General features: G+C 44.9%; 2 protein-coding genes and 2 long non-coding RNA genes across 7 annotated transcripts; 3 read left to right on the top strand and 1 right to left on the bottom strand.

The window, feature by feature from the left end:
* Nucleotides 1-31,803: 31,803 nt before the first annotated feature.
* On the bottom strand, nucleotides 31,804-37,532 carry LOC125157813 (uncharacterized). Its single transcript, XR_007149081.1, has 3 exons — nucleotides 35,642-37,532; nucleotides 32,720-32,735; nucleotides 31,804-31,814 (listed from the first exon to the last, which is right to left on the bottom strand). It is a non-coding gene; the product is annotated as an uncharacterized LOC125157813 (long non-coding RNA).
* Nucleotides 37,533-37,640: 108 nt separating this feature from the next.
* MARCHF6 (membrane associated ring-CH-type finger 6) lies at nucleotides 37,641-113,195 on the top strand. Of its 4 annotated transcripts, none has more exons than XM_047844570.1 (26): nucleotides 37,641-37,883; nucleotides 56,827-56,923; nucleotides 57,712-57,785; nucleotides 60,153-60,296; nucleotides 65,051-65,123; nucleotides 69,061-69,229; nucleotides 72,173-72,362; nucleotides 73,987-74,048; nucleotides 74,796-74,828; nucleotides 75,986-76,037; nucleotides 79,186-79,244; nucleotides 80,516-80,596; nucleotides 80,825-80,893; nucleotides 80,973-81,047; nucleotides 82,340-82,474; nucleotides 84,441-84,560; nucleotides 85,348-85,448; nucleotides 87,925-88,062; nucleotides 88,663-88,867; nucleotides 91,870-91,939; nucleotides 94,622-94,803; nucleotides 96,467-96,601; nucleotides 101,766-101,855; nucleotides 104,280-104,412; nucleotides 105,804-105,939; nucleotides 109,428-113,195. In XM_047844570.1, the coding sequence occupies exons 1-26, from the start codon at nucleotides 37,865-37,867 to the stop codon at nucleotides 109,516-109,518; spliced, it is 2,733 nt and encodes a 910-aa protein (XP_047700526.1). In that variant the 5' UTR covers nucleotides 37,641-37,864; the 3' UTR covers nucleotides 109,519-113,195. The 4 variants fall into 4 exon arrangements, with proteins under 4 accessions (XP_047700526.1, XP_047700444.1, XP_047700584.1 ...); XM_047844488.1 differs by having other exon boundaries at nucleotides 94,607-94,803; XM_047844628.1 differs by lacking the exon at nucleotides 96,467-96,601 and having other exon boundaries at nucleotides 94,607-94,803.
* LOC125157773 (uncharacterized) lies at nucleotides 46,026-50,098 on the top strand. The gene is made up of 2 exons (XR_007149070.1): nucleotides 46,026-48,837; nucleotides 49,663-50,098. It is a non-coding gene; the product is annotated as an uncharacterized LOC125157773 (long non-coding RNA).
* Nucleotides 113,196-119,487: 6,292 nt separating the features above from the next.
* Nucleotides 119,488-137,505, top strand: ROPN1L (rhophilin associated tail protein 1 like). Its single transcript, XM_047865040.1, has 5 exons — nucleotides 119,488-119,966; nucleotides 124,109-124,232; nucleotides 125,669-125,830; nucleotides 133,109-133,284; nucleotides 137,324-137,505. The coding sequence occupies exons 1-5, from the start codon at nucleotides 119,836-119,838 to the stop codon at nucleotides 137,385-137,387; spliced, it is 657 nt and encodes a 218-aa protein (XP_047720996.1). The 5' UTR covers nucleotides 119,488-119,835; the 3' UTR covers nucleotides 137,388-137,505.
* The last annotated feature ends 5,441 nt before the right edge of the window (nucleotides 137,506-142,946 follow it).

The raw sequence follows: 142,946 nt of genomic DNA, 5'->3' as shown, positions 1-142,946 counted from the left end.
GCCTGGAGCCTGTTTCAGATTCTGTGTCTCCCTCTCTCTGACCCTCCCACATTCATGCTCTGTCTCTCTCTGTCTCAAAAATAAATAAACATTAAAAAAAAAAAAATTCAAAATAACGGGGAGGTATTTTTTTTAACATCTGAATAATTAAAAGCAGTCCGCCGAAGTATTATCTCCAAAAACAAATTGAGGGACAGCCCTAAATATAAATTTTTATTTCTATCCTAAAATGCACAAGTTTTTGTTTTGTTTCGGTCTTTCGTTTTTGAGAAAGAGAGAGAAATCGTGAGCAGGGGAGAGGGGCAGAAGTAGAGAGAGAATCCTAAGCAGGCTCCCATGCTCATCAGGGAGCCTGACACAGGGCTCGATCCCACGACCCTGGGATCGTGACCTGAGCCAAAACCAAGAGTCAGACACTCAACTGACTGAGGCACCCAGGCGCCCTACAAATTTCTTACAACACCCAAAATGGCAGTTTGTCAGCTTCCCCAATTTTAGTTCCCAATTCCTCTGGAAAATTCATCACACGAGTTAACATTTAACCCAGGCTTTAGGAAAAAAATTTTTAATTACATTCTTATAGAAATACTTTGTGTAAGTGAACACTAGGATTTCATGGAGTTCCTTAATACATTAAAGAACTGTGGCCCAGCAGGCACAGCTGGTTATCTTCCAACGCTGTTTTATTTTTCATGATAAAATAAGGAACTACACTCCAGGGACCGAATGAGCCCAAGCTGAATTCACAGTCGGGGCTAAGGCAAAGTTCAACAAGACCGCTGACTCTGCTAAAAGCCCATGGTTAACACTGACCTGGAAGGCAAGGCCACAACACTGTTCCTCCAGAGACATTTTGGAACAAAATGGAAAAAGTGCTGGTGTGTTTCAGCACATCTCAGAATAAGACCTGAGGGAGAACACATTCGGGTTCGTCTGGTAGCATTTATGGGGCCACGCTGCTGACTCAGTCCCCCACCCCCTGAATGCAGCCGCATTTATTGGTAGCCAGCTGGGAGAGCGCCGTGTGCTGGTGGGGGCAAGTCAGGAGTCTGGGCAGAAAAGAGAGTAACTGGCTTCTAGAGGATGCTTGGGCCAGTAAGCCATCTTGTCACCCCCAGAGAGAAAGCCTAAATTTTGCTCAGTTTGCTTCATCAGTCTCTTTTTTTTTTTTTTTTTTTTTTTTTTTGCTGAAGTTTGTCAACGATAAACAACATGACGTTTGGCCCCTCAACAATGTTGTGGTAGTCGGCCTCCAAGATGACCCACGATGCTCCCGTGCCTCTGGGAATTCATGCCTTGGTGCAATCTCCTCCCACGTGATGCCAGGGTCAGAGGGGACAGAAATAGGGATGGGGTGTCTCTTCTGGTATTCGGCGACCAAAGACAGCCGCCTTCCATCTTGCATTCTAGCCCTCTCTGGGATCGCTTTCTCTGGGGGAAGCAGGCTGCCACGTTATTGAGGAGCACGTGGAGAGACCCATGTGGCAAAGAGAGCCCTTGATCTACAGCCACCTGCCTGGGCCATGGCGGACACGAGTCCCCCAGCTCCAGTCAAGTTTCAGATGACCACAACCCAAGCCAACGTCCTGACGGTAACCTCCTGAGAGAACCCTGGCTAAGCTACTCCCAGATTCCTGACCCTCAGATACTGCATCGCAATAAACTCTATTGTTTTCAGCTGCTAAGCTTGGGGCTAAATTGTTACATAGCAATAGATAGTTAATACATACCTTTTTTTTTTTTTTTTTCAAATATCGCCCCACATGTGTTTTGGGGCTTTTATTGTTATTCTCAAATGTTCTGTGTGCCAATATCATGTCGGTTTCGATATCACAGTTTTAAAACAGATAGTGAAGCTCTTCCCTCCATCTTCAAAATCATCTTGGCTCTTTCTGATCCTTCACTTTGCTATCCTAATTTTGGAATCTTGGTGTCCATTTCCATGAAAAACACCTAATAGGATTTTAATTAACCTCTTAATGAAAACGGCACCGATAGGGGTGCCTGAGTGGCTCGGTTTAGCCTCCAACTCCCAATTCCACCTCAGGTCATGGTCTCAAGGTTCAGTTCATGGGTTCGAGCCCCAAGTCAGGCTCTGTGCTGACAGCACGGAGCCTGCTTGGGATTCTCTTTCTCCCTTTCTCTCTCTGCCCCTCCCCTGCTTGTGCGCTCTCTCTCTCTCTCTCTTTCTCACACACTCTCTCTCAAAATAAATAAATAAACATTGTTCAAAAAGAGAGAGCGTTCAGAAAGATATACGGTAGCACTCCAGAGCTCTGTTCTCAGACAACAGGCCCTCTAAAGAGATTAAAGGTGTCTGAATGCTTGTGTCCCTTCCAAAATCATGTTTTGAAATCCTAATCCCTGGAGTGCCTGGGTGGCTCAGTCAATTAAGCATCCGACTCTCGATTTCAGCTCAGGTCATGATCTCACAGTTTGTGAGGTCGAGACCCGCATCAGGCTCTGCACTGACAACTCGGAGCCTGCTTGGGATCCTCTCTCTCCCTCTCTCTACCCCTCCACTGCTCATTCTCTCCCTCCCCTCCCCCACAATAAATAAATAAACTTAAAAAAAAAAATGAAATCCTAATCCCCAATGCAGTGGTATTAGGAGATGGGCCTGAGGGGGTGGTTAAGTCACAAGGGTAGATCCCTCTGAATGAGATTAGAGTCCTTACAAAAGAGACCCTCAGAGCTGCCTGGCCCCTGCCACCATGTGAGGACACACAGAGAAGTCTGCATCCTCAAAGAGGACCCTCAGCCCACCGTGCAGCACCCTGATCTCACGTCTCCAGCCTCGGAGACTGGGAGAAACAAATTATCTGTTGGTTATAAACCACACAGTCTGTGGTGTTTTGTTACAGCAGCCCGTATAGACTAGGACACGCACAGAGCCTCTCAGTCGAGGACGGTGCTCCTAGGACATGTGGCCACACTGACCCTCAGCTGTTTGCAGAAGCCCAAGGTAGAGAAGGGCTCATCTCAGAGAGGCCTGTGGGTGCTGTCTTTGACTAATGGAGTGGATAGTAGTGAGATTCACAGAAAACTCGTAGTCTTTAAGAGAACCACATGTATAGGAATATCACCACCACAGACTGAAAGGGCAGAGACAGTACAAAGTACAAAGAGGCCTTTGGACCCTCAAAAGTCTAGTGGCAAGAGGCAGGCTGAGAATATCATTCAGCGGCAAACACATGATACCTTCCAGGAAGGAAGGATGACTTGCAGGGAAGAACCAGGAGCCCAGAGGGCAGAGTCCAGGGCCTGGGAGTATAGCTCCTAAGCCTTGAGACGTAATTAAGGAATTTACAATGTTTGCCTGACTAGCTTCTAGAATCTACGTGGACCAGCGACTTCTTCCTGGCTCTCATGTTCCCCCTTTCCGAGCAAGAGCATCTGAAATGGTGACTCTATGTCTGTCCCATTATATATTCAGTGGGAAGGGTGTTACGGACTTGAATGTGTCTCCTCAAGACTCATACGTTGGAGCCCTACCCCGTCAATGTGATGGTGTGTGGAGAGGGAACCTTTAGAGGTAATTAGGTTTCCATGGGACGAGGAGAGTGGGGTCCTCCTGGTAGGATCAGTGCCCTTGTAAGAAGAGACCAGAGGAGCACCTGGGGGGCTCAGTCGGTTGAGCGTCCGACTTCAGCTCAGGTCACGGTCTCACAGTTTGTGAGTTTGAGCCCCGTGTCAGGCTCTGTGCTGACAGCTCAGAGCCCGGAGCCTGCCTCAGATTCTGTGTCTCCCTTTCTCTCTGCCCCTTCCCCGCTTGTGCTCACTCTCTTTCAAAAATAAACCAACATTAAAAGTAAAAAAACCAAACAAACAAAAAAAAGAAGACGAAGAAGAGACCAGAGAGCTAGCTCTTTATCTCTGTCTGCTGTGTAAAAATAGATCATGAAGGCAGCCAGCTCCAAGCCAGGAAGCGAGTCCTCACCAACACTTGAGCAAGATGGAACCCCGATCTTGGGCGCCCCGGGCTCCAGAACTGCAAGAAAGAAGTGCCTATTGTTTACAACCCACCCCCCCCCTCCCGCCCCGAGTCTGTGGTATTTTGTTATAGCAACCCATTCTGACTAATACACAGGGGATGGGACAGACAATTTATCGAGAAGACCTGTATTGGAGGAAGCGTGTCTAAGGGGAGATAATCACACCCAGACCTGAGTTGATGATGAGATTCTGGACGTGGAGCTAGATGCTATAAGAACATGACACTTCCGGGGACTCTGGAAGGGACTGACTTATTTGCACACGCGGAGGGTATGAATCTTCGCGGACTGCCGCCGTCTGTGAGTCGGCTGGCGCTGACCCATGCCTCCCAGCACTCATGTTCCCCCACAAGCGCACCACAGTTAGTCTGCGTGACCTGTAGCACGCGACAGGAGTGACAGTTCTGCTGATGTTAATGTATTTTTGTCAGTGTGGCTCACCCCTCTCTCGTTCGCTCGCTTTGTGTTTCTCTGTCTGTGACAGAAGCCGACAGCCCCATCGAGAGGCGCGCATGGTGAAGAACCGAGGCTGCTGGCCAAAACCAGCCGTGAGCCAACGCTTCCTTCCAACGCCATATGCCTAGGCCACCTTGGACACAGACCGTCCAGCCCCAGGCGGGTTTCAGATGACCGTGGTTCTGGCCAGCGTCCTGACGGTAACCTCCTAAGAGACCTTGGAGCCGGAACCACCTGGCTATGCCACTCCCAGATCCTGACCCTTAGAAACTGTATGAAGTACGAAAAATAACTTTAGATCGCTGTGTGCATTAATCATCCGTCCCTGATACTTTGACATGCGGAGCCTTGCTGACCCTGGAGAGAGTGTCCTTTCCAGGCCTAAGCCAGTTCCCGGAGACAGTGCAGACCTTTCCTGTGCAAACCAACCGGTCCAGAGCCTGTGCTCCAGTCACTTCCCTGTTGGGTGACAGTGACTGTCACCCAGAGGGTGACACTCTGGGTCACTGTCCACCTGCACTCATCACCCCAGGGCCAGTGTCACACAACTAGAGGTATCCCCAGGCCCCAGAGCGCATCGAAACTATTCAGATCGGCCAATCTTCAACTTGCTTTCTGTGTCTTGCCCATTCCTTCCTGTGGAAACCCCAGTCAAGGCGCTGGCCCATATTCTCTCCCACTCCCTCTGCCTCCTGGATGACCCTGATACTTCCCCATGTGGCCCACCTGAGGCGTGATATACCCCCTTCTGTGGGGATGTATAACAAACTGCCTTCCCAATGGCGGTCACCTCCCGATCTGTTGACTTTGCCGCACCTAAATAACAAGAAGCTTACATTTAAAATACTATCACTTGGGGACGCCTGGTTGGCTCAGTCAGTGGGGCATTGTCACTCTTGATCTCAGAGTTGTTGATTCAGGCTCCACGTTGGGCGTAGAGCTTAGTTAATAAAATAAAATAAAATAAAATAAAATAAAATAAAATAAGATAAAATAAAATACTATGGTTTGGGTAATTTGTCACACACAGTAGATTATCATTGGCCTTCATACCACAACGCCATCTTCACATCTGAGAAAGTTAAAATTATTTCTTAATATAAGTCATCTAATACCTGGACCCACCGGTAAATGCCCTCCGTCTCCCTAAAAATACCTTTACAACTGGCTTTCTGGGAAACGGGATCCAAATAAGGTCCACATATTTTATGCGTCTCTTTTCAAAGTAGAATTTTCAAAAAGGCAAAACCACAAGTCTCCTATTAACATACATGAACGAGGATGATGGCACCAGTTACAAGAAAGGGTATGAGAGACCCTTTGAGAGACCAAAGCACTGGAGAAGGATTGCTAAGATAGGTGGGCAGAAACCTGGTCAACAACCTCCCAGGCAATAAAACTGATCATCCAGACATTCTCGATTATCTTTGCAACCAGACAGGAATCATTTGCATCCCTAGCAGACAAAATTAACCTCAGCTGCTGTCACATAAGAATCGTTGACGTCACTGGGTTTTGCACATCATCCCCTTCCCCTCACAGAATTGCCAAATATCTCAATGAAATGAAGGTGCCCCCTGTCCCAGCCTGCGCCCCGAGGGTTAGAGCCCCAGCATGACACTGACATTGGAAGGCAAGGACATTAAGCCCTCCGTTTTCCATTTCCAAGTTTTGAGATTGTCTTTGTTTTTTAAAAATTTTTTAAGTTTATTTATTTTGAGAGAAGGAGAAAGAGAGAGAGCACATGTGCACAAGTGGGGGTGGTGGGGGGACAGAGAGAGAGAGGGAGAGAGAGAATCCCAAGCAGGGTCTGCACAGTCAGCTCAAAGCCCAATGCAGGCTTGAACCCACGAAACCTCGAACCGTGAGATCATGACCTGAGTTGAGGTCAAGAGTCGGACGCTTAAACGACTGACCCACCCGGGCACCCCAGAGATTTTCTTTTCTCTTAAAGCTCTTTTCATCTAGAGTCATCTCCCTGTTAGGCTGTTACCCTGCAGAAAGTTCCTACATTCTGATTTTATGTGCTTCCTATCAGTACTTCAATCAAATGGGATTTGAAAATCAATGCCTGGTTGTAAGAAAAACGCACGGCACTGAATGGATGAGATGGTGTTTGTGTCGGTGAGTTCTTAAACTATTATAGGAGGTTGAACTCAGGTTTTATGAATGTATTCACTTTATCGTTGACCTCAAGTTCGAGCGCGTAGGATTCTCTTTAAGCACTCTCAAGTGGAGACTGTGGGCTTGTTTCGGAGGCATTGTCCTGAGGTCTTTGTTTGACCTCCCTCCTCTTCCTCCAAGGAGTCCTCGTTGCCTAACAGAGACTTCCTGGTGGTTGCCTTTGAAACACAGGCTGCAAGTTTGAGGGGGTCGTCTTCCCCACCCCTATTCCTTATCTCAGCTGGCCACCGAAGGTCCTGCAACTTCTGTTCTCTGTAAAGCACATTGACTTTGCTCCTCGACACCTGTTTGCGGTTTGTCCTGCGGGTCCTACGTGTCTTTAATATCTTCATTGTGGCTTCTTTGCCTGGTTTAGCAGAGGGAGCGTCACCCAGATACCAGCGATTCCTTCCTGGGTCTCTTTCAAGCCGATGAGGCCCCCATTTGCGAGAAATAGTGGGTGAAAGAAGAACATTTACTTAAAAGCAAAAGTTCTGAGTTTCCTTGTGGGCAAAGCAAGCCAAGGATGACAGCCTGATTCCTCAGCCTTGAGCTGGAGAACTTCACTCTGAACTTCACCCAAACCATCCTATTGCATTTGTCTACTTTTAATTGAGAAATTTTGGAAGTATAAAAAGTCAAGAACGAGTACGATGAACACATACGTACTCTCCGCTGAGATTCAAGTGTTAATATTTTGCCTCTTTTGCTTTATCTCTTTTTTCTTTGACTTGTTTGAAAATAAATGGCAGACGGCAGACATCATGCCATTTCACTGCTAAAGGCTTTTTTTTTTTTAACGTTTATTTATTTTGAGACAGACAGAGACAGAGCATGAATGGGGGAGGGTTGCAGAGAGGGAGACACAGAATCGTTAGCAGGCTCCAGGCTCTGAGCCGTCAGCACAGAGCCCGACTCGGGGCTCGAACCCACGGACCGCGAGATCATGACCTGAGCCGAAGTCGGACTCTTAACCAACTGAGCCACCCAGGCGCCCCTAAAGACTTCCACTTGTATCCTCTAAGGATAAGGAGCTTCCTCCACATCACCACAACGCCTTTATCACACCTGTGGAAATTATCAATCATTGTCTCATGCGTCTGATACTTTTTTCATATCCAAGTTCCCCAACTGTCCCCTAAAATTACTTGGATGGCTTTTTTTTTTTTTTTTTAAAGAAATCCAGGATCCAGTCAGGAATGTGAAACATTGCTTTTGGTTCCTTTGAATCACTCCAGGGGTGATTTTTAAATACTTTTTTTTTTTAATTTTTTTTTCAACGTTTATTTATTTTTGGGACAGAGAGAGACAAAGCATGAACGGGGGAGGGACAGAGAGAGAGGGAGACACAGAATTGGAAACAGGCTCCAGGCTATCAGCCCAGAGCCTGATGCGGGGCTCGAACTCCCGGACCGCGAGATCGTGACCTGGCTGAAGTCGGCCGCTTAACCGACTGCGCCACCCAGGCGCCCCTCCAGGGGTGATTTTTAAATATGTCCACACATTCTTTGACTCTCCAGACTCAAAAGACAGAACTTCCTCTTGAGGGTCAGCCACATCCTGAGTCATTCCCAACAAACGGAATGCGGCAGAAGTGACAGCTTATGCCTCCTGAGACTAGGTCACACCCGGCTCTCTCCTTCCTTTCTCTCATACCGTCGTGTGAGATGCTGTTCGGCGCTCACGTAGCGCAGTTTGGGGGGTTATCTGTTCCTCAGCAATTGATAACGAATACAGGATCCGTTCAACCCTTCCCTCTACCACTCCGTGTATTTCCCACATACTGGAAGTTCAGTTTAGAGGCTTAACGAGGTTCAATTCAAACATGTTTGGCAGGAGCCTCGATAGGTTGTTTTAAGAACTTCACGCTCCACTACGTCAGGAGGTACATAATGGCAGGTGTCCCACTATGAGCCGCATCACGTTTGGTCATTTTGTTCCAGTACTAAAAACCCTGTACCGTGTGATAGATTCGATTATTACCCCCAAATCCTCTCCCACCCACCAATCCAGGGCTCAGCTACGTGACGCTTTGGCCAACAGGGCGTTGGCGCATGTGAGGCGAGCCCGGGCTTGGAGCGTGCTTGCCGTTTGGGGCTCGCCCTCCTGTACCTATGCCGTCACCACAAGAAGAGCTGTTCCCTGGTGGCTGTCATCCCCTGAGCCTGAGCTCCAGGACTGTCCAGCCAAGCCCAGCCTAGATCGGCTGCCCTGCAGGGCTGTGAATATAACTAATTATTTGGGGTTTTTTTAGACAACATTGTGGGACGGGGCAGTAGCCAACTAATACACAACCCAGAGCAACAAGACAGGTGCTACAGGTACACTGTTCAACACCTGCTTTTCTCGGAGAATCAGCCTCCTGACCTACAGACATAGGTACCCGGCAGCCATGTTTAGATGGTGAATCTTGCCCCCAAGATTGGTGGATCAAACTCAGCTGGGAACCTGGGCTACTCAAGTTGGTGTGGGGGTGAATGAGACTAACTAGTCTCTCTGTGTGGCTGGAATAGTAACATATACCTACAGGAGCTGCGGGGTGGCCATATTCTACATGGAAGCTGGGTGGCCGGGAGAAAAAACAATGAAGCAGATGCAAAGATAAACAGGGTCCTGCCCTCATTCTATGTCCTGCCTCTCATCCCTTTCTGAGGCCCAGATCCTTTCTTGACCTTCAGTTCTAGTAAACCAGGTCCTTACAAGTGCCTCTTTTATGAATAGGGTGGCGTCACTGGGTTTCCAAACTTGCAACTCAGAGAGCCTTGGGGCGCCTGGGTGGCTCAGTGAGTTGAGCGTCTGACTCTTGATTTCGGTTCAGGTCCTGATCTCGCAGTTCATGGGTACAAGCCTGCCTAGGGCTCTGAACTGACAGCACAGAGTCTGCCTGGAATTCTCTCTCTCCTTCTCTCTGCTCCTTCCCCACCTGCGTTTGCTCTCTCTCAAAATAAATAACTTTAAAAAAATAAAAGTCTTTTTAGAACATGTTTATTTATTTATTTTGAGAGAGAGAGCGCGTGTGCACATGCACAAGCGGAGGCAGGGCAAAGAGAGAGAGGGAGAGAGGATCCCAAGCAGGCTCCGTGCTCAGCACAGAGCCCCATGTGGGGCTTGAACCCATGAACTGCGATTATTACCTGAGCTGAAATCAAGAGTCAGACGCTCAACCCCCTGAGCCACTCAGGCGCCCCCTCAAAAGATTCTTTTTTTTTTTTTTTTAACTTTTTAAATGTTTGTTTATTTTTGAGAGAGACAGACAGACCACAAGCAGGGGAGGGGCAGAGTGAGAGGGAGACACAGAATCCGAAGCAGGCTCCAGGCTCTGGATTGTCAGCACAGAGCCCGACGAGGGGTTCGAACCCACGAACTGAGAGATCATGACCTGAGCCGAGATGCTCAACTGACTGAGCCACCCAGGCGCCCCTAAAAGCCCCTTAACACACGTGCTAACACCTGCCTCAGCAGGTGTGCCCGGAACATACCTGCATGCGTTTCCTGGGGCGGCCGCAGCAAATAACACCAACGGGGTGGCTTGAAATAACAGAACGGTCTTCTCTCACAGTTCTGGAGACCAGAAGTCTGGCAGGACAGCATTCCTGCCAAGGGCAGAATCCTTCCCGTTCTTCTAGCTTCTGGAGGCGCCAGGGGGTTCTATCCCCGAGTCTCTGCCTCCACCTCCATACGGCCTTCTCTGTGTCTGAATCTTCCCCTCTTCCGCCTCCTACAAGGACAAATACTGGATTTAGGGCCCACCTAGATTATCCGGGAAGATCTCATGTCGAGATCCTTAATTACATCTCAGACTCTTTCTAAGCAGGGCCACATACACAGGGCCAAGTATTAGACCGTGGGACTCACACCGCATGCAGCCTTCTCACCAAGCCTCAGCCAGTGGAAACCTCATAAATTGGCCATTTATGTGTGACCTACAGAATTCACCGGGGTCGCATTTAACATATCTATGGGACTTGTGTGCAGTCTGAAAAAATGAGGAAGGAAGGTTGCAAGAATCTTTTAAAGAATTTTAAATTCTTTCATGTCGAAAGGAACAGATGCTTACATATTTTAGGATCCCTGTTAAAGTCAAAGGTGTTTGAATTAAGGAGCACGTATAACCGGCTTGTTGAGGGTCTGGAGTTACTGGCACAACCACTGCAGACAGGGCTCCCCCGCAAGGCTGCCAGGCAGGGAGAAGGCCCGTTCCGAGTCTCTGCAGCATTCCGGCTCGTACTGGCCGGAAACCCTGGGCCGCAGTAGCCTCAGTTAGCTGGCTTACCAACTATCCTTTCCTGTGCACAAATATCTTTCAGTCTGGGAAGATTTAGAATTAACGGAAGTTTTTTTTAAATGTTTATTTATTTGAGAGAGAGAGAGAGAGAGGCAGCACAAGTAGGGTAGGGGCAGAGAGAGAGAGAGAGGGAGACACAGAATCCGAAGCAGGCTCCAGGTTCTGAGTTGTCAGCACAGAATCCAACGTGGGGCTTGAACCCACGAACTGCGAGATCATGACCTGAGCCGAAGTCGGACGCTTAACCCACTGAGCTTAACCCACTGAGTCGGACACTTAACCCACCCAGGCGCCCCTGGGAAGATTTAAAATTAAGTATCAAAAACCTTTTGAGACTCAGAAACCCATCGTATTTTTTTTTTTAAGTTATCTCTACGCCCAACATGGGGCTCGAACTCACAACTCCGAGATCAAGACGCATATGCTTCACCGACTGAGCCAGCCAGGTGCCCCTTGAAACCACTGTATTAAAATGAAATGTGTTAGGTTGTTATGCACCTGTTTGATATTTGATACTCTTGGGATACTTAAGAGACTTTGACCTGTGGGAAGGTCAGCCGTATTACACCAATTTAAAATGTGCAACAAGAGGTGCCTGGGTGGCTCAGTCAGTTAAGCAGTTGAATCTTGATTTCAGCTCAGGTCATGATCTCACGGTTCACGGGCGCAAGCCCCATGTCAGGCTCTGTGCTGACGGTGCAGAGCCTCCTTGAAACTCTCTCCTTCTTTCTCTGCCCCTCCCCTGCTTACACTCTCTCTCTCGCTCTCTCAAAGTAATAAAAAAATAAAGTGTCCAACTAAATCATTAACTGGACTCAGGATTGGGGGGTGAAGTTTTACCAAATTTATTTACTATGTTGAAACAACTCAGAGAACTTAAGTTTTGTTTACTTTGTAACTTTAATTTGTTAGATTTCCTATAATTATTTAGTACTCAGGAATCTGGGGGGTTTTAAGTTTTTTGGTTTTTTTTTTACTTTTTTTAAGTTTATTTATTTTTTTGAGAGACAGAGCACAAGCAGGTGAGGGGCAGAGAGAAGGAGAGACAGAATCCCAAGCAGGCTCCAGGCCATCGGCACAGAGCCCAATGTGAGGCTTGAACTCACAAACCGTGAGATCACGACCTGAGCCAGGATCAAGAGTCATCAGATGCTTAACCTGCTGAGCCACCCAGGCACCCCAAGATTTTTTCACTTTTAAGTAATCTCTACACCCAACATGGGGCTTGAACTTACAACCCCGAGATCAAGCATCACATCCTCTATCTACAGAGCTAGCCAGGTGCCCCAGGAATCTTTTATTGTTCATTCAAACAACAAAAACACTCTAAAAGGAAATCAGTTATATTACGTTTAAAATTGCAGTCAGGGTGCCTGGGTGGCTCAGTCAATTAAGCGTCTGACTTGGCTCAGGTCGTGATCTCACAGTTCATGGGTTTGAGTCCCACGTCTGGCTCTGTGCAGATAGCTCCGATCCTGGAGCCTGCTTCAGATTCTGTGTCTCCCTCTCTCTCTGCCCTTCCCCTGCTCACACACACTCTCTCTCTCTCTCTCTCTCAAAAATAAATAAATATTTAAAAAATTTTTTTAATAAAATAAAATTAATGGGGCACTTGGGTGGCTCAGTTTGTTTGGGCGCCCGACTTCGGCTCAGGCCATGATCTTACCGTTGGTGGGTTCGAGCCCCGTGTCGGGCTCTGTGCCGACAGCTGGGAGCCTGGAGCCTGCTTTGGATTCTGTGTCTCCCTCTCACTCTGTTCCTCCCCCGCTCATGCTCTGTCTCTGCCTCTCTCTCAAAAATAAACATTAAAAAAATTTTTTTTAATAAAATAAAAATGCAGCTTAAAAGACTGAGGGTGGGAGGGGGGCATAAGAGGAAGGGGGTCAAGGGCACAATCTTCCAGTTATAAGATAAATAAGTGCTAAGGATGTCATGTACACCAGGATGTCTTCAGTTCATGCTGCTCTAGGGTATAGAGGAAAGTTAGGGGAGTAGATCCTAAAGGTTCTCACTCCAGGAGAAAAAATTTTTTTCCTTTTCTTTTTATTATGTCTCTATGAGGTGATGTGTTAACTAAACCTATTGTGATCATCATCTCACAGCATATGCAAATCAAACCATCATACATCTTGAATAAGTCAGCCAACGAGATAAAAACGGGGCATTTGATGTTGAGAAAACCATGCATAGAAAGGCTCGGTGACTAAGGAGGACAATTGACTTAAGGAAGTCAGAAAATTATGTAATCTTAGGCTGGAGAGGTACATAGGAGTAGACACGCACATTGTATGCCCGTTCTGTTTATGCCCCCATCACAAGAGGAATAACAATCCCTTGAGCTAAAAGCTTTGGGAAGGCAGTATTTCAGCTATTTTAGAATTCCAGTAAGGATGAAATAAGGCACATGTGTGAAAACATCTTTAAGGGTGTTATCATAAAAGTATGAGTCATGGGGCTCCTGGCTGGCTCAGTCAGCGGAGCGTGTGACTCTTGATCTCAGTCAGGATTGTGAGTTCAAGCCCCATGTGGGGTGTAGAGATTACTTAAAAATGAAATCCGTAAAAAAATGAAACAATTTTAAAACGCTGTGAGTCATGACTATTGCTTTAGCTTTGAATCCAGGAAAAAAATAGCGTTTTTTCTTTTTATGAAGTGTATCTTTTCCCCACCATTTGTGACTTTTAGATTTACTGTCGGAGGGCGGTTCTGATTTTAATTGTATTCCAGTTACGATACCTTTATACTTGCTCATATTTAAAAAAAAAAAGTTTGAAGATGGCTAATTAAGTTAGTAAATAGGACCAAGTATTTTCCAAAGACTTCTTAGAACTGACGCCTCAAATTTGTTGGATGTATAATGGGAAAAATGAGATCTGTACCCTAAGCTTTCATATGGAAAGAATAACAATTGAGGATTTGCAATCTTCATATACTGAAAATTAAAATGTAAAGCCAAAGTGAGCACCTGCACAGTTCTTTCTGTGCCTAAAATCTACCCTCAAGGACGCCCAAACCCACATATCAACAATCCATGCCATTCTCTGTCCATTTCTGGCCATCAATATTGAGTGCTTTCTTAAGTCCAAAGTGCACCAAATTTAAAAAAAAAAAAAGTTCTGTTTCTATCTCTCCACCTTCAGATCACATGGAAAATTGCCCTGCTCCAAACCACCAACCATTTGACTGTATTTGTATCCATTATGTGGACTTGATCTTACTTGGCTTTGGGTCATCCAAATTTGTGGGGGCATATTTGTAACACCATTGATGGAGCTACGGAGGACCGTGCTAAGTGAAATAAGTTAGTCAGAGAGAGACAGATACCATCTGACTTCACTCATATGTGGAATTTAAGAAACAAGACAAACACACAAAGGTGGGGGGGGGGGGGGAAAGACAGACACAAACCAAAAAACCCAGACTCTTAGCTATGGAGAACAAATAGATGGTCACCAGAGGGGAGGCGGGGAGGGGGATGGGTGAAATAGAGGATGGGAATTAAGAGTATACTTATCTAGGGGTGCCTGGGTGGCTCTGTCGGTGAAGCGTCTGACTCTTGGTTTTGGCTCAGGTCACGATCTCATCGTTCGTGAGATTGAGCCCCGCACTGGGCTCTGTGCTCACAGCCTGACAGTAAGGAGCCTGCTTGGGATTCTCTCTCTCTCCTTCTCTCTCTCTCTGACCCTCCCCTGTGTGCATGCATGCACTCTCTCTCTCTCTCTCAAAATAAATAAATAAATTTTAAAAAATTAATTAGATTTGAAAAGAAATGATACTCATTGAAAAAAAAAAAAAGAGTACACTTATCTTGACGAGCACCAAGTAATAATATACGGAAATGTTGAATTACTGGGTTGTGCACCTGAAACTAATATAACACTGCATGTTAATGACATGAGTTAAAATGAAATAAAATGTGTAGGTGCATATTAAGTTATGGTAGTTATTTAATAAAAATATGTTTATTTAAATAGTAGTGATTACCCAAAGGAGATGCTCATTTAACACCCCCAAACTACTAGAATGAACACTTCAAATAAAAATCAAGGTATCATAAGCTACGGTTTAATATTTCCCTGAGAAAGTAGTTTTGAAATAAATAGCATTATAGTTTTATGAATTAAAATGAGGAGGGGCGCCTGGGTGGCTCACTTGGTTGAGCGTCCAACTTGGGCTCAGGTCATGATCTCAGGTTTCATGTGTTCAAGCCCCACGTCGGGCTCTGTGCTGGCAGCTCAGAGCCTGGAGCCTGCTTTGGATTCTGTGTCTCCCTTTCTCTCTGCCCCTCTCCTGCTCACGCTCTGTCTCTCTCTGTCTCTCAAAACTAAATAAACTTAAAAAAAATTTTTTTTGAAATAAAATGAGGAGACAGTGGGGCTCCTGGCTGTCTTAGTCGGAGAAGCATGCAACTCTTGATCTCAGGGCTATGAGTTCGAGCCCCACATTGGGTGTAGAGACTAGATAGATGATAGATAGACAGATAGATAGATAGATAGATAGATAGATAGATAGATAGATAGACAGATAAAATGAAGAGACATTTGTAGCAGCTCTCTCATAACTGCCCCAAACAAGAAACAACCCAAACATCTCTCAATGAGTGAATTGATGAACAAACCGTGATGTATCTGTGCCACGGAATGTTCCTCAGATAGAAAAGGAACAAATTATTCATACACCCAAAAACACAGATGGGTAAGTAAAAGAAGCTGGTCCCAAAAGGTTACATACCAAATGGTTCCATTCATACAGCATTCTGAAAAGGCAAAACTGGAGGAAGAAAGAACAGATCCGTGCTTGCCAGGGGCTGGGGGTCACGAGAGGGCTTGAGAAGAAAAGGGCCCACGAGGCAGTTTCGTGGATGATGGCAGTATTCTGGGCACTGACGGCCGTGGTGGACACACACATACCTGCCCGTGTTTAAAACGTACAGAACAATGCGCCAGAACCCAATGCCTATTTGATGGTATGTACATCTAAAATAATTCAAGGTACATAAAGGGGCACATATGAGAAAGTCTGAACAGTAATTCCTTAACTCGCTCTTTTTCTCTGGGTATTCGGTGCTCAGTATTCTGGCGAACAGAGGACTAAATTCTGGCATCAGATCCCTTAATCTCAAGAGAACCCCATGAAAGGAGTCGTCAGAACGTGTTTCTTTTTCAACAAGGCAGCAGAGAGGCCCTTTCTGAAATCCTGATATTGGGAGAGGAGTTTCCATTTAAATCCCTGCACGAGAAAAGGGTTGAGACGCCAGTGCGAGAGATGCCATGAAATGTCAACGTTGGAAACGGGACAGAAAGGAAGACCACAATGTTGCTAATTCAACGCCACGTGTGGAGGATGGCGGGCCCCAGCTCCTCTGGGCTGGAAGCCAGCAAAACACCAGTGAGGAGAAACTGAGAGGCAATCACTAGCCCCCGTTTATCAATTCCTTTTCCTTTCTCCCTAACTGGCTCTCGGTCTAAATAATAAAACAACTCGGGTGTTTTTTTTTTTTTTTTCATGGGTAAGCATTATGATCTTTTGGCCTTCAAATCTAAATTCCCAGACACTCTTGAACAATTCTGCTTCCTTTTCCCTTTTTTCAAAGGCAGAAACTCTACTTCACTATTCTGGAAAGTGGGAAACTTTCTCATTTGTTTTCAGAGAGGAGATCGGTTTTCTTCGTAGAAAAAGGACAACATTCCGTCACCATTTAGGGCATTGTTTGTAGCAGTTATCTCTTGCTGCATTACAAACGTCCTTAACATTTAGCGGCTTCGGAGGCACCGGTGGCTCAGTTGACTAAGCGTCTGACTCTTGATCTCGGCTCAGGTCATGATCTCACGGTTAGTGAGTTCAAGCCCCACCTTGAACCCCAGGTTGGACTCCACGCTGACAGCCTGCTTGGGATTCTGTCTCTCCCTCTCTCTGTCCGTCCCCTGCTTGTGTTCTCTCTCTCTCTCTCTCTCTCTCTCTCTCTTTCTCTTTCAAAATAAATAAATAAACTTAAAAAAAAAAAAGAGTGCTTTAAGCAACAATGCATGGCTTCTCAAGTTTCTGCTGGCCACCCCTGGGGTTCAGACAGCTGGTGGAAATGGTGGGGCTGGAGTCCAACGTGGCCTCGCTCACGTGCCTGGGGCCTTGGGATGGCGTTGGCCGGGCCTGTCTCTCCTCGGGTTCCAAGAGATTGATTGACAAGAGAACTTAATATCTCTTGAGGTCTAGCCCTCCAGGTTGCACTCCGTCATTCCTGCTGCATTCTGTTGATCAAAGCAAGCCCAGGGCAGCCCAGGGCCAAGGGCTGGAGAAACAGGTCCTACCTCTTGATTTAAGGAGGCACAGCCTAGTCACACGGCAGAGCAGTCAAGGACACAGGGAGACGGTGACTGGAACAGCGAGCCACGCTCCCGTTAATAACGTTTAAAGCTCATATAAATATTAATTCCATTAGTCCTTGGATCTGAATCTGGATGAGATTAGGCTAAAGATATGTTTTGGGTTAGAAGCTCGCATTCACGCCAGCTTTGATGTGGTTAAGCCTCATTTTAAAACCATCAGAAACCACTTAGAGATGATTCAGAGAAACCCGACCCCGCGGTTTTTAGGGGGATTTTAACCATCCACTAACGGAAGAGTAACGTGGAATCCATCAGCTATTTTAAAATACACTATTATTATCTAATCGTGTGGCAGCTCCCCTAGGTGTCCTAATGTCTAAACATTTCATAAAGTTGTACGATGATGAAAGGATCCAATTCCCCCAAAGGATGTGGGCAAATCTGAGCATACCCATGAACTAGAGTGGACTGCTGGTAGGTCTCTGGGGCAGAAGGCACAGAGGAAGACCAGAATAATCCTCGTGCGTGCAGTTCAGACTTAGCCCTCTGTCAGCACAGGCTGCCAAACCTGTCACCTTTCTGGCAATAAGGAGCGATGCTCACACGGGAACCAGGGCTATGCCAACATCTCACCCCCTCTGTAGTCTGGGCTAATTCCAGCAATTCGCTGGGGGGGAAGGTATCGTGCGAAATACATCAAGGTCAGGAAACTGCCCACACACCTGCCCCAATTACTCAGCCTCACCAAATTCGTCATGCTCTTTCCTGCTTCAAAGCCTTTGTCCTAGCAGCCCTCCCTGACCGTGAACTTGACTCCCCAGGGTAAGTAATGAAGTGGAGTAGAAATCAAAGGTGGGGATTTGGCACCCGCAAAGTGCCCTGGCTTGCCCTTCTGTTGCTCCAAGGCCAGATCTGGGGCCTCTATCCTGCCCTAGGGGATGTTTTTCCCTCTGACCCTTATGGGGGGGGGGGGGCGGGGGCCCTTTCTGCAACTCCTCCCCACTCCCATCCCCCTACACCTCTCCTCCCCTCCAGTGCCTGAGCCCAGGGCCTTATTGCTGGAAAAGAAATCCCACCACCCTGGGGCTCCCGCAGAGACAGTGGGCAGCTGGGGCGTTCCAGGTTCTTATAGAAGAGTGGGGGAGTAGGGAGGAGAACCTGGGAAGCAGAGAAACCAGGAAAGGAGGAGGAGAAAGGACGGCTCTGGAGAGAATTTCCTTTTCGCGCTTCTGCTGACCCTGGGGTGGGACTCAAATTGCCAGTGAGGAGGGGCCTGGAGGGGTTTGTAACGTGGGGCTGGGCGTGGGTTGGGCGGCGTGTGCCAAGGAGGGGGGCTCCGTGTCATGGGCACTCACACACCCACCTGCTAGAGACAGATAGGGAAGGGTTTGTCCCAAACCGAAAGGATCTGCAAGCCTCTCTAAAAATTCTGAGTTTTCATGTGAGCCTATTTTCCTGCGGGGATTCAACAGGGTGAGACGTGCGGTCAAAGCATTTAGCAGCTGTGTGTGCCTCAGGGTGCTGAAACATCAAAGCCATTCTTTCTCTCCAGAAAAACACAACTGACCACCCGCCTCCCACCTTTCATGCACTCCTGTGGATATCCCCCACTGGCCCCCTCCTCCCTTCCCCCCTCACCCCCAGCACCTCCTGATGGCAGCCTCTGCCCAGATCCCCATCCTCAGGCCTCCCGCTCCCCCCTCCAGAAAGCTCATGGCTCTGGGACCTGGGCTGACCACCCTATCCAGCCCCCAGTCCTGGGACATCTCCCGGAGCCTAAAGGTTCAAGTTCAAACTCATTGATGTCGGGCCTCAGTTTATCCCCGCACCCCTCCACTGCCCCCCACTCCTGTCTTCCTTTCACCGGGGCTGAGTGCATCAGGCACTCTCATGCTGCTGGGCTTTAATCCATGCTGTTCTGCCCTCCCTGCAAACTCTCTTGGAGGTAGAGGCAAATATTATTTCAGCTGTAAGGCTGCCCTCCTCCCCACGGCCTCCCCAGAGTCCCCACCCCAACCAGTCACTGCTGGCCGTGCCTGCAGATTTCTGTGCGCTGTGTGTTACACCCCTGTGGTGGCTGACAGCTGGCAGCTGAGATGTCTATCTCCCTCCTGTCCAGGAGGAGGGTGTCTTCACCGGATCCTGCCCTCCCTGAGCTCCGTCTTCCCCCACACTATCCAGTGAGCGATTCCTCTCCACGCAGCAGGTTTTCTGTAGACAAGGTTCTCTGTCAACACATGGGAGGTGATTTACCCAGCACTGTTGCAGACCTATTCAACTACTTTTTGAACTGGCCCCAGCTTCCTCTTCCCAAAAGAGCTAAAACCAGGTCTTTGATGGTTCCCTGAAATGTTAACCCAGCGATCCCGCTCCCAGGTAGAGGGCCAACGGAATTGAAAACATGCGTTCGTATACCTACGTGTTCATAGCAGCTTTATTCATAGTAGCCAAAAAGCAGAAACAACCCAACCAAATGTCCATCAGCTAATGGATGGAGAAGTAAAATGTGCTATATCTATTCAATGGAATAGTATTTGGCTATAAAAAGAGAACGAAGCTCTGACACCCGTTACCACGTGGATGAACCTTGAAAACATTATGCTAAGTGAAAGATGCCAGACAGAAAAGATCACACATTTAGAGGAACTCTATAGAGACAGAAAGGTTAAAGTTTGCCAGGGGCTTGGGGGGGGAGGGGGGAGGAACAGAGGGTGACTGCCGATGGGTACAGGTTTCTTTTTACAGAGAGGAAAACATTCCAGGGTGGATGGTGGTGACGACTGCAGGGCTCAGTGAGTGAACACACCAAACGGTTGACTTGTACGTGTTTACGTGGGTGAATGGTACCTGTGACTTATGTCTCAATAAAGAGGCTAAAAAGGATTGTCTTTTGAGCACGGTCAAGGGGGTACCGTTCCAGTTCTTACAGGGCTGTGTATTGTATATCGCTTCTGTACTAAGCCCAAGAAAAGTGGTTTGGGAAAGCTCTTCTGGCTCTTGGCCCCCGTTAACTTTTCTCCAGGCTCCATGATCCCTTTCCTCTTCTTTCCCCCTCGCACGGGGCGGGCCGGTGGTTAGAGCCGCAGAGGGCAGGAAGGGGGGCCCCTACCTGCAGATGCAGGAGGAAGGCTGCCTGGGGGGAGGCGGGCCCTGCAGGTGCACATGGACGGAGCCTGCGCAGACGAGCCTGCCCAGCACCCCCACCCCCCAGGACTGCGGTCCGGAAAAGGATGACACCCGACACTAACTGAGCTGTTCCGCGCCGGGTGCACCCAGCCTCCTCGACGGACCCCCAGACCAACCTTAACCGGACTGCCGTGGGAGCGGGGGTACCTGGATCCGTCCCTCCCTGGTCGTTGCCGACCTCAGGCGGCCAGGATCGGGGAGGAACCGCGGGCGCCGCCAGGGGACGAGAGGACTGGTGTCCTTGGGTGCAATGCCCCCCAGGGAATGTCCGAGATTGGAGAAAGGGGGGGCGAGGAGAGGACGGGGAGCACGAATACCCGGTGCCGAGTCAGCGGAATCCGGCCTTAGTCAGAGGGAACTGGCTCAGAATCAAAGGGACAGCAGGGGGCGGGAGGTTTGAAAAACAGCAATATTTGTACTAGGGGAGAAAGGCATATAAAAGTGTCCTCGCAGTCGGAATTGGGAGTGGGGGTCACGGGGGAAAGCAGAAACCAGGCGGGCAAGAGCGAGTGTGGGTGGCGAGGGCACGTGGGAGACACGTGGGACCCCTGTCCAGCTCCGTGGGCGGCGTGGACAGGGCAGGGCGGGCTGAGCGTGGTCAAAGAAGCCAAGCGGTGTGGATGGGTGATGGCGGTGTAGACACCGAGACCATAAGATGCAAAAGGGGGGTTAAAGAATGCCCCCCCCCCCGTGTCTGCTTGCAGCCCATCTACTCTAATGGAAACCCCAGGTGCCTCAGGTGCCCGCGAGCCAGCTGGAGGGATCTCAGAGACAAGGAAAGTTGGGGGGGGGGGATACGCCCGCAGGTTGGAAGGAGAGCCCCTGACCAGTCTGGAGCCATTGGCCTGGGGCCTTGCCTTTGAGGCTAGCTCAGATCACCTTGTCCCAAGTTCCTACCTCTGCTGCCCTCCAGCCAAATGCCAGGGAAGCCACAGGAGCTGATGGCTCAGGCCAGCAAGAGTCCCAGGGGTGAGCCAGAGGGCGGCTGTGCCTCTGGGCCTTCTTATTTCTGTTATCACCAACATAGTTAATGCTCATGATTTAACAATACGTAAAACACATTATGATGGCATAAGGCTCTCCACAGATGTCCACCTCCCAATCCCTAGAACCTGTAAACATGTTATGTGGCACACCCACGCGCACAAAGTGGGGGTGATTAGATTAAGGCTCTGGAGGTAGAAGATTATCCTGGATCACCTGGGTGGGCCCAGTATAATCACAGGGAAGAGGGAGGCACAAAGGGCAGAGTCAAGAGGAGAACCCCAGAAACAGAAGTCCCAGCAATGCAATTGCTGACTTTGAAGATGGACAAAGGGACGCGAGTTGGTGAACGCCGGCAGCTTCCAGAAGGTGGAAAGAGGCAAAGAAGGAGTTTCTGCCCTGGAGCCCCCACAAGGAACTCAGTCCTGCAAACACTCCAATTCCAGGACAGGGCAGTGAAACCCATCTCAGACTCCTGATGTCTGTAAGACAATAAATGGGTACCGTTTCAAGCTTCTAAGTTTGCGATAATTTGTTATAGCAGCAACAGGAAATCAATACCTGAATATGTATGTCTAAAAACAGAAAATAAAATCAGTGGTGATCTACCCCCCAGAATAAGATCACAGTTTTTAACGTCTATGATTTAGCAGTCAACTGAGAACGAGAACTGATAGGTGAAGGCGCTCGCAAAGAGCGAAAGTGTCGTGTAGCTATGCTGGCATGTCCAGGGCAAGACACCCCAGTAATTTTACCAGCTAAGAGGGTCTCGAAGCTCACCCAATGCCCAGATCCGGGTTTCTGAGTCCCATTCTCCACCCAGAGACACCAGAGCTCCAAGGCCGACTGGTTAATTTCAGGGTTCAGATAGGAAAGATACAAGATGATGCCAGATCGCAGTATTCTTCCAGACAGTGAGGAAGCGCGCAAAGAATGACGCAAACTTATCAAAAGAACGAAAGAAAGTTAGCTTGAAGGAGCTCCCTTTGGACAAATCTGGAATAATTTGCCCAACAGTAACGATGGTATTGTGTTACAACTATTCTTACTTTATTCTATTATAATCATGGTCTCAAGTAAAAATCCACAAGTGCCTACAGATCCAATTATGTAAGTGAAAAAAAAACAAATGGAGAGAAGAGAAAGGTCTTCCTATGGTAGAATATCAACTAGTAAATGTAGAAGGAATAACGGAATCGGAAATACCATCAGGAGCCACCATAGTAATAACTGTGTCGGAGAGAATCATCAATGAATACTAAAACAGGGGGTGAAAGGTTAACGAGACATGAGATTTGTATACGGTCTCACTCTTCCCTCACAGGATACTAACTATCAAAGGTAAAATAGCAACTTTACGGTGGAGAAAAATCTGGCAGCCACCTTAACCAAGTGATCAGAATTAACACCATCAGTAACTGGACAAACTGACAACAGGAGCCTCTGATACAATGCAACAAGGGCACATCACTTCGGTGCCGCTCATGCCCAAAATTCATAACTTGAATTTGTGAGGGAATATCAAACCACACCGAAACGTATTTTACAAAATAAAACGAAATGGCCCGTACCCTACAAAAACGCCGAGCTCATGAACAACGCAGGAAGATTAAGAAATTGTTCCTATTACAGGGGACTAAAGAAGCATGGCACCTAAATGCACTCTGGATTTGGGACCGGATCCTGGACCAGGAAAAATGGCGTTTCCCCCTTTTCCTTATAAAGGACATCGGTCATGCTACAAGGTGGATGAACCTTGAGGACACTATGCCAAGCAAAATAATCCAATCAAAAGAGACAAACATCGTGTGGTTCCACCTTTATGAAGTTCTTAAAATAGTCAAATTCAGAGATAGAATACATAGTAGTTTCCAGGGGCCGAGGGGAGGGGGGATGGGGAATTATTGTGCTCTGAGTACTCAGTTCGTTTGAGATGATGGGACAGTACCGCAAACCGATAGTGGTCGCCGTAGACTGGATGTTTGTGTCTCCAAAAATTCATATTTGAAACTTAATCCCCAGTAGGGTATTTGGAGGTGGAGCCTTTGAGAGATGATTAGGTCATGAGGGCAGAGCCTTTGTGAATGAGATTAGTAGTCTTGTAAAAAGAGACCCCAGGGGCACCTGGGTGGCTCAGTCAGTTAAGCGGCCGACTTCCGCTCAGGTCATGATCTCACGGTCCGTGAGTTCGAGCCCCGTGTCGGGCTCTGTGCTGACAGCTCAGAGCCTGGAGCCTGTTTCCGATTCTGTGTCTCCCTCTCTCTGACCCTCCCCCGTTCATGCTCTGTCTCTCTCTGTCTCAAAAATAAATAAACGTTAAATAAATAAATAAATAAATAAATAAATAAATAAATAAATAAAAAGAGACCCCAGAGTGCCTGGGTGGTGAAGCATCTGACTTCGGCTCAGGTCATGATCTTGCAGTTTGTGAGTTTGAGACCCCTGTCAGGCTCTATGCTGACAGCCCAGAGCCTGGAGCCTGTTTCTGATTCTGTGTCTCCCTCTCTCTCTATCCCTCCCCGGCTCACGCTCTGTCTCTCTCTCAAGAATAAATAAACATTAAAAAAAAATTTTTTTTTTAAAAGAAAGACCCCAGAGAGCTCCCCTGTCTTTCTGACATGCAAGGACACAGTTAGAGATTGCCATCTATGAACCAGGAAACATCCTCCCCAGACACCTCATCTGCTGGCACCTTGATCTTGGACCTCTAGAACTTCAAGAAATAAGTGTCTGTTGTTTATAGGTCACCTGCTCTATGGTATTTTTCGTCATAGCAGCCCAAATGGACTCAGATGGTGATAAGGTTGCACAACATTGTGAATGTACTTAATGCCATGGATTGTACACTTAAAATGGTTGAAATAGACAACAGGTGTTGGCAAGGACGTGGAGAAAAAGGAACGCTCATGCACTGTTGGTGGCAATGCAAACTGGTGTAGCCACTGTGGAAAACAGTACGGAGGGTCCTCAAAAAGTTAAAAATAGAACGACCCTATGATCCACTACTGGATATTTACCCAAAGAATACGAAAACAGTGATTCAAAGACAAACATGCACCCCTATGTTTATAGCAGCATTATTTACAACAGTCAAGATAGGGAAGCAGGCAAAATATCCATCAATTGATGAAAGTGGTGAAATTTTGGGGTTTTGGTAGAGGGGTCTGGAGCCGATGGTCAAGAAAGAATTCTTGAAGACGTCTTTGGTGCAAAAAGGTGATTTTATGAAAGCACAGGGACAGGACCCGTGGGCACAAGAGCTGCACTGGGGTCCTGACGGGTAACTGATTATATATCCTCAGGTTGAGAGGGGGTTAGGGATAGAGTAAGTCTCTAAGGAATTTTGGAAGCAAGGTTTCTAGGACCTTGAGGGGCTAGGTGTTGCTAGGGAAACGCATTTTATTACTGTTTGGTAAAACCTCAGTCATGAGACCCTTCAGATGTGTATGGGGGGGGGGGGCATAAGCTTGGAGTATGATTGCCTGCATATATCTTGGTGGAGTTGAGATAAAGAAAGTTTCCAAAGGAATTTTTATATGTTCAAGTAGACTTACAGGTTCCTGGGGCGTCAAGGTTAAGCCAAGATTCTCTTTTGCCCCTAGCAAAGTGTCATCATCGAGGCAGCTGAGCTCCTAGAGGGAGGTCACTCTGCCCGTCTCAAGGACTTGTCAGTGGGCTGCAGGCGGTAAGGGACTTTAATTTTTCATTTGCCTTAGTTTCCCACATCGCCATGGCGAGCACTTAAACCCCTCTCCTTGGTTCTTGGGTAGCCAGGAGTGTCCAGAGAATATCACAACCTATCCTACCTGGAGGAGGGGTGCTGTTACCCTGTACTTTGCCCTCAACTTGCCCCCTACTCTCTCATCAAATGGATAAAGAAGATGTGGTATCTGGGGCACCTGGCTGGCTCAGTCAGTAGAGTGTGTGACTCTTGATCTTGGGGTCATGAGTTTGAGCTCCACGTTGGGTGTAGAGATCAGTTAAAAAAATTAAATCTTTAAGAAAAAGAAGGAAGTTGTGGCATCTACACAATGGAATATTATTCAGCCATAAAAAAGAATGAAACCTTGCCATTTGCAATGACATGGATGGAGCTAGAGATTATCACACTAAGCAAAATACGTCAGTCAGAGAAAGACAAATACCATAGGATTTCACTCATGCGTGGGATTTAAGAAACCAAAGAAGTGAACAAAGGGAAAAAAAGAGAGAGAGGGGCAAACCAAGAAACAGTCTTTTAGCTATGGAGAACAAACTGATGGAAACAGAGGGGAGGGGGTGGGAGGGTGGGTAAATAGGAGATGGGGGTAAAGGAGTGCACTTGTGACAAGCACCAAGTGATGTATGGAATTGTTGAATCACTATATGGCACAGCAAAAACTAATATAACACTGTATGTTAACTACCTGGAATTAAAACAAAAACTTTAAAAAAATTATTAAAAAATGTTAAATTAAGGTGAAAATAGCAAGTTCTATGCTGTATGTATGTTACTATAATAAAAAAATAATTTGAAAAGTCCCGCAACTCTCACAAACAAACTCATTACTGGCTGATGGGCAGAATCTGCATAAGGTCGGGAGTTATATAACACTGGCGTGCCAATGTTAATTTCCTCATTTTAATAAACGTACTGTGGTTATGTAAGAAAATGTCCTTTTGAAAAAATAGAAATACATAGCGAAGTATTTAGGGGCAAAGAGGTATGATGCCTACAATACACTCTCAAACAGTTTAGAGAAAACGTACACAGATAATTCATATAGGGATAGAAAAAATGGTAGAGCAAGTGTGCAAAACATTACTATTTGGGGAAGGTGGATGAAATGTACTAAAGAGTCTGTACTATTGTTGCAACTTTTCTGTAAAATCATTTCAAAATATGCAGTTTTAAAAAGTAGAAGAAGTTCCGGGTACCTGGGTGGCGCAGACGGTTAAGCATCTGCCTCTTGACCTTGGCTCAGGTCATGATCTCACAGTTGGCACTCTGCGTCAGGCTCTGCGTTGATGGTATGGAGCCTGTTTGGGATTCTTTCTTTCTCTCTGCCCCTCCCCCGCTTGTGCGCCCTCTCACTCTCTCAAAACAAATAAACAAACTTAAAAAAAATTTTTTTTAAATAGGCGAAGTCCAAATAACTGGAAAGGAATGAGACTGTCTGGAGGGAAGAGGATTCTAATGCCTCAGGCTGTCTTGGCCGCCAGGGCTCTGTGACGCCCTAATTCAGGTGGCTCAGGAACAAGGGAAGCAATGTGTGCTCAGGTACCCTACCACCCTGACTAATGGGGAAAAAACAGTCCAGGAGCCCTTGGAATGGAGGCTGGGGCAGCTCCAGCCACTTGCAGAGATGAGCCAATTTGCGAAGAGCCTTGGTGAGCTGGGGTTTGGTTCAAGTGGATATCCACCAGGAGTTTCAGTGGAAGGCGAGGCAGAGAAGCCAAGAGGCTGATCAAGTTCAAAGCCCTGACCATTCTATTAAGGGGGGGGGGGGATCCTCCTCTTCCAGCCACACACACAATGGGGAAATCTCACTCCCTTCATGATGAGCGAAATAAGTCAGCCGCAAATGGTCCACGAGGTCTGATTCCATTCATCTGAAGTTCAAAAGCAGAACAAATTGATGGTGATGGAAGTCACATGCATGTCCCTGGGGGGCGGGGGTCGTGGGAAGGGCAGGAGGGAATTCTGCGCAGCCCTGGAAACACTCTATATCCTGTTCTGGGTGTTGGTTGCAATTTATCAAGAATGTGCACTTAAGCTTTGCCCACTTTCTACTGTGTTAATCCTCCGTTTAAGACGAGTCAGCCCCACCCCCACTTTGGCACTGCAGCACTGACGAGGCGTCCATGTTAACAAGGCTTTCACGCAGATTCAATGGAGATTCGATTTACCTTGTTTGTTATTTCGTTGCTAAGCAACGCGGTCGAAGCTCCACGACCAAGTGACGCCAATGATTAAGAGCCAACGTGGGGGGTGTGCTGGAGGAGGATCCAAGAGGGACCAACATGGACAATCCCCACTCCCACCCCCTTGTTGCTCTGGGTGGCGGCGGGGGGATGGGGTGGGAGGAGGTGAGGATGGGATTGAGCAGGGCCGACCAGGCCGCAAGCTCAGGCCCTCGCTGCTTGGAGCCACTCTCCCTCCTGCCTGTGCATCTATCGCCATGGCAACCGCTTCGCAGCACCGGGGCTAAAATGAGCCCCGGTGGGTGTCAGGCAGTGATTGCAGGTCTCACCTGCCATGAAACTGAGTAGCCTGATGAAGAAACTGATGAGTCACTGCAAGAAAAGGCTGAGGCTTAGGGTCATTCGTGTCAAAAGGGGACAGATTTGAGGCCAGGGCCAGGCCAGAGAGAGTGGTGAAGGTTTTCTGCAGGGCAGGGGTGGACAGGGCACCAAAACAGAAAGACCTACAACCAGTTAAAACTCAAATGATGTGGAAATAAACAAAGACCACCCAAATGAGAAAAGCAAAGCCTATTCATTCAGAGCTTACTATACAAGAGGAGTCAGCCCCCCTCCCGTGTTTGGCAGACCCTCAAAGGCGGGCACAGGAGGGGGGAAGCTTTATAATGGAAGAAGGGAAGGTTTCAGATACGCTCTGTTTGCAGACTGTTGGCACGGGGAACCCGAAGCGGGTGTCCTGTGTGAGCCGTTACAGATGCGTGTTTGGCTCTCTCTCGTTGGTCCTAAATTGGAAGCGGGACCACAAGGTAGAGAAGTTGACAGCTACTGATGAAGTTCCAGGCCAATGCCGCAGGGCTTGAAGCTTGGCTTCCTGGGCCGGTGGCGGCAGACTGTGGGGTAGAGTTCTGCTGTCGTGCATGGTCAGGTCAGGGTCCATTTGTGTGTTCAGTCCCTCAGTGAATGCCTAGAAGTTAGACGGGTCAAGAGAGTGGTCCCCACGGTCGTATTGACCAGGAGGTGAGGCAGTGTGTACGACAGAGGCACAGCTGTGAAGGTCACCCCAGGAGAAGCGGAACATGGAGCATCACAGGGAGGAAAGGAAGAGACCAGGACGGGATTAAACACCTGTGTAGACTCAGCAGTTATGGGGACCAGGAGGCACCTCTGATGGGGACTCGGGGTCTCCTGTGAGCCCGGGATGTGTTTCCTTGCACAGGCCCTGGATTCAGACACTGAGGGCACCACTTCTGAGAGTGTCAGATGGGAGTAACTCATGGAGTCTGAGAGTTCGTCTCTCCAGCTCCTACCGCATAAGAGTGTTGAGATTTGAACCAGTTACAATACATCAGGTCCATTGGGCAGTGCTGGCCACTCAGCACGTGCTCAGCCGATGCTAGATGTTATTTAGAGCTTCTGAATGGTTGCTCAAAAATTTAAATTCAGGGGCGCCTGGGTGGCGCAGTCGGTTAAGTGTCCGACTTCAGCCAGGTCACGATCTCGCGGTCCGTGAGTTCGAGCCCCGCGTCGGGCTCTGGGCTGATGGCTCAGAGCCTGGAGCCTGTTTCCGATTCTGTGTATCCCTCTCTCTCTGCCCCTCCCCCATTCATGCTCTGTCTCTCTCTGTCCCAAAAATAAATAAACGTTGAAAAAAAAAAAAAATTTAAATTCAGAATACTATGAGGATCACTCTCCAAAGTCTGTAGATGTAATTGGAAACTGACGTGTCAGTAACCTGGAGTCAGAGTAGGGTGAGAGGGATGATGAGTGGACTGAAGGGGTTAGTGGGAGAGACGCAGCATCATGGGCGCCAAGTGTATATATTTGTCCAGGCTAGACTGGAAGCCCTCTCCAGGGACGGAGGAGGAAAGGGGTGATGGGCCAGTGGGGAGACTCCAGAACTCTGTCTGGAGTGACACAGGAGCAGTTCTCTAAAAGAGAGACGGATCGGGGCGCCTGGCTGACTCCGTAAGTAGAGCGTGTGACCCTTCATCTCCTGGTCGTGAGTTCAAGCCCCACATTGGGTGTACAGCTTACTTAAAAAGAGAGAGACAGAGAGAGACAGAGAAGCAGATATTGTTACCAGGAGACAAGGAGGAAGGAGAACTTCACAAACAAAAATAACATGTTGTACACTTCAACGGTTTGTGCTCAAAAAGAATATTTAAACCTAAGAAACTGAGAAATTCCAGTTAGACTTTGAGATTGCATCTAAGCAGTCAGAATGGTGATCATTATGTGGCTTCCCTAAGGGAAGTTGTAAAAAAAAGATTCTTTCCCAGGAAACCTAGAAAGCAGTCCTGAATTCAGTGGTAACCTTCTTCAGGGACAGGAACTATGTCTTTGATCTGCCTGACCTGCTTATCTCCAGGGTCTAACATAGCATATTCCACAGAAAAACCACTCAGTAAATGCTTGATGGTAATGGAGACCCACGAGATACAGAAGAAATGCAGCTTTGGATTTTAATAAATACAGGAGGGAGAGGGGCTAGTTAATCCCCAAAGATTCCTTTGGGTGCCATACAGCTAAGATGAAATTTCTAAGGGAGACCCTCCGTTTAGGGCAGCTACACAATTTCAGGTTAGAAGCCAAACAGATTAAAATGTACGTTGCAAGAGAGGAGCCAGAGAGAGACTCCTCTGGAGCCTGGGGAGTGGCCCCTGAATGCTGCACGTGGCTGAGTGTGGCAGTATTCGCTACACCCAGCGTGGGTCTCGAACTCATGACCCTGAGGTCAAGAGCAACATGCTCCTCCGGGTGAGCCAGCAAGGCGCCCCGATTCTCTGTCCCCCTAAGGACACCTGTCATTGCATTTCTGGTCTACCCAGATAATGCAGGATGATCTTCTCATCTCAAGAGCCTTACCCGAATCACACCTGCAAAGGTTGTTTTTCCAAATAAGGTAACATTCACAGGTTCCAGGGATTAAGGCATGGACATATCTTTTTGGGGGCCACCAGTTAGCCGACGATTCCACATCCCAAAGGTAAGAACATGAAGAAGTTCATAGTCCACTCCTGGAAATGCTTGTGAACTGTCCCATGACCTTCTGGGACTGACTCATGAGCTCACACAGGGCAACCCAGCATCCATCCTTGGAGGTGGGATTTATTACCAGCCTGGGGTGATCTGCCTTAACCAGGGAAATCCAACACAGTTTCAAAGAATTTGTGAGCTATAGGATCCTCTGGAAGTGGAAGGTTCCATAGCTAACTTGGATGCTTTTCTACCCTCAAGGGTGGATATCTTGCTTCATTTATCGTTGGGGTCCCTCGGACTTTTGTGGTTCAGCGTTTTGCAGAGTGCATACTCGGGTACTCTAGCCACATGAGATGGCCTTTTAGGGAAGGGTTCATGGCCAAGGATATGTGGACATCACTGGTGACATTCCCTTTTTGTAAATCCTCAACACGCTTTCATAGATTAAAGTCACCCAGAAATCCAACAGTAGAAAAGTCTAATACTTGCCAACTTGCCTGCAACCCTTTTACAACTCATCTTTGCTCTGGGAAAGAGATCTATTACACAGGAGTTGGAGGGTATGTGTTTGCACTGTGTTTCCTCTGGTTGGCAGGGTGAGCCGATGCCAGATTATTCTTCATTTCTGACCCTATTTGCAATCCCAGGGCTGGGGCCAACTGCTGACTCTAATGGGCTCTGGTCCCTGCTAGGCATCCTCTCATCTGCTGATGTTTTACTTCAGCCCAGGATTCAGCCGTGTTGCCCAGGACTTACTGATCTTCCTTTGATGTCGCAGCAGAGATACAGAATCCTTGGTTGTGCTGAGTCGCTATGGCCCTTCCCATGCCCTTCCCTTTCACAATAATTGGGAACTTGCCTTGTTTATGGGTGATCTTTTGTGTCCATGGGCATTAAATAAAAGGTTTCTTTTGTCTGGCTTTATTGAGTAGTAAGGTCAGAAATGCGGCAACTCAATCTGAATTTCTAAGTGGCTCAGAAGGGGTTCCTAGCTTCTTTCCCTCCTTTGGTTTCTGCAGGAGGAACTCTCTAGGCCCAGCCTATTTCACACGGATGAGCACTCAGGGCCCTGACACACTCAGGAAGACCAGTAGGAGTCAACAGTGATCTTTCCCTTTCTTTCTTTTCTTTCCTCTGTTTCTTCTGCCCTCCCTCTCTCTCCCCACCCCACACCTCTTTCTTTCTTTCTTTCTTTCTTTCTTTCTTTCTTTCTTTCTTTTTTTTTGCAAGAATTAGGAGATTGACACAATTAGAACAAGGTTTTATTTCACGGGAAAAATCAAGGGAGAATTTTGTGATAAAGAGCCTAGAAGGTTTGTAAAATACACTTGTTATTATGAACATCAATGTTTTCATTTTTTTTAAACTTTATTTATTTATTTGAGAGAGACAGAGACAGCGTGAGTGGGAAAGGGGTAGACAGAGAAGGAGAGAGAGAGAAGCCCAAACAGGCTCTGGGCTGCCAGCACAGAGCTAGACGCAGGGCTCGAACTACAAAACTGTGAGATCGTAACCTGAGCTGAAACCAAGAGTCAGATGCTTAACCGACTGAGCCACCCCAGGCACCCCTGAATATCAATGTTTTTAATGATAACATGCAATTTCAAATTTAAAAAGAATTTTAAAACCTAGCTGTCCCACTTAGTAGGAAGATGTGAATGAAAGGATCTGAAGGCCTGTGACTTTCAAGCATTGCTCGACAGATCATGAGTAGATGGTGAGACTTAGCCATCACCTTAATGAAGTGATCAAACTCAGCAACATTGGGAGTGGTTCAACCTGACTTTCTGGCCTCCCTGTGTGCTGCCACACCACCTATCAAATATTCTTTTTAAAGAAATGTTTATCCCGGATCAAATCAAGCCTCTAGGCTAACTTCCAGTTTATGTGATACAGACAGCCTAGCGGAACAGATTACATGACAGCCAGAAGCAATCAGACAAATCTAGAATGAGAGACTTTGTATTAACAGCTGTCCTATGATCTGCCAACAGACATGTCGTCAGAAAACAAAGCGTACAGGACTGTTTTAGAATAAGGGCGATGACCACACAGACTTAAACCTATGGCAATGAAGGAGGCTGGATTGGATGCTTATGTTACACACTTTTTTTTTTTTCAAAGCAAAACTGTAAAAGACATTCCTGGGACAATTACAGAACCTTCAGGTTCTAGGTATTATTATGGGGTGCTAATGGTTTTAAAAGAGATTCTTCTTTTTCTTTTTTTTAATGTTTATTTATATTTGAGAGAGAGAGAGAGAGAGAAAGAGAGAGACAGAGCACAAGCAGGGGGAGGGAGACAGAATGTGAAGCAGGCTCCAGCCTCAGTTGTCAGCTCAATGTGAGGCTCGAACTCACGATCCATGAGATCATGACCTGAGCTGAAGTCGGACGCTTAACCGACTGAACCACCCAGGTGCCCCTAAAGGAGATTATCCTAACTCTAGAAGATACAGTCCTAACATGCTCAGGGGCAGAGTTGTTCAGACAAAGTTGTTCAAACAGGACATATAGCTGTTCATTGTACTATTTCTTCACCTTTTCTGTATGTTTGAAAATTTTCATAATGAAAGAGTGGAGAAAAAAGGTAATGTGATCTTGAAGGCCTTCATCTCAGCAAACTTCTGACTTAAATCGTGATTTTTATGTGATTTTTGTATCCAAACATGCCATGAATAAGAAACACTTGGTACTCCATTTTGATGATTTTTTAAAATATATATAAAATTTTTTTTTAATTGGAGAGAGAGAGCGCAAGCAGGGAGCGCAAGCATGACCCTGGAATCATGACCCAAGCTGAAATCAAGAGTCAGATGCTCAACCGACTGAGCCACCCAGGTGCCCGCCATTTTGATGAGTTGATTCAACTCAATGTATATCCTCATTGAGAACAGCTGCATGAGGTATTGAAATCGGATTTATTACAACCAAGAAATGCAGATATAAAGGTACGGACACACTAAATGTAATGTATCATTGTTGCTCATTTAATATCGTGGCTATGATATGAACTTATCTCTTCCTAAGAAAGGCTTTAATACACATGTACTATTCCAGCATCCAAAGGATGTCCTGGAAGTTTATGCTTAATTTATTCAGCCAATATTTATTGACATGTTGCTACATGTCGAGGCCTGTATTGACCTCAGGGATACATCAGTGAATGAAAGGAGACCACAACTGTGAAGGACCACAGGTGACAGACCTCCATGTGCACAAGGACAGATGTAGCCTCATTCATACACGAGTGCAGAGTTCTCTAAAGATTTTGCTTGTGCACATCCTAAAAAATTATGCGTACCTTTATTTCTCAATAAATAAACATTATCAGTTTAGGTTTAAATGGTGGCAAAAGATGTAATTCTGTTATAGCATTAACATTTTATTTTATTTTTTTGAAGTTCATTTATTTACTTTTTGAGAGAGAGAGAGAGAGAGAGAGCGCGCATGAGCAGAGGAGAGGCAGAGAGAGAGGGAGAGGCAGAATCCCAAAGAGGGTCTGCACCCTCAGCACGGAGCCCGACACAGGGCTCAGACTCACAGACCATGAGATCACGGCCTGAGCTGAAATCAAGAGTCAGACGCTTAACCGACTGAACCACCCAGGCACTATAAACTTAACATTTTAAAATAACAGTGTTTTATCACTCTTTTCAGAATGCCATAGTAAGTGTAGTTTCTTTGTAATCTGTGCGTCTAGGGACTTCCATACCCGAGGTGTTTACAGGGTGGTTTCTGCTGTCACGTAAATTCTTGCTCAAGGTATCTTGTGACATATGTATGTATAGCTACACACACAAATATTTGGTTATGTTTACTGTGTGCAGTTCGTTGTCCTTGTACATTTACTCGTGGACGTTCTTTGAGGGATGACGTTATGGACGGAACCGTGTCCTTCTAAGGTTCACTTTTGAAACCCTAGCTCTCGGTGTGACGGTATTAGGAGACAGAGGTTTTGAGGAGGTAATTGAGATTGAATGGTGTCAGAAGGGAAGGCCCCTAATCGAGTAGGACCCCAGTCCTTGTAAGAAGGGGAAGACACACCAGGGGCGTGCACACACAGAAACAAGGCCGTGTAAGGATGCAACAAGAAGGCGTCCGTCTGCAAGCCAAGGGGAGAGGCCTCCGGAGAAACCAATCTTGATGGCATCTTGACCTTGTACTCTCAGCCTCCAGGACCATGACAGAGTAAATTTCGGTTGTTTAAGCTACCCCATCTATGGTCTTCTTTTATGGGAGTCCTAGCCGACCAAGACAGCTAGGAAGCAGTGCATTCCCCTAGAAGAATCGGCATTTACTTCTTTCAGGTGCTTAGGGCTCCCAGTGGTCCAAGACCATTTTGAACTGAATTCACTGTCAGAGATTATTTGGTCACTGGGGTGATGGGAGTTTGGGGTGCAATCCATGCCGGGGTTGGTTCATGGGTATCATCAGCAGACAACTTTTCCTAGATGTCTTAGAGAGGATTCAGATTTATTTCTGGCCCACTGTTCCCCAGAGACAGCAGCCCTATGGGCCTTGGGGAGAATCCTGGTGGAAGGTCCCTTAACAGAGCCTCATGCTGGTCAGGTTCTGGGCTTCCAAAATTATTCTTCTTGCTGTCAAAACACAAATTCATATCTGCCTGGCTCAGCAGAGCAAAAGCAATTTCCAGGTTCCATTTCCCTCCTCTCCTCAGATTTTGGTCCAGTAATTGCGTTACTGTTTTACTCAACATGTAAGAATATGTCTTTTATATTTTTATCTAGCATTTTCAACTGTTGGCTTAAATAACCTAGCCTGCTATATCCTCGGAAAATGAAATGGATGTTATTATTTTTCTGAATACTTTAACTGAGGTTATCAAAACAAATTTTTTTTAATGTTTATTTATTTTTGAAAGAGAGAGAGAAAGAGACAAAGTGTGAGTGGGGGAAGGGCAGAGAAAGGAGGAGACAGAATCCGAAGCAGGCTCCAGGCTCTGAGCTGTCAGCACAGAGCCCAGTGCGGGGCTTGAACTCACAAACTGTGAGATCATGACCTGAGCTGAATGAAGTCAGACGCCCAACTGACTAAGCCACCCAGGTGCCCCTAACTGAGAGGTTATTTTAACCAGGAATTTATGCATGGACTTGAAGGCATCCATGAACTACACCCTGAAATTTTATGCAATGTTTTGTGCCTGTGGAATTTTTCCGGGAAAAAAGTCCATAGATTTTATCAGGTTGTCAGAAGTGTTTATGACCGATCCCCAAATTTGAGAACTGCTGCTCTGGAGTTCCATCTGCACTTACCAATTTTGCCTTTAAAAAATGATTTCAGAATAATTTCAAAGTCACAGAAAAGTTGCAAATGCAGTACAGACAACTTTCATATTAACTTCACCCAGCTTCAGCAACTTTTAACTTCTCCCTTTCTCTCGGATACACACACACCTGCTTTCTCTGGATACACACGTGTGCACGTACGCACGTGCACACCCATGCACACACACACACTTACACGGATATACAGTCTTTTTTTCTAAACGATTTGACTATAAGCTTCAAACCTAATCCTACCTCAAACCTAAATGCTCTAGTGTGTATTTCCCTAAACACGGATCTCTGAAAAAGTCGGGAAATCAACACGGATGCAACACTAACCTCCAAAGACCTTACTCAAATTTCAATTTTGCCAATTGTCCCCAAAATATCTTTTTGCGTTTTCTGGTGTGGGACCTCATCCAGAAACACACATTGCATGTAGTTGTCGTGTCTCTTTGGTCTCCTCCAATCTGAAACGTCTCCTCAGTCATTTTCTTGTCCTGACAGGATAGGCCTTATATTCTGTAGGATGCCCCTCAGCCTGGGTTCGTCTGGTGTTTCCTCATGCCCAGATGCAGGCGTGCCTTGTCGGCAGGTTTTGATTTTTCATCATGTCCATCTGTCCCATCACTGGTGATGCTAACCACCCCGACCATCTGGTCATGCAGATGCCTTCACTGCGGTACATAACCCATACTTCCGGTTGCAAGTCTCAATGTCTGTCTCACAGAATCCTTGCCATACAACGCAAGACTGAGTTTGGTGATCCTGAACTGGGCCTCCGGTCTCAGCTCAGTGAGAAGTGCTCTGCTACAGGCCTTACAGGCACGTGAGCTCATATTAGGGTTAGGTGAGGGATAGGGGCTGGGGAATGAGCCTCCTTCAAATTCAGTTTCTTGGGAGATAGTCAAAACATAGTTAAAGGAAGACTTAAATGGGATCAGTTCTCAAGCTCAGTCCTTGAAATCAGCGGGTCTCCATTATGGTGTCAAGAATTGGCTTTCCTACATTGGGTAACATGAGTAAAATCAGTCAAATCGGTCTTTAAGGGTTGTTCTCTTTTTGGAGGACTCCATTTCACTATTTTTACTCTAAATCTCATTCTGATTCAGAAAGTGGGGGGGGGGGGGAGGTCTTCCCAATGCCTTCAGTCACGCAGATGTAAAAGAGATTGCTAGCATTCTTGAATCTATTTCTGCAAATCATCTGTATATTGTTTAAAATGTTTTTCTTTGGGGTTAGAGGCATCTCTGCTTCTACTCAGGCGATCCTAAGGCACTGGCCTTTCTAATCTGTATTTTGTAAGCAGAGCTTCACTTAAAGAAAAAGGCAAGCTCATGGTGTGGAGTACTGACGGAGGCAGAGGTCAACCGCTCCTAAGGCCGAGGCAGTTCGGCTCCGGCCCGGTAGGCGTCCTGAACTCCGCACAGGAAGGCCTGTTCGCAACCGAAGCGATCTCTATTAGAGGCGGATGTCTCAATCCTCAGCCTCAGTGGGTTATTGAAGTCCTTCCAACCAAAATGCATGAGTATCCCCGGGGGGAATTTTGGTAAAGTTAGCGAGCGTCTTCTCACATTTCAGTGATGTTGCACCGTTTCCTCAAAACGTGCATCACAGCCACCCGGGTGCCGAACAAAAGTGCATCTCCTGGGCCCACTCCAGACACACGGCACTAGAGTCTCGTGGCGGGAGAGGGGGCGCAGAACCTGTGTTTTCTTTCACCCAGAGGATCCTTAAGCCACCCAGCAACGAGCCTCTGTTGTGCACCGCGGTCCGGTCCGCGCTGCGCTCGCTCACGCTGCCCCGCCCCCCCCGCCCCCCGGCTCTGTTCCTTTTTTGTCGCCGCCCTCGGGTGCCACCAGAGTTCGGCTCCTGCTTAGGTTTCAGCCACGCCGCCCACGACGAGACCCAGGTGGCCCGGAGCCCGGGCAGTCGCAGCCCCGCCCGCGCCCGACCCTCACCGTCCCGGAGGCCGCCGGCGGCGGAAGTGACGGCGCGCGTCGTTGGGGGGCGCTCCCGCCCCTTCCGCCCGGCGCCCCGCCCAGGCCCCTCCGCCCCGATCTCCCCGCCCCTCCCCCTCCCCTCTCGCGGCCGCTTTCTGTCAGCCTGTCTCCCTCTCCCTCTCCCCCTCTCTCCTTCCTCTCGTTTCCTCTCTCGCACCTGAGCACACGCACCTGCCCGGCCCGGCTCCGCTCCCTCCTCCCTCCTCCCCCTTCCTCCCTCCCTCCCCGCCCGGGCCGGAAGGCTCCGGCCCCGGCCGCGGGTGCCTCGCGGCTGCGTCACCGCCGCCCCCCCAGACAAGATGGACACCGCCGAGGAAGGTAAGCGGCGGCGCCCGCGCCCTTGCACCGGCGTCTGGGTTCGGGCCAGGCCCGCGCTCTGGTCGCGGCGCCCGAGACGGGCGACGGGCCCGGGCGGCGCGGCGGGGGCGCCTCCCCTCGGGGCGGGGGAGCGCGGCGACCGGCGGGGCCAGCGCCCGGGCCGTTTGCCCGCCGAGGAGCCGGCTCGAGGGGCGGCGGACCGCGCGGAGCGGGGGGGGGGGGGGGGGAGCCGAAGGTGACCCCTCGGCGCCCCCCACCGTTTCCCGCCCGTGCGCGCGGGGGGCGGGAACCCGCCGGGGGCGCGGGGCTGCGGGGCTCCGGGCTGGCGCGGCCTCCCTGCCTCTCCATCCCCCCCCCCCACGTCCCCGGGGGACCTGCAGTGGTCGCCGCCCGAAGTACGGGGGCGTATTCCACGCCCATCCCCCACTCGGTTTTGTCTTCCTTATTGTCGTTTCGCCTATTGCTGTACAGGCCCTATCCCCTGACGACAAAACTTCTTTGTTGACTCTGAAACTTCGCGAAAAATGCCCCGCCAGGTGACGGCTGAGTGCGGTTGACTGACCCCTATTTAAGAACCTTGCCCTGTGCGTCCCTGCCCCCAAATACTTTGTTTACTAAGCGTGGAAGAGTAAGGTCCAGCGAGGTTATTAGGAGGAGGGAGATTGTTTGGAATTCTTTTGTTTCGGTGTAGTTTATTTTGTGTCCAATCCCTGACACCAGCAAGCGGGGGTTTGTGTGCTTTGTTTTGTGAGTGTGTGTTTGGGATACGGCTGTTTGTTAACCCGTGTAAACTGAATACATAAGGTATAGACATCGAGGGGTATGGAAATGCATTTGCTTATCCACCGAAGGGTAGGGTGGGTTCACGTTCAAGCGGTTTTATCTTTTTAGAATCGACCAAATAATTTAGTGTGTCTGTAGAGGAAATTACTACATTATCCTGTTTCTTGATGGTTTGGTTATCAGTGAAGATGCCCTGATGCGTTGAGTGGCTTTATGTGGGGATATGTCTTGCAGCCTTAATGGATTGCGATTTGGGTGGTTTTGGATGAAAATCGTGGAGCACTGCCATGGCATGCAATAGTGATAAAAAGTTTAAGATCTTAGTGTATGTGAAGAATTGGTTGAACTTGACTTATCATTTCTTAAATAAATCTTTCATTGGGTAATAAGAACCTAGGCTGTAATGACATTTGTGTGTGATGGCTTACGGAGCACACCCACGTGCCTTTACGTTTGATCCTCATAGTGTCCGGTGGAGTAGGTAGGTAAGGTGTGGAAATTCAGGCTTAGTTGTTTTAACAGCTGGTCCACGTTTCACACACTTGTAAGAGATTTTTAGCCCAGATATTCTGATTACCAATCGACGTTTCCTTCCATTATGTCTCCGTTGTGTTTATTACACCCAGTGAGTGAAGCTAGTCGCCACAGGAGATTCCCTTGGAAAAAAATAGTAAAGCTGCTGAGAGGTTAGGAATTACTTTGTTTTTGACAGATGGTCCTTGTGTGTGAATTTCCATCTGCAAAGATTTTACGTCATTTCGGATTCACATTTTAATGACTCAATCTAGTAAGGCACGTATTTATTTCTTTATCACTCGATGTGTGCTGGCAACCCTAAATTCCATTCTTTGAGCCTGGGCGCTTAGTACTTGCCTACACTTATGGTGCTATAGTTAGTGGTAAATCAGGAATTGCAGAATCTGGAGGTTTATATGGAATCGTGAAAGGATGATTTTCAACGTACTTCTAGTGCTTCAACATTGTTTTTCCTTGTAAAATTATAATCAGGGTAAGGCATAAATGATTTTTATTTACTGACTTGAACACTGTTTCTTATTGAAATAACTAGTATTGAGTACGTGTGTGTGGCATGTGTTTACTGAACACTTTATACACATCTTCTTTAATTCTCTCCACATTTTTAGGGTATCCACTCTTTACAGAGAGGAAAGGGGGAGTGTGGGGGGGGGTTTGAGGTGAGGGGTCGGGTTGGTATGATTACGTGACTTGCCCAGGGTCATCTAGATAGCGCGTATCAGAGGTACGATTCAGACTCAGGTCTGTTAGACCCTGTGGTTAAAATAGATAATAAATAACTTATTTTTGTCACTCCCTTTATAGGATGAATCATTTACATATTTTGACAGAACCTTTTTTTGGGCATTTGTTTTATGAAGCTATTAGTCATGAAATGAAAGTGAATTTTAGTACTTCTCCTGCTCACTTTGCTAAATTCCAAATCAGAAATCTTCTGAAAATTTCAAAATTAATTTAAATTTAACTTGGAAAAACATTGAAAGGAAAGAGAGGGTTATAGAGAATTATTTCATGATAAAGTGAAAAAAAGCTTGGAAACAACTGCTCTATTTGCTAAACTAGTTATTACAGATTATTTCTTAAAATGCATTTGGGTGTTTTTTTTTAATCTGACTATAAAAGAAACAGTTTTTCTGTAGGGCACAGTAAAAATGAAAGAAAATTACCCAAAAAATGTAAAGAAAATTAAATTTTTAAAAATTGTCATTTATTATTAAAAACACTGATAATGTTTACTTTTCTATTTTTAGTATGTTAATCTGAGCAAAGATGAAGAATGTAATTAAAATACCAACTAAACAGTGTGTAACTCTTCCCTCCTTTAAAAATGGCATGTCGAGGGGTGCCTGGGTGGCTTGGTTGGTTAAGCATCCGACTTCGGCTCAGGTCACGATCTCACGGTCCGTGAGTTCGAGCCCCGCGTCGGGCTCTGTGCTGACAGCTCAGAGCCTGGAGCCTGTTTCGGATTCTGTGTCTCCCTCTCTCTCTGCCCCTCCCCTGTTCATGCTCTGTCTCTCTCTGTCTCAAAAATAAATAAAGTTAAAAAAAATTTTAAAAAGGCATGTCGCTTTCCTCTAGGGTATCACAGATGATGTTGTAATGCTCAGAATGTTTTGTATTTGTGGTAAACAGTACTAAAGTCTGTTAGAAAACTGATAATTTGCTAGATGGATTTTGGCCCTTCATACTAAGTGTTTGCTAGATTTTAAAGATCTCTAAAAAGTGTTTGGGGTATTAAATTTTGTTTTTGTGAAATCAACAGGTTTATGATCTAGTTTCATAACAGAGGATGTGTGAGTCATTCATATTGTTTTTTGTATGTATTTTGTATGAGTGGAGATACGTTATGTAAACTGCTATCATCAAGTCTTTAAATGTAAGAGGATACCTTAGATACACAGCTTCCTCATTTTATGGATTAGGAGTCTGATCCTGCAATGCACTGAGATTTTTTGGTTTCAAAAAATATATATATGTCTTTTGCTCAAGGATATACATTAAAAAAAATGTTTATTTAGAGAGAGAGAACCAGCGGGGGAGGGGCAGAGAGAGAAGAGAAGGGGCACAGAGTATCCAAAGCGGTGTCCACGCTGACATCAGAGAGCCTGATACAGGGCTCGAATTCATGAACCCATGAGATCATGACATGAGCCAAAGTCGCACACTTAACTGACACGGCCCCTCAAGGATATACATTTCTTAAAAGGAAAAACACCACGCTGTTGGAATGGATGTTGGAAGCAAGTATTGATGTATTAAACCCTCATAAAGATACTAAATACATTTTGCCATAGTAGAGTGTTATCATTTCGGTCCAGTGATACAGACCCGATTTTTTTATTTTGCTAAATTACTACTTATGCTAGCAGAACACAGTTCAAAATCTTATAAGCAATTTGTTTATGGAATGCCAAAGCAATTATTTTATATGCTTTGTGAAACATTGGGAGGGTATAAATTTGAAAGTGTATTGCAGTCGATCGTGTTATATATTTACTATGGCAAACACTTGAGATGACATAGATTTGGAAGAAAGCAGTTAGAAGTATGGGAAGTTGTCAGAACCAGACAGCTAGTTACCATCTTTCTAGAACCACATGGTCTTTCATCTCTGCTTCCAGACAAGTCTGCTTCATTCTTCTCACCACAGATCAGCTTTCACTGCATTGGCAGGCTTATCACCAAGCAGACATGCACTTATTTGACAAATGTTTATTTGAGCACCTGTTAGAAGCCAGGCACTATTTTATGCGCTTGGGCTAGGCAGAGAACAAAATATAGACAAAATCCTTCATTTCATAGAGTTTACATTCTTGCTTTTGGCTTGGTAGGGGAGGAAGGGATGACAGAAAATAAATTATATGGCATAGCTGGAAAGTTATAAATGTTGTGGAGAAGAGTAAATCTGGAGGGAATAAGGTGTGCCAGGGTGGGAGGACGGGATTTCAGTTTTAACTATGGCAGTGAAGGAAGGCCTCACTGAGAAGGAGCGAAGAGAGGGAGTTGGATATGCAAATACTCTGTGCACAGAGAATTCTAGGCAGAGAGAATAGCCAGTGTGAACTTTCTAAGATGGGAGTGTGTCAGGAGACCAGTGTAGCTACAATGGAGTGAATGAGTTGGGGGAACAGTAAGTAAAATATGAGGTCAGAGATCATGGGACCAGTGTAGAAGCAGAACGGGTATGTAGGACTTGACTTCTACTGTTGTGAGATAGGGAGGCTTTTGAGCAGAGGTGAGGCATAAATTGTCTTGCCATTGTGTCCATGGCTGTTTCTGTGAATAGATCTCTTTCCTCATCAACTTAATCTTAAATCCAAATTTCTGGGAGCTAGAATCTGATTGGCCCGTGTGGGATCAGGTGCCTACCCATGATCCAGGTGGCTGTGCGATGGTGGGAAAGATGATGGAAAAGTAAAAACCATGCCAAAAGCTACAAACCAGCAGTTACAAGTCCTGGAGATGTAGTATACAGCCCCATAACAACAGTCAGTACTATGTTATATATGTGAAAGTTGTTAACAGAGTAGATCTTAAAAGTTCTTATCACAAGAAAAAAATTACGTGTAGTGATGGACTTAACTAGAGTTACTGTGGTCATTTCACATGTTACATATATTGAATCTTTAGGTCATACACTCAAAAGTAATGTTATATGTCAGTTATAGTTCAATAAAAAGGAAAAGAATAAAAGTCATGGCTGTCAGTGTCCATTCTCGATTCAGGGCAGACATCCCAAAAGTTGTTTCCTCCATTGTTGAACTAGAATATCTTCTGGGCTGGAATGCTGTGAGTGATTAATGTTGAACTACCTGGGTATCCTCTTCCAGACCAGGCTTATTTTAGTTGGGCTTTACTTCTCTCCTGTAAGGACCTGAAGATTGCTTATTTTTAGTATAATACAGGTAGAATGGAGAGTGTTCTTAAAAAGGTAACAGGAAGTAAGACCCCAAGGGAAAACTGATTAATTCAGACTATATTTTAGAATGCTACTGCAGTGGGCTGGGCAAGATATTATATAGGGGTTTAAATTCAGGCAGTGGAAATGGAAAGAATGAGAAAGAAGAAACAGATCAGGGTAGAATTAATAGAAAATAGTGATTGATGAGGTGATACAGGAAGGAAGATTTAAGAATGATTTCTGGTGTAGTTTCATTAGCTCTGAATGGGAAGAGATGAATTCAGTTTTGGATATTGTATTTTCAACAGGTGCCATAACAAAGGATCACAGACTGGGTGACTTAATAGAGGGTTATTTTCTCACAGTTCTGGAGACCAGAAGTTTGATACCAAGGTGTCTGCAGGGCTGGTTTCTTCTGAGGCTTCTCTCCTTGCTTGCAGATTTGTGTCTTCTTCTTGTGCCTTCTGTATGGTTTTCTCTCTTTGCATGTTTGTGCCCTAATCTTGTTTTTACAGAGGCACCACTCATGTTGACTTAGGGCCCATCCGAATGATCTTATTTTTTAACTTAATTATCTCCTTAAATACCCTGTCTAGAAATACAGTCATTCTGAGGTTCTAGGTATTAGGACGTCAGTTTATGAATTTTGGTAGAGCTGGTGGAAACAACACAATTGAGTCCATAACATAAATTCTTGAAGGCTTGGAAGACATGGAACATTTTCTGTACACTTATTTCTTATAACTGAACTTAATTACAATGTCTTTTCTACTTTTCTCTCTCATTTCCCTGCTTCCACTTGTGTATTCTGTACTGATAGGTTAATAAGGTATAATTTGTATACAATCAAATTTAGTATTTTTAGTGTGTAATTCTATTATAGCACTTTTGAGATAGAAGATTTGGAGGTTCCTTGTCTCTTTCTTCCCCATTTATCAAATATTGAATTCCCCCATTCTTAGCCATTTCAAAGTTCCTCAGAGGCACTTTTATTAAATGGAATAGTTTGTAGACCATTGGACTTAGGATTCCTTTACACTTTTTTTTTTTTTTTTAATTTTAGAGAGAGTGATCAGGAGAGAGGGACAGAGAGAGAGAGTGTGTGTGTGTGTGTTTAATGTTTTTATGTATTTTTGAGAGAGAGAGAGGGAGCAAGAGCACAAGCAGGGAAGGGCAGAGAGAGAGGGAGACGCAGAATCAGAAGCAGGCTCTAGGCTCTGAGCTGTCAGCACAGAGCCTGATGCGGGGCTCGAACTTGTGAACTTCGAGATCATGACCTGAGCCGAAGTCGGACGCTTAATCGACTGAGCCATCCAGGTGCCCCACGAGAGAGAGAGAATCTCAAGCAGAGGCTCAATCCCATGACCTGGAATCGTGACCTGAGCGAAATCAAGAGTTGAACGCTTAACTGACTGAACCACCCAGGTGCCCCTCCTTTTACACTTTTAAATACTGAGGACCCATAGGGCTTTTGTTTATTTAGTTTTTATTTATTTTTTAATTTTTTTATTAACGTTTATTTATTTTTGAGACAGAGAGAGGCAGAGCATGAGCGGGGGAGGGGCAGAGAGAGAGGGAGACACAGAATCGGAAGCGGGCTCCAGGCTCTGAGCCGTCAGCCCAGAGCCCGACGCGGGGCTCGAACTCACGGACCGCGAGATCGTGACCTGAGCTGAAGTCGGATGCTCAACCGACTGAGCTACCCAGGTGCCCCAGGACTTTTGTTTATGTAGGGGTTATCTTTTTACTCTATTAGAAATGAAAACAGAACTTTAAATACAATGCATGTTAACAAAAATAACTTTATGATAAATGTATTTTCCAAGACAAAAACCTCAGTGAGAAGAGTATCATTGTTTGAATTTTTTGCCAATCTCTTTTATGCCTGGATTCTTACAAGACAATTGGATTCACATCTCTGCCTCTAGTTCCTCTTGCCATATGTTTTGGTTAAAGTGTATGAAGAAAATTTGGCTTCACGCAGGTAATTTGAAAAGGGAGGTATATTTTCAGGTAATTTTTGATATCCTTTGATACTATGCCAAAAGTTGACAAGTAGTAGTTTCTTGAAGCAGTATTACATCTGAAAACATATATATCACCTTTTAAAAATTAAATCAACTTAAAATCCATTGGTCTGATGGCTCAGGATAGTCCAGGAATAGACTCATACGTATATGGACAATTGATTTTTGACTAATCCAGATACAAAAGCAGGGGTGCCTGGTGGCTCCATCTGTTGAGCGTCTGGCTCAGGTCATGGTCTCAGGGTCATGGGATCGAGCCCTGTGTCGGGCTCTGTGCTGAGCCTGGAGCCTGCTTGGGATTCTCTCTCTCCCTCTTCCCCTCTGCCCTGCTTAAACTTCCTTACTCTCTCTTTCTCTCTCCCCCTCCCCCCCCCCCAAAAAAAAGGAAAAGAAAAAAGATACAAAAGCATTTCGGTGGAGAAAGTATAGTTTTTCAACAAATGGTGCTGGAATAATTGACTGTCCAAAGGCAGAAAATGAAGTTTGAGGCATTCCTTGGACCATGTACCAAAATTAGCCCAAAGGGATGTTAGATCTAAATGAAAAACCTAACTGTGAAAGTTTTAGAAGAACATAGGAGAAAATCTTTGTGATCTTGGGTTAGTCTGCTAAGATTTCTTAGGTACAACACTAAAAGCGTGATCCCTAAAAGAAGAAATTGTTAACTTGGATGGCATCAAAATTCATCACTATGTAGAGAATGAGGACATGCCACAGAAAATGTTTGCAAAACATATATCTGATAAAAGGACTTACTGGAGTGTATAAGAAACTCTCAAAACTCAATTAAGAAAACAAATGACCCAATTAAAAAAAATTTTTTTTAACATTTATTTTTGAGAGATACTGAGTGTGAATGGGGGAGGGGAGAGAGAGAAGGAGACACAGAATCAGAAGGCTGCAGACTCAGCTGTCAGCACAGAGCCTGATGAGGGACTCGAACTTATGAACTTTGAGATCTTGACCTGAGCCAAAGTCAGACACTTAGCCAATTGAGCCATCCAGGCGCCCCACAAATGACCCAGTTTAAGAGATGGCTCAAAGATTTTGGAAACTTCACCAGAGGATATATGCACATGGCTAGTAAGCATATAAAAGATGCAGAGCATCACTGGTCGTTAGGTACATGCAAATCAAGATGACAGTGAAAGAATTCACACCCACAGCAATGAGTGTAATCAAAAGGGACGGATAATCAGTGTTGTTGGGATTGTGGAGAAATTGGAGCTTCCATTCATTTCTGGTGAGAATGTATGTAGTGTGGCTAATTAACCTCAAAAAGTTAAACTGAGCTGCCAATTCCATTCCTAGGTATATACCCAAGAGGATTAAAAATGTCACAATCCGTTGTCTATTATCTGATGAATGGATAAGTAAAATGTGGTAGATCTATAAAATGGAATATTTGGAAATACAAAGGAATGAAATACTGGTATGTATTACAACTTGGCTGAACCTCATAAACATTATGCTAGGTGAAAGAAGCTAGTCCTGAAACACCACATTTCATATGATTCAAATTGTGTGAAATATCCCCAATAGGCAAATCTATATAAAGACAAAGAATGAGGAGTGACTGTTAATATATTGTTACAAGGTTTCTTTTTGGGATGATGAAGTTGTTAAAAAACTAGATTGTGGTAATGGTTGCATAACTCTGTACATAAATTGAATACTTTAAGTTGTTGAGCTTTATAATTTGTGTATTTCAATAAAGCTGTTAACAAAAGAAGACTACGATGAGATATCTCTATTGTGTACCTGTTAGAAAGGATGAAATTGTAAAGGACGACCATACCAAATGTTGGTGAGAATGTGGAACAACCGGTGCTTTCGTGTACTGCTGGTGGGAATGTAAAATGGTACGGCCACTTTGAAAATCAGTGTAGCGGTTTCTTAGAAAGTTAAACATGCACTTAACACATGATCCAGCCATAGCACTCCTAGGGGTTTACTAGGAGAAATGAATGCCTACAAACTCGTATGTGCACGTACATAGCAGTTTTATTTGTAAAATCCCAAAACTTGCACTAGCCCAAATGCCCATCAACAGACGAATGGATAAACAAATTGTGACACATCCATACAGTGGAATACTAGTCTGTGCTAAAAAGAAATGAACTTTTGATACACGTAACAACATAGATGAATCTCAAAATAGGATGAGTGAAAGAAGAAGCCAGGGTATGTGCCACTTACATAAAACTCTAGAGAATGCAAGTTAATCCGAAGTACTGGAATGCAGATAGGTACTTGCTTAGGAATGGGGCGGAGAGGAGAGTGGGACAGTGAGATTATCAAGGAACTTGAGTTAATTTTGGTGGTGATGGATACCTTATTTCAGTTGTGGTGACCGTTTTATCATTGTCAAGTGTACCAAGTGATATTTAAGCACATTTTATTGAATGTCACTTATTCCTCAATAAAGCTATTTTTAAAAATCTATTGGGTTATTTTTTTACTCATGCATGGTTTTGTAGCATGTTGTATTGATCTTTTGGTAGATAGTCGCTGAGTTCTGCATATCTTCCAAATGGTAGTAGAAAAGCTTCCATTCACTAACGTCACCACCTAGCTCGTCTTGAAAAGCCTTTTAGGTATTAGAGAGGCTGTTATGCTCGTTGTGATGGATACAAGTTTTCTAAAATCATAATTTTTGTCTGAAAGTTTGATTTTTATTATTGGCAGTAAATATCGTTAGTTGTTTTCCTTCACTCCTGGGCTGACTTGATTCTTTTGTGATAAAATGTCTGCCGAATACTTAGACCTGAATAACTGTTTTTGTTTTCTCAGTTTTTTTTACCCATGGTAAACATGATGTTTCAAAAAACAACATGATGTTCCATGGAAGGAAAAAACAGCTAGTCCAGCTGGCAAGTCCAAAGAATTGTACAAGTGCTGTTTCTTGTGGTAGCCATTGCTGTCGAGCTCAAGTCCAGGATGCTGAGCCCACACTCCCTGTATTTTCCAATTCTAAACCTTCCACTTGGTTTTTTGAATCTTCTTTTTCTTTTTTTTTTTTCTGTTTGTTTGTTTGTTTTTTGCAGTCTTGGTCTAGTGAGGAGACAGAAAACACACAGTAATTTAGCCAGAGGAAGTTGAAAGAATTATTAAGCTACAGTAAGAGCGTAGCTATAAAGGTGTAAAGCATACTGTAAAGGGTACTTTGGACAAGAGGGAGTCTATCCAAGTAGGGACACATTCTGAATTGGTGGGGCCCCCCCTCCGTCTGTGGTTCAGACATTGGAGAAATGTGGAGTTGTTCAGAGCTGGTCTGCAGTTTCTGGGCAAGCAGGAAGCAACCCTCCAGGGTGCAGGCAAGCCAGAGTTGATGGATGGGCATGCAGAGGAAGTTGGATACCATTGTTAGGTACAAGGCCTGGAGTGTATTGGGTTCTTCTTACCAGTAGGATTGTGAAAAGGTAGACATTATAACAGACCTACTGACAGTGCAGCAGGAGCCGGAAAACCACTTCCTTCTTCTTGCCTTGTCCCTCCAGCACCCTGTACTGACATGTTTGTGTAAAGAAAGGCTTAAGGATTCAGTCTCTTACCACTGGACGGACTGAAGAACGAATCTGGAGCTGAGAGGGAATGCGTTGATACCTGGCCCACCCCTCCCAAAGCCATTGGAGCCACTGCCTGTGCTGCTGGCAGAATCACCACCGGGATCTGTAACTACTGCAGGAGTCGACAGCACCTGCAGGTAGCTGCCACTGCTGTTTTTAGAGCCAGTAGTAGGAAATGGCTTTACCTTTTCCGGCAAAAGTGCTTCTTGTTGACCGAATGCAACTCAAGCCTAGTCAGCAAAGAAGCCAAAAAAAATGTGGTTTTCAGGCTTCCAAGAGCAACAGTACAGGTGAATGTTCATTTTGTAGTAAGTAATCTGGAGAGAGAAAATAACTAAACCTTGGGGTATATGTAGAATTAGGATTTTGAATCCTGTGTTTGCAAGGCCTAATTATGTACATTTTTTTATAGGCAAACTTTTCCAGGTAGAGAGTGGCAGTGAAGCACTAGAAACTTTGGGGAAGGAAGGCAAGAAAATCACCAGTGTTCTCATCTAACCAATTATAATGGCTATGTTGGGTTGTTTTGGTTTTTTTTTTTTTTTTTTTTTTTTTGTATTTTCTCTTTCAGGCTATTCTGATATTTTTACCTAGTAGGAAGTACAGTGTGTATTTTATTTCAGTTTTTATTCCTGTTTTGTTTACTTAACATTTTGCATTTTTCTATATTCCATGTAGTGAATGTACCACAATTTAATATGCCCATTCCCCTGGTTTTGGGTATGTAGGTTATTCACTGACATTTTGAGTAATATTTTTCAATCCTATATTAATAATTTGCCTACTGTGATCATAGCTACTGGTTGTAAAATTTTATTGGTAATCAGATATTAAAAATCCTTTGTTACTTCAGCCAAATGACTCAAGGCCAACACTAACAATCATAATTCATGTTAATGGTATATACCCTTAATATGATGTGATGAAAATGGCACTTTGCCTATGTGATTTTCTTCCCTCAGACCTATAGCTCCATATTCTAATCATGAGCAAAACATGAGACATTCTGAAAAAGACATCCTACAACATACCTACCCAATACTCCTTAAAACAACCGAAGTCATCAGAAACAAGGAAAGCCTAAGAAACTGCTAGAGCCAAGAGAAACTCTTAGCCAAGCTAAGGAGACATGGCAGCTAAATAAACGTCAGGTGGATTTTGGAACAAAAAAAAAAAAAGGACATTTGGTGCAGAGAAAGGAAATCTGAATGAACTGTTGATTTTAGTTTATGATAATGTGTGAATATTAGTTCATTAGATTCAAACAAAAGTACCATCCTAATGTAAGGTGTTAAAAACGTGATACTAGGTGCTGTGTGTGTGAGAACACTGCGCTGTCTTCTCAGATTTTCTGTAAATGTAAACTTGTTCTGGAAAATAAAGTCTTTTAATAATTTACCAACCCTTTGCTTTTTGAGTTATCATTAGTTGATTACCTGAAGGATTGTGCAAACATTTTAAAATCTTATGTGGAAAAACATTCAAGGTAGATGATGGCTTAAAAATAATGACATCTACCCAAAGCTCTTCTTTTTTCTGTAGTAGGTGCTTAGGATACATTTGGTGAACTGGATTATTGGCTAGAAAAATTGATGGGATGGGCCAAACCAATACGGGTGTTGACTTCCACAGCTGACTCCAACTTGGTAACCTACTCTTCTTACTGGTTATTCTTTTCTCCCTCCCTCCCTCTCATTTCCTGGGCCATCTCCATATTCAGTTACTAAGGATTTGAAGTTTTTCAGTAAAAAAAAACAAAAAAAAACGCATATATTTATTGAGCTAGGCTCTGTGCTATTAAAGGGTATGCTGGGGCTCCTGGGTGGCGCAGTCGGTTGAGCGTCCGACTTCAGCCAGGTCACGATCTCGCGGTCCGTGAGTTCGAGCCCCGCGTCAGGCTCTGGGCTGATGGCTCAGAGCCTGGAGCCTGTTTCCGATTCTGTGTCTCCCTCTCTCTCTGCCCCTTCCCCGTTCATGCTCTGTCTCTCTCCCAAAAATAAACGTTGAAAAAAAATTAAAAAAAAATAAAGGGTATGCTTTTGTGAAGATATTAGGTATTCAAATAAAGTCACAAAAGTTCCCACACAATTAAACAGAAGAAATTTACTTTTGAAAAGTGGGAAGAGCCTGGGGAGAGGGAAGGGGGGAAAAAAGGCAGGAAGAGTTTCTCTTCACTGTTTCTAAGCAGGTTTGCATTCCTAACAAGTAAAATGCGATGTTTTTACTTTGGCCTGACAAGGTTTGTAGTTTTGCTGCATGTAAATCCGGTGGGAGCCTTGTTCTACCACAGAACTTTATTATTTCAGTTTTACTAAAAGGCCTCAGGCTGTGCCTTATGCAGACTTTATTGTCTTATAACCTTGGCCATATTATTCTGTTGAGGCGTTGGGTGGTGTGATTGATTTCAGTATACAAAACAGGTTAGTCTTTCTTTGACTTTCTGTGTTGGTGGTAGTTGTGTTTTAGTTGCTCCCCCCTGCCCCCGAAGCTGCTAAGAGCCTTTCTGAAACAGGATAGGCTAGTTTATGTCTTAGGCACAACTCAGAAGTCACGGCAGCTTAAAGCGACATAGGTTTCTTTCTCCCTGAGCATCATGTCTGGTACAGGCTGGGGAGAGATGCCCCTGGTACCTGCGGTCATGTGGAAACCTAGATTGCTGGAAGCTCCATGTTAGTGTGCTTCCACAGTCATTAAGGCAGGAAAATGCAGTGTGGTGAGTTGTGTTCGTTAGCTCCCAGAGTTTTCTACCCGGAAGTGGTACACATCACTCTAGCTTGTATTTCATTTCTAATTTCAGAGTGGCAGGGAGGGCAGTCCTATTATTTATCCAGAAAGTGGAATGCCAGAAATATTTAATGTCCAGTGCTGATGATTTCCACAGTCCCTAATGGCATTAGTTCCTGTCTGGCTGGATGAAATTAATGTGCATGTTGGGATACGTTTCAGTATGCAACTTCATCAGACTACATTTGAGTGAGGGAACAGTAACTTTTTTTCATGTCATTACCCTTTCCCATTTGTTCTTCAATTAAAGTATTTAAACGATACTTTAATTTACCTTACTATTTAATGTTCATGGGGTTTTTTTTGTTTGTGGTTTTTTTTTTTTTTTTTGGTCTGGGTCAGTGTGTAGTTTTTTAATTCCAGTGTAGTTAACATACAGTGTTATATTAGTTTCAGGTATACAATATAATGATTCAACGGTTCCTATATTAGTGCTCATCATGATAAGTGTACTGTTAATCCCCTTCACCTAATACCCATCCTCCCACCTACCTCCCCTCTGGTAGCCACCTGTTTATTCTCTGTAGTTAAGAGGCTGTCTTTGGTTTCTCTCTCTCTTTTTTTCTTTATTCATTTGTTTTGTTTCTTAAATTCCACATGTGAGTTAAATCATATGGTATGTGTTTTTCTCTGACTTTTTTCACTTAGCTATAATCTCTCTGGATCCATTCATATGTTGCAAATGGCAAGATTTCATTCTTTTTTATGGCTGAATAGCAATCATTGTATGTGTATATAACATGTCTCTCTCTCTTTTTTTTAATGTTTATTTATTTTTGAGGGGGAGAGAGAGAGAGAGAGAGAGGGAGGGAGGGAGGGAATCCCAAGCAGGCTCCGCTGTCATTGCAGAGCCCCACGCAGGGCCCGAACCCACAAACCATGAGATTATGACCTGAGCCAAAATTAAGAGTCAGTTGCCTGACAGACTGAGCCACTCAGGCGCCCCTACAGCACATCTTTATCCATTTATCAATGGTAATGTCCATGAGTTTTTGACAAATGCAGACAGTCATGTAGCTAGCACATTCAAGGTATGGAATAGTTCAGCCACTTCTCAAAATACCCCTGTTCCCTTTTTTGGGCAGTCCCATCCCCAGAGACCCTGGCAACCACTGATGTGTTTCTGTCTCTAGTTTTACCTTTTCTAGAATGTCATAAATGGAATAATATTGTATGGAGCTTTTTTCAGTCTGGCTTCTTTTGCTTAACATACAATTAATTTGAGATTTATTTACATTGTTGTATGTATCATTATTTCATTCCTTTTTATTGCTTAATAGTATTCTGTTGTAGAAAAGAATATCAGATGTACCACAGTTTATCTGTTCTCCAATTGTGGAATGCTTGGATTGGTTGTTTCCAGTTAGGGGAAATTATGAATGAAGCCATTGTACAAATTCATGTGGGTCTTTATGCAAACATAAATTTTCATTTTATTAAGTACCTAGGAATGGGATTGCTGGGTCGTATGGTAAAAATGTTTTATTTTTTTTTCCTTTTTGTCATTTTAGTCGGTATGTAGTATCTTACTGTGATTTAAATTTTTTTGTAGTAAAATATGCATAACAAAATTTACCATTCTAATCATTTTTAAGTGTACAGTTCACTGGAATTAACTATAGTCACATTTAATTGTTGTGCAGCCGTCACCATCTTACTGTGATTTTAACTGCATTTTCCTAATGACTTCATTCTTATGTATCCTTCCAGAAAAAAATGTTTAGCTCTGTATACCTATGCCTTGTTTCAGATTTTTTTACTGGAACACGGATTGACAGGGAAGAAGCTTCCATTCCTTCCTAGTCCACACACAGACTGGATAAGGAAATTTAATTGAGGATATAGAGTGACAGCAGGTGCAGCCTTTCTGTTGGCAGCTTTTCCCAGCTTCCAGTTCCCTAATAAGGTGTGGCTATGCCCATGACACAGTCTAATCAGGGATTGGGGACTGCTAAACTGCCAAATGTTGGCCTTACAAGTATTTTATAGCTAGGGCTTATCACCATTCTAGTTTATACCAACAATCTTCACCTTTCCATTTAGGGTAATATTTATACATGAGGTGCTTTTGAACGAAACTTAGTCACATCTTCATGATGTGGGAAAACAAAGGGTCAGTACTGCAGAAGAGATTTGTAATATTTTTTGGACCAAGTTCCATATTAAAGTCATTTAGAATAAATGGTTTTTAAATTAGAATTGGGTTGTTGGTGCACAGAAATAGGCTTTTAGGAATGTCGAGACATATTTTTTAAATGTTACTCTGCTCTCTTCCCCTGATGAAGATACAGCCAGTGAAAGTTTTATCACATTTTATTTTACATTTTTTTAAGTTTTTATTTTGAGAGAAAGTGAACTGGGAAGGGGCAGAGAGGGAAAGAGAGAATCTCAAGCAGGCTGCACGCTGTCAACGCAGAGCTACAGCTCCTTTTCAGGAGCCCCACCCAATCTGGCCAATACACGGTCCTCCCTATAGCTTCCTCATGCCACATGGGGGCTGCGCCGTCCTTGTGGGGCTGGTCCCCGTTGCAGGATGAGCCCAGTGGCATCAACTGTTGGCACACACATGAGTATCCCTGCCCCGTTGTCACTGCGTCCTGTTGGCAGCAGTGTGCCCACAAAGGCACTCCTTACTCAGTCACCTTGTTTCTGGAGGGTGACATAACTACCCTTATTTGTGTGGGTGCAGCAGTATTGCTGCTGCTTTCCTTTACACTGTGTCCTGATGGCATTACACTCCGTGCCACACTTTTGCTGCTGTGCCCTACTTCGGCAACTGCCTGAGAGCTGCCTGCAGAGACAGGGTGAGGTGGGACTGCTTTGCCTCGGGTCTGCGTTGGCTCACCCACATTTGCACCCAAACCACCCTACCTGATTAATCCCTCAGTAGCACATGCCTATCTCTAAAGTCGATCTACGGGCATCCTAGCACTTGTGGCCTGGTGTGGTCATGTGCCATATAGCTTTGAGTGCTTATTCTGCTCATACCTGGATAATTCTGATAATCGTGGAACTAATCGATGCCCATAGGCACCAGCATCTCTGGTGATTCTAGATGACCCAGATTGGTCGCCTGTCAACTAATTTAGGTAGAAGTCCCAGTGCCTTTAGTGGCGACCATCACGACCAGGAATCCAGACTTGGTACCATAAATGTAGCTTGATGGTCAAATACCCCAACCAAGAAAGACCACAGATGCACAGATGACCTGCTTGCGACCAGGGAGAGCAGTGATGAAAAACAACACTGGTCTCTTTTGAGGTCCTGTAGTTGGAATGAGTCCATTTTAAATCCTTTGAGGAGGATCCGTCGCAGGGCAAGTCTGGTGCTGGCAGCTGCAGTAATCCCAGCTTCAGTGCAGATACCGAATTCGGTGTACTTAAAATGTTCGTGTGATATTGGATCTCCTGCTTCCCTGTGGGTCTACCACAGCGTCCTTGCAGGCGTCTAGTGAGCTCCTGGCTCTTAGCCTAGTTTCCCTAGGCTGAAGTGTATGTTTGGAGAAAATTAGAGTACTCAAAGCAGACTTGAGCTGCCAGGATACGGCCCGGGAATCATGGAATTCTAGTGTGGTTCTATTTTGTTTGTGTCAGAACTTTGCAGAGGCTGATTGGGCAGAATTGTTGGGACATTCATATTGTCGCAAGAGCCCAAAGTCTTAGAATGGTGCAAGACGGACCAGAGTGAAAACTTTTGCCAAAGATGTTTTCGTTAATCAAGGATGAAGGTGAAAGTGGGAGGTTTGAAGAGGCTTTGGATCCGACTACCCAGTGCAGTTCTGGCTGTAAACAGATGCACATCGCCAGCATTGTTCTCATGACCCCACAGGCTGCTTCCAGGAAACCAAAGTCCTTTGAGTGGTGGTAGCTGGAGGGTGTGGTTCCGAAGCTGAAGCTGAAAGGCACAACCCTGGAGTGTGTGCTTGATTTGACTGAACCTGGACAACCCCTCCGGGCTCCTGTGCAGACAGAATCGGCACGGCAAAAGCTCTTCCACGGGTGGTGGTATATGCCCTTTCTGTGTTGGCAGTGATTTGTCTGGCTTATTGATAACCAGGGGTATTAGCGTGCTGAACAGTTAGCCAGCCTGAGTCCTCAGAATCTCTCGTATTTGGTAAGTGGCATTCAGCCACTCGAGATTGAGCAACACGGTGCTTTTTAATGTTGGGGACCAACTACCACACTTCTTAGCTCATGTGCAGCCTAGTCCCACGGGTGCTGGGGACTGGTTAAATGCATTAATAACGGGCTTGGACTGTAGTTACTCCCCATTCATGAGAAATTCCCTGTGAGAAAGTAGGTCGAAAGTTTGCCTAAGTCCCTGCCCCTAGTACACACTGCCTGTCGCCTTTCAGATCGACCACTTGGGGTGGGCACTTGGCCCTGAAGATCTCAGAGAAGATGGTCTAAATAAAAGTTGCGGCCAAATTTCCATAGGTGGTCTTGCAGAGGGAGCGTTATGGAGCCGGGAAGATTGCTCGCGTGAGGCGCTTCCTCTGCACCCCAGGGGCCGCCCCAGGCAAGAAGACGGACAGATGTGCTCTGAGCCATGTGGGGCCAGGTGAAGGTCTGCCGACCAGGTAGTCCAGGGCTCTGGCGGCTTTTGCTTAAGGTGACCTCTAGCTTGCCTCTCTCTGGCCTGGCACCTTTGTGGTTTTGGGGTGCCCCCTTACCCTGATCGTGTGTGTGTGCGTGTCCTTAGACCTCTGATGGTGTGACGTGAAGCTAAAGAAAGGGGTGTCTCCTATGCTGCCCGCTGTTGTTACTGTGTCAAGTCCTTGGATATGTTTTTTGTGGAGTTTAAACTGTTAGGACCGGACTTAGGACTTTAAACTGTTGGGATTGGAGTTTAAAACTCTTAGGACACCAGTGGTGACCTGATTTTGCATATTTCTGTTTAACGTTTGTTAGTTACAGAAGAGTGCAGTTTTAGGAGAATAGTTCTTATCAAAAGGGCAATTCACCTTTCTATGTATTAGGGAATTTTTTAGCTTTGAATATACTTACTATCACAGTCACACTTTTACATCTCTGCTGCTGACAGATTCTTGCTTTAACACAGTATTTTTGCTTTGAGGTTGCATGTTTTTTTTTTTCCCTAAGTTTATTTTTGAGAGAGAGGGAGACAGAGTGTGAGTGGGGGAGGGGCAGAGAGAGAGAGGGAGGGAGACAGACTCTGAAGCAGGCTCCAGGCTCTGAGGTGTTAGCCCAGAGCCCAACGCGGGGCTCGAACCCATGAACTGTAAGATCGTGACCGGAGCTGAAGTCGGATGCCAAGTGTTCTGTTGTTTTTTTTTTTAAGTTATAATGAAAGATAATTCAATTTATCTTTTTCGTTCACAGACATATGTAGAGTGTGTCGGTCAGAAGGAACACCTGAGAAACCTCTTTATCATCCTTGTGTATGTACCGGCAGTATTAAGTTCATCCATCAAGAATGGTGAGTCACCCTTACAGAAAATTTTATGTCTGAGCTTCAGTGTTGTCATTTATATAATAAAGGGGATTATTTCAGTGAACTTACGCTATAATTATTTTTTAAAAATTTTATTCTGAAAATTTGGAAATTACCTATATTCATAATTACCATACCCTGTCATTTGGGTATTGTTTTCCAGGTGCATGTGAGTACCTGTTTATTTCTGCCACAGAGAGCTTATTTTGTTCATTGGCAGTATGGAGGTTTTCGGATTCTACTTGTTGTGATAATAGCTTACGTTTATGCAGTGCTTTGTGCCCGGTGGTACTCAGTGCTTGTACACAATTCATTTAATTCTTAGAACCATGAGGTGGGATATTTTTGTTATTATGCGGATGAGGAAACGAGCATGGAAAGGTTAAGTACCTTTTTCTAGGTCACTCAGCCAACCACTTAGTGACAACCAGGATTCAGACCTAGCTGCCTAGGGTAACAATATTATCAGACCAGCGTTAGAACTGATGTTGATGCTTGGAGATTCTTTTATATTCAAGGCTAGCTTTGAGGAGATTACAATTTAGTTAATTGAACTTTTTTAGTAATAGAAATACATATTTTTATTTGTTATAGTTTTGGACTGTCAGCATGAAGTTATAAAAAGCTAAAAAATGTTATAAATATGAACCTGTCAGAATTGTAAAAGCTCTATGATATATAAAATTTTAATAAAATAGAATGTTGGCTTTCAGTGAAACTTTAAAGTTTCTTTGCTGTAAGTACTATGCTTATTAATGTATTTTTGATTGCAGCTTAGTTCAGTGGCTGAAACACAGTCGAAAAGAATACTGTGAATTATGCAAGCACAGATTTGCTTTCACACCAAGTAAGTTCTTTAGAAGTTTGCATTGCGTTTTGGGGTTATAACTGGTCACATAAAGATATTTAATAAAAGTATAAAATTTTGGGAAAATATTAAAAAAATGTTTTTTTTAATGTTTATTTATTTTTGAGAGAGCGTGAGCGGGGGAGAGGCAAAGAGAGAGGGAGAACAGAATCCAAAGCAGGCTTCAGGCTCTGAGCTGTCATCACAGAGCCCAGTGTGGGGCTCAGACTCACTAGCCATGAGATCATGACTTGAGCCGAAGTTGGACGCTTAACTGGCTGAGCCACCCAGGCGCCCCAGGAAAATCTTTTTTAAAACTACATGTCAGCTTTCAACACACAAATGCATGTGTATGTGAGAAAGAGTGATTTAATTTGTGAGATGTTCCTTTTTTCTTTATTTTTTAATTTTTTATTATGGACAAATTCAAACATTAAAAAAAGGTATAATAAGCCCCCTGTTCATATCTCTTAGTTTGACTCATTTTCAAATCATGGCCTTTACGTGATATTTCTTACCTGTGTTCTTGTTCCCCACCTCCCTATCCTTTTTAAAGGAAATCTCATTTATTTTCATTGGTATATATTTTAGTATGTATCTCTGAACAATAAGGATTCCTTTTAAAAACAATAACTTTAGGGGCATCTGGGCAATTCAGTTGGTTGGGTGTTCAGCTCTTAATTTTAGCTAGGGCCGTGGTCTCGCAGTTTGTGAGATCAAGCCTCGCATTGGGCTCTGTGCAGACAGCACAGAGCCTGAAGCCTGCTTGGGATTCTCTGTTTCTCTGCTCACCTCCCTCTCTCTCTCTCTGTCTCTCTCTCTCTCACTCACTCACTCACTCAAAAATAAACATTTAGAAAAAATAAAGAGATCTTTCTAAAACATGGCCAAACCTTCCTCTGAGTGTGTTGAACCAGATTTTACAGAGAGATGGGGAGATCTGAATTTACTGTTTGGAATATTAGTTATTGTGCTGAAATTGGGGAGAGGCAGTTGGCTAACAGACATCAGCGGGGTGTTTGCTTCCACATGAAATGACTTTACTGTGGATTGTACTTTTTGAGTGCTATGTTTCAGGCTTGTATTTGGGAGGAGGGTTCTTTCTTCCTTTTTTTTAAATTGGTGTATAGTTGAGACACGGTGTTAGATTAGTTCTGATGATTCCACAACTCTGTTAGGTTGTGCTCACCACAAGTGTAGCTACCCAACTTTCACCATACAGTGCTATTATTGTACCATTGACTCTATTCCCTCTGCTATACTTTTCATCCCCGTGACTTATTCCGTAACTGGAAGCCCATACCTCCCACTGTCCTTCACCCATTTTGCCCCCCTCCCCCTTCCCCTTTGGCAACCACCAGTTTGTTCTCTGTACTTATGGGTCTGTTACTGCTTTTTTGTTTGTTTATTTGTTTTGTTTTTTAGATTGCATATATGAGTAAAATCATATGGCATTTGTATTTTACTTACTGACTTATTTCACTTAGTATAATACCTTCTAAGTCCATGTTTGCTATCACAAATGTCAGGATCTTATTATTTTTCATGGCTGAGCAATATTCCTGTGTGTGTGTGTGTGTGTGTGTGTGTGTGTGTGCAGTATTTTTTCTTTATCCATTCATCTACCAGTGGACACTTGGTGGGTTGCTTCCATATCTTGGCTATTGTAAATAATACTGCAATAAATATAAGGGTGTGTATATCTTTTCGAGTTAGTGTTTTTGTTTTCCTTGGGTGAATACCCAGTAGTGGAATTACTGGATTGTATGATGCTATATGTTTTTAATTTTTTGAGGAATCTCCATACTATTTTCCACAGTGGCTGTGCCAATTTACATTCTCACAGCCATAGTGCACAAGGGTTCCTTTTTCTCCACATCCTTGCCAACGTGTATTATTCCTTGTCTTTTTCATAATAGCCCTTTGACAGATATAAGGTGATATCTTAATTGTGCTTTTGACTTAGGAGGGTTTTCTTTAACATGCCAACAGCTTCACCTTTTGCTCCTGTTTGCTTTATCTGATCTTTAATTTGGGAAAACATATTGTTTGAATGCTAAAATATGTATAAATTAGCTATGCATGAAGTTCATGGTAGTGACTGAGGGAATATGAACTTCTCTTGAATCTTTTCTCCTGCACAGAAGCCTTTTTTGTTGGCTTCTGCATTTAACACGTGATTTGCTCTCAAATGAGTTCTGGGTAAATGTGGTATCATTGTGACTGTTTGATTCCCTTTTTTAATAGGAAAAAATAAGTGCAATACAAAGATTGAAAGTTAAGCTAGCACTACATGCCTATTTTATATTTATGAATTAAGCTATTTTTAAATCTTCATGAAATTATGTACTTTTTCTTCTCTTCTAGTTTATTCTCCAGATATGCCTTCACGGCTTCCAATCCAAGACATATTTGCCGGACTGGTTACAAGTATTGGCACTGCAATACGATACTGGTTTCATTATACACTTGTGGCCTTTGCATGGTTGGGAGTTGTTCCTCTTACAGCATGTGAGTATTCACTTCTCCGTGGTTGGAGTAATTTAAAATTTACATAACTATTTAATATTATAAAGTTATATCATATTTGTGTTCAAATGGTGTTTAATTATTTGATATTATAATTTCATGTATTTGGAAAGCCTCGCTTAGAAAACATCCACCTAAATTAAGAACTGTTATCAACAGATCATTTTATCAAATGAATGTGGGAAAGACAAACACAGCATACAGAGGCTAATAATGAAGGTTCATGAAAGAGTTGAAGAAGCAAAAGCAAATTATAATTGGAAGGACCATGATTTTTATTCTCTGAAGTATGTTAGAAATTTCAAAGATTGCAGAAGATGGACTATTTTGAGATTTTCTCCCTCTTTTAAAAGACAACTCATGTATCTATTATTATAGTCCTGAATAATTGGGAGGCTTATCTTTCAAGATATAGGAGGTTTTCTAGAGGTTGGTATACTAACCCTTAATTGATCCCTTTTGTGTTTTTACTTTTTTGTGTGTTTATTATTTAAATGTTTACTCATTTTTGAGAGAGCGTGTGTGTGTTCATGCACAAGCAGGGAAGGGGCGGGGTTGGGGGAGAAACAGAGGGTCTGAAGTGGGCTCTGTGCTGACAGCAGCGAGCCCGATGCAGGTCTCAAGCATGTGAACTACAAAAATCACAACCCAAGCGAAAGTCTGACATTTAACCGATTGAGCCACCCAGGTGCCCTGTTTTTTGTTTTTAAAGACATGCAGAAGGTTAGATAGCATATGGTTCCAGAGTGTGCAGATATGATTCTTTGGAATTAGATGCAAATGAGATTTTTAAATAAGCATAATTCATATCGTCGTTTCTCTTTAGAATAAAATACACTTGATCATTCATGAAGATGAAAGTCTTTGGGGATTCATCAAATAGCAGAATAAGTATTGTTGAAGAGTGAGGTGGTGAACTAGGAGATTGAGCAAGGAGTTCTCTAGGATGGAACTCAGAGACAAGAAGTTGCAAGTATGAGGGGAAAAATCAGGAGGTAAAGGCTGTATCCAGTTGTTTCACGATCTGTCTAGTAAGTACTTTGAAGAGGTGAAAGAGATACTGGACATGAGGAAATGACCAGCCTCTTTTCGATTGAAAGAGAGACAGCTGACCATGATAAAGGACAGAGACTCATAAACCTAGACATTCTGGTCTTCCAGGGCTGAACAGGATGGTAGATAGTCCATTTTCAGATTGTCCTACAAAGTAATGAAAATCAGACTGGCATTAGACTTAAAATCAGCAGCTTTGAATGCCAGAAGACAGCAGAGACTTCAGATTTTGACAAAATTTTTGAACCGGAAATCTACCCATAAATTATTGTCAGATGAAGGGACAAAATGCAGACATTTCAGTCAGTGCAATGGCACGAAAAGCTTGCCACCTCAAACTATTTATGAAAAAAGCATTTGAGGACATACTTCACCAAAATGAGTAAGAAATCAGAAAGGCATGAGCTACGAAGAAAAAGAAACAAGTGTTTCTCACAGCTAACCAGTAATTTTAATCTATAGTGATTGGTAATTTTTATTTGTGAGGGGACTGTGGGTGCTCTAGATACAGATAGGAAAATATAGTGTGACTGCATATTAAAAATAATAGAGGTAAGCAAATAGAGCCCAGAACTAGACTCACATCTGCATCATCACCTGAATCACAACAGAGGTACCACTGCTGTTCAGTGGAAGAAAGCTGATCCTTTCAGTATATGGTACAGCATCACCTGGCTGGCCAGATGAAAAATGAACCATGTCATTATCTTACACCTGACACAAAAATTAATTTGAGTTGGATCATAATCTTGAATGTGCATTTTACAACCAAAAGACTCCAAAAAAAAAAAAAAAAAAAAAACAAAACATGGGAGAATAACCATAAAAGAAAATACTGAATAAATTGGACTTCAGTGAAATTGAGAACTTTTATTCATGCTTAGATACCTTTGAGAAAGGCAAGCCACAGAGAGAAGATATTTGCAATACATACTTCAAACAAAGGACTTGTATCTACAGTATGTAGGGAACTCCTAAAAGTCAGTAAGAAAAAGGCAGACACCCCAAATAAAAAGTAGACAAAAGATTTGAACAGGTGTTTCCGGAAAGAAGATGATCTGAATAGCCAGTGAACACACAAAAAGCTGCTCAGCTCATTAGTCATCAGGGAAATGTACAAGAAGATACTACTACATACTCTGCAAAATGGCTGAAACAAAAATATAAGACAGTGCCAAATGTTTCTTAGGGTGTGGAGCATCTGGAACATGCCTTTGTTGGTGGAGGGAATATCTATGGTGTAACTACTTCAGAAAACTGTGTGGCAATATCTGACACATGCTAAATATTATAAATACCTATGATCCAACCTGAAGTTCCATTTCTGGGAATATAGCTGACAGAAACTATAGCCTGTGTCCTCTAAAAGACGTGTGTAAGAATGATCACAGCAGCTTTGCTAATAGGAGTTCACTGGAACCAACCAAATACCTATCAACAGTAGAGTGCGTACATTGTGGTTTATCTATACAATGGAATACTACTTAGCAGTGAAAAAATAGGTGATTATTGTGATATGGAATAACATGGATGAATTTTACTCTGAGAGAAAGAAGCGAGGCACAAAAGAGTATGGATTGCATTTATGTGAAATTTCAAAATAGGCCAAATTGGGGGTGCCTGGATGGCTCAGTTGGTTGAGCATCTGACTTGGCTCAGGTCATGATCTCACAGTTGGTGAGTTCAAGCCCCGTGTTGGGCTCTGTACTGACAGCTTGGAGCCTGAAGCCGGCTTCAGATTCTGTGTCTCCCTTTCTCTCTGCCCCTCTCCCACTTGCGCTCTGTCTCTCTCTCTTGAAAATAAATAAGCATTAAAAAAAAAATTTAAAGTAGGCCAAATTGATCTATGGTGATAGAGATCAGACTAGCAGCTACCTTTTGCTGGAGATTCCAACTGGGAAGGGGATTGAGGAGCCTTCCACAGAGCTAGAAATGCTGAATATCTTGATCTGGGTGGTAGTTTCTTGGATATATGTACATATATAAAAATTCACCCAGACACATACTTAAGAGTCACGTAAATTTTACCCTAATAAGAAGTAACAAAATGAAACTTAAAACTGAGTGCCAGAAGAGTAGAAGTGGGATTGAGTTTTCATCCTGGGGAGTGGGAGTAGGAAACAGCAAATACTTGGAAAATCTAACAAAAGACAGGAAAGACAGGGAGAGAGGGTAGAGGGAGGGAAGTAAGAGAGGAAGGGGTAAGGTTGCCACTTCTGTGATCCTAAGACTTTAGATTTATCTATTGCAAGATAGGGGCTTACGGTTCTGTACAGAGAAAAGTGATTCACTGTAAGAGATAAGTACAGAGCAGCCCAGGTTAATGCTAGAGGGATGTCAGCAAATGCTGACAAAACAAAGGAACAGCATTAATCAGCCAGATGTCATTCAAGATGAAACACTTTAATGGGTAAAAAGCATTTATTTTGTATGAGTAAAATGCATAGGCTACCAAGCAAATAAAATTGAAGAACTTTTATGCACCAGAGAACAGGACTTCGAAGTATGTAAAGTGTTCATAGTCAAGTGGAAGACTAACCTCTCTAAAAGCAGTAGATCAAATAATAAATTAAGTAGGGACTTAAAGAATTTACATAATACAGTCAACAAGCTGAATCTCTGTTCTCACTTGTTATGCACACACACACACATTCATACTCAGAATTTAAATTCTGCCACAAATACGTGGTCTGTAATTTTTTTTTTTTTTTTTTTTAGTCTGTAACTTTTTTAAGTTAGCAGTGTACCCTGGGACCTTTCCATGTGAGAACTTGTTGAGCTACCTTAGTTTTTAATGGATGCAAAGCACTCTGCACTGAGGACACCTGTAATTTATGAATCCATTTTCTTATCTACAGACATTTGGTCTGTTGTCAGTTTTACTTTGTTACAACCATACTTGCTTGGAATATTTTACAAATGTATGTAAGTCATTGCTGTTACAGAAATCTTTTCCTACCTTTTCATTTCGATTTGGCTTTTGAAAACAGCCGTTGAGGTCACTGAAAATTTTTGATACAAGGCAATAGGGAGTGCTTAAACTAATATACAAGTTCTGGTTAGAAGGAAAATCTCAGCTGTTTCCTCATGGGCCCCATTTCTGTTCTTAACTTTTCTGAGTAAGAGGATGAGGGGATGGCGGTGCATTCACCCACACTTGATCTTTTTTTCCCTTCATGGCCAGACCCTTAGTCTGTGTTGTTTCAAAATTGGTTGTTAGTTTGCTATTCATGTTATTAGAGCCTTTACTCTTCTGGAAAGTCCTCTTAATTTCAAATTGTATACCTTTGGAACTGAAACCTTTTATTTTTGTGAGCAGACTCCATGAATTTTAGAATTCTCGGTTCAAAAAAATTCTCCGTGTTGTAATTTGGAGGTCTTTAATGTAGATTTTTTTCCTTTTCAAACATCTAAGCTCATTCAATAGAAACAAGTCAGTCTATAGAGAATCTAAGCTCTCAACATTAGAGTGTGATGTTGACTCACTATTTTTATGCTTAGTTCACCGTGTTGGCTTTTTTTGATGTAGTATTGTATCGTATTGCCTAGTATAGTGTTTAATGTAGTAAGACAGCCTTGCAAAGACTAAATATTTCAGTGGCTTTCACTTTACCGCTGTTTAATCGAGGCCCTGAGTTCATGGTGAGTGTTATAACCACATGCTGTCTTGCTCTTTTTGCTAGGCCGTATCTACAAGTGCTTGTTTACTGGCTCCGTGAGCTCACTACTGACACTGCCACTGGACATGCTGTCCACGTGAGTACTGAACCTTGTGAAGCTGGAAGGCTGCACAGCACAGAGTGTGCTCATTTTTCCTGCACACATTTATGTTTCTTACAATTTGAAAATTCCTTTTGTTCTGAGGACAAAAAGTAACTTATGTGTCTTAGTCTGACAGTTATAGGTACAGAAGAAGTGGCTGACAACATGTACATGTTTGTTTAAAAACAGATATGTTTTAAAGGACTGTTTTGTAACCGGGGGGCGGGGGGGCACCTCTTAAATAGGCTCATGTAATGTGAGATCTATGCTGCTGTGTTCCTATGCTGAGAGTTCATTTAAACATATGTTTTTAATGACATAGGCATTTGAATACAAATTTATTTTTTAAATGTTTCTTGTGATTATTAGAGTATGGACTCTAAAAAAACTTGTTCGTGGTCATTGTTTTACTGTATCTTAATTTGACATCAAGCATCGTAATAGCGTTTTTTGGGGGAAAGACATGTGTTTTATTACTGATGTCAGAATTAGAAATGCTGTAAATGATTAACTGTATCAGGATCACTAGAATATTCAGCCTACCAAAATTGCACCTATATTTGCCAAATCTTTTGTACCCAGTTGACCTTAGGTTCCTGATCCTTATGTCAGTGAGAACAAAGAACAGTATCAAACCCTTCTGTGAACAAAAGTATTCAGAGTATATTACCATAAAAATAAGTCACTCGGCAAAAGGAGAGAGCAAGCTGTATTTCCAATAGAAAAGAAATTAGGAATTCTTTGAAGTCTGTTGCATCTGCATCATTACTTCTAATCATGTTTCTGAATATTTAGAAACATTGGTTGTGTCTGTGACTTGGTTTTTCTACTTGCTGGTTATACCTTTTTGGGTAGAACAGGCAAGGTACTTCATTTATGTCTGTTTCTTTGGCAGTATAGGGAATAATAGGTTTTCATTGAAGGTTTTCAGCTTGAGCCTTATTTACATTAGAATTGTTTTTTGTTTTCATTTTTGAAGAACAGCTGTGATAAGGTAATTTTTAGAAGTAGACAAAGGCCTCGAAATAGGGCACACTGATGGCTGTGGCCATGACAAAACAGGGAAGCAGTAATTTAACACACTTGAAAATCTGGAACTAGTGTAAGGAGATAACCCTTTGTGTAAAAATACAGGCCTTTTGTGAAATGATGCAGTAGAAACCAACAGGATAGTGATCCCTTTTCTGGACATCAGAGTTTTATCTCAGCCGTCCAGAGCATGGTCTTAGTATAGAAGTTTAAAAAGTCTGTCTTAAATGGCTCAGCTGTCATTTGTGTGTATGACATAGTTCACCTCTGACTTTCGGTTAGGAATTGTGTACAAAGCAAAGATACATATTAGAAGTAGTGAGGGAGGTCAGAAAAAGCAAGGGGTGACTGCTAAGTGGGATGGAAGTCTTATTTTAATAGGTATAAACTAATGAAAGAACCATTTCACGTAGGGAAGGCTTATTCCATTTAGTTTGGACTAAAATTCCGTAAACCATTATAGTTTATGAGTGTGTGTAGTAGAGGCCAGTCAGTATCTCAGTTGTTTAGAAAAGTTGGCTTGAGTTCCTATCTGGACAGTTTAATGAAGTAGAGATACATTATTTTTCTCATGGTTTCTGTTTTAATGGCTAAGTTAACATTTACCAAAGCCTGAATTGGGAGGCTTCGGCTATGTGAAAAACAGGTGTTTATGGAAGCCTCGAAATAGTGAAAATGCCGGACAAAGTGTAGTACTTTACTAGCTACCTTCACTTCTTATTGGTAGAACCATTGAACAGCTGGTTATTTGGCAGGTGTGATCACTCAGGTGATACAGAGAGGTAGTTGGTTGTAACAGAAGGAACCCTAGCATTGGAATACAGTGTCTGTAGCTGGAAGTTTTTGGTGACCTTGGGCAAATCACTGGAAATTTCTGAATCCGTTTCCTCATCTGTAAAGTCAGGAAGATCATGCCTCAGGGATTTGGGTGGGCTATTCAAAGATTAAATTCACATATATCCGTAAAAACTCCATGTGAATTTTGAGTACTTGTGATAGTGTTATAGCAGAATTATCCCCAAAGCTCAGAGCCGTTGCTTGCCTTACATTGGCAAGCTCCCCTTTTCTTTCTAACCTGATTGGTTGGTGAGCCACCAGAATCACCTTCGAGACACTGCTGATTCACGCGAAGAACACCGAAGGCATGGATGGGGGGGATAGTCAAAAGAAATTGTAAACGTGGTTTGGTTTTATAATTCCATGCTGCCTTTTACAGTTTGAAGAATTGAGCCAGTTTTCCTGAAAGCAATTTTAGCTAAACTACTTTTTTTTTTTTAGTGAGCATTATTTAATTTTCTCTATAGTATTAATTTTATTTCTGCAATTTTACTTTAAATTTCTTAATATTGTAGCTGCTGCTTATATATTCTGTAGCTAACTTCTTCAGATCATCTCTAGGCACAACATACTAAAGCAGTTAATTACTGCTTTAAAACATACTGCCCCCAAAACTTACTGACTTAAAACAACAGTAATTTGTTTGCTCATAATTCCGGGGGCCAGCAGTTTGAGCTGGGCTCAGCTGATCAGTTCATCTGTTGGGCTTGCCTCAGTTACTCATGTGTTGCCCTGGGTTTGGATGGTCTAGGATGGCTCTGGCTGGGGTGCCTTGGTTCTCTTCCACGTGGCCTCTCATCTCGCAGAAAGCCAGTGGGGCTTCTGTAGGTGGTGGACACAGGGCAGCATTCTAAAAGAGTGAAAGTGGAAGCTCACAAGCTGTCTTCTAGGCGCTAAACTCAGACAGCCTCTCCTTCATCCAGGCAGTTCACAGAACCAGCCCTGACTCTAGATAGGAGGGAAAAGAACCCTACAAAGGGTTTGTTACTGTTTAAAACTGACGTCAAACAGTTGTTATTCTTATTGCTGGTGACAAGTAGAGAGTAGAGAAGGGGGTGTTTTAGTCCCAAGCCATCAAAGTTTTAATAATCTGAAGGGTTCCTTAGTTCAGGAGTGGTTAGCATTCCTCTTTTGATTGGGATATATTCCAGATCATATCTGTGGGCCACATCAGTTCTTTAAGCTTGGAGCTTGTAGGCTGAGATTGCTCAAACGGATCCTTCTTCAGACTTTCCATGGAGGAAAAAAGTCATTCCATTCTGATGGAAGATTTTCCTAAGGCCACCAAGATTTTTGAGTTATCCTTGAATTATTCTGAAATCAGACGTAGGCTGGGGAAGGACAAGCCCTTTCAGAGAGGGAGAGAACAAAGAGGTCTTTGGTGTCATGATAATGTATTTTCATGTACGACTGTAAAGGAACCGTACCGGTATGTTTGCAGTTGCCATCAAAATTCGATCTGCTTTCTAAGTGACACTTGTCTAAAGTGCGTTACAGACTTTGTCTTATACACTGCATAGCGAGTATCTCTCGGCCTTTCTTGGGCATTGTCATTAGGCCTTTCTGGAGGTGCTTCTGTCCCTTTCTATTTTACTGGTTATCTTCATGTGTGTGGGTCTCAGCCAACCAAGTTTGTTAAACTTGTGTGTAAAGTAAGGATAAGGAGAGTCTCCCTGAGGGTTGGACAGTCACTCACCTCTAGTAAATTACATGTACGTTCGGCTGCTTTTGGTTTTTTGCTTTTTGCCTGCCCCTGTTTCTAAGCCATGTTCATAGAGAGGCTAGGTAGCTAAGTTCTGTGTAGTTCTTATGTTATTCTTTGCTTATTGAAATAAAAACACACATAGTAGAAATGTAGAAATAAATATATTTGGCGAGCTTATAAGATAGTTAGAATTTCACCATTCTCAGAAGTAATTCTCAGAGGCTGATTTCACCCAGAAAATGATGACTTCTTTTTCTGGCCATTCTTCTGACATTTAAGTGTAAAATGAAATGTTGTTACCTTTGTTTACTTAATTTTAAGTGTTCTTTGGAGTAATTCTCTATAATTTTTTTTTAATAGGGACAATTTATTGGCGGATTGTTTGCAGGGTTGTTTCGTGGTGACGTGCACGCTGTGTGCATTCATCAGCCTCGTGTGGTTGCGAGAGCAGATAGTCCACGGGGGGGCACCGATTTGGTTGGAGCATGCTGCCCCACCCTTCAATGCTGCTGGGCACCACCACAATGAGGTAACTCCCTCGCCCCCGGTGATTCTGTCTGAGTAGGACGTGGGAATTACTGTCACCTTCTGAGACCTAAACCCTTGACTCCTGTGCCCCTTATTCAGAAGCAGGACAGTGAAAAGGTTTAGGAGAAGATTAAGGGAGATGCAAAAAATCAAAAGAAGGCTACTTTTCCTTTGCCTCTTAATTTTCTAGTGAGATTGGGAACAATGGTGAGGGTGTACCAAAGCGCTCTTGCATTCTCTTTGCCTGGATTCACTGCTTAGCGCTGGCCTGGAAGTTACCATGTGTACTTCCTGGATATGATGCTGATGTGCCGCCTGGCACTAAGGAGGCTGCATACCTCCTTGGTTCATCAGTTTCTTCATATGTAAATTGCTTGTGTTTCCTGCTCCCTACCGGGGAGCATTACCAAAAGTAGAAAAATCGGAACCCTGTTAACAGTCTGGTGCATTGTCGCTGTTTCTTGATGAGAGATGCCATGCTTAATGTTAGATACAGGAGCATTTGCTAGAAGTATTAAGAGAAAGAGGATAAGGTAAATGATTTTTAGTGTCTTGCTTGCTGAGAAATTTGGGGGCTGACAATGTCCAAATATTAACTACTTACGTTCGAAAACTACTTACACTTCATACAGTTTTATTATGAAAAATTGACTCTAAGATACTCAGAATGATAATTAACAACTTAATTTTTCATTTAAGGACCTTCTGCTGTGTCAGTGTGTAGCTTGGTCTCCTCAAATTCTGACATTCTTTTTAAAAAAATTTTTTTTAATTTTTTTTTTTTTTCCAACGTTTATTTATTTTTGGGACAGAGAGAGACAGAGCATGAACGGGGGAGGGGCAGAGAGAGAGGGAGACATAGAATCGGAAACAGGCTCCAGGCTCCGAGCCATCAGCCCAGAGCCTGACGCGGGGCTCGAACTCACGGACCGCGAGATCGTGACCTGGCTGAAGTCGGACGCTTAACCGACTGCGCCACCCAGGCGCCCTAAAAAAATTTTTTAACGTTCATTTATTTTTGAGAGAGAAAGCATGCAGGAGCAGGGGAGGGGCAGAGAGAGAGGACAGAGAATCTCAAGCAGGCTCTGCACTGTGAGTGCAAACCCCAACGTGTGGCCTGAACCCACGAACTATGAGATCGTGACCTGAACCAAAGTCGGACGCTCAACCAGTTGAGCCACCCAGGTGCCCCCAAATTCAATCATAATTTTTTCTTTACAGAGTTAAGAGTGTAACTTCTCCTTAGCAAATCACACATGCAAGATGTGAGACTAGAAAGAAAAGATACTTCCTATGTAGCATTACTACATTTATGGTCGTACCTCATATTTTGAAGCATTTAATGCAGTTTTTTAAGAATCTTTATTGACTCCATGGGGGTTCAGTGTTTTCCTTAACTGTAGCTGTGCCTTTGCATTTGGTCGGTAGCAGAACTTAGTAAGAGCCAGAGGAGAATAATGCATGCGGGAACTCACAGCGTCCATATGGATAGGTTCACCTACTGAGCAGGAATTAGACACCTTTTCCTCGAGTATTTAACTGATAACTGAGAATTAAGTTCTATATCTGTACGGGTGTAAAGGAATAGGTAATGAGTAAAACAGTTTTCATCCCTGAGATGGTCAGTGAAGGCAGTAAAGAAGAATTGCCACCCTTTCCCAGAGTTGGTTGTGGGGTTTGAGTCTCCTCATGAGCTGCCCCCGCCACCCTCCAGGGGAATCTGAGTTCTCTTTTCCCAGAGGTGAAGAGTGGAGTTGGAAGGGTACCCAAAGACACTAAGAAATAGAGAAATTCAGAATGATCAAACAAGGTCACCACCAAATGAGATGGTGGCTCAGGAGCCAGAGGTCATCCTAATAATGGCTCCCCAGGTCCAGGTTCCACAAGAGCCTTCTGGGCTTCCCCCGGATGGCCTTGATGAAGACTGGAACACGTTGAGATCATTCCGTTGAAGGAATCCTCCCAACCCTGTAGCCTCCAGGCAGAGGTGGCAGCTGGGCTCAAGGGTGTCCTCAGGCCTCTCCAGGATCTTGCTGGACAGTGGCTGAGACCTAGTGTTTACACAGAGGAACAGACTGGAGATGCTGGCGTATGAGTAATTCCAGGTCGTCTTGCCCGAGGAGCTCAGAGCGCAGGTGCAGGGATGGCAGCCTGGGGTCAGAATCCCTGGTTGAGTCTCATTGCTCCTTCTTGCTCAGCCTGCATGAGAAGTAACCAGAGTTCTCTTGTTGCAAGATCTGACTGCAGTCGTGGGAAGTCTAACCTTGGTTTTCCTTGAGTTTGCCTTTGACTAGTTGTAATAATAAATCAGAACTCAGGTCTGGATCTCTTTTGGCTGATGCAGCTCTGTTTCCTGAAACTGTGAACTCCAGCAGTTTCTCTCTCCTGTTGTTAAGACAGTCAGCCTACTGCTTATTTTTACTCTGCTGAATGCCTCCTTTTTTGCCTCCTTTTGTGACATATTTTAACGTACTGTTTTTATGTATACAAAGGGAATATTGCTTTAACTTTCTGAATTCTCCATTCTTGCTTTGCTGGCATGAATAGAAGCTTCTGTAACCACACCAGTAACTCATTTGGGATGTGCTTGAAATGTTAAAGTTTGGTCCTCAAAAAAAAAAATGTTTAAAGGTGAAGAAGGATTATGGAATCGTGCGTTCAGAATAGCCAGCCAGATTTGTTAACCCATTTCCTGTGCTGTTTTGTGAAATCCCTAAATTGTACTGAATGAATATAGACACTGTGACGTGAATTCACGCTCTTATATACTGAGTTGATCCAAAATCAGATACTTGTAGAAAAGGGGACTTTGAGAGGTGTGGTTTGGAATTTTAACAGTGTGTGTGTTTATTAGTTTTATTTTTTTAGCAGGAAGAGTGCTATTTGGAAATAGAGCAAAACTGAGACAAGTTAGCTAAATTTCTGGGCTTCTCTGTCACTTTAGGCTCCAGCGGGAGGCAATGGTGCTGAAAATGTGGCCCCTGACCAGCCTGCTAACCCGCCGGCCGAGAACGCGGTGGTGGGAGAAAACCCTGATGCCCAGGACGATCAGGCAGAAGAAGAGGAGGAGGACAACGAGGAGGAAGAGGACGCGGGCGGGGAAGATGCAGCCGATGCCAACAACGGGGCCCAGGGTAATGGCCGCTGGCCCATCCTTCTGCTCCCTCCATGACCATGAACCCACTTCCAGCTTTCCTTGAGGAGAAGGACTAGAATTTTCAAAATTTTATGGGCTTGGAGTTGTATTTCTGGCCTGTTTTTACTCTGTTTTGCAAACTTGCATTTCTGGATATACATACGTGTAATTTTTTTTTTTTTCCTGTGAAGCAGGGTACATTTTGTGTTTTATTTATTTAATGTTTATTTTTGGGTGAGTGCAGGTGGGGGAGGGGCAGAGAGAAGGGGACAGAGGATCCGAAGCAGGCTCTGTGTTGACAGCAGCAAGCCTGATGCAGGGCTCGAACTCAACGAACCACGAGATCGTGGTCTGAGCCCAAGTGGGATGCTTTACCGACTGAGCCACGCAGGCGCCCCACGTTCTGTGTTTTAAAATCCTGCTTTGCGTGGGACTTTTCTAGAATGAATAGGAAGAAGTTACTTGTAAGTTGTAGTAGATCCTAGGTTTTTTTGTTTTTTTTTTAAAGGAATTTGATACAGATATACTTTATTCCTTTCCATTTCTATTAAGTCAGCACAGCTTTTTATATCAAAGAAGAATTCTTGAGGTGTACACGGCAGGCCAGGTGCCATTAAGGAGGCCATTTCTCTTCTTTTCTAGCAGTTTGTGACTCCAGAAAGTTAAGAAAATCCAAGACTGTGCCCACCAGCCTGCTATATCGCTAGCTCACCACCTCCATTTCCCCCTCTCACCCCAGAGTTTTCCTGTCAAGCACCATACTGTGTCTAGGCCTTCTTGACATTGCTGACATCGGAGTGCCTCCCAGGCGCCGGCACTCGGGTCCCTGCCTTCATGGAATTTCTGGTCTCTGTGAAGAAGCAGGAATACCCAAGTGAACAAGTACCTTGTTACACATTGTGATAAGTGTGCAGGTTGCTCTGAGGATGCTCTTGGGAAAGACCCTTTTTAAGTAGGTTCTCCGGGTAGCTCAGAGTCGGTGACAGCTGAGACCTCAAAGGATGAGAAGCGAGTTGGGTCATGGGAGCAAGGGGCCTTCATTGGGAGGGGCGAGTGTGTGTTCAAAGGCTCTGAGAATGTGGCCCTGCTGCCACCCTGATGCAGCCTCCGTTTCCCTCTCTCGTCCAGCACAATAGCTCCCAATGAGCTGCTGTTCTCTGCTCTCGCCCCACTGTATTCTCACTGCACAGAATGTTCCTAGTGCCTCCTGCCTTAAATTCTTGTAGTGGTTTCTCCATTGTACTAAAGAAGAAAACATAGTCCAGTTTTACCTTCCCCGCTTGTATGATTGGATCTCTGTCTGCCTTTCATACTGTCTCTTCTGCCACCCTCCCCCCGTGAAGTCTTGTCCCCTGCCTTCCTCATCTTTCTCAAGTTTGCCAGATTCATTCTGGTTTAGTTCCTCTCTTTCACATAATCGTATTTATTGCCTTTCCAACACTTAACCACAGTCTAGAATTAACTATGTATGTGTTTCATTTGTTTATATGTGTTCTTCCTGCCCTAACAGGCAAGTAATGTGGTTCAGCTTCTCATCAGTGGTTTACAAAACACCAAACTAAAAGAATGTGTTTGTGGTTCAGGTTCCATCAGTAATCTTTAAATGACAATTATATTTCCAGATGACATGAACTGGAATGCTTTAGAGTGGGACCGAGCTGCAGAAGAACTTACGTGGGAAAGAGTAAGATTCTTTCATGCATTCTAGTGTTGTTGTTGTTTTTAATTATTTTAATTATTTGAGAAAGAGCACAGGGCAGGGGCAGAGAGAGAACCCAAGCAGGCTCCTCACTGTCAGCGCGGAGCCCAATGCAGGGCTTGAGCTCATGAACCGTAAGATCGTGATCTGAGCTGAGATCAAGAGTCGGAAACTTAACTGACTGAGCCACCGAGGTGCCCTGTGTTCTAGTGTTTTAACCTGAAACTGTGTTTTAAAGTCAGGCATTTTTATATTTATACACTGATTTTGTAGTCAACATTTGATGGAGACTGTGAACTTTAATTTCTAGAAAAAGTGATGTATTGTTTGTGGTGAAAATATTAAAAATATAATCTTATTACTGACTATTTTTCGTATTTCTGGCCTTTAATACAAACACATTGTGGACTTTTGGAAAATGAAGTAACAATTTAAATGAATTATTATTCTGATACTGCAAGTTGATAGGTCCTGAAATCTTGACTGGCTCCATAGCTAATGTAAGAAGTAAACCCAAGATGGAATTGTTTTGATTTCATAATCATAAGATTTAGAATAAAAGGAGGCCCAGATATAAAACTCTAGTAAGTTTTTTACTCTGAAAATGATAAGCTGTTTTAGAAAGTAGTGGGTAAGGATTATGTTTACAGATAATTGAAAATGAGCCTTTTTTATAAACAGAAAAAAAATCCTGTTGCATCTTTAATTCATGTATATTGTTATTTATTTTAGATGCTAGGACTTGACGGATCACTAGTTTTTCTAGTAAGTAAAGCCAATATTTTTTAATAGTAAGAGTTGTGACTTAATTATCTTAATGACTCAGCAGTTTCAAATTTACAGTATTATGTGCTGGCTTTTTACGCTAAAGGTCAGCATGCCCTGTGCCTTTTGATTACTTGATATGTTGAAGAAAGTCTGTTTTGTGTATTGAAAATATTGGCAAAGAACAAAGGTAATAGTATTTAAAAAGGTAATTATTGATTACTTGATTTTTAGAAAACAAAATGAAATACAGAATTGTAGTTAAGAAGAACTTGATCTTTTTTTTTTTTTTTTTTTTGGTCTTTTTAAACTTTGCGGTATATTAATTCATGCCTGAACTGGTGAAAATAGAGCAGCTTTGCAGTGTTCCCGGTGAGAGGCCCATTTTCATGTTAGGTTTCCACTGTTTGCCAAACCTCACCTGTCTTCTTTACTTACTGGTAAAGAGTACAGCTCAGAGGTGAGGAATAGTTCCTTAAAGGAGAAGTGATGCTCTTTTCAGGTTCTGTAATATGAAAGCACTTGGGATTTTTGAGTATTAAGATGACTTCAGCTGCATGGGGAAGATTCCCTACTGCCTCAAACAATCATGTAAGGTGACAGTCATCTTGGAGGTGATAATACGTAGTAAGTAACTGTGGGGGTGGATGAATGGCCCAGAGGGAATGAGTATCCTAAGACCTCCACTGAGAAAACCGGGTGCCATAGGGAAAAAAGGGACCAAGGAAGATCAAATGACCCTGCAGAAACCATGAGAACAAAATGGGCAGTGGAAAGAAGCACTGTGCAGTTTACATTCATAAAAAGTTCAGAATTAATGCGATTTTTAAATTTTCCTCCATTTGGAAATTTTCAGCGTCATCTGATTTAAACGAAATCTGGGTATTTTTTGTGAGAATCTGTAATTGGTAGTGGCTTCTTTCCGAAGAGGAAATGTTTATAGATTGATTTTTTTTCCCTACATGTAACATTATGAACTTGAGCCTTATTAGGCTTAATTGTATGAGCTATGTAATGAAAAATAAGTTGCACATAATTTCTGAAATGAAATCTCAACATTCTAGAGTGAAAATTCCAGTCTCCTGACTAAGTGGAGTAGTCTCGTTAGACATATAGTAAGAATTGAGTATGTTTTATTAATGGCTCTTTTCTTTTAGGAACATGTCTTCTGGGTGGTGTCTTTAAACACACTCTTCATTCTTGTTTTTGGTAAGTGGTGCTTATACTGTTATTTATGGTAATAAGATAGGAGTTGTTTTTTTGGAGCCTTGTTATGGGTTTTGTTTTTGTTTGTTTTTAAACACAGGGATATACGAAATGGTTTCAGATCGTTATCCTGTACCGGAAGGCCCCACCCATACAGATAACTTTTCTTTCCTAAGCGACATTGACTATAGTTACCTACCATCTCTGCTTCTTTGGGGCATTTCCATCTCTTTTTATAGAAGCTGGTTTTAGACTGACTTGAGAATAGGCATCATCCTGTCTCTGGAACCAGTTTTGTGGTGATTATCTGTGTGTTCTTCCCTTTGGCAGAAGATCTTGTTTCCTCTCTCAGAATCCTATCCAAGGCCTTCCCAGAGACCCTGGCTTGGGAGCTGTCACCAGAGGTGGATATAGGCTTGAGGAGAAAAGTGAACCTTTCCCAAGTGTGAATTTCCTTTAGAACCAAATTCCAGTAAATGCAAAGTCATTTCCAAACACTTTGACAACTGCAACTGTGAGGATTTTGTGACAACACGTGAGTCCCTCCTGTTGGGAGTGATTAGAGAAAGGAAGATGGGCGAGGAGACAGAATTCACAGGTTTTTCTGCTTTGAGAAAGATGTAATTCCTGCACCTCTCAAGGGAAAGGAAGTGGAATCTGATAGAATCAGGCTGTTAGATTGTGCTTTGATTTGTGTCTCATAGAGACACCTCAGGCTACACATCTCTTGATAGGGCTGATCTTTGAGAAATTCCTTCTTTCTGCATGTGAGTTACCCCTTAATTCTGCTCAGGAGGGGCAGTATAGATTTCCCAATGTTCTTACACTTTATTCTAAGTCACTCGTTTTGGGTTGCCAACCACGTTGTGACTCAGAAAGCAGTTAGGCCTTCAACGGGAAGTGTTGAAGTGTTGTAAAAAAGACATTGAATATGTAGACTTGAGAATGAGACGAAAAACTAATTTCTGAATATTATCTATGAAAGAACAAAAAAATTTAAAGGTATCTTGTTGAAACAAAATAATCTTGAAAAAGTTCCATTGATTCTTAATTTTTAGTAGCTATTTAAGGTGGTGCAAATTGATAGGAAGCTCATTCTTTGTTTCCTTTTGCGAGGGTTGGGGTGGGGTGGGGTGGAAACATGAAAATGAAGATTATTCTGCATACATTCTTCATTATGTAAAATAATTGATACATACATAGAGTGTGAAACTGTTCTGATTCTTTGAGAGAAAAAATGATGTGTAGATTTTGTCTTTGTTCTTGCAAGAAAAGCTTAATGCTGAATTAATGTTTGGAGGAACAAGTCGCCTTTAAAACATGAATTATAGTGGGGCACCTGGCTGGCTTCTTCGGAGGAGCGTGCAACTCTTAAACTTGGAGTTGTGAGTTGAGCCCCGCATTGGGCATAGAGATGACTAAAAAATAAATAAATAAACTTAAAAAGAAAACATGAACTATAGAAACGGGAGCATTTGACATTTATGTAAAGCAAATCTAAGTAAATTTTTTTTTTAATCCAGCCTCTAAGCTTATGCTATAAAAAAAGTTGTCTTCGTATGAAACCTGTATATATTATACTTAGGATCTTTTGAAATGAACCAAGAGGTTTTCCTTTTCTTAGGAATATACTTTTCCTTAAAGGTGAATGGTCATTGGGATTAAGCACACTCCTATTTCTTTTCTACTTTAGTTGCTCTGTTGGAATTTTCCACCTCCATTTTTGGACTCTTATGGTCATGTACTTTGCAGAATTATAAGCTTATTATGCAGCTGTGTCCTAGTAGAAGGGAATGATACTGAGAAACTGACCTTAACTTCAGGATATTTATCTGGTAGTTGCTGTGTAATTGGATAGAAATTGTTAACAATTGGCGCTTCTCAGGAGCATATTTGAGTCATCATCAGAGCTGGGTGTGAACAAAATAGGAAAAATTCTGCATAGAGTTTTTTCTTACTCTTACAGGAATTTCTCGTGCTTTATAATACGCATATTAGTAAAATAATGTGTATATGATTTATAATTTTAAATATGTTGGGAATACCTGTTCAAAATAATTTCTACCCATGGAATATAATCGATTAGAGAGGTGTGGTGGCCAGATCCTGTAGATTCACTCTTTTGTCTTAATGATTGAGTCCCCTCGTGGCTTCCCTAGTAATCTGTGCTGCTCAATTAATTTTGCCATAAAGAAAATATAATTACATTTTATTAAGAAAAATAAAATTGTATTAACATGACAAGAAATACTTGAGGAAAAGAGACTATACAAATTTTTATTATGAAAATTTTAAGGATATTTTCTCATTCAACCATAGTGTCTATCACACTGTACTAAATTAGCAGAATTTAAGGTTTTTTTTTAACAATCCATCATATTAAAAATTCCTAGATTGTCTCCTTAAATGTCATTTTACAGTTGGTTTGTTTGAGGATGAAAATAAGGTCTACACATTAGTTTTGGTTGTTAAGTCTTAAGTTCCTTTTGATCTAGAATATTCTTTGCTCCTTTCTGCTACTTCTACCCTATTTTGCCATTGATTTCTTGAACAGACTAGGTCACTTGTCCTACATTTGTCTGATTTGTTTCTTGTATGCTGTCTACCGCCTTGCTTCTTTGTCTCTATTTTTCCTTTAAACTGGAACGTTTAAGTAACATCATAGTTAACCTGAAGCTGTTTGTTCAGAAGAAGCCAGACAGGTGTGCGGTTCTTTCCCTCCAATTATCAGTTTTCAGGGTAAGGAATTGATGTGCTGTTTCCATGGGTGGTGAAAGTGTTTTTTCTTCTGTTGCTTTTTGTCCTTTTGCGGTTTTGTTTTTGGCTTTCCCCTTTTTGAGTAGTATGAACTCCTGTATTTGTGAAGCATTCAGTGTGTTTCCATCAGTTTGGTCATTCTTTGATGCTCATATTGTCCTTTCATGAGACTTCATGATGGTTCCTGGGTCCTTTTGGCATGAGCCTATTCGACTTTGATATCTTTGTTGTTTTCCGGTTATAGAGAATGTCCTAGGCAGTACATTTTTGACCCCAGTTCTGGAATCTTTCATTTCTCGAAGAAGCTCTGGTTCCTTTTAGTGTGGGTTGACACTAGGAGTGTTCGTTGTTTTGACTTTGAAGTTTTCATTGAGTTTTTTTCTTCCCTTTTTAGCATTTTGCCCTTACCATATTGGTCATTTCTCCCTTGTTGGTTTGGGATTTGAAGAACACGTGAGTATAATACTTTTACAAGCTTACTTTCATTATTTTGCCCCAGATTTGATATATGTTGAATAAATGATAGTGTTGTAAAGAGTTACTTCATTTCTCAATTTGCCTTACACAAAGGAATAGTTATCCAACATTATCTCATTCTTTTTCTTTTTTAAACTAACAGAGGCTCAAGACAGTATAGATAATATTGCCAGCTGAGGAAGATGTGCTCTGAATCCCATGATGCACTCATGTCTTTCTTCCTGTTGGGTGGGCCAAAGGCATGCTACTGGAAAGTTTTCGTACAGGATGATTTTTGACCTGTTCCATTAACTTGTATGCTCCCTTCTCTCCCTTTTCTTTAGCTTTCCCATAGTGAATTTAGAAACGTAGCAACGTATGAGTCAACTTAAAAAAAAAAAAAAAAGGATTGGTCTGTTTTGGAATGATAGGCTATAGTGTTTTCTAAAGAATTTGTTTTAATTTTGACATCTCCATGTTTTTAGAGGTAGATAAATATTTGGATGGTCAACTACAGCTATTTTGTGGGGTCTAGTGACTATTTTGTGTAGGGGTCTATTTTGTGAAAGATCTAGTCTTTCAAGGAAGAGCTGACATATCTGGAACGTTCTGTTCAATTTGTGTATGTAAATCCGGAGAGCTCAGATTCTGAAGTGTTCTGAAAGGGCAAAGAGATGTGTTTCAGTGTTTAATTGCAGCTCTGCTTCTCATAGTTGAACACACTTGAAAGGTTCACATAAAGCTTTGATAACTTTGACTTTCCAAACTATCACCACTTGCTGTCTGAAATTCAGGAACCCAAAAGATTTGTCACTGTCCAAACTTTCACTCTCTGTAAGTTGAAAATGGAATGGATTTGGAGAGCAGGGGAAATGTACGCAGTCGCTCCTCGGGGTGGGAGGTGAAGGGTTGAGACGGACCTGGCCGGCCGGCTGCTTGGGTGGCGCGCTGCTGCTTTCTTTGCTCAGCCCTGGGCGAGTCCGCCTCAGGCCAGAGTAGAGACGAGACTAGTGTTTTGCAGCAGTTAATTTTGTAAAATTTAATTCACTCTGCTTTTATTTTGTCTGCTTGAGTAAAGTGTTACTCTTTGATTTTACCTCATCCTTTCATAATATACAGCAGTGGGAGAGTCTGGTTTGCAGAGATGTCATTCAAAGGGGATTTTATAGTTGTTTTACAGCTTTTAGTCTGCTTGGATTGTTTATACATTATTAAACTGGGATGTAGACCGTATGGTAAAATTAAATTCTATTTATTTTTATTTCCAGGTACAAGCATCTCATTTTGAAGGTCTAATCACAACCATAGTTGGGTATATACTTTTAGCAATAACACTGATAATTTGTCATGTATCCTTTAATTAACTAACGTGGGTATTCAGTGATGTTATTCATACAAAAGAGTTGTTCCTGTTAATGACAAAACTGATTCTTTTCTCTTGTCCTTTCAGTAAAAGCTGTAGATATATGTAGTGAGGATGAGGACGGATAAAGTATGAAATAAATTGTCAAATAATATTAAGTGTTGCCTAAATAAGTATCTGTTATGCTCAGATTTTCCTTGACTAGATGCTGCAGGGCTTGGCAACTCTTGTTAAATTTCATAGGTCTCGTCGCTTGCTGGGAGTCTGCTATATCGTTGTTAAGGTAATTCCTGTTATAAGTTAAAACCGGAAGTGGCTTCTCCCCATTTGGATGATACTGATGATCTTTGTTTTTACCACAGGTCTCTTTGCTAGTGGTGGTGGAAATTGGAGTGTTCCCTCTCATTTGTGGCTGGTGGCTGGATATCTGTTCCCTGGTGAGTTTGTTATTCATTATCATATGACCTAATAATTTAAAAGCTTCAACAAAGGAGGTCTTTAAAATGAATTCCTTTTAAAGGAAACTCAATAGGATAGTAATTTGCTTATTTTTTCTGAGAATGAATCATTGTGGAGTCTTAATGTTACTAGTATTTGTTGAGTACATGATTTTATTTGAGGCTTTGTGCAGATTTTTGATGTCCGAGTATTTTGACTGGAACCTTTCTGATAACCAGTGGGGAAGTTTTGTACCCATTTTACTCTTCGAAATTTTACAGTAATGCCGAGACGTTACATACATAAAGAGAACAATTTAATAAGACTGTCTTTGTTTAATAAATTCAACTTTAATCATTTCTTTTAACTAAGATGCTTAGTCTTGATTATAATTTTAAAAAATTGTTTTTAATGTTTATTTACTTTTGAGAGAGAGAGAGAGCGCGTACATGCGAGCAGGGGAGGGGCAGAGAGAGAGGGAGACCCAGAATCCAAAGCAGACTCCAGGCTCTGAGCTGTCAGCACAGAGCCCGATGCAGAGCTCGAACTCATGAACTGTGAGATCATGATCTGAGCTGAAGTCGGAGGCTTAACTGACTGAGCCACCCAGGTGTTCCTTGATTATAATTTTTAAGGCTGCCAGTGATAATCACGTTTTGACTTTTCAGAAATATTTTGTGTGTAGAAAAGCACCCATACCTTACTATTAAAACTTGTCATGAATGCAGACCTGTAACCAAGGAAAGAAGGTATCATTAACCAAAAATGTGTCTTTCACAGTAGCAGCATTAGTAAAGTTTGGGTTTTTTTTTTGTTTTTTGTTTTTTTTTTGTGAGAGACAGAGACAGTATGAGTGGGGGAGGGACAGAGAGAGAGAGGGAGAGCAAGAATCCCAAGCAGCCTCCGCACTGTCAGTGCAGAGCTCGACACAGGGTTTGAACCTATAAGACCACAAGATCGTGACCTGAGCTGAAACCAAGAGTCGGACGCTCAACTGACTTACTGAGCCACCCAGGCGCCCCCGCATTAGTGAAATTCTTATTCGCCCATTGGTTTATCAGTCTTCCTTCTAATATTTAAAACTTTCAAGGGTCATTATCTATCTTTGAAATAGTATCCTGTCTTATATCAGTTATATTTCTGTCATACCATGAAATGACATTTAAAGAGCTGTAGTCCTAGAACGTCATAACCCATACACGTAGTGATATATTCACTTTCTGGAAGATGGAGATGTTAATTTGGCAAATGTGAGTGGTACAGATCTCTCACTTGTTCTGCTTTGATTTAGGAAATGTTTGACGCTACCTTGAAAGATCGAGAACTGAGCTTTCAGTCAGCGCCAGGTACTACCATGTTTCTGCACTGGCTGGTGGGGATGGTGTACGTGTTCTACTTTGCCTCCTTCATTCTGTTGCTAAGAGAGGTAAGTTCTCAGGGAGACGCCAGCACTGTCCCTTTAAGGAAAGGACTTTGTTTTAACCACGTGTCCTGACTAATTTTCTCAAGGATTTTAGTCTAAGAAGGAATAGCTGATAGAGGAATTTAGCTTTATGTCTTTAAACTGTTTTCAGTCATTTGTCTCAAAAATTGATAAATTTTAATATTTCTGCGTATAGTTAACGAGTTTGAAAGATGAGTAGATGGAGATTAAAACTACTTGTTTTACTTGGTGTCTTTTGTAGCCATCCTCTCCTACAAAGTCTTGAAATTTTATGTGATGTGAGTCTGACTTGGACTTCGTTCAAGAAAATATAGTGCTGGAAATACCCAGAGGTTTTGCAGGATCACAATGTAAAGTTTGTAATCAAGTACCTTAAATATGGAATCACAGTGAGGGTCGTTTATGACTGCAGTTCACTTGCGGATGAGTACCTTCACTAGTCCTGTTTTTAGAATACGGTCTTTCCCAATTTGAAGAGAGTGAAAGTAGGGTCAGTATTTGATTAGTATACGTCATGTGCAATCATTCTGGTGCGGTGGGCAGTATAAAAGTGAGTAATTTTGACAAGCGTACTTGCTGCTGTGCATTAGTCCCTCACATATTACCGCATAGTCCCTCTGCGCCAGACACGGTGCTGACTGCTGACGTAATAGTGAGAAACAGAGACACGATTCCCGCTCTTTCCGATTTTATATCCTGGGAAGGAAGAGAGGCATCTGACAAGTCTGCTTACAGCAGTGAGAGTGGTGATGGAGATGCACAGGGCCACCGGAGGAGGCCGACTGATCCAGTGTCAATGGCTTAATGCTATCCTGGCGTACATTGTGTTTTGGGAAATTGAGGCATTAAGGAGGGGGGCTGAGGTCAAAATGTTCTCCTGAATCATATAGTGTAAGTTCGGTAAATTCTACTTGCAAATAAAACTTGTATTCTTTTTTTGAAGCAAGTGATTGAGACTAACTTAATCTATTCAAAACTGTATATAGAACCTCTTAATTACACTGTTAAGTGATAAACTGTTTCACATTGAAATTTTTCATCTTCTCAGTGGGGTGGTTTTTGTGGTGCACAATCCTAGAATTGGGGTGTCAGATGAAACCTTAGAGGTCAGATACCCCCTCATTTGGAGGTTGGAGAAATAGAGTTTGGGCAGTTGAAATGCTTTACACATGGCAACTCCGTGCATTTGGACCACCTGAGACCACTACCTAGCCTCGCCCATTGCCCCACCACGGTGCCACAGCCTCTTGGGTTGATGATTTCCACTGAGAAACGGAAAAAGGATGTAGACAGTAAAATGAAAATGCTGAGAGTTTCTAGAGCCTCTCGGGAGTGTGAGGCTGAAATCAGATCTTGTATTAAAACATTTATAAATTGCAACATAATTCTTTCACTGGATGACACAATATAGTGACAGTTCTTTATTTTTCTATTTTTATTTATTTTAATGTTTTTAATTTATTTTTGAGAGCGAGAGAGTGAGCGAGTGAGCAGGGGAGGTGCAGAGAGGGAGGGGACAGAGGATCCCAAGTGGGCTGCACGCCGACAGCAGAGAGCCCGGTGCAGGGCTCGAACTCACGAACTGTGAGATCATGACCCGAGCTGAAGTTGGGTTCTCAACTGACTGAGCCACCCAGGTGCTCCTATAGTGACAGTGTTTGAAAACAACAACCAACAACAAAAAACAACTTTTTATTTTTGGAGATTTAGGTTTCTTGACAAATTCTACATATTTTTTTTTCATTGAATGATTAAATGGACATCCAGCAAAATAGTTTATTTCATATAGATTCTGATTTAGGAACTTCTTTTCATAGGAAAGCCATGTGAATTTTCTGGGACCCATTTTATTAAGTTTTAAAAGCTTGCTTTTCTATTGATATTTTAGCTCATTTACAGAGTCTGAAGACATTGGTGAGTATTCATAGCATTTAAAATATATTTGCAGGTACTTCGACCTGGTGTCTTATGGTTTCTAAGGAATTTGAATGATCCAGATTTTAATCCAGTACAAGAAATGATCCATTTGCCCATTTATAGGCATCTCCGAAGATTTATTTTGTCAGTGGTAAGCATACCTTTTTATTGTTTTTTGAGTAAAGTGTGCTACCCTTTTGTATTGTTTTGTGGGGTTTTTTTGGCGGCGGGGGGTGCAGTCAGGGGTTGGTAGAGTAGATACGTTGAGTTATTTATGTTTAAGTTGGTGGAAGTTATTTTTCAAATAGCTATTCTATTGGTTGTTTTGATAAAGTAATTAAAATGTTTACTAAAAACAACATTCCCTAGTTCTTTAGTAGTATAACTGGTTGCCAAATTATGGCTTTTGAATTACACTTCATTTGCATTGGAGCAGTGGAGATTCATTAATAGTTTTTAAATTCAAAAAACTCTAAACAGAAGTATCTTGAAGTTTCTTTCCCACCTGGAAGAAGAAATTACCTAGTTAAAGCTAAGTTTTTTTAAAATAAAATTTACAAAGCAATATGGTGCCTTCCGGAAACTTTTGTAGCCATTAATATGGGTCATATCTTATATGTGGTTTATTAAGTTGCAGATGATTCTGATCGTTCATTGTAAGTTTCTGACCCTCTCTTCACATACCGTGCAGTGATTATCCTTTGTGGCTCCTCCTTGAGCCTTTGTGTCCTAGAGAGAGAGAGAGAGAGGAGCACCCTTCCCAGGAATGCATTCTTTCCACAAAGTGACCCAAGTATATAGTCTGTGGAGTGAGAACACTCTGGGCCGTGGGTGGGTATAGACACTTGGATTGCATCCTGGCTGGGTATGTTCAGAAGTCTGTTTGTCTCTCACAGGAATGGTTAACAGTGGTGTTCTGCCTTTTTTCTTAACTGCAGATTGTCTTTGGCTCCATTGTTCTCCTGATGCTTTGGCTTCCTATACGTATAATTAAGAGTCTGCTGCCTAATTTTCTTCCATATAATGTCATGCTCTATAGGTGAGTTTTTGAAATTTAGAAGCTTTACTAGTTTAGCTTTGTTGATAACCTAGAGTGTATACATTTAAAACATTCATTTCTTAACAGATACTGGAAATCATTTGATAACTTGAGTTTTGCCATTTTAGATTGTATAAACATTAGTTTAGCTGTTGCATTTTCCAAAGAAAGACTTATTTTTATGCAAATCAAGTGTGCTTTTGTTCAGCATTGAAATGTTTACCATACTTAATGACACCATGTTAGCCACCATCATTTTTGTATGAAAAGCACATCATAAGGAATGTGTAGCCATAGTTATATGTTTAATTGTAGATTAAAATTAAGAAATAAGGCTTATGGATGGAAAATCTTTTTCATTTAAAAGCCTAAGTCACCTGGAAACTTAGTCTCTGCCACTCCCCCGCCCCCCCCCCCCCCATTCCTTTTTTCATTGACTTGCATCATCCTTTCAGTTACCTAAACAGAAGGCTGCTGGGAAATTGGATTTCTTTCTCAGACTTCTAATTAGTCTTTAAATATCGTTAAGTCTTATTTTTAAAGGTCTCTTATCTAATCCAACTTGATTTACCACTTCCTTAGTTTAGGCTTTCCTCTTGTTCTCCATTTATAGCCCATCCTTACTTAACACCCTGCCTCTTCCTCTGTAATCTACATCATAATATCCGGGTCATGTGCAAGGCTTGGCATAGTCTCATGTTGACTTTCCAGCATCCTGTCCCTGCATTGTCTGACTCGAATTCTGCCCTCCAACCATGCTCCCCTCTGCTCAGTCTCCCTAAAACACCTAGCTATTCCTTGTCTTCCTTTCTGTTTAGAATGACCTTCTTCCTCATGTTTAGCTGGAACCCTTTTTGTTATCTTTACTCAAAATCCAAATTAAGATTTGATTCTCTGAATTTTTCCCTAACTAGAGTAAATCCTCATTCCCTTCTTGTGAATTTGGGTCTGGTTATAGTGAGAACCAGGAAGCTTAGGCTTTGGCTATATATATTGTTAGGATAGCTCCATTTTGGTAGTCAGTTACACTTAGAAGTTTAGCAGTTTTGGGCCGGTATAGCAGTATTTAGTCCATTCTTCCATTCAAAACAAAACAAAACAAGGGCCTATTATATGTCCGGTCCTTTTCTGTGCACTAGGCATGTAACAGTGAGCCAAACAGAATCAAGACAATTCTCTGCTCTTGTGGAGCTTGCATTTCAGTGAGGGGGAGACACCCCTCAAAATAGAATATGTATATCTGGGGTCATCAGTACTAGGGGCTTGGAAGATGAAGCAGAGAAGGGGGATAGAGAGAGTGGCCAAGATGGGGTTTAATTTAGAAGTGACTGATGAGGACCTGAAGAGGTGACAGCTCAGGAAAGCCCTGTCGGAGCTGCTGAGGGATGAGCCATATGGGTTCCTGAAGGTAGAGTGTCCTTGCAGGGGGTGGGCAAGTGCGGTGACATTGGGGTCCGTTCGAGGAGCAGCAGGGAGGCCAGTCTGGCTGGGGTGGAAGAAGGAAAGCATGGTGGTTGGCTGTGAGGTCAGAGAAGTCATGCAAAACCAGATCCTACAGAGTCTCGTAGGCCACTGGAAGCATTTTGGGTTCAACTTGAGCGATTTGGGGAGTTCTTGAAAGGTTTGACCAGAAGAGTGATCTGATACAGGTTAGTTAAGAAGCGTCACCGTGGCTGCTGTGATGAGAAGAGACTGGGTCAGGTGGCCAGGACAGAAGCGGGAAGCCGGCTGGGAGGATGGCGCAGGGACCTTGGTGCTGAGGTGAAGGAAGTAGCAGTGGAGGTAATGAGAGGTGGTGAGATTTAGGGCATTGCTAGGATCCATCAGCAGGACTCCGGCTGTTTGAGTTGGAGTGAAATAAAGGCAGTCAATGACCTGAGCACCTGGAAGGATGGAGTTGCCATTTCCTGGGATGAGGAAGGCTGTGGAGGAGCAGGATTAGAAGGGAAGAGTGGGAATTTGGTCATGGTCAACTGAAGACGTCTCATGTCTGTAGGAGACGTTGAGGTTGCACTTTGGATACAAAGTTAGGAGTTAGGGAAGATGTCTGAGTGGTACATAGAAATTTACTGCAACGTAGAAATTTAAGCCACACGAGTGTGCATTCATCCAGAGAGCATGCACACATGAGAGAGGACAGAGCCTGGGGCGCCCTCCGTTGTCTTCGGCTCCCTGAGCTAACAGATCTAGAAGGGCGTCCAGTGAGAAAGCGTTTTGAGGACCAAGGAGTAACCAGTTGTGTAATACGCCATACAGCCAGTGAGGTGGGACCCAGACCTGACCATCACATTTAACACAGAGGTCACTGGCAACCCTCGTCGGGACTGGTTTTGGAGGATTCAAGGGAGAATGGGGGAGAGGTGATAGAGACAGCGTCAAGGAGTTTTGCTGTCGTCCCATCAGATGTTTAGTACGATACAGTTATGATGGAAAATAGAGTCGCGCTGTAAATCACAGCTGTTTGTCATTGTCCTAGTGATGCTCCAGTGAGTGAACTGTCCCTTGAGCTGCTCCTGCTTCAGGTGGTCTTGCCGGCGTTACTTGAACAGGGACACACGCGGCAGTGGCTGAAGGGGCTCGTGCGAGCGTGGACTGTAACTGCTGGGTACTTGCTGTAAGTAGGCACTTGATGACCTTTCTGACAGAGTACGTTCTGTGCCCCACTCAGGAGATCGGAGTTTGAAGAAGAGACCATTTGGTGATATCTGCAGGTACATAGGATACTTATTTTGTTCAATTCTTCGTCTTGCTTATTTTTCTCATTACTGTACATCCTTTTATAGAGAACATATGCACATTTTTACCCTCTTGAAGTTGAATCTTTGTGATTTAAATGTTTTTCCAGAGAATGTGTGGCATTCTGCTGATTCCTTATTGCGAAGTACGCACTGGCTTGTATCGGATTGAGCAGGTGTCCCCTGCAGCCTCCGCCATCTCATTTTTGCCGCCACGGATGCGCGTTGAGTTCCCTGCCACAATAGGCACAGGCGCTGGACTGAATTTTCAGGGTGTTTTGGACATGAATAGTAAATTTGGAAAAGTTTAATTTAAAGCAGGAACCAGCGTTTAGGCCAGAATGAGGGGATTAATAGTGCTGTGTATGGATTCTGCTTGTACGTTTTCTACCTTAAGGAATAATAAGAAAGTACGTCTCCTGTCTGCTGTTTTATTCTGATCTGAAGAGAGAATTTTTATTGATGTAATTTTTACACAGGGATCTGCATTCCTATTTATTGGGAGACCAGGAAGAAAACGAGAACAGTGCAAACCAACAAGTTAACAATAATCAGCACGCTCGAAACAACAATGCTATTCCCGTGGTGGGGGAAGGCCTGCATGCAGCCCACCAAGCCATACTGCAGCAGGGGGGGCCTGTTGGCTTTCAGCCTTATCGCCGGCCTTTAAATTTTCCACTCAGGGTAGGTACTAGAAGACTTAGACATGGGGCGCCTGGGTGGTTCAGGTGGTTAAGCATCTGACTTTGGCTCAGGTCATGATCTCGCAGCTCATGAGTTTGAGCCCCATGTCGGGCTCTGTGCCAACAGCTCAGTGCCTGGATCTTGCTTTGGATTCTGTGTCTCCCTCTTTGTCTCTCTGCCTCTCCCTCACTCACAGTCTCTCTCTCTCTGTCTCTCAAAAATAAAAAAACATAAAAAAAATTAAAAAAAGACTTCACCAGAAGTCAAGTTTTTTCCCAATTTCTATTGAGAAATTTGCTGCTGTGGCTGGTGCTAGGAGCAGGTAGTCCTCTGTATAGAACTATCTCGCAGTCTCCTGAAAAGAGCCCCCAGCTCTCTCGTTAGCAACGTGATATGTGTAAACCTAAGGTAAGTTGATCAGATCTCATAAGTGGCTCACAGTGTTGGGACTCCCTATGCTGCTGCTCCCTCTGCTGTTTGAAAGGAGCAGTGTTAAAGACCCTGGTGAAAATAAGAAATTAACATTATTGATACATTTCAATTATGTGTCAGAGCTGAAATGGGCATTTTAATGTTTTCCCTATTTAATATTCTTCCTAATGTGGCAAAATTGAGTAGTAATCTCATCTTTACATCTGTTGAAACTAAAGAGCAGATTGGTTAAGGAAGTGTCTTGTCCCAGCAAAACTTTCCCCCAGGCCCCACCAGAACTGTTCCTGACAAGGGTCGCAGTGGCTTTTGTTTCGTTAAATCCGATGGTCAGGTCTTGGTCCTCACCTCACTGGCTGGATAAGTAACATGTTGCACTTTTGGTCAGTCCTTATTCCACAAAACGCTTTTTCAGAAAGCATTCAGGAATCTTCAGGGAGGAGGTGATGCTTTTAAGTCTCTAAAGTTAGGCCAGCCAGAGAATAAAATTGGAAGTGGAAGGGCATGCCAGGCACATGCCAAAACACGAGGCAGGTTAGACATGGTAAGTTTGGAACTGCAGGGAATTAAGTGGCTCTAGAGGGTGGAGTGGTCAGGGGGTGCCTGGGTGGCTCAGTCTGTCTGAGTCTGTCTGACTCTTTTTTTTTTTTAATTTTTGTTTTAATGTTTATTTTTTAATGTTTGTTTATTTTTGACAGAGAGAGAGGGGGGGGGGAGGGGCGGAGAGAGAGGGAGACACAGAATCCAAAGCAGGCTCCAGGCTCTGAGCCGTCAGCACAGAGCCCAATGCGGGGCTCAAACTCACAGACCGTGAGATCATGACCTGAGCTGAAGTCGGATGCTCAACTGACTGAGCCACCCAGGTGCCCCTAAATGTCTGACTCTTGGTCTCTGCTCAGGTGTTGACCTCAGGGTCATGAGTCCAGGCCCCGTGTTGGGCTCTGCACTGGGTGTGAAGCCTACCTTAAAAAAAAAAGGAGTGGGGTGGGGGTGGGGCACCTGGGTAGCTCAGTTGGTTAAGCGTCTGAGCCTTCATTTCACCTCAGGTCACGATCTCAGGATTTGTGAGATCGATCCCCATGTCGGGCTCTGCACTGATGGCATGGAGCCTGTTGGGGATTCTCTGTCTCTCTGTCTCTCTCAAAATAAGTCAATAAGCATTTAAAAAAACAGAGGGTGGGGTGTATGCAGGTGAGCGTGAGCGATGGGGGAGTCGTGAGAGATGAGGCTCTTAGGCAAAAGGTACTTTCCGGCCCAGATGAGAGACAGTCGGTAGGGGTTTCTCAGGCAGCGAAGGCCGACAGGCTCCTCTTGGAGTGTTATGGTGGGTGCTTCTCCGTCTTCCCTCTAGAGCTCTCCCTTCTGGGCCTGGTGAGGGAGAAGGCCAGCAGCAGATGCTCCTCTTCTGCCCCCGGGGGCAGCCACTTTCCTCTCAGCCTGCTCGCTTCTCATGCGCACATGTCTGTCCAGGAGCCTCCGCTACACGTGACAGTTCACATTTAAACTTAATTAAGAGTAAATACAACTCGTGCGGATGTGGTGTGATGGATGTGTTAATTACTTCACTGGTAGGAATCCCTTTACAATGTGTATGTACAGCGAATCACGTTGTACACTTTAAATACATCACGGTTTTGTCGGTGAGGGGAAAGTACATTTCTAGTAACAGCACACGCAGAGTAAAGACAGTGTGGCCGTCACCACCTGGTGACCCCACGTTGCGTGTGCTCGGCCACTTGTGCCAGCGCAGGTTCCGTCATCGGTCACAGAGAGGTCTAATTAGGCAGCGCTGTTAGAGAGGAAGCTTTCCTTTTCACGAAAACTTGTTTTTTGAGAATGTGATTACAGAGTGAGTGTTGGGGCACCTGGGTGGCTCAGTCGCTTGCGTGTTCCGCTCTTTAGCTCAGCTCAGGTCATAATCTTGCGGTTTGGGAGGTTGAGCCCTGAGTCAGGCTGTGTGCTCACTGACTGTGTGGGGCCTGTTGGGGAGCCTCTCTCCCTCTGACCTTGTTGTCCTGCACATAGGGGCACTCTTTTTCTGTGTCTTTCTCAAAATAAGTAAACTTTTAAAAATGAGCGTGCACACACAAGTGGGGGAGGGACGGAGAGAGGGAGGCACAGAATCTGAAACAGACTCCGGGCTCTGAGCTGTCGGCACAGAGCGCAACACAGGGCTCGAACCCACAGACCGCAAGATCATGACCTGAGCCAAAGTTGGACACCTAACCGACTGAGCCACCTAGGAGCCCCTAAGTAAACTTTTAAAAGAAATGGTATGTTTTTAGTTGTAATTTGGAAACATGTAAGCTGATTGTGTTTTACTTTATGCTGATTACAAAATATACATCCTTGTTACTTGCTGATGTATCTGATTGTCTGAAAATAGATAGTTTTAGCTGAAATTAGAGGTAAATTTACCTAAAATAAAAATCTTTTTAAGTGAAATGGAAGGAAACCTGGGAATAAAAGCCATTTCTTCTTACTGGGAGGATTATGCTGACACATTGAGGGGTGTCCTAAAATATGTTGAGCACATTTGAATCCCTTATGCCCTCTTATGTTTTGCCTTGCAGATATTTTTGTTGATTGTCTTCATGTGTATAACCTTACTGATTGCCAGCCTCATCTGCCTTACTTTACCAGGTATGAGCTAATGACGTGAAAAGATGCTTTGTATCTTCCATCAAGTATAAACCTGAAATAGTTTGCCCCTTATTTTTGATTGAATGTGGGCTATTGATCTCTTTAGGACTCTCCATCTCCTTGGAGTCATTTGTCTTAGAACAGAGGGGGACAAAATCGAGGTATAACTTCTGATTCATTTTTAGAAGTAAATTACATATGGTCACTCAGTTTTCTTGGATGTAGTCTTTAAAAAATCACCTATGTGGCTTAGGTCATTTTTTTCAAGTCAGTCTTTTGACGTTGATCACGTTTGCCTTCACTGTATCTTTCCAGTCTGCTGTGTCTTGTTGCTAGACACCTTTATGAAGCCAGACCGGTTCCCTTTATTGTCTGGTGTCCACAAATACTAATCTTTAAATTTCAGCTAAACAGCATTTCTTCATCTGACAAGTGAGATGCTGTGGATGAATATAGTAGTTTGTCATGCTCTGCAAAGGTCAGGAGTAAATGGGAGTCGAGCCCAGAGCCAGTGACAGAGTCTCAGGAACAGCTTGCTGCCCCCACCTTCCCAGTTACTGTGTATAGCAAGCCAGAAAATCCTGATTCTTACTGATCTATGTTAGCCACTTAAATAATCATTAAGTGGAAGATACTTTTCATTCTTACAAGTACATAAATGTGTATTGACTTAGTATCTCAAGTATAGCACTGCTCCTATAATGTTCTAAATCTGATTTGTATTGAATACTTGAGTTTCTCCATGAGGGCTAAGGTCAAGGAACAAGTAGGAAATTTAGTTTTGAGTGAGGTTTTTAAAAATAATGAGAATATTCTCTAATCTGTAGGAATTGTGATTTAACTTAAAATGGTAAAAATAAAGGTGGTTTGTTTTTTTTTTAACTGCTTCTGAATAATAAACTTTGACCTTTAGAACTATGCTCGTAGGAAGCTCACTACTCCTCATATCACAGCTCTCAACAAAGTTTGATTAACGGCTGGGTGCAACATAGTAAATACATTGCTGAGAAAAGTTGGGTTTTGAACTTCGGACAGTTTTACATTTGTGGTTTTAATGTTCTATTTTCATGTCTTTATCAGAAATACTGAAAAGTTGAAGGAAACCTAGTTTTAGTATCCAAATTTGTTAGTAAAAGTACTTTAATTTCACTGAAGATTGTTAACTAAATATTCCCCTGTTAATCTAATCTCACTATGGGTTAGCTTTCTGTAGCTTCAGTTCAGCTGATGATAACTTAGTACAAACTAAAAATTTTAACCCCGTCCTCTCAGAAACACTTAAGTAGAAGTGTGTGAAGTATGGAATAGAAACTGGCCATCAGATTTTTAAAAACCACCCAACTATAAACAACCACAGCAACTACAAAAAACCTTGGGATAGCAATATATGTAAATATATGTGTGTGTATAAAATACTAAACATTTCTACAGAATTACCAGTAGTGATTTTTATATCTTTTTCAAATTAACATTCACATGTGTTTATTTCACATAACATTTATGTGTATTTGTCTTTAACAATAACTTATCTTGACATCCAAACCATTTTGTGAAGTTGCAGAGAAGTGTCGGTGCCAGCAGTGTGGCTTGTAAGACTTAGTTGTTGAGCTGCTTTAGTTCAGTTGGAGGCAGAGTGCTTCATTGGTCAAGAGCATGAGCTCTGTGGTTCATTGGTCAAGGCATGAGTTCAAATTCAGCCTCCACCCTCACGGGACCTTGGTTGGGCCAGGTTCTTAATCTTCAAAATGGAAATAGTGGCTGCTTAGGGGTTCTTAGGAGGATTGAGATAATATATGGAGAATGCTCAGCACAGCTACTAGCTCCTTTTAGGTATTTAAAAATAACAAATAACACTGTATTAACAAGAACTTGATCCATAGAAAAATACGCAAGACGTTTGGGCCTTGCTCTTCTTTCTAGCCTTATTGAAAAGTAACCAAGTGAAGAAAGTTACCATATGGAATGGTCTTGCCTGAGTTAGATTTTTATGGGTACCTTACAGAATTTCTTTGTATTAACTCTTTGTGTGAGGCAGTTATTTAGACACTTCTCAAATCTGTTTAAGTTAAGACACTTTTCAAATCTGTTTAATATTTGGATCTTTTTTCTAAGAGAATTAATATGTTCCTTGATTATTGTGCTTTAAAATGTTACTATGCCCATTTCATATTAAAATAAGCTTAGTTTTCTGTCTTGATGGACAAACCAACCGAAAGAAAGTTAATCTGACTTACTTGTAATGTTCCTAAATGTTGAAGGTATTGACAGCATAAATAATAACTAAATTCCCCACTTTTGTCCTATTATGTGGTAATGATTTTATTTGGTGGTAAAAACAATGGAAACAACCTCCTCAGTCATTTTCATTCTGAAAGAGTAGGTAATCAACAGGGCCGGGCAGAGTAGATGTCACAGGAGAGCTTGTCCCCTGACCTCCTCCTGTGTTTTAGTTGTGTCTTAATCAAATAATTGCATTCTTTAGAGTGTGTGTGTGTGTGTGTGGGGGGGTGCTTATTGTTACTTATTTTTAATGAAGACATTGACATATCAAAATGTGATGTCTTTTTACTTATCACTTAAAATGATTGAAATAATTGAAAATACTAACAGAAGGACATCAAGATTATAGTTCTCTTTACATAGATAGCCACATATCTCATTTATCAGCCTTTCTGTTTTCAGTATTTGCTGGCCGTTGGTTAATGTCATTTTGGACGGGGACTGCCAAAATTCATGAGCTCTACACAGCTGCTTGTGGTCTCTATGTTTGCTGGCTAACCATAAGGGCAGTGACGGTGCTGGTGGCCTGGATGCCACAGGGACGCAGAGTGATCTTCCAGAAGGTTAAAGAGTGGTCCCTCATGGTAGGTTTTTCTCCTACAGAACTGATCGGTGTATGATAGGAGTAGTGGATACATTTTTAGTCATTTATTTAAATATTTTCACTTTTGTTTCTTCATTATGCATACGGTGTCGAGAGTTGATTTATTTTTAATTAGAAGGGATATTCCTTTAAGACATTAGCTTTCTGATTCATTCTGAGAACCACAGTTGGATGAATTCAAGGGTCAAAAGAAAATCATATTATTACATGATCCAGTAGGGCCCTTAAGTAAGTAATGTAATTAGAAGTTATTTTGGAAATGTTAAGGTATAAGATACTCTTTAGAATTTAAAATCAGTCTAAGTAGACATTTTAAGATATTTTTTCTAAAATTTGATTTTTTGATCTATTTGAATATGTAAAAATCTTGACTTCAGGATTAAGTTTGTGTTTTTCATATAAATGGTATTCCTTTAATTACACATTTCTATTGCTGATTCAAGAATGTCTTGGCTAATGTGAAAGTGTAGTAAGTAATGGAAATTATTACTCAGTAAGTACCTAATTGCACAGAGGTGGGGGAAAATGTCAGTGTAAGATGACCGTCCGCGTGTGATGATTTATTGATTGATTGTGATGTTGGCTATGCTTGCTAAATAGGTTTAGGTCACTGCTTATGCCTCTTCATTTGTATAATCCTAGTTTTGTATCTGAATCTAGATTTTAATTTCACTAAAAGGTTAATATTAGTGTTGAAAGAAAAACTTGAGATTTATTATATATTATGAATGGAGGGGCTTAATTGCTGTTTAATTTCAAAAGATAATGAGACGCTTAAATATATTTAAAATACGGAAACCAGCTAATAACCAGTTTTCATTTGGTAATTTTCTATTTCTGTTTTCTATTATCGATATGCCATTTAAAAAAGCAAGTACTGCATTTTATATGACCCACGTCATGTTAGTCTCTTGTTGAAACAAATGTACTCACCGAGGCTACGTTAAGAGAAAGGGAGGTCATCAGACATCAGGGCCACTTTAAGCACTCATTTCTTTGTCAGGATTCTATAGTGGTGCTTTCATAGTCTCTATTGTTTTCTCTGTGTTGACTTTATTTTCATTTTTTTGTTGCTTTGTCCAAATTCTAGAGCTGTGCTAACAGAGTAGCCATGTAGCTAATGGCTACTGTATTGGCAACACAGAGGACATTTTGGTTATCATAGTTCTGTTGGGCCACAGAGGATTCTAGAGGGAGCCAGTTTGATCAACGGGTTTAATTACCTTCACTGGGGTTTCTACAGAGCCCTTCTCCTGTACCCGTCCACCTCCGGGGTTACAGGTCAGCCTGTGAGTTGGCTTCATTGGATTAGGAGCCTGGGATAATCAGTAGCTTTTCTTGGACAAATGAAAGCCTACTTCTGAGAATGAGTTTGAGAAAAACAGCACAGCCACCTGGTTAATATATGTAATAATGACTTCTGTAATTTATAAGCAGAAATGTATAATAATTTCATGCTTTTATTATAGCTTGAGCTTGATATACATATTCATTTAATGATATAATATGTATGTGAGGTGTTTAGGTAATGTATTTGTTCTGTTAGGCATCAGGTTAAAGAAGAAAAATAAAGTTCCAAGTGGAATAGAGTTTAGCTAAAAGCCAGAAAGACTCTCTAGTGACATGGCCTCATTTGCTGGCAGATCATGAAGACTTTGATAGTCGCTGTGCTGCTGGCTGGGGTTGTCCCGCTCCTGCTGGGGCTCCTGTTTGAGCTGGTTATTGTCGCTCCCCTGCGGGTTCCCTTGGATCAGACTCCTCTTTTTTACCCATGGCAGGTAAGTGCATGACTTCTGCTCATGGTATTTCTTTATGGATTTGGAATCAGAAAAATTTGTGATTTTTTTTTTTTTTTAAAGTGATTTTAAGTAGTTTGTTTAGAAAGACTAATTTTTTCTATTCTGGGAACCCTTATAAAATTGATTAAATAGTACATTTTAATTAATTGCTTTCAAAATATACAGGTCATTTAACTCCTTTAAAAGGTCTTTATAGCTTAAAATGTCACTATTTAGGCTTCACCTGATCTTTAAAGGTACAGACTAACACGTGTTGGTTTTTTCACTTATTAGCTAAGATGAGATACCTTGCTTCTTCTAGGTTTGAGGCTTTAAGCAGTAACTTACATTTTTGAATACTCACAGCATGTTTTCTCACAAAGTCACAGGTTTATTAAAAAGAGCATTCTGAGGGAACCTATGTAGATCACAGCAAAGGTCTTAAAGCTATCGGGGAAGAAAAATACTACTTTTCTATAGTATTTAGAGCCTGAAATTAGCATCCTAGACTTCAAGTTCTTAAGAGATCATAAGGGAAGAGCTAGGCATTGATTCAGTCATTCATAGGCTTTTCAGCCTTGTTTCTATTTCCTCTTAGTGTATGAGAGTAGATTTATTGGAAATGAAAATTATGCAGGATGTATTTCCCTTCCTCTACTTTCCAGATGGAGAGACTCCACAAACTTTACTTAACAGCAGATAACTTACTTTCGTGCTCTAATGTGTGCTAAAACCCTGTATTATATAACTCAGATGGAAATGAGTCCAATGCAGGAACTTCTTGTGGACCTTATGGGCCGATCGGCGAGACAGGTGCCAGGTGGGCCGCACTGTGATTGGGGCAGTACAGGCTGCTGTGGCCTCATGTAGGAGGTATTTATCCTGGCTTTAGGAGTTACGTATGATTTTCTGTAGGAGACAAGGTCTAGGACAACCTAGAAGAGAGTACAAAGGAGTGGCCAAGAAAGGAAGAAGTGTATTCAAGGAAAGAGGGATTGGGCAGACCACGTGGTGAAACAGAGCATATGTGTGGAGCTGTCTATAATCCTGTGTGCTCTAGATTAGACTTGGAGAAGTGGGAAACAAAGGGAAAGTTACGCACATGTGACGTCTTTCTGTAAGGTCTGTACTGCAGGGTAGTCAAATGGCATCAGTGACTGAAGGAAAGCTATTTTTTTTATGGAGTAATACCAGCTAATAAAGGTAGAGGAAGTAACAATTAGAAAAATCACTGTTTTGCAATAGTTCACAAAACAGGTGATTTCAGCAAAGACTGTTAGTGGATGCTGAACCCGTCAGGTGAAAGTTGATGGGTCTTCAGTTACTACCGCTACATAGCAAGTTATGTCACAATGGTGTGGCTTAAAACAGCCATTTATTTTGTCTACACAGTCTGTGGGTCAGAAATTAAGACAGGGCACATTGGCTGGTCTCTGCTCCATGTTGTGTGGGGCCTCGGCTGGGAAGACGGTAGCTGAGTGTGATTTGACAGCAGCAGCCAGAACCCTTTGGAAGAGTCATCACTCACATGTGGGCGTTGGTGCCGGTTGTTGGTTTTACCCCAACTGGGCTGTCGGCTGGAGCTCCTGGATGTACCTGGGCTTCCTCACAGCCGGGTAGCCTCCAGGAAGTGGGGCCTGTTACTTTGTACTTGAGAGAAACAAGTGTCCCAACAGACAGGGTAGGAGCTGCTCATCTCGGAATTCCCACGGTATTGATTTTCACTCCGTTGTAGTGGATCCAGGCAAGACGCAGAGGTGGGCCCAGGTTCAAGGGAAGGCGGTGTAGACCCCTAGCACCTAGGAAGAAGAATTTGCAGGCATGTTTCAACACCACTACAATGCGGAAGTAGTTATTTAAATGGTGGCCAAGTGTCATCTTGCACATTACTTGATATCCCAAAGGAAAATACACAGCTTTACTGTGGAAGGGTCAGTCAGACGCTGCCTTAACGCAATGATCACTGCAGATGCCACAAACGGGTACGATTTCAGTGGGCGGCACTGAAACAGAGCAGATTGCCCCTGACATTCAGGTGCTGGCCTGGCATCGGCTGGGCCTTGCTGTTCTCCTCCCGGCAGAAACAGTTTCACAGAACATCAGCATCACACAAGACCACTTTGTGACCGTGACGGGTCAAGACAAAAACAAGACCCTTTCAAAACCATGTCTGAACATGGGCAAAGCGTGAGCATTGTCCAAACCACAAAAATGAGAAAACATCCCCCGTTCCCAGCTAACGTCATTAGCTGCTGCTGCATTACTAACTACAGTTTTAGCCTCAGTTGGTCCCTGCTTCTGGGCAAGATATATTAAGATACCCAGGATAGATCACTTCTGCTTTCGAAGAGCATCCGACACGGAGCAAAGCCCTGTGCCCTTCCTTCCCCCATATCACTTCACACAAACCGAAATCCTACAGTCAGCTCTCTTCCAGCACTCTCACCGAGCGCCCCACGCTCCCCAGACGGTGTGCTCTTCCTTCCTCACGGCAGCGAGCAGTAAATGCAGCTTGCGTGGTTACACGTGTGTCCCTGTGGTGTTGACGGCACCCAGCATCGTCCTTCTGCAGAATGACTGGAAACGCTCCGGTTTTGGGAATATTGACGTATTATGACCCAGTGGTTTCACTTTTTGGAATCCGCGGCAAGGGAACATTGACATGCGCGGGAGGCACAGACCGGGCTGTCTCCACCATGTCATTGTTTCTAATGCCAACATCGTAAGCAGCCTGCATGTCCATCAGCAGAGAATGCCTAAAGAAAATGTGATATATTTTTGCTTTGGCACTTGATGTAGCCGTTAAAAAGAGGGAAGTAGAGTTGTGTGTTTTGTTAGAGCGAGTTGTCAGTCATGTTTGTAAGTAGGAGAAAAATACAAGTTGTAGATGGCTATGCGTAGCATGGTGTCCTTAAAATTCTGGATAAGAACAGCTTGCTTTTTCTCCGTAGCTGACTCTAAGCTGCTTGCCTTTCCCGTGTTAAGTGGCTGCAGATTTATGGGAGACTGGGCCCTTGGAGTTCTGGCAGAGGGACGTGTGTGTGCGCGCGCGCGTGCGTGCGTGCGTGTGTGTGTGTGTGTGTGTGTGTGTCTGCCTGTCCTGTCCTGTCCTGTCCTGTCCTGTCCTGTCCTGTCCTGGGGGAAAAGACTGGCTATCAGTGGCTCTTGAAAGAGCTTGAACCTCAGCAATCTGTGGACCTCCTCAGGTGAAAATGAACTTCACCTGGGTGTCTTTTAGACTCCAAAGGCCAAGAGAAAGCTGAATTTGCAAGTCAAATCTCCCCTGCCTGGGGGCCTGGGATAGCACAGGAATGAAGCAAGGAGTCTTCACCATGTTCTGAGTAGGGGACTAGGGGCTTGCTATCCGAATGTCTAAAAGGCTAAAACGTCCTTTTGTAACCTTTAGGATATTCTTAGTCTGACCTGAGCCTCATTGAACCTGCAGAGAAAAATAACAAATGCTTGATCTAAGGGGGTGCCCAGCAACCACAGAAAGAAAGGTCTGGCAGAGCGATGAGAACACGTGCCCAATGACATGCCTGCCAAACCCTGAGCATCCAAATAGAAGAATAAAAACACAGGTGATCAAGGGCAGTATGTGTGTAGAGGCACACACAGTGGCAGTAAAACAAAGTGAAACTGTGGTGCTACATAGCACGGATCTCAGACATTCAGCAGGTGAATTGAAGACGTGGGTCGTCACCATTGAGGTTCACACTGTGTTTCTGGAAGACCACTGCAGAGCACAGAGCTAAACTGAACAAGTAGGAAGTTGAGGGTAAAGGTAAGGGCCTTGGAGAGTACATCCAGGGAAACTAACATTCCCTAATAAGGGCTCCAGAGTGCAGAAATGAGCGGGGTATAATGAAATGGAAAAATTTAACTGAATTGAAGACAGTTCTGATTCTGTAGGTTAAAAGCTCATCAGGTTTGGTGAAATGGACATTGATGAGAAAAATTTGGGGCATATCTTGGTAAGATAGTTCTGAGTCCTAAAGGTAAAGAGAAATCATAAACCTCGAAACAGAAAATCATATTGGTAATGGACTTTTTTCTGTAACACACAAAACCATACGGCAGAAGAGCATTTATAGACAATTGCAATAAAAGGTACAAAAACCAGGCCTCCTGTACCGAGGCAGAATGTCATTCAGCCATTTGTCTGTCAGGGTGAAGAGCCATATTTGGGATAGCAAGAATTCAGTGCATACATCAGCCTTTCACCTCATTTGAAGAAGGTGCTCAGAATACAAACCAAGCAGAGCAGTAAATCACATCAGCCTGAAGATGGTAGACAGTGAAGAGGGCTGACAAACAGTATGAGCAAAGTTCATATAAAAATGATGCTGCATCATTTCTATGGGATGTAGATACATAGATACAAGTAAACGCACAGGGGAAAAAACGTGGAGGGTACGTTAACAGTGGTCATTGCTGGGGAGTGATCGGGTTTTGGGCTGGTAGTCACAGAGGACTCCAGCCTTCTCTGCAAAGGTTTTGATTTTATGTAAGAGTACATCTAAATGTTAATGTGTTACTTTTTAAAAAACACATTAAAAAAACAAACCCAGAGACCGGGTTATGAAGGACTTTGTGTGCCATGCTCAGGAGGACTTCCGAGTTGTAAGCAGGAGACTGTCCTTATGTGATCTGACTTGTGATGGGGGTGGTGATATTTCTGGCGGCCTGGTGGAGAGCTGGCATGGGCGGTAGAGGCTCTAATAACAGTTCAGCAGTACTAGAGCTGGAAACTCTGAGCCTTCGGGGTGGTTTCTTCAGGCCAAACATGGCTCCACAGGCTTGTTTTGATGTAGTGTTAGCTCAGCTGAAGGCAACACAGCAGCTTAAGACGGTTGATGAAGTAAAATCATGGCACTGTTTCACTTGCTTTTGAGATCCCCGTTAATGTTGACACGTTTCCTCATTCTCTTGGGGAAACAATGTAGGTTTCTAAAAGATAATAGAATGAGTTTCATTAGAAAGACTGAACTTGAGCTCTTAGGGGGAAATTTCCCTGGATTTTTCTAGTGTATGTTCATCTTCTGTAAAATTGTTACTAATCCTGTAGGACTTCTGTTTTGAAATGAAATATTCAAGAAAATGTATAGCCTGTCTGGGTTTATTGCTGAAAACAAACACCTTTTAAATGGTTTTTATTTCCTAGGACTGGGCACTTGGAGTCCTTCATGCCAAAATCATCGCAGCTATAACCCTGATGGGCCCTCAGTGGTGGTTAAAGACAGTAATTGAGCAGGTGAGCAGAGTTCGCTTTCAGGAGAGACTAGGTGGGGCAGGGGTGGTGCTTGGCTGCTGGGGTGCTTAAGTTTCATTTTCCACCTTTGAGTTTTCTGCATTTTCTCTAATAAGTATATGTAACTTTTTTTTTTCCTAAGAAGACAGTTTGCTATTTTATCACCATGAATTTTCATCAACCATTCTTAAGACTTTCTCCTTTTTTTAAAAAATGTTTTTGTATTTATTTTGAAGGAGAGAGATAGAGCACATACACGCCAGTGCGTGGGAAGGGCAGAGAGAGGAGAGAGAGAGAGTCTCAAGCAGGCTCTGTGCTGTCAGCCCCATGCAGAACTCGATCTCACAAACTGAGATCATGACCTGAGCCAAAATCAAGAGTTGGACACTTAACCAACTGAGCCACCCAGCATCCCAAGATTTCCCTTATCTGAAGTTTAACCAGTGGCTTACAGTACCTAAAGCTCCGAAGTGAAGGCAAAAATTAGTACATGTGGTTTGTTTCAGGGAAGTTCTGATGTACGCTTGGTACTCAGTTTTCTAAATCTGTAGTCGAATAAAGAGGTTACTGTTCAAGACAGTAAATCAAGGGCAGGGGAAAAAATAATTTAAAAAGTAAAGCTGATACTGTATACTTGAAACTAATATAACACTATATGTTAACTAACTGGAATTAAAATAAAAACGTTGGGGCGCCTGGGTGGCTCAGTTGATGAAGCATCTTTCAGCTCAGGTCATGACCTCACAGTTCGTGGGGTTGAGCCTTACATGGGGCTCTGTGCTGACAGCTCAGAGCCTGCTTGGGATTCTCTGTCTCTCCGTTTCTTCCTGCCCTTCCCCCGCTTGCACATGTCCCTTTGCACTGTTGGGCTCACTCTCTCTCCCCCCCAATATAAATAAACTTAAAAAAAAAAAAGACTTAAAAAACATATCCCAAAGCCTTAAAAAATAATTAAAATACAAAATAAAAACAATCTTAATGAAAAAAAAAAGCAGAGCTGTTAGGGAATATTTTACTACATGGCATGTAGGTTATTATTATCGTATTATGGAACTGTCCGCTACCTTGATCATTATGGTGATAACCTTGAAAAAAATACATTGTGCCTCTGTACTCTGGTAATAAGGCTGGGAAGTATGAGAATTTGCTTTAGGAAGATTTCTATCTAAAATAGCCAACATAACAGATTTTGGTACTTATTTCTTTAAATTTTAGTTGACTAGAAAACGTACTTGTGGACAATCCTCTTATCCTTAGGTCAGCGTCAAATAGATTCGGCGTTCTGTTGCAGGAAACAGATGTATAGGAGATAAAGACAGTAGTTCCCAGCTCAGTATGCACAAGAAAATTGTCAGAAAAATCCTGGCCCTGGAGATTTGTGGGGGTAGGAGCGCCAGGAAGTGGCCGTGTGTTTGCATCCACTTGGGAGTCTCCAGGTGTGACTCTGGCCCTTGCCAAGAAGTGTGGAGAAGAGGGTTTCGTCGCAATTGGACATTGTGAAACATTGTTGATCTTTGTAATATTTTGCTCTCTGAGACGTTCTTTTTTCATACTGTGTGTGTAAGTTTGAACAAAATGGTTGAGAAACACTGGGATGTCTTGTTGCATCAGTTTAGATTCATCTGGGATTGGTTGCCTTTGGAGGGTTGAGCCTGTTGTCAAGCATGTCCGTGCGCTGTGGCCCTTGGTTGAGGTGTGCTTCAATACTGTGTGCTGCGGGCCAGGAGAAGGCGGGTGCTGGGGAGAAAGCAAGAACAGAGGTCTTCAGTTCTGTCCCCCTCTGCTCACCATCTTTATTTTCCGTTATTCCCAAGGTTTTCCCACTTCTATTCATCCTTTCCTCTGAAGTGCTATTCATTAGAACTTTCTGGATAAGATAATGAAAATACTGGAGAAATTCTTGACATAAAAAAAAAAAATTCACCATAGAATTCTTTCATACTAAATTTTCATGTAAAATATCTTCGGTTAAAATTTGATTTATACAAGCTTATCAGAAACATGTTCCCTGCTTATAATGTTTTCTTTCATATTCAGATAAAACGAACGTAATCTTGATTAATAACACAGATCATTCTTACACACATATGTGAGTAGTTGTTTGGGGTTATGATGTGGTCTTCACCTCATATTATTGGGTGTATCCAGTATTGTATAGTGCAGGGCTAGTATAGTTAGGATTCTAGACTAGTGTTTTATTGTTTCATCCCTTTGCAGAGTTAACCTCAAAGTGTAAGGAAATAAATGCATTTCTGTAATGACTTGTGGGCACCGTACTTAACATTTGTGTTCAGAATTTGTCTTGACTTCGGAAAAAATCACCAATAGATTCAACTCCCTGTGGCTTGGATTCAGTAGAGATTGCTCTGTCAACTTGGGGGAATTTGTCTTGTCTCCCTTTTTCTAATTTTCTCCCTCACGTTTCAGGTTTATGCAAATGGCATCCGGAACATCGACCTTCACTATATCATTCGTAAACTGGCAGCACCAGTGATCTCTGTGCTCTTGCTTTCCCTGTGCGTACCTTACGTCATCGCGTCTGGCGTCGTTCCTTTACTAGGTGGGTAATGCTGGCCAGGGAGCTGGAGACGGCACCTGTTAACATCACTACTTTCTCGGCACTTCCAGTGCCATAGGCTGTCTGGCTCCAGATGATTAATTTGTGAATATAAATCCAGCTAAAACAGTGATTTCGCAAGACTCTTTTTCTTCGATTTGACTACTTAGGGCAAGATTTGGGGAATCATAAACTTCCTTGATACAGTTTTTTCTCCAGGCAAGTGAGGAAGTATTGACATTTACACTGTGCTCAAAATAGGTACAGCTTTCCTTCAGGTTGTCTTCTCCTGACTAGAAGTGCTGTGATCCCATACTTGTAAAATCAAGGTGAAGTGTTGTTATATTAGTAACTAGATATTATTTTTTTTAAGTTTATTTTGAGAGAGAGAGAGAGAGAGGGAGAGCACGCACATGCACACTAGCAAGGGAGGGGCAGAGAGAGAGAGAGAGAGAGGATCCCAAGCAGGCTGTGCACTGTCAGCACAGAGCCCAGCGCAGGGCTTGAACCCATGAACTGTGAGGTCATAACCTCAGCTGAAATCAAGAGTTGGATGCTTAACCAACAGAGCCACCCAGACGCCCCACAGCTAGATATTAGCTTGTCAATTACATGCTCACAGGTCCTCACAGGACCTTAAACCCAGCATATTTTCAAAATTAGAAGCACAAAGTTTCCCCTCCAAATCTTTTTTTTCTACTGAATGCTGTCTCTTAGTACTTAGTGTTACCATCCAGAATTTGCATGGGTCAGAAACCTTGTAGGTCATCTGTGTCACCTTCCTACTCACATGGTCCCCAAGTCCCGCTGCCCCAGCCTCCAGAAGCCATTCTCTAACCAGGCACCTTTCCCTGTGGCTCTTACCTTAACCTCAGTGGCCTCCTGTCTGGTTTCCCTAATTTGAAGCCACCGCCACTAATTCACTCTCCACACTGTGGCCACAATGACCTTTCAAAAGAATAAGTCTCATTGTTCCTGTCTGGTGAACATCCTCTTGATGGTTCCAGCATGGCCTTTATTTTATTTATTTATTTTTTTTTTTAAATTTTTTTTAACGTTTATTTATTTTTGAGACAGAGACAGAGCATGAACGGAGGAGGGTCAGAGAGAGAGGGAGACACAGAATCTGAAACAGGGTCCAGGCTCTGAGCGGTCAGCACAGCCTGATGCGGGGCTCGAGCTCACGGACCTCGAGATCATGACCTGAGCCAAAGTCGGCCGCTTAACCGACTGAGCCACCCAGGCGCCCCAGCATGGCCTTTATTTAAAGCATTTCACGTGGCAAGCGTCAGCTTCAGTTAAGCACCTCCCAGCCCTGCCTCCTGGGGGAAGGACATATTTTTATTTCACGGTCATTCCATATACACTTAGTTTGCCCTTTCTTTGTTTTACAGGTGTTACTGCAGAAATGCAAAACTTGGTCCATCGGCGAATTTATCCGTTTTTACTGATGGTTGTGGTATTGATGGGGATCTTGTCCTTCCAGGTCCGCCAGTTTAAGCGCCTTTATGAACATATTAAAAATGACAAGTAAGTCTAGATTTCCGTTTATCTGTTTTTAAGATGTGTCTCTTAATTTCTGTTTCTAATGTGATAAATCATAGTTGAGAAGAGTGCTCAGATTCTGGATACGTTTTGAGGTAGAATTAAGGATTTGCTAACAGATTGGATGTAAGATGTAAAAGACAGTGTTATCAAGGATTCCACTGGGGATAGGGAGCTGTCACTTTTGGAGATGAACAAGACTGGGAGAAGCAAGTAAAGGGAGGAAGGCTTTAATGCCTATTCTAAATAGTTTTTAGTCTGTTTCCTAATGTTTTGGTCTGATAGTACATTAAATAGTTTTAGGTAAAAATACGCCTGTATGAGGACTTGGCCCACCTAAGCTCTACCTGCAACCAGGGGCCACTGGGTCACTCTGACCATTGCCAAGAGAGGCTATAAGGTTCCTACAGAAGTACTGTAGGGCCTCTGTTTGAGGGAAACTGTGACCTCTGCTCCATGAGAGATTGAGGACAGCCAAGGAAAACACGTTCTGGGGATAACAGCCGTCTGACCTTCCATGTCCTAACAAAGCCAAATGGTGGCTGGCAGAGAGAAGTGAGTTTATAATATAACTCCATCCTGGTTTGCCAGGAAGAGTCCCAGTTTACACGTGTTGTCTTGTTTCATTGTTAACAACACTCTCGTTTAGACATGAGATACCTCCTCACACCTGTTGAAGTGGCTACAATTAACTCAGGAAACAAACAGATGTTGGCAAGGATGTGGATAAGGGGGAACACTTTTGCACTGTTGTTGGTGGGAACGCAAACTGGTGCAGCCACTCTGGAAAACAGTGTGGCGGTTCCTCCAAAAATTAAAAATAGAAATACCCTACAACCTAGCAGTTGCACTAGTAGGTATTTATCCAAAGGATACAGAAATGCTAATTCAGAGAGGCGCATGCACCCCAATGTTTATAGCAGCACCAAATTATGGAGAGAGCCCGGATGTCCATCGATTGATGAATGGGTAAAGAGTGTGTGTGTGTGTGTGTGTGTGTGTGTCTGTCTGTCTATACACACATACATATACACAGTGGAATATTAGCCATCAAAAAGAAAGTCTTGCCATTTGCAACGACACATAGAGTGTATTCTGCAAAGCGAAATAAGTCAGGCAGAGAAAGACAATTATCCTATGATTTCACTCATATATGGAATTTAAGAAACCAAACAGATGAACATAGGGGAAGGGAAGGAAAAATAAGATAAAAACAGGGATGGAGACAAAACATAAGAGACTCTTAAATACAGAGAACAAACTGACGGTTGCTGGAGGGGAGGGGAGGTGTGGGATGAGTCAATGGGTGATGGGCGTGAAGGAGGGTGCTTGTTGTGATGGGCACTGAGTGTTATATGTAAGTGATGACTCACTGGGCTCTAGTCTGGAAACCAGTACTACGTTGTATGTTAACTCACTTGAATTTAAGCGAATAAAAAAAAAAAGATGAAATTTAGGGTGTTCAAGGCTTTTCCAAAGCATTCACTGACAAAAAACCCAAGTATACTTGGGCAGTCTGTAAAGTTCTGTCTACCGGGAAAGAACAAAGAGGGGATTTCAATGGTGAATGTCCCATTTTTCTCACTTCAGTCGTTTAGGCCGACGAGTACGTTCTGCAGACAGTGCAGACGAGGCATGGCTTCGGCTTTTTGCTGCTTTCTTCCTCACCCTTGTCCCCCGCCCTGCTCGTCTGCCCCAGCGGTCTCTCCTGCCTACCTTGGAGCATGTCTTACTCATTATTTTCTGCTCTTTTGCTGCAGCCCAGTGTACGCTCTTCTCCCGCGTTCGTTCTTCGCATAGCAAACTGTGAAGGGCAGGCTCCCTTGAGGCCGCGCCTCGGGTGCCGTGGTTTCCGCCGGTCCAGCCGTGTCGGAAAGGGAGCAGGCTCTGCTCGTGGGGTGTGCGGGGCGGGCTGTGGGCACGAGAGGGTGCCGGTCATTAGGGAGAGTGGGCGGTGGGCTCAGAGTCTCCTTTCTCTGCACTGAGTTCCTTTTTGGTCCTGGGCAAATGAATTAAAATCATTGTTGTCTCTGCTTTTCATTGCTTTTTCATTACCATAACATCAACCCCATTTTTGGCATAACTTGGTGTATCTTGTGATTATGGGTGTGTCAGGCAGTGCCTGACATTAGCATCAGGATACATTGGCATCCAGTTGTCATTGTTTAAAACATTGATAAGCCGTCACAGTTAAAAATACACTGGTGGGGGAACTAACTGTGAGGGAAAGGAGTAGTTAACATCAGGAAGAGGACTGGTGAGAGAAAAAGAACGAGGATTATACCGTGGGATCATGGATGAAGAAGCAATAGGGTTAGTGAAATGCTTTAAAAAGTGACGTGAGACTACTCGGCAGAAACTGCCACAATTTCGCATGAGGCTGGTGTGTGTTGGTGGAAAAGTGGTGAAAGTCGAAGAAGCGAAAGTAATGGTGAAAAGTGAAAGTCACTACACTGAGTCCAGCACATGCCAGGCCTTTGTTGCCGTGGCTTTTGTGTGCTTCTTATTTCTTACAGCAGTCATGGGGCACAGTACTGCTGTCCTCGTTTTATTGGCGAGTGAGTAAATTGGGTCTCAGAGACCCAGCTCCCGGGCCAGCCTGTCGCGTGCCGGCTTTGCTGTCCCGTGCTCGCACAGGTGGCTGAGGACCGAGTGGCCACTCGTGGGTCTGCAGAGCTGACTTCACATGGGCACCGTGTACCCCAGCCTCCTGCCGCTCGTGGCCACAGTCGGCTCTCACCCACTTTCCTCCGAGGCTCAGCCTGCAGCCCGGGCCCCAGGGTCAGGAGGCCCCCCTGCTTCTCCACAACCGCTGCCGTTGTCCTGGGGATGTGGTGTCTGGTCACGCCAGCCGTGGTCACTTCTGTGTGTGGTGCTGTAGCCCTGCACCCTTTCCCCTGACCTCCGTATCATCGCGGCACGTGACTTAGGGACGTGTAACGCTCTGTTGTTGGGCCGTAACCTCCTTCCTTCTGTCCCTTGCACATGCTCACTTCTCTGCCTTCTCCCCTCTGACCTCATTGAGACTCTTGCCTTTGGGTTTCTCTTTTTCTCTAGAACTAGAGCTATTCTGATCCACTTTCCTCTCTACCTAGCTTTCTGTTTCTTCAGATCTGTCTTCTGAGCTGTTTTAGAAAATATTCCTAACAGATAAATGCCCTGAGTCAGTTGACTGTCTCTTACCCCTCGGTGTCTGCGTGTGCACGAGAGCCCCAGCCTTCGGGCCAGAGGACACACGCCATTGCGTGGGATCCGAGGCCTTCCGACGTTTGCTGCTCTCGCCTCGCCGTGAGCTGCCTGCTTATGTGCCTGTTGCCAGTGTTCATTCTACGCTCCCCTTCAGACCATTGAAGGGTTTTAAGTGGGAGTGATCTGATTTGCATTCAAAAAATGTATCACTGGCTGCTCTTAGGAAGAATATTTTAATATGTGGGATCATATAAGAGAGTAACCACCCTGTTTTTACAACCTAGATACCTTGTGGGCCAACGCCTCGTGAATTACGAACGGAAATCTGGCAAACAAGGCACATCTCCACCACCTGCACAGTCGTCCCAAGAATAAAGTGGTTGTCTCAACTACCTTGACCTTCCCCTTGCCTTTACGTGTCCTTTTTTGTGGACTTCTCTCTGGGAGATTTTTCCCAGTGATCTCTCAGCATTGTTTTTAAGTTAACTGTATTTGACTTGTGTTCTCAGCATTCGGAGAAGCAGCGTGCAGGGCCCTGCCGCCCTTCCTGCATCTTCCACCATCGTTGCTGTCTGAGGTCTGTACATGTGTAAATAGAAGTTCCTGGATACCCTAAAACCGTGGATTAAACAGAATGTGCATTGTACATCTTTAAACAAAATGTATATTAATTTATTAAATCTAGTTGTCACTTTATTTTGGACCTGCTGTGATCTTGACAGGAAATGTGCCACAGAGCCATAGTGCAGAGGCAAAACTTTTTCACGACGTCCTTTGGAGCGCGGTATCCCAGTGTTCCTAGCAGTTCTTATTAAGTAAACTGTGCATTCTGTCTTTCTTGGCTGTTCAGACCTTACCAAGAACTTGAAAGGAAACAAGTAGAAATCAGCAGTGGAGTGTCTGTGGTAAGAGAACATGGACTTTGTGCTTCACTGTCGATCGTTTTTGGAAGTTATTTTGTATAACACCAAAGCTGTTGTACATTTTCTACTGCCTGATTTTTTTTCATGTGTCTGTGTTTATAATATTGTATAGTATCTTGTGCTAGGTGAGGAAATTATTTTTAATTTTGATAATTTAATATTCCTAGTGATCAGCATTAGGGGTTGGGCTTTTGTGCTTGTTCGGGGCATGTCTATACTTAGAGGAAAAAAAAAGTCCACAAGAACGTTTTCCTTAGTTCTCTCCAGCCCCCCTTTTCCACACACAGCTGTCGTTTTTTTTCTCTTTGGCAGCAGTAGCCAAAAGTCATGCCGGATCGCAAGTCTTCTAGAATACTGTCAACAACAGTACCGCATCATACTGGAATTAGGACACGCTGAGGTGTTAGCTAAATGCACACCTCGTTTGTGGTCTTAGATCGGCAGCGCCAGGGAAGGCAGCCTAGAACACCTGGTCCTGCTGCTTGGGGCACCCCGTTGGGTCAGGATTAGGGAGTCCGTTTCTCCTAGTTTTCCATGAGTAAATCCCAAAGTTTCCAGAGCTTTTTGTTTACAGAAGAAAACTACAAATGAAACCAGTTTGATTTTACTCGTCCTGAAGGAAGCTGGCTCGAGCTGGCCTTTTTAACATAGGAGTGAAGAAGGTGTTTCATTGGAAATGTGCTGTAAAATCTCAGAATACTGAACACTTACAGATCTGGTTTTCCCTGAGAACCAAAGCTTCAAGAATGAAGTATTTAGAGCAATACAACAGTTGGGCACACGATCCCAGTATTTAATGGTAATGGTATATTGTAAGGGTGGTGTTTGTGTTTTGAATGTTGTCAGAGAAAATGGGCAGCAGAGGTCTTCAGGAACTCTTAAAGAGTTTCCATATAGTATTAAAATCTGTAGACTTAACCTGAAGATTCTTTAAATATGAAAGTCAGCCAAACGTAAGCTACCACAAAAGCAGACATAGTCTGGTGGTTTTACATTTCAACAGTTTTTCCTGAGGTGGTAATTACTTTACCTTAAAATATAGTGTAAAACATCAGTATCAAAAAAAAAAAAAAAAAAAAAAAAAAAAGCTTGACATGGGGTTCAGTGTGAACACCCTCTGGCACTTTGTAGCAGTCCTTTCCCTTGTATTTGAAATAAGGTCTTTGCTAGCCCTGCGTTTATGTGGAAATGGAATCCTACTTTAAAAAATTAGGAGCATTTTAAAATGTACTGCCACCTATCGTGGTATGTGTCTATATATAAATTGTTCTCTTTGGGAGAAAAATATTATCAATTGGGCATAGAACTTGATTATATTAATTTAGCTTTCTTTTTAAAATTTTCAGAGAATTTATAGATCTTGATATAAAGTCATTGAACACATTTATCCATTTTATCGGAAAGAGAGCTAGGCAGATACCACAAAAAATTAAAAATTGTTATTCTACAAAATTTTAAATGAATCTTATCAGATATTTTGTAAAAAAAAAAAAAAACTGAAAAGAAAAACATACATATATATGAACATATACGAATGGTGAGAATCTTGCCCTCCATTTCACCGGCAGATACTTTATCTTGTTGTGTCTAAGGATTTCCTCTTGGTTTTCAGTTGTGCTCTGTCCTGTTTTTAATAAGATGAAAACTTTCATAAGGAAAGCGTTTGCGGACATAACATTTACATGGGCAGCACCAGAATTTTATTATTAATCAATAGTCTCATGAACATTTGAAACCTCTGGTTCAGAAAGTTCTAGTATTGCTGCCCTTCATGTAGAATAAAAAAAAAAAAAATAGTGTAGTTTTGCTTCATTTTACATTGGGCTAAAACCGTCTTCAAGGAAATTAATTACAAAAGAAGACCATTTTGCTTTATTTTTAATTGTTTATAAATGGAAGACAAATCAGCATTTGGGAGTAAGTTTCACATGACCAGTTATCAAATGGTCATATTATGAGGTGTGCATTTGTCATTATTAGCAAATTATGTTTGAGTTTTAAACTGTTGAAGCTAATAGTTGAGACGAAAACAAGAAAATACCAATGTGAGGTTTATGTATAGCTAGCCTTAAAAAAGTTCCATGTTTTTAGGTGATTTTTTCCTGTTAGTTCTCTGGAGAAACCGTGGAAATTGGACATCTCAATTCCAGATGTAAACAAAAAGTAATTTTTATTTCAACATTTAATATAGCTGTTATTACTGTGGATCCTTGTGTTTTTTCTTTCCCTTATTCAAGTAACAGAGAATAACTTTTTTTTAAATGATTTGGTCTTAGAGATGTCATTTCTGTATTGGCAAATGCTATTATTAAAGTGTAATTCTTGAATTTAGGTTGAATTCATGGCTTTTTAAAACAAAGAAGCACTGGACATTTCTCCACTGTATTGTGTTTACCCCCCCACCCCCCCCCCCCACCCGAGAATGTAGTGCCGGTCTAAGAACACTGGCGGTTTTGTCAACTTCGCAAGTTAGCTACTCATTCTCACTTTCAGGACTATTTTAAGCTCTCTACTTACTGTGATGAGTTTTATACTTGTAAAATTTTAAAGTGATTATGTTCAAAATACTCCTTTAGAATGTTACCTATTCGGTTGCCATCAAGAAAAGACAAAATGTCGTGCCACTAAAGTATTAACAAAAACCTTGTGTGCGGAGATTGTAACTCCCTTGGTTGGGCTGTCTTATATCTCATTTGTCCCTCGGGCACATACTTTCTCTTCACCCTGTTACTGCCCTGTGTCATTTTTTAAAAGCAGCCATCATGAGAAAGGGTTTCTTTCACATAATCTCCAACAGTATGCTTGTTACTAATACAGTATTAAAGGTGTAAGACAGTATATACCCAATTTCATTCCCAATGATTTTGTATGAGTGCCTCGTTTTGTGTCAGCAGAGTAATATACAATACCTTAACTGGAAATGTAATGACTGTAAGGCCTGGAACTGACTTGTAGATGGTACGTAGAGCACTTAGTTATTTAGGACGTCAATTTTCTATTGAAGCAAACACCTTAGACACCCAGACCAATTTTATGTATATATATTCTAAAATGCTCCCTTTTTTATGTGGTTGGTTGTTGCCTTCTAAGTCAAGAGAACAAAATTGAATAAAGTGAATGTTAGCTGTAGCCTAGTTTTTTTGGTTTGTTTTGCTTTGTTGCAAAATTACTTCAGAATTACAGAAATGTGCATTATTAATCAGCATAGGTAGATAATCTAGGTTATTAAAAATTTTTTTTAATGTTTATTTTTGAGAGGGAGACCGAGTGCAAGTGGGGGCGGGACAGAGAGAGAGGAGGACACAGAATCCGAAGCAGGCTCCAGGCTCCGAGCTGTCAGCACAGAGCCTGACGGGAGGCTCAAACTCACGAACTGTGAGATCATGACCTGAGCCAAAGTCGAATGCTTAACCAGCTGAGCCACCCAGGCTCCCTAGGTATTTTTTAAATATAATAATTACATAAGAAAATTAATATATGATTATAGCTCCTCCATTCTGTTTTCTGTATAAATTTAGAAGGATAGTTGCAGAGAACACATCCCTCTCCCCTCATCCCTTGACTGTATTGCTAGACCATCTTCATGGGGAACAGTAAAGGCCCTCGTCTTGCGGGCAAGCTGCCTCCCGCTTCAGCAAGATCCACATGCCAGAGCCTCAGCAGGTTTTCTCTTTAAGTGGATACTTGGAATAGAGTAAAACCAATCAAAGCCATTTTATGTAGCTGCCTGTAAATCTCAGAGAAAAAGGAAAGAATTGCATGAAGCTTTTTTCCTCCTGAGTGCCCCCATGTGAAGAGATCCTTTTGTTTTGAGGTTCAAAACTTGGTGATTTCTTTTTAATCAAGTGCATTTAAGAAACACTTTTTAAATGTTTATGTATTTTGAGAGAGAGGGTGTGTGAGAGAGCGGGGGAGGGGCAGAGAGGGAGAGAGAGAATCCCAAGCAGGCTCAGCACCAGAGCCTGAGGCAGGGCTCAGTCTCATGAACCGTAAGATCATGACCTGAGCCGAAATCAAGTCAGACGCTTAAGTGACTGAGCCACCCAGGCGCCCTCCAAGTGTTATTTTATTTATTTTAAATGCAGTGGTGGTAGGCAAAATGTTATCTGAACCACAGGGCATCTGTGAGGTTTTACAGCAAAGGGGACTGCATGGTGAATCTCAGAAAGTGGCCATTCCCCCTCACACCCCACAGTTCACAGCCACTCTTGTTGGAAACGAAACTGCTGTCACAAGTGGATTAAGGGTCCGAGGAGGTAACACTCTCCTCTCCTCCCTCCCACGATGTTTCAGTTTGGTGTCTATTTTGTTGCCCTGCCCTGTACTGAGTACTGTAGTTGAATCGAGGTATGGTGTCTGCCTTCAAGTAGCCCAGTTAGAGTGGAAAAGGCCAGAAAAATGAGCAGAGGGTTCTAACAGGGATACAGTGCCCTGAGGAATACAGAGGAGGGGCCCCCTGTACGCACAGACTCGCCCCCCACGCCCGCAGTCCCCCCCCCCCCCCCCGCAGTGTGCCTCCCACAGCCCCACACTGTGCTGGAATGGGCCGACAGCAGCTGGTGAGCTGGGTGGAGGCAGTCCCTTCTGCACCCCTGTACATGCTTAATCTTCCTTTTGAAATTTCTCCTTTTGCACATATGCAACAGTGCAGTGTCTTTCTGCTTTTCCACATTTGTTCAGTAGCTTTTTTAGGACAAGAAGCTTTGTGTCAGCAACCCCCTCAATAACTCCTTTTTTCTTGGCTCAGTTGCATCCGTCCCTCCTGCCAGTTACACAAACCCACTGGACTGATGGAGCAGAACAGAAAGTCCAGAAATAGACCCACATGCGTAGGGACAGGTGAGTTTTGACAAGGTGCGAAAGTCAAACAAATGGTGCTGGAAAAATTGGCCATCCAGATGCAAAGTTAAAAGTTGATCCTTATCTCAACATACGCAAAAATTAAAATTATTATATTCCTAAACATGAAAGCTCAAACTATATAACTTCTGGGAAAAAAACAGGGAGAAATGTTCAGCCTTGGGTAAGGCAAAGATTTAGATTGGATACAGCCCGGAAGCACAATCCTTAGAAGAAAAATTTGATAAATTGGACATTATCAAAATTGAAAATGTCCACTCTCTGATATATGTCATTCAGAGAACAAAAGCCATGGAGTGGCAGGGAATATTTGCAGAACATTTCTGATAATAGACATGCATTCAGAATAAAGTCTCAAAACTCAGTAGTTTGAGAAGATCCATTTGCCCATTTTTAAAATGGGCAAAATATTTAAACACACTTCATTAAAGAGGACATACAGATAGCAAATAAGCACATGAGAAGCTGGTCAATGTAAAAGCCATTAGGAAAATAGAAATTAAAACCTGTGAGTTACCGCCACATATCAGAATGACTAAAAATACCATACCACGTGTCGGTGAGAATGTGACGAATGCTCACGCTGTGCTGGAAGGAAAGTAAAGGGGTGAGCTAATTACTTTAGAACAGTTGGGGGGCGCCTGGGTGGCTCAGTCGGTTAGGCGTCTGACTTCAGCTCAAGTCGTGATCTCACGGTTTGTGGGTTCCAGGCACCATCCCCCCCCCCCCCCCCCACTCCAGTCAGGCTCTGTGCTGACAGCTCGGAGCCTGGAGCCTGCTTCATATTCTGTGTCTCCCTGTCTCTCTGTCCCTCCCCTGCTCGCTCGCTCTCTCAAACATAAAAAAAAAATTGTTTTAAATAATGGGCAGGGCTTAAAAGGTGATAGTAAGTACTCACCACCCCCAGTTACTGACTGAGGAAAAAGTAAGTCCCTATGATGACTCAGACATGAACGTTTATGGTAGCTTTATTTGTAATAGCCCAAAGGTGGAAAAAATGCACATGGCCAACAACAGGGAAAGAGATAAATGATTATCCATGCAATGAAATACTGTTCCAATAAAAGGCAATTAACTTGATACACGCAACATGGACAAGTCCCAATGCTGATTGAAAGACCAAAAATGTATGCTTTCGTTTATCAAAACTTCTGGAAAATGCAGAGTAACCTACAGAAATCAATAGAAAGCACATGAGTGGGGGTTGGTGGGGAGGGACATGGAGAGATTTCAAAGGGGCATAAGGAAATGGGGGTGATGATGTGTCCGTTCTCTTGATGTGGTTCTGGTTTGACATGTATACATATGTCAAAGAATTGCACATTTTCAACTTGTGCAATTTGCATGTTAATTACATCTTGATTTCAAAAATAAATACCATGTTCATATATGCTCTCTAATCATTTCATACCTTATCTTTCTACAAAGTGCCCGCTTCTCCTTTCTGACTTTTGGCTGATGACTTTTCTATTTCACCGAGAAGACCGAAGCAATCGGAACCAGTCTTCACGAGTTCACACCATCACATTTACCCTCTTACTTGCACCTGTGCCCAGATGCCCCGTGGGCCATGCAGGCCATGCCCATCCCCTCCGGCGTGCCTGCCCTGTACGCAGAGTGAAATGCGCCCCCGGGCTCGTGTGCGATCACTCCCTGAGCCCTGCCCGCCTTGCACGGCCTCACTGGATGGACAGGACTCTCACCCGCTCAAGGCGCTGCTGCAGATCTCCCTCTCCCTCATGGTAACTGTTGTGGTTCCTTCCCATCATCCAGACGTTTCCGTTGTTTCTTGCATACGAAAAATCTTCACCTCCTTCGTCTGCTCTATTTTGCTTTCCTTTTCAGTAAAGGCCTTCAGTTATCGTACTCCCGCTTTCCAATTTTTCCTCTCCTTTTCCAACCCTACTACAATCAGCTATTTGCTCCACTCTTCCACCGGAATTGCTCTCGTGAAAGGCCACCAATGGCCACCACTAACTTCGGTGGTTAATTCTCAGGTCTCACCGGAAATAGCTGGTCCCTCTCTCCAGTGAAACCATTTCCCTTGGCTCTCAGGACACAGCACTCCCCTCATCTTCCTCCTACCTGTCTGTGGACTCTGCTTTATAAACTCCTTCACTGACCCTGTCTTGCCTTTCAGCTCAGTCTGGGACCTCTGTTCTACCTGCACCTATTGACATGGTGATCTCACTTACTCTCATAGTTTTAAAGGCCGTCTAGATGCTGATCACTCACATATATATTTATTTACTCACTCCATCTTCCTTCCTGGAACTCCAGACACATCCGTGCGGCTGCCTATGTGGACTCTCCGGACATCTCGAACTTAGTAGGTCCAAAACACAACTCGTGATTCCCCTACCCCAGATTTATTTTCTCAGACTTCCCCTTTCAGTTGGTAAGCACCTGGACGGATTCAGGTTGCTAAATAAAAAATGTTGGTAATACCTTTGACACTTGTTTTTCCACGCTTCACATACAATTGGGCAGCAAGTCTTAACTTCAAAATAAGTTGGATTCTGGCTACGTCGCAGCACCCCCACTGCTGCCATCCCGGTGCAAAGCACCATCATCTTCCTCCTGCCTGGGTCACTGCAGTTTCTCTGGAGCTCCTGACCTCTGCCCATGCTCTCTTTTCTTTCTTCCACTGACTTTCAACACTGGACCCGGAGTGATCATGTTGAGCTCTAAGATCACATCAGTCCTTTACCCAGGTAGCTAACCATCACAGAGTCCCAAGTCCACAGTCGCTTTGAGGCCCCCTGTGCTCACTGTGCTCCAGGCAGCCTCCTTGCATCCAGAACAGGTCAAACCTCTGGGCCTTTGCACTTGCTGCTTGCTGTGCCTTACTGTTCTTCCTCTAGGCTCTCCCCAAGTTCTTCCTTTCTTCACTGAAGTGTCATTCTTAGGCTTATCTAAATATGCAGCTCCTGGGGCTTTCCCCGACCCCTCTACTGCTGTGTTCTGTCTCTCGTATGTATTAACATACTATATGGTTTTCCTGTATTGTTTACATTAGCATGTTTCCCCCCATTTGAATGTAAGCTTCGGAGATTTTTTTTTGGTAACTATTTGGAGATTACTATTGTATTTCAGGACGGTTCTTGGGACATATTCCATATTCAATAAATACTCTTGAGTAAATGAATGGATGAAACAGCATAAAAACAATGTGTCTATGATTAAAATAAAAACTGAAAACCTGTGCCATTCTCCAGAGGTAATTACACTATTAGTAGTTTAGTGTTTGTTTCCAGAATGTGCTGTGGGTCAACATACATTCAGACTCCTTTTATCACAATATAGGTAGTGTGCTCCCACAGACTCTGCTCAATGGGGTGCTTTTTTTTTCTGCTTTATATTTCATGACCATCTTTTTATATCAACACTTAAGTAGCTACCTCATTTAATAATTCAGGCTGTATTGTATTCTGTTGTGTGGATAAGATTATGATTTCAGTTTTCTGAAAGACCATTAGTTAACCCATTTTATTATATGCTATAAAAAACACATTTGTCCATACTAATTTATATACTCAGGCTAGTATTTCTGTAGGATCAATCGGTAAAAGATTGGTAAGTCATCAAAATATAGTGCCAAATGGCCCCCAAAGGTACTAATTGACATTCTTCTCTCACCAGCATAGGAGATTCCTTGTTTTCCCATATTATATCAACATTAAATATTGACTGTTTTAAGTTTTTGCTAATGCTGTTAATTTGGAAATGTGTGTGCCCAGGTAGAGGGGTCATGGGTGGGGGTGATGCCTCTAGGGCAGGAGGAAGGGCTGCCTGACTCTTCCTGGAGATAACTTATTCCAGTTCTCCGTTGTCCGGGCTAGAGGTGAGCAGGGGAAAGCAGGCTTCGGGGGCCTCATACATTCAGGGTGGGTTTACACGTAGCCGCCTTGTACACTGCCCTGGTCAGGATTCACCAGAATGGAGCCAATTACTCTATCCATGGACCCGAAGCTACTGTATCAGAAGACATGGCTTATGTCCTTCTAGACCCAATCATATTGGCTCAACCATTCTGTCTTCCTTAGGAAAACAATTTAAACAGAATCTTCTTTTAGCTGAAAATCACCCGCTGTCTAAACTCCTAAGTGGGTCTTAAACTGAAATCAGCAGACCGAGTGGGAGATGCGATGGTATCGAGGCTGGGGACCGCTTGGACGAGCACGTGCAGCCTGAGCGCGACAGTCGAGGAAGGCAGGGCCACATTCCTTCGGGGGAGGGGGGAGCTCGTGCCACCTGCACCGACCAGCACCCATGATTACAACGGCTTCCTACCTACGAGGACTGAGTCACCTCGTCCTTAAGTTTACGACGCCAGAGCAAGGGGAAGGGGAGTCCTTTGTGAATTCGCCCTTCACAACTGGCAGTGGGAAATCGACTAAAAAGGTCCTTTTCTAAGCGAAACGTTCGGCTCCGTATAAACAACCAATTAGTGGCGAAAGGGGGCCGGAGCCAGACTGCGCAAGCGCATTACCTGCCGCCCGGCGCGGGCGACCGTGCGGTCTCGGCCCGAGGCGTGCGCGCCTGCGCGGAGCCAGGGGGCGGGGCCCTCATGCGTCCCGGTTGCCTGGATACCTCTGCGACACAATTGGTGCCGCTGGCGCTTCTGGACTGTGACTAGAAGGGGCAGTTGGCCTTCACTTTCCGAGGAGCCCGAGGAGGAGCGGCTGAAAGACCCGGCCGGCCACCCCGGACCTCGCGAAGCCGGCCTCCTGGCCCGCCCCCAAGTCCGGGAGCCCGGCCCCGCCACAAACCCCAGGTCCCCTCCAGGCTCCAGATCCGGGGAGGCTGGGCGGCCAGACCCTTGAGCTGCGCCTGTGCCCCGAGGCTCACGCCCCCACACGCAGCGCACCTTGATTCTCCGCAGCCTGGTCCCGGTCTGCGGAGAGCGATGCCGCTTCCCGACACCATGTTCTGCGCGCAGCAGATCCGCATTCCCCCGGAACTGCCGGACATCCTGAAGCAGTTCACCAAGGCTGCGATCCGCACCCAGCCCAACGACGTGCTGCAGTGGTCCGCGGGGTAAGCGCCTGGGAGAGCCGGCCGCTTCGCGTGGTTCGACGCTCAGGACACCTTTCCCAGCTGGTGTCTACACCTGAGCGTCTAGGAAGCATCATGGTTGGGTGACCTTCCCAGAAATTACTGCAGAATGCTCACTGTCCTGCAAAGTAATGACAACTCCATCGTGGGAGAGTGGTACTTACTCAGAGTAAAACTTACAAAGCAGTTGCGTCGGGTAAAAAGTTTCTGCATTGTATTATAAGACCAAGCCACTGCAGACCTTGTATTTTATTTGTAAAGTGATTTTTTTTTTTTTTTTTTTTTTTTTACAAGAAGGAATCTTAGGGCTAGGTTCCTCGTGCTAGTGAATCCTCCCAGGGTTAGGTACCTGGATCAGTTTATTAGAACCCAAACGACCAAGGTCATGTTGGGGTGATTTTCCCAAGGCTGCTGTAAAGGTTAGACTTCGCCCAGCCTAGTTCACAGAAGGCAAATATTTCTTGCAGCAAACATACTATTTCCCTAATTTTAAAGTTGCAAACAGACCTTAAAACCATTAAAATAAACCCATTTGGTTTTGAAAGGAAAGTTCTTTGTCCTTTTCAGGAAACAGACTTAGAAACTCAGTTTTATGATCCCAAGAACCAGTATGAATGTAAACGTTTTATTTAGTAACCAGCATATCCAGTTTCTCTCACCTGTAAAACCAAGGTGACCTAGTTCCCTGTGGCCTACTCTAGCGGATAACCACAAAAGCTGATGGGTTAAAACAATAGGCATGTATTCTCTTACAGTTGTGGAGGCTGCAAGTCCGAAATCAGTTTCGCCTGGCTGTAGTCAAGCTGTCACGGCTTCTGTCCGGAGGCTCTAGGGAGAATGCAGTCCCTTGCCTTGCCTTTTCCAGCTTCTGGAACTGCCTTCCTTGTGTTCTATGGCTCATGGCCCCTTCGTCTTTAAAGCCAGAAGTGTGGCATCTCCAAGTCTCTCCCTGTGCCTCCCTCTCCCAAGGACACTTGTGATTGCATTTAGGACCCCTCAAGATAGTTCAGTACAGTTTTCCCATCTCAGAATCCTCACTCATATCTACAAAAGTCCCTGTTACCACACAAAATGAGATCTGCAGGTTCCAGGATTAGGACCTGGATATCTTTGAGGCTCTTACAGAACCTACCACACAAGGCTGCTTCTCAATCCAGTGGTTTGCCTTGTGACAAACACTTCTGTCGGTTGCTTCTGATAGATTCTCTCTGGGTTCTTCCCCCCAAAGCAAAAAAATCATGGCCCTGGTTTTAACCGTCATTAAAGCATCAATGAAAGTAGGACGTGTAAGAGTTTATTTGTACTGGACAGAACATTCCGAGATTGAGTCACTGTTTTCTTGGAACATTAAATTATTTTAATTTAAGCTTCACTTTAATTTAAAAGGCTCAACTGAGAACTTTCTGGATGTGCCATGCAATTGTTTTCTCTCGAGAACAATTTTGGAGTTGAGGAGTAAAAGGAAGCATTATTCACTAAGTAGTGTGTGTGAAATGGTCTCAGCCAGGTCCCAGCTGTCACCAGACAATCTGTTAGGGAGAGATGTTGCTCGGAAGAGGACGAATTGGTCTTTGAGGTTACGGCCAGGCAAGGGTAGCCTGGGTGGCTCAGTTGGTTAAGCATCCAACTCTTTAAAAAGTCTTTTAATGTTTCTTTTTGAGAGAGAGAGAGAGACAGATAGAGAATCAAGGGAGGGGCAGAGGGAGAGGGAGACACAGAATCCGAAGCAGGCTCCAGGCTCCGAGCTGTCAGCACAGAGCCCGGCGTGGGGCTGGAACTCACGAACCGCGAGATCATGACCAACTGAAGTCGGATGCTCAACTCTTGATTTCAGCTTGGGTCTTGATCTCACAGTTTGTGAGATCGAGCCCCTCATTGGGCTCTGGTGCTGACCATGCAGAGCCTGCTTGAGATTCTCTCTCTCTCTCTCTCTCTCCCTCCCTCCCTCCCTCCCTCTCTCTCTGCCCCTCCCCTGCTTGCACATGCTGTGTCTCTTTCTCTCTCTCAAAATACATAAACAAACAAACAAAAAACTTTAAAAGACACGGCAAGGGTATTCCAGGAAGAGGAATGGCATCCGGACAAAGGGATGGTGACAGGAGAAAAAAGCAGAAAGTCAGGATGCCTGTGAAGGTAACTGCAGAAGCCTCCAGGAGGCGTTCAGGTTAACGAACGTTACCAACGAGGCTTTCAGGTGGCAGAGGCGGCTCAGCCTGGCTCCCCCGCCTGTGTTCTCTGCTCTGACGCAGCAGCTAGTTGGCCGTACCTTGTTACGTCGCCTGTGCGTCGTGAGGTATTACTGGGGCAAGAATTGGTTCAATGCTATAGGCTGCTTTCTGCTGCAGGGGCCTCCAGGGAATTAGCACATCGGGGCTCGCCCCTAACGCAGGCTTTCTCAGCCTGGGCACCGTTGACACTTGGGACAGGACAATTGCTTGGGGGCTGGGGGGAGGGTGGGGCTGCGGGGGGGGGGCTGTCTGGGCCTAGCAGGGCCCTTTGCAGCATCCTGGCCTGTACCCACTAGAGGCCAGTCGCACCATCCACCCCCTCCTGTGACGACCAGAAATGTCTCCAGAAACTGCCAGGGCCTTCCTGGGGAGGAGAAGGGAGAACCGTTGAGGACCACTGCTTTAGAGGCTGTGTGGAGGTGGGTGAGTGGCTTGATCGGTGATGAGGAACAAAGTCCCCCAAATAGGCGAAAACCCTAATTAGGAACAATATGACAAAGCTACACACCCATGCCTCGCCCCTGTCACCTTACTTCTTCCTGTCCACCTTTGTCTCTCTCACTGCTGCCCTTGTGTTAGGTCAACAAAATACGGGCGGAGAGAGGAAAAGGGGACGAGGTACAAAATTTCTGTTAGCCTATCAAATACCTAGCTACGGCTATCTCTGTTACATAATCAGAGATGTTTCTAATGACTCATATCTTTTATTACTTTTTAAGTTTACTTTTGAGAGAGAGAGAGAGAGCTGGGGAGGGGCAGAGAGAGAGAATCCCAAGGAGGCTCCAAACTGCCAATACGAGAGCCCAGTGTGGGGCTCGAACTCACAAAACGCAAGGTCGTGACCTGAGCTGAAGTCAAGAGTCGGACGCTTAACCGATTGAGCCGCCCAGGCGCCCCTCATTATTCAGACCTTTTCGATTATGACCTGTTGGCCGGGCGGAGGATTTGCCATTCATTTCACTGTGAATATTGTTTCTTTTTGTTGTGTTAGCCATGAGAGTGGCCGGTGACTTGCCTTCAGCGGCTGGCCACCCCTGGCTCACCTGGTGCCTCCTCCCCGTCCCCGCCAGACAGAAGCCGAGTGTGTGTCTCATCGTGACTCGTTGCCCTAAACTGGTTCCGTGCCCTCACTTGTCCCACTAGAGGCAATATTGGCACCGATGTAAGCACCCATATTCCCACCCCAGAAAGGAACAGGGAAAGGGGAAACAATGCTAAAACCACTACTAAATTGTTACTGTTAATTACTAAATTAATTAAATTAATTGCTATTATTACTAAATTGTTAAATTTAATAAAGCAGTTTCCTAAAAAATTACTAAAACAAGGTACGAGGCAGGAAAGCGTGAAGGGTGGGAAGGGTGGCCTCTGACTTAGAGGAGTGGGGCAGACAGGTGACCTCCCTGATCCGGGACCGTGTCGGGCTGAACCGAGATGGTCGAAGTCAGGCCCCTTGGAAGGCAGCCAGGCCAACCAAAGGGAGGGCCAGATGCCAGCTGTCAAAGTGTAAGGACTGCACTGTGGCATTGCCCTTGGGTCACTGTCGTCCCAAATCTCCGACCTCCTTTGGCAGCATTCCAGGACCCCTCATAGTGTTTGCTTGATAAGAACATGTGTTTCGGGAGCCCCCCCGCCCCTTGGCCTGATGGCTGAGCGGCACGTTCAGCCCGCTGCGGCTTGAGCTCAGTGCTCCTAGGGGCCCTACAACAGGGATTGCCATTATCGGTTTTGCAGACAGAGGAACTGAGGCACGCAGAGAGGGTTAAGTTGGAGAGCCGAGTAGAGGAGCCAAGACCCCTGGAGGGGTTCCAGGCATTGGGGGTCATTTAAGAGACCGCATTCATTACGGTGCTTTCTGTGTATCAACGAGCCTTCAGGGACATCTGTTGCTGTTAGGTATTTTTCAGCTTTGTCAAGAGGAGATCCACTTCCTGTCAAGGACAGAATTGAAATGCCCGTGGCCACTCAGAAAACGGACACAGGCCTGACTCAAGGACTCCTGAAAGTTTTGCACAAGCAGGTATGAGGGGTCTCTGTTAATCTGTCGGCTCCACGAGATAAAGCGTGGCTGCGTTAACGCATCCCAACACATTTGCGAGGCCTCCGTTCCCTGCGCAGACCCGCAAGATTTAGTCAAAGGAGGGATCCGTTGTATTCAGTGCTCTTTCTCTAGTTGAAAGAACCCAACATAGCTATTCGTGATTAGATTGTAGGAAAGTGAAATATAATTTCTTTTAAATACCAAATTAAAACGCTAGATGCTCCTGGACTACAAGTCTGAACATTCAGCTCCAAACATGGGGGCTGCAAGTCTCTTCTTGAAATATGTTTATAAAAATTTTGTATGTGCTAAAGAAATAATTTGCCGCCTCATTAATCTGAACAGCAGAGCGCCCTTTGACGTCTGGTGTCCTTCGTCCAGAGAGCCCGGGCATGGGCGAGGCCCTTCCTGGCACAGTCTTGTGCAAGAGTCCCGGGCCGGTGCTCTCCCGACCCACCATCTTGCTTTCAGAGAAACGAGTTACCAGATTGTGTGTTATCCGACCAAGCTTGGCAATCCTAATGATTGCGTTGTGTTGCTAAAAATGACATCAGTGGTATCACCTTGATCTTTAAAGTGATTTGTCCCCATTACACTTTTTGACTTACCGTGCTTCTGTGCCGGATACGCTGACTTCTGGAAATCTGGAGGGAAAAACGAATAACCATCGAAAGGGGTAGCTCGGGGAAAGTCACGCTAAAATTGCTCAAAGCATTTCACGTTCAAGACCATTAGCACATCGCGGTAGTTACCAGTTCTCACAGATTGTTTCAAAAAGTGGAAGGAATGAATTTGTTTTCAGTTTTCAAATTTCTCTTATTTAACTGTTAACACATGGAGCGGGTGGGATTTGAAATGTTTTCATTTTGTTTGTTGAAGTTTATTTTTTTTGTAATATGAAATCTATCGTCACATTGGTTTCCGTACAACACCCAGCGCTCCTCCCAACAGGTGCCCTCCTCCTGTGCCCCTCACCCACCCTCCCCTCCCTTCCACCTCCTCATCAACCCTCAGTCTGTTCTCAGTTTTTAAGAGTTGAAGTTTATTTTTTCTTGCGAAGCATTTCACACAGACCACAGAGAATCACCTACCCCATGTGCGTGTGCCCGTTTTCCTAAGTCACAACGGGAGGCCGTATTGGCCTCACCGTCCTTTTTCCTTTTGAGAAGTTAACTGTGCCGATATCGGCTCACCGCGCCCTCCTGCCGGGCGAGCATTCCCCCCACACACCTTCCCACCCAGCTCTCCCCGGGCTCTGTGTGTTGTGAATTCAGAGCTCATCTCTTCCCAGCATGCAGTTGTGCACCTGGGATGAGTTTAAAGATTCATCGGCATTATGTTTCACGGGTTTTTAAACCTTAATACTTGCAGACGTAAAAACGTACTGATTTTGTCATACTGTGCTTTCTATACAGTGTAGCCACAAGCAGTATGTGGAATTAGCACATCTTGAGCAGAAATGGAAAAATCTGTGCCTGCCAGTAGAAAACTTCAGAACTCTGCTGCAGCTGGATCCTTGTGAAAACAAAATCGAGTGGATAAAATTTTTAGCGCTCGGATGTAGCATGCTTGGTGGGGTACGTACCTACAAGTAGTGTATTAATCATCCTGGGTAATCATAGGCCTGGCTTGAAAATAATGGAGGTGTTCCAGTAACTGAAGGAAACACTCTCATTACTCACTTTGTCTAAGAGAAGCAATTTTTTTTCCAGAGACTATTGTACTTTTTTCAATGTTTATTGATTTATTGAGAGAGATTGAGAGAGAGAGCGAGTGAAGGAGGGACAGAAAAGGGGAGAGAACCCCAAGCAGGCTCCATGCCGTCAGCACAGAGCCCAACACGGGGCTCAAACTCACGAACCTCGAGATCATAACCTGAGCCGAAGTCAGATGCTTAACCAACTGAGCCACCCAGGCACCCCTGACTGTCTTATTCTTGGGCTTACAGTTACTTTAAACTTTTTTTTAATGTTTATTTATTTTGAGAGAGAGAAAGAAAGCATGAGTAGGGAAGGGGCAGAGAGAGAGAGGGAGAGGGAGAGAGAATCCCAAGCAGGCTCCACGCTGTCAGCGCAGAGCCCGACGTGGGGCTCCATCTCATGAACCATGAGGTCATGACGCTGAGCCAACACCAAGAGTCAGATGCTCACCCAGCGGAGCCACCCAGGCGCCCCTGGGCTTACAGTTATTTTAATTTGGGAAAGTTAAAGACTTACGAATGCTTCAATTTTAAAATTGTTAACAGTAGATAAAATATCATTAAAAGTAGATAAAAAAAGTATATAAAATATCATTAAAAGGCATTTAGGTTTTAGAAGAGAATGCATCAGTGACTTTTTATGAAACTACACACCATTTCGTAAGCAGGTGTTATTTTCCTCCTCTGTGGGAAGAGGCGTAAAGTTAGTTTATATTTGAGTTAAAATCTGTGATTAGTAGGTGACAGATATAGTGAACTTGGCTTATGTTGAAGTACGACTGTTGGGAATCAAGACACAGGCGACTCTCCAATTCCCAAGGTAAGGGCGTCTCTGAACCGAGGGGGGCGGGGAGAGGAGGGACCAGACTGCTTTGGGGATCTGGACGCTCTGTCTCCAGCTCCAGTGTTCGAGTCTGTGAGATACTGGGGTCCGGGGCAGGAAGAGCTACCACTGTCCGCTTGTGAAGAAGGGGTTTTTAGGAGGAGAAGTGGCCCCTTCACTGCCGAGACGGCCACCTGTTTTCTGCCCTCCCTTTTTATAGTCTTTGCTCCGCAGAGAGCATAACTGGCAATTCACAGTCCACGCTTCATGACGCACTCATCTCCGGTTTTAATTTTAGACAGTCATTTAATGTCAGAAGCGCCCATGATCCCCACACGATCGCTAACAGCAACAATGCGCCGCTGCTGAGGGCCTCTGCTCTCTTCCTCCATTCGATCCCCCTGCCTCCCCGGCCCGAAGCAACCGCTATCCCAAATCTCACGCTTCCTGGGGGCCACGTACATACCCCAAGAAATACATTATCTCGGGGCACCTGGCTGGCTCAGTCTGTTTTAAGCGTCCAACTTCGGCTCAGGTCATGATCTTGTAGTTCATGAGTTCGAGCCCCGCACCGGGCTCTGTGCTGACAGCTCAGAGCCTGGAGCCTGCTCCGGATTCCGTGTCTCCCTCTCTGCACCCCCACCCCCCGCCTCCCCCCGGCTCATATTCTGCGTGTGCCTCTCTCTCTCTAAAATAAATGACCATTAAAAAAAAAAGAAAAAGAAAGAAAGAACATTATTTTATTTTCGTTGGTTTCAACTTTATGAAAAGAGGATTCTGTTATTAGTAACCTTCTGGAACTTCTTTTCACTCCCAGTTAGATTTCCTTATCTGTCTGTCTGTATCATTACAGACCGCTGTAGGTCGTGCATGGCCTCTGCCATCTGATAGCCACTCTGTGATGGACCACACAGTTCACTGGTTCTACTCAGGGCCCCAGTGAGAAAGTGGGAAACCCCAGGAGAGCCAGGTGCTGGCTGGACGCTGCACACTGAGCTCCACGGGGGCCCAGAGGCAGTGTGTCCACCAGCCGTGGAGAGGACGGCAGCCCCGGGGACCCTCCTGCGGCAAAGACGGGCCCCGACGTGACCGGTGGGAAGCACAAAGTCAGATTTCGTTACTGAAGCTAACGTTACCTTGCTTGGTTCATCTGGAACTCCTGTGAAAGCAAGATTTCCATAATGTAAAGTGAGTGTCTAATATTTGAACGGATGTTTCTGGTGTAGTTGTGAAATTCAGATTTTCCCAGAAGGTAGAATGTTTCATACTGTGGGGGATCCACCTTTGTCACTTTCACTTCAAGCCTGACGGTTAAGCGCTAGATTTGGAGCCAGGCCAGAGCAAGCGACAGGGTCTCTTGTCCACGCGTCGGGTGGGACGCTAGGTGGAGACATCTGGTCACCTTCTGAACGCGACCCCGGGGAAGGGGCCAGGACACCAGCGTGCGCGCCCCTCCTTTCCTCCTTGAATAAGTCTGTTATCCTGGCTGGTCAGTGTGGGGTCCGGTCCCGTCCCCGAGCCAGGCCACCTCGGCAGTAGTGCTTGCTGTGAGCCGTGGACTCTGGAGCCAGGCGGTCAGGGAAGGTCCCCCTCCTGCTGGTCCCCGTCCCCTCTGGTCCACCGGCCATGTAGGTGGGGAAGGGAGAGGGGGGCGGGGGGGTGCAGGTGGCCCCGGGCAGCCAGGCCCCGAAGCAGAGAGGCCACTGGATGCCCACGCGTTGGCAGAGCAGTGTGGAGGCGCATCAGCAACCCGGAGCTGTGCCTCGGAGGGGACGGTTGTGGTGTCACGGGGCGTCTTAGCGTTTATGTTTATGCTTTTTAAAAACCCTTCAGAGGGAGGAGACGGAGCGGTGACGTGGAAGGAAAGGACGAGTATCTTCCGACGGATTACTGCCTGTTCACCTTCCACAGAGGCTTTCCGGTAAACTGGAATCTGGTGGCTGTGTCGGCACAACGGGCCGACCCCGCCGCCTCCATCCACGGTCTCTGCGTGGCTGGCGGCAGACGCGTCCTCCGTGCTGTCCGTGCTCTCAAATTCCTCTTCGAAATCGCCGGGCAGAGGGATCAAATGCAAGGTCTCTGCGAAGACCAGAAGCTCTACTTAAACTTCAGAGTCCTGTGAATCGCGCCTGCCTGCCTTCCTTGCCTCACAAACGTGTGCTGATCCCTGCTTCGAGCTGGGCCCCGTCCTGAGTGGACAGAACAGGCAGACGTGCCTCGCCGCCACCTGGCTTACCGCGTCGCGAGCCACAAACGGGGTTCCGGGCCTCGTGCGCTGCCAGGGCAGGTGGGAGGCGGGGCGGGCGTGCTGGTGACTCCCGCCCCCCGCCCCCTGCTCCGATGCCGTGCGATGCTTGCCCGGCAAGATGACATTTCATGTCGTGATCTTTGAGTTTCCTTTTCTGCAGCACCGGCAGTGATCCTAAGCATCGAAGCAGGGGATCAAAATTCTTTGCTTTGGTTTTTTAAGCTTGAGGACCTCTTTTAGTACAAAAAAATGTTGTGAATGAAGCCCCCGCCACCCTCCGCCCACACTGAGGGAGGAAGCCCGGAATGGCAAACCACCGGCCCGACGCTCGAGAGCCTCTGAGAAGCATGAACTTCGCTCTGCGTCCGGTGGCCAGGATGCGTGTGCGTAACGTGATTTTCCATCCAAATGCGCCGCTTACGAATGGGCGTCATGTCCAGGGTTCTCGCCGTGGGCTGGGACGTTCGGCGCCTTGTCTCTATTCTCCTTAATCCTCCAGCAGCCCTCTGCGGAAGGGCCGTCCTGGGCCTCGCACGATGACTAGTTGTGGAGGGAGGCTCAGGGACTCAGACTGCAAGTGGCAGAGCGGGCTCTGAACGCAGACCACGGGCTCCACGCTGCCGATGCACGGCCACCGGGCTCCCTGGGGACTCTGTAGCCCAGGAGTGTGCCGCCCTCGGGTTGGGGCACCGTGTGAGAGCCTGCAGGTTCCTGTCTCAGAGAATAACCGCTCCCAAGGACTGTCATTAATATCACTTGATTTCCTAAAAGGAGTTTTACTCTGAAAAGCTCTCCCTGCCAGCCTCCTAGCAGGGCCCAGCTGGAATTCTTAGGACAACCTCCAAGCACAATGGGTCATCTCCCTGGTGGCCCAGTGATGGAGGCAGCGTCCTGGCTCGCTCCCCTATTCAGGTTTCCCAGCTTGGCCTCTGAGCCCATTCTGAGGTGCCCACGAGAAGTCCTTTTACCATCTGACCATGGAAAAGAAACAGCCCCCCCCCCCCGCACCCCCCGCCGTGGGTGGGAGCCTCACGTCACAGACAAGTTTGGTAACTGTCTCCACCAGGAAGGCTGCTCTTGGGCCCCTGGGGTCTCCGGCTCCCAGCACCAGGCACCCCACTGCTGAGGGTCTCCCCCAGGGGGGAGAAAGAGGCGGGGTGCACCCCACCCACATGCCTCCACTGGCCTTGTCCCTGTGCTCACACGTGGGGGCCCTCCCTCCTCCCCAGACGGCGACATGGGCAGCATCGGCCCTCACGAACGGGCTTCTCCCGAGGACTGAGCCCCGCCATCTCAAGAGTACCCGTCCGCCACCCTCACCTGCCGCAGGTCCCCGAACTGAACTGCCTGCGTTTTAGATGAGAAAACCCCTGAGGATGAGGAAGGAAGTGAAAAGGTCTTCAGACTTTTTCAGAGTGAAATGCAGGGGTGACACCACTGCTTGAGGGACTGAGCTCTCCCTCCCGGCTGCCATCAGGCCGCACGTCAGAGGAGACCCCCCTTCTTCTTTTTAAAGGGATCAGTCACGATGTTACAGATTGTCACTTCCGGCTAGCTAAAAGGGGATTGGGGGAGGTGTGAGGTGCCTCTGTTGTCACCACAAGAGCAGCTAAAATTCTGAAACAGAAGCTTCCATGGAGCCGGTGCCCTGAAGCTGCTCAGGAAACAGCAGGCGTCTCCAGGCCTATCTTTGTCTCCTGTCCCCGCCTGAATCGCATGCGACGGCTCAGACTTAAGTGCTGGGCTAGAAGCAAGTGCAGCCACACCTTCCAGAAGAGCTTGTGTCGGGAGAGTGAGTCGGAGCAGGGGCGCCTGCCTGCGAGGGTCTTCTGGCTGGAGAGCAACCCTTGGGAGCGGAGAAATCTGGCTCAGGTACAAAGCCAGGCAAGTTGCCTTCCGAACCCTCGTGGATATAAAAATGGCTGCGCATCTCATTGCCAGAAATGTTAACACCGGTAGCATCATTGGGCCTTTGCACAAGGCAGGGATGCTGGGATGTTTTGATGCACTTTTTCCTTAAATGCCTCCTCCTCGGAAGCATTGGAGCCACAGTTTCTCAGACCTCATCTGCTTGCTCCTCGAAGGCTGCTTCCATCCCCATCAACCCTCCTGAGGCTCAGCATTGCCACACCCACCAGCGACTCTCTCCCACTTGCTTGCGACGGATATAAAAGCAAAATCTAACAAAACCACGTGTCTTTGAAAGGTTTCCAGCGGCCCTCGGTCCCGGGTGGTGTGAGAAGTGGCTTTCCAGACACCTGGAGCCCCGGCTACGGCGATGGGGAGCTCTGGGCTGGTCAGGCCTCCTCTCCTCCAGCCCCCAGCCCCCAGCCCGGCGCCTGGAGTCCCCGAAGGTGGCAGCTCATCTACCCCCCCCCCCCACACCAGCCTGGTGGCTCTTCACGTTGCTGGGGTGTGTTCACTGCTCCTGCCCTGCTGGCTTCACCTCAGGCCAGCCGCTCAGCCGCTGGGCCCCACTGACTCCCTTTTAGCCCTGTCCCCCTCTCCCTGCTGCAAGCATGAGGCGTCTTCTCTGGCATGACTGTGAGAAGCCGGTCGAGCTCCTGGGCCTGGTGGAGGTGCACTGCCTTGTTGTGAGGGTCCGCGGAGAGCCGGCCGCGAGGCAGTGAGTCCGCCGGCAACTTGGGTCAGGGCGGGGGCAGGTCTGTCTCCAGTCGAGCCTCCAGATGAGGCCCCAACCCTGGCCAACACCTTGACTGGAGCCGTGAACGGGCCAGCTAAGCAGTGCCGACTCCTGACCCACAGAAACTTAGAGAGAGTAAAGGTGACTCCAGACATTTGTGTGTCCCTCAGGGTGTCAGGTTTGTCCCCCTACGCAGCCTCAGTCCCGGTCAGGCAGGTCCGTGTGTGACCGTCCCATCTGTGTTTTTCTTACTCTTTCCTTCCAAGTGCAGCCCCCTAAACAGCCTGCTCTCTGCAGGGGAGAAGGGCCCTGACTGGCATGAGGTGTAAATGCTCCCACCATGGCTGGTCTCAAGCTACCAATGGGAGGTCAGCCCTCTCAATAAACTCCTGGAAAGTTTACAGTCCGCAAGAGCTGGTCCCCTGCGCACAGGCCTGGTCCCTGCGTCTCCACGAGGCTCTCGTGGGGTCACCAGGGATCCGATACAGTCTAGCACTAAACCAGCGCTGTCTGGGTGGGCCTTCCCGCTGTGCTTGACGTAGGCAGTGGCTCCCCCACCGTGAGTGCGTTTCCTTGAGCCCTCCTGGTTTGGAGGGAGTCAGCCCGCTCAGAGCTTGTGCCTTGGTGGGAGACGCACGGCTTCTCCCAGGCCTGGCTTTCGGGCTCAAAGCCAAGGTACCGGCAGCCGGGGAGGGGGTAGGGGTGACCGACCCAGGCAGAGGGAGGCACGGTGCACAGGGGCGAAGGGGCTCAGCTTCCCAGAGCTGAGACAAGGCCCAGAGCAAGGCCAGCCCTGCCTGGGGCCTGCATGGAGCCCGACGGGCAGGTGACACGTCTACTTGGTGAGCGTTAGCTCCGTCCCCTAGGCATGTGGTGACGCCAAAGGGGCCGGTGAGTTCTGCGCTGGCTTGGGGCCCGTCTTGAGGGGGCTGATACTTCCTCACGTCCTGGAGAGTCATTCCCATTTTATTTTTTTATTTTTTTAAGTTTATTTATTTATTTTGAGAGAGAGAGAAAGTGTGAGTCAAGGAGGGGCAGAGAGAGAGAGAGAGAGATTGAGAATCCCCAGCAGGCTCTGCACTGTCAGTGCCAGAGCTTGACACGGGGCTCGAACTCACCAACTGTGAGATCATGACCTGAGCTGAAACCGAGAGTCAGACGCTTAAGCGACTGAGCCCCGCAGGTGCGCCCCACCCCCCATTTTAATATAAAATCTGTGGATTAACATTCTTTTCAGGCCAATTGCGTCGTGATCAGACCTGCCCTTTTCTTTGTTTATGGCAATTGTAACCTTACCCAGTTCTTCATTTAGGTCGAGGAGCACGTACCCTTCGGAGACTTCCTGTCAAACACGCTCCGGCGTTTTCTCTGCGGGGGTCTCAGGCTTCCGTTTCCGCGATGCCAAGTGGTAACTGTTTCCCCCTGTCTGTCGTGTCTCTAGTCACTGAACACTTCGATGAAGCATCTGTGCGAGATCCTGACCACGGACCCCGAGGGCGGGCCCGCGCGCATCCCGTTTGAGACTTTCTCCTACGTCTACCGTTACTTGTCCAAGATGGACTCCGACGTCCCCGAGGGGGACACAGAGTCCTATCTCGCCACTTTAAAGGACACTGTGTGAGTACAAGCGCTCCCCGGAATTCGAGTGTGCTGATGCCCGGAGAGGGTCCTTTCTCCCTCTTTTCCTCAGACGACTGGGTTCCTTCGGATCCTGCCCGTGCTGGGAGGGAAGGGCCACGCACACCGGCTCCCAGGTGTCCCTCGGCCGCACCAGAGAAAGCCACACGGCAGGAGGCGGCTTTTCTCCGGGTGTGACCCGGGGGGGGGGGGGGGACGCTGGTTCTCTTCACACTTGAGAGGGAGGGTTTATCCTGTCTTTAAGACGAGTTTATCCAGAATTTATCCTGATTCTTTCGGGCGTCAAATGGTTTCACATCACAGCGTGTCAAAGCGGAAGGTGGAAGTGTCTCCGCAATGACCCTGGCAGGGGGGGGTGACTTCCCGCCTTGTTCCTTGAATGTGTCCCCTTCTGTCTTTGCTGGGAGGGGCCGGACACCAGACTGACAGAGTGACAGACGTGGCCGGCCCGCAGGCAGGGCTGAAGGCCCTGAGAACAAGGGAGCAGAGGCGGGACACGCGGGGGCAGGGCACCCGCTGCTCACCAGGCCTTGTCCCCGCCGCCAGACTCTGGTCCCCTCCTGCCCAGGGATGCCAGGGCCAGGGCCCAGACTCCCCAGCTGCCGCAGTGGCCGTCTCTCCTCGGCTCGGCCTCCTGCACCGTGTCGTGTCCCCCCTCCTCCAGGACCCGTGTCCTCCGCCGTCCAGCCTGCCCCTTCCCCCACGTGCCGCCTGCTGACTTGGCGCGCGCTCCTCCTGGGGGACAGCGCGCCAGGTGACCCCCTTCCTGCCGACACTCCTGACGCCACAGTTCTTGGGGACTCGCCCCTCCCCTCTCCGATGTCCACGGGGATGTCTCTCACCTTCCCCTCTCCCCAGCGCCCCTCCCCCTGCAGCTGGCTCCCCACCTCCAGGGCTGCGTCCCGGGAGGAAAATGTACCCTTCCCAGCACCTCCCTTCTTTCCTGAGACCTCCAGCACCACCCCTGGCTGCCTCCCCGTGGCGCGTGATAGGAGGGGACTGCCCGCCCTGGGACTGTCCCCTTCTTGACTCCTGGTCCCACCTCGTCTGGTCACAGTCACGCTCTTCCTGTGTCAGTCTTAGAGCACACGCCTGATCTCAGGTCCTCACGGTGGGCGCTGCATAGACCCTGTCCTGTCACCTCGCCCCAGACCCATTCTCTAGCTCCAGACCCAGCCTGTCCCGTGGCCCGGAGGCAGCTTACGCCCTGCCAAGGAGAGCAGCATCCCAGAGTTGAACCAGGCTTTCGGAGACTCGCTCCTGCTGTCCCTTCCCCCCCCCCCCCCCCCTCTGGGAATCTCAGCCCCCCAGCCCTGTTTTGAAGCCAGTCTTGCTTCCCAGCTCTGGACTCAGGTATCAAACCACCCACTTGACCTTCCCGCTGGGATGTCTGTGCACGAGCCAGGCTGAACATGTCCCAACAGAAATCCACCTTCTTTCCCATGAGTCCCCCCACTGGTTTCCCTCTGTCCGTAAACCGAGCCACCCTCCTCCCCACGAGGGAGGTCAGAGCAGAGACATGGGTGCCCCTGTCCTCCCCTGCCCCCCCTTGACCCATCTCACATCTTTCTGTCCTTCTCTCCACTCCTATGTCCCCACCTCCCACTGCCCCTGTCTCTAGCCGTCTGCAGTTAGCTGGCCTTTAATTTTTTTTTAATGTTTGTTTTTGGGAGAGAGAGAGAGAAAGAGACAGAGTGCAGTGGGGGGGGGGGGGGGGGGGGAGGGGCAGAGAGAGAAGGAGACACAGAATCCGAAACAGGCTCCAGGTTCTGGGCCGTCAGCACAGAGCCCGACACGGGGCTCGAACCCACGGGCCGTGAGATCATGACCTGAGCCGAAGTCCGATGCTTAACCGACTGAGCCCCCCAGGCGCCCCGTCAGCTGGCCTTTAAGAGGGAAAACCTCTGCGCCTTCATGGCCTCCAGGTCCCGCAGGCCCTGACAGCTGCCCACCCGCAGGCTCGCTCCTCTGGTTCTCACTTGACGACCCCTGCTCATCGTGCTTCAGCCACACGGGTCCCGAGTGTCTCAAGCAGGCCAAGCTCCCCCACCCCAAGCACGCTTGTTCTTCCCGAACATCCCACCCCCTTTGCCTGGCTGCCCCGCGTCCCTGCTCAGAGAGGCCTCTCCTACAGGCCCCTCTCTGTCCCTCTGTGAGGTCATCTGATGTGATGTTCGTGGAGGGTGGCGACGGGATGCGGTGCCGTCTGCCCGCCCAGCGGTGCCCAGGGGACCCTTGGCCTGCCTGCCCCCCACAGGTGGTGGAGGAGGAGAGGTTCAGAGCCTCTAGGGAGTCCGGGTTGTGTCCGGTGAAGAGCCTACCGAGGGAACCGGGGGTGGGTTCTGGCCAGAAGACCCTCGAGAGGCATGATGACTCCGGAAACTTCTGCAGAGGTCCAGACCAGAGCTGACAATAGGGCGAGGCTGTAGCACTGCCCCAGACCGGGGAGGCTAACTGGATGGCAGGGGTCGGCGACAGGCTTCCGGGACTGTGGGCCCGTGGTCCTGGGGCCGAGCACCGGACCCCCGCCCCCTCCCCGCCCGCCTGTGCACACTTGCTAAGTAGGCCTCTTTTTGCAGCGGGAGTGATTTCTTTCTACTCGGTAATTCGTTGATTCCCTCCACGATTCCCTCAGTGTTTGAGACACTTTGACTTTGCCGAAGTCAAAGGCGCTGGACATGACCTTGCACTGATGCGCCACAGGTGTGCGTGGGAGAGACGGGCTGGGCTGCACAGGCCTACCAGGGGCCCCCGGCCGAGGAGGTGCCCCGGGGGCTGACCCTGAGATGGCTCTGCAGGGACCTCGCCCCGGAGGTGTGCAAAGCCCTGGGAAGGTTGGAGTGGCCCCTTCCTGTGTCCAGAAGAATCTGGCGCGGTACATTCACGGCGAGATTTGTTCTGAAGCCGTTAGCTACTACCTGAGGTGAAGAACCACTGGTTCCCAAGGAAGGTCCGCATAACATCGCACTCAGTGCTTTCCTTCCATCACTCGGTGGATGGCTCTTCCTTCACGCGGGGAATACACTCCGGTTGGGCCTTGGCTTGCTGTCCGCACCACTAACACGGCAAGCACACTCTGCCCGGCGGCTTGAGGACCGTCGGGTCTGTCGTGGCTGGAAATCCTCACAGCCCGGATAGCAAGAGGGCAGGCGGACAGGCATCCTTCTGCAAGATTCCGTTCTTGGTCTCTGAGGAGCCATGGCGGGAGACTGTTTGGCAAGCGGGATCCTCTTGGGAACGTAGGAGATGGTTGCCTTTCGTGGTAAAATACGGGTTAGAGCCACCAACCGGTGTCCCTTTCGCCTGTAAAAATACGAGCCCTCTGAGACTGTTCTCGCCTTCCCTGCCGACCACGCAGAAGTTCAGTATTTTTACATCCACTGATGCTGACAATAGTAGTTTGCTAATGTTCACCATCTCTTAAGAAATAAAAGTATCTCTAGTTAAAAAAAGAAAATCGAGGGACATGCTGTTGTCAATGCCAAAGTTTCATAGACGCAAGACACCCTTTCAGTTTTACTGGACCGACATTATATATATATTAATGTTTATTTGAGGGAGAGAGAGCGCGCAAGCTGAAGAGGGGCAGAGAAGAGAGGGAGACGGAGAGTCCCAAGCAGGCTCCGAGCTGCCAGCACAGAGCCCAGTGCGGGGCTCGGACCCACGAACCGTTGAGGTCGTGACCTGAGCCCAAGTCAGACATTTAACCGACTGAGCCTCCCAGACGCCCCCGACCAACTTTTTAAATAGAAGGATACTTTTGTTTCAGTAGTGACTAAAATTTGAGGGGTCAGTGAAGAAAAACGTATAAAGTATGGATCGTTTCACCTAGAAATAAATGCCCATTTTTATACAAGAAAATAGAATGCTTTCTTTTCAGAGGTAAGAATGACTGATTAGAGACCAGAAAGAATCCATTTTTCTAGGTAAAACTTTTCAGTTGTTTTGCGCTTCATAAAAATCGTACTGCGCGCTGTGAGAAATTACTAATAAGTGTCTTTATCTGTTTCCAATTTAGAGACTCTAGAAAGAACGGCATGATAGGACTTTCAGATTTCTTCATTCTGACAAGGAAAGTTTAGGAAACCTCGAAGAGAAAGTGCAGAAGACAGAGCCATTAATACAGAAGAGAACACTTCTTAATGTCAAGTGGTGCCTTTGTAAACCGTCGGCACCAAATACAGCTTGTCATTAACCACACACGTGTGTAGCATGAATTTTTCTCCGGGTGGAAATTCAGTGCGGTCAGTGAAACACGGCGGGGCGGGGGGGGGGGGTCTTCTAAATGATGGCTCTTCACATGCTTCCTGAAGAACCTTACGTGTGAAGGATTCACAGCAGGGAAAGAGTCTTTCTGAGTGAAACCATCTCTGTGGGTGCTACAGAATAGGGAGGGGGAGGGGCGGCGTAAAAACTGGCCACTCTGTTTCCTCCTTGGAGACTCGTGGCCAGTGAGGTGTTTGCTCCCCGGGGGGAGCACACCTAAGACGCCCCAAGAAGAGCGTCCTCTGCTGAAGAGGGATGTGTTCCGGGAGACGTGGCCCTGGAGAAGGCCTGCTGGCTGGAAGAAGGTCACGGCCGCCAGAGAAACAAAGTGGACCATGTAGACCACGGAACAGAAATAAGCATCCCAGGGACACTTGGGTGGCCCAGTCGGTTAAGCCTCCAGCTTCAGGGCTCCGGTCGTCATCTCGAAGTTGGTGAGTTCGAGCCCCGCCTAGGGCTCTCTGCTGTCAGTGTGGAGCCTGCTTCAGATCCGGCGCCCCCCTCTCTCTCTGCCCCTCCCCCCGTGGTGCGTGCGTGTGTGTGTGCGTGTGTGTGTCCCTCTCTCTCAAAAACAAATAAAACTATTTTTTTTAATTAAAAAGAAGGGTGCCTGGGTGGTTCAGTCGGTTAAGCGTCCGACTTGGGCTCCGGTCATGATCTCACAGCTCGTGAGTTCAAGTCCCGCGTTGGGCTCTGTGCTGACAGCTTGGAGCCTGGAGCCTGCTTTGGATTCTGTGTCTCCCTCTCTCTCTCTCTGCCCCTCCCCTGCTCACGCTCTGTCTCTCAAAAATGAGTAAATGTTAAAAAAAAAAATTTTTTTTTAACATTTATTTATTTTTGAGACAGAGAGAGACAGAGTATGAACAGAGGAGGGTCTGAGGGAGAGGGAGACACAGAATCTAAAACAGGCTCCAGGCTCTGAGCTGTCAGCACAGAGCCCGATGCGGGGCTCGAACTCACGGACAGCGAGATCATGACCTGAGCCGAAGTCGGACGCTTAACCGACTGAGCCCCCCAGGCACTGCCAAAATTTTTTTAATTAAAGAACTAAGCACCCCAAATCCTTTATCCTTGCTTTATATAAAGTCTTCAAAATGAGATGGCAAGTAATATACCTTAGATAATTTTTCTGATAACTCAGAAGCAGTGTGGCTTGTTGGCTTTCTGCAGATTGGCCACCATAGTGATAAAAGTTATCGGTGTTCCAAGACTTGCGAAAACCCAAAGTTAGGAGGAATCGTTTGCTTCAGGGAAGAGGCCCCTCCTGTGTCATCTCTACCAGAGAGCCAGGAACCCTGCTTGGTGCTGGCCCTCCTACAGATAGGACCCTGGCGAGCGGGAAAGTGAGCCATCGATGTCACTGAGCCCCAGAGCTTAGCATGCAAGGTGCCCGTCCAGGGGACCAAGGACCCAGTGTGGGGGCCTGATGGCTTTGGGGCCTGCCGTCCATTTGGTAGAATTTGTGGTGAGCTGTCTCATCGAGGGGTCATAGGGGAGGGACATACAGCCCCTGCCTCCTGTCGTCACTGGAGGCCACCGACATTCCCCAAAAGAACTTCATCCAGTTGCTGACCAGTCACACTGGCTTGGGTCAAGACGGTAAATTTTGACTGAGTTTTATGAGACTGCAAATGGGTGAATATTATCATAAACTTGCTACCGTGGACGTCTGAACTAAAAAACGTAAGTGGGAACCTTCCTCAGTCTATCAGAAAAGCATAAGGTGTTAAGGGAATGAAGCAGGTGAGAGGTAAGTAAACTCTGGTCCATCCAGACACCAGGGTGTCAGCTCTAAAACAAATGAGCTGTAGGGGCGCCTGGGTGGCTCAGTCAGTTAAGCATCCGACTTCGGCTCAGGTCACGATCTCATGGTTCGTGGGATCGGGGCCCGCAGGGCAGGCCCTGCTCTGACAGTGTGGAGCCTGCTTGAGATTCTCTCTCCCTCTCTGCCCCTTCCCCACTGCACTTTAAACAAACAAACAAACAAAGAAATACAAGAAATGAGCTGTCAAGCCAGGAGAAGACCTGGAGGAAGTTTGAATGCATGTTATTAGGTGAGGGAAGCCAGTCTGAAAGGCTCCTTACTATATGATTCCAACTGTACGACATTCTGGAAAAGGCAAACTATGGAGACGGTAACAAGATGAGCGGCTGCCAGGGAGGGGGGTGAGTGGGTGCGGCACACAGGATTTTCCGGGCCGTGGAAATCCTCTGCGCGATACCATAACGATAGAGACCTATCGTTGGGCATCTGCCCAAACCCGTAGACCGCGGAGCACCAGGAGTGAGCTCCAGGGTACGTCATGGGGCTCATCAGCTGTCTCAGCCGTCACCCTCTGGCTGGATGCTGACAGCGGGGAGAGTGGTGTGTGTGTGTGTGTAGGCGTGTATGGAATCACGTCCTCATGATGCCGGCCACGCGGGTGTGAGTAAACCAGCCCCTGCTGGTGAACAGGCTCTGGTGTTTGTCCCTCAACTCAAAAGATGCGCAGCCCCTCAAATTGTTTTGGTCTGACGCGCTGCCCCACGAGGGCCCTACAGTTCCGACGAAGATAACTGGGCACAGAAACACGAACTCAGCCTTTGTCGAGGTGATAGCACGTGACCATACATTTCATCTCAAGGGAATGACCAGAACGCATGTTCTGTTTCTGGGGATAAATGCACATTGGAACAGCCAGACGCAAGCGGGGTTTTCTGAATATTCTTTAGGGCGGACTCAGGGTCAGCAGAGTTGGACGTGGTTGTTCGGCCCCGTCTGGTCCCCTCAATGCTGGCCCTCTGGCCGTCCCAGCAAGGACTATGAAAGTAGCCACTTAGCTCTGACCCCACTCTGAGATCTTGGGGCTCTGTTCCCGTCCCTGCCACAACACGGTATGGGGGTCATCCTCTGGGTCACTCTCGGCTTTGCCTTCAGCCCCAGAAGCTGTCCCTCCGCGTTGACTACCATCACTGGGCCCCTGAGTGTCCAGAGAAAAGGTGAAAAATGAACTAATTCTATCGTTAGCAAAGCATTAAGGGGAGGTACTTTTCTGTCTCATTTTTGCCCGAGAGCCTCCAGCATCTTGTAGCACCTAATCAAGAGACCATGCCGTGTGCCCAAACTGGATCATTCCCTCTTCAATAACTAGATTCCTAATGTTCAGACAGAGGGCTTCTTCTCATTAGAGAAAACACTTTTCCTGTTTCCATGCTGATTCGGACTCCTTGGGTTGCCTTTATCCTCTCCATACCCCGTGGTTATGTCTTTTTAAAATAGCCATGGGAAGCTTGGCTTTCAATCAGATTGTTAACTGTCTTCGGGGGGCCCACCCAAATGGTTTAATTAATAACTACAAGCTTGTTGCAAGTATCATTAATTAACGCGTTGGATAAAATAAACCACGCAAGTGACAGGAATGTTTGAACAAAGTTGCTCTGGGCGGAGACCAGCAAAAACACGCCTCACGAGGGGTTCGGAACCGCGCTCTGCGCACCCGTGGAGAGGAGGCAGATGGCCTCATCTGGATTCAGTTTTGGGAGACAAAGAAGATTTTTCCAATTAAAGTCACTTAAAAACAGACTTCACAATGAGGGAGACCAAGCATTTAAAAAAAAAAATCCCTGACATTTGTAAGGTGTGGGTTTGGAAAATACCTGCTTTCCCTTCCTTGCAGGGGAGTGGGTTTGGGGAAAGTCCGATTGGAAAAGCCCAATCGGATGCACATCAGCTGATGGCGACTTTGACCTTATGACTCGGGAACCGTCTGTCCTGCTGAATTGCACATCCAAGGCCCTGGTCCCTGCGTGCAACCCGAATGATTTGGCGTTCCACCTAACTCCGTCGGCTTCCGTATTTTTCATGTTTAGAGAAAGAGGTTTTGGTTGATTGGTGTTTGTGATGAGTAAGCAAGAGAAAAGGGGGCGTAGAGACAGCTCTGGAAGTGTGCAATCACCTGGCATGATGAGCTCTGCGGCGGCTGGGCGGGGCCGTGATTTTGCTCCGAAAATGATTTTAGCTACAAGTTGCTCATTTAACTTAACGATTAGCTGTTATGTCCTGGCAATCACTGGCATACTTACCAGTTCTTGTAACATGGGAACACTTGGCTTTACAAATGTTTTTCAGATGTAGTGAGACTTTCATGTGTCCTCAATTTCACAATTAATGGAGGAGTATGTAAAGTAATCATTTGAGTTTCCTATTGCTGTTTCCATACTTTGAGGCCTCTAATTTTTTTCAAGTCTTAAACATTTCCAAAGCTCCTTGAAAACACACGTAAGCCTGAGGCTCTTTTCCTTGGCGGCTAAAGAATACAAGGGGTCAGACTCTCGGGAAAATTCTGAGTCTTATGCAGAATTAGTTCTCCTTGATGGTCAAAGTACATTCTCACTGGAACGTCCCGAGGTGGGTGCAGAAGTATAATTAACCCCCTTTTCTAGGTTCTAGGTTCTAGGTTCTAGCTCCCGGAATGGTGACTTAACAAACATGTACTCTCTCTGAGAGTCCTTCCACGATGGGCCCAAGGGGACAGGTTTCTCTGCTGCACGTACTCACTCAGGGACCCAGGTTCTGTCACCTTGCTGTTTTGCCGTCGCTTAGGGTATCGCTGTCATCTGTGTGGTTGCAGTTCACAGGCAGGTGGAGGGCAGGGCAGGGCACGGGCTCCGTGACTTAAGGCCCAGAAGCAGTGGTGGTGCCTGTTTCCCCCACCCACACACATTCCAGCGCTGATGCGTCTGGTCACACGACCACGACAAACTGCACAGGAGGTCGGGCGGGGGAGGAATCTCCCGCGGAGCAGCCAGGAGCTCGACCAGCACTCGGTCCCGTGGAAGAAGTGGGAGGTGGGGGGGTGGGGATACTGCGGATGTCCCCTGTCCCGTGCCAGCTCTCCCAGACTCCTCCACGCGTCACCCCAGCCACCACGGTTCAGGAATGAGAACATCCCTGTCCTTGTGGGAAGTCCACGCTTCCTCATTCTGCTTTTGCTTTACAGGCAGGATTTGTCGAGCTGGCCCAGAATGTCTTCTAACGCTGAAGAGTAAGGAGGTGACGTCTGTGACTCACAAAACAGCCCCGTGCACCTGCTAGGGAAGACAGACTTTTTTCCTCCGACATAACAAATTAGAACCCATCTGGGAGTTGAGAAGCCCGAGCTAAGGTTTCCTGGATCTGTTTGCACACGGGGCGATGATGACAAGCAAAGAAAACGATATGTTTAAAGAACCCTTCTGTGTCGAATAGAAGGAAAGCTTAAGAATTCTTATACATTTCACTCTGGTGTAGGATGGTGATGTGTAAGGATCTGAAAATAATTTAACCCATTCACAGTACTTCTATTTTTTTTTTTTTTAAATCTGTGCTGTTAGCACAGAGCCCGATGCAGGGCTCG

Source organism: Prionailurus viverrinus, chromosome A1 (genome assembly GCF_022837055.1).
Source record: "Prionailurus viverrinus isolate Anna chromosome A1, UM_Priviv_1.0, whole genome shotgun sequence".
NCBI lineage: Eukaryota > Metazoa > Chordata > Mammalia > Carnivora > Felidae > Prionailurus > Prionailurus viverrinus.
The sequence above is the reverse complement of the archived record's forward strand: the minus strand, read 5'-3'. Positions and strand labels throughout refer to the sequence as shown.

Bases quoted from the DNA above. Each gene is read 5' to 3' on its own strand.
- ROPN1L (XM_047865040.1), top strand. From the start codon at position 119,836: ATGCCGCTTCCCGACACCATGTTCTGCGCGCAGCAGATCCGCATTCCC. The intron at 125,831-133,108 runs GTACGTACCTAC...TCGTGTCTCTAG, and splicing joins GATGTAGCATGCTTGGTGGG to TCACTGAACACTTCGATGAA. The intron at 133,285-137,323 runs GTGAGTACAAGC...TTTCCAATTTAG, and splicing joins GCCACTTTAAAGGACACTGT to AGACTCTAGAAAGAACGGCA.
- MARCHF6 (XM_047844488.1), top strand. The intron at 82,475-84,440 runs GTAAGTTCTCAG...ATATATTTGCAG, and splicing joins TCATTCTGTTGCTAAGAGAG to GTACTTCGACCTGGTGTCTT. The intron at 91,940-94,606 runs GTATGAGCTAAT...CTCATTTATCAG, and splicing joins CATCTGCCTTACTTTACCAG to CCTTTCTGTTTTCAGTATTT.